The 109,629-nt window shown below is 33.9% G+C and overlaps 8 protein-coding genes and 1 long non-coding RNA gene across 10 annotated transcripts; 5 read left to right on the top strand and 4 right to left on the bottom strand.

Moving 5' to 3' along the window:
- Nucleotides 1–4,233: 4,233 nt before the first annotated feature.
- On the top strand, nt 4,234–7,370 carry LOC140059003 (arylsulfatase A-like). The gene is made up of 4 exons (XM_072104811.1): nt 4,234–4,488; nt 4,608–5,252; nt 5,607–5,859; nt 6,379–7,370. Exons 1-4 carry the CDS (start codon nt 4,241–4,243, stop codon nt 6,964–6,966), a joined length of 1,734 nt encoding a protein of 577 aa, XP_071960912.1. The 5' UTR covers nt 4,234–4,240; the 3' UTR covers nt 6,967–7,370.
- Nucleotides 7,371–12,078: 4,708 nt separating this feature from the next.
- On the bottom strand, nt 12,079–13,212 carry LOC140058245 (uncharacterized). Its single transcript, XM_072103809.1, has one exon. The coding sequence runs from the start codon at nt 13,210–13,212 to the stop codon at nt 12,079–12,081; it is 1,134 nt and encodes a 377-aa protein (XP_071959910.1).
- A 695-nt stretch (nt 13,213–13,907) lies between these two features.
- Nucleotides 13,908–16,051, top strand: LOC140058244 (arylsulfatase A-like). The gene is made up of 4 exons (XM_072103808.1): nt 13,908–13,987; nt 14,317–14,688; nt 14,889–15,536; nt 15,742–16,051. The coding sequence occupies exons 1-4, from the start codon at nt 13,908–13,910 to the stop codon at nt 16,049–16,051; spliced, it is 1,410 nt and encodes a 469-aa protein (XP_071959909.1).
- Nucleotides 16,052–22,738: 6,687 nt separating this feature from the next.
- LOC140059032 (3-oxoacyl-[acyl-carrier-protein] reductase FabG-like) lies at nt 22,739–31,752 on the top strand. The gene is made up of 9 exons (XM_072104847.1): nt 22,739–22,902; nt 24,283–24,422; nt 24,690–24,782; nt 25,733–25,871; nt 26,416–26,456; nt 26,819–26,888; nt 27,855–27,891; nt 28,492–28,555; nt 30,866–31,752. The coding sequence occupies exons 1-9, from the start codon at nt 22,860–22,862 to the stop codon at nt 31,013–31,015; spliced, it is 777 nt and encodes a 258-aa protein (XP_071960948.1). The 5' UTR covers nt 22,739–22,859; the 3' UTR covers nt 31,016–31,752.
- Nucleotides 31,753–33,372: 1,620 nt separating this feature from the next.
- Nucleotides 33,373–40,782, bottom strand: LOC140058935 (uncharacterized). Its single transcript, XR_011847078.1, has 4 exons — nt 40,712–40,782; nt 35,489–35,544; nt 33,788–33,875; nt 33,373–33,578 (listed from the first exon to the last, which is right to left on the bottom strand). It is a non-coding gene; the product is annotated as an uncharacterized lncRNA (long non-coding RNA).
- Nucleotides 40,783–41,276: 494 nt separating this feature from the next.
- On the bottom strand, nt 41,277–46,484 carry LOC140059246 (uncharacterized). The gene is made up of 4 exons (XM_072105111.1): nt 46,340–46,484; nt 43,525–43,613; nt 42,199–42,336; nt 41,277–41,905 (listed from the first exon to the last, which is right to left on the bottom strand). Exons 1-4 carry the CDS (start codon nt 46,368–46,370, stop codon nt 41,720–41,722), a joined length of 444 nt encoding a protein of 147 aa, XP_071961212.1. The 5' UTR covers nt 46,371–46,484; the 3' UTR covers nt 41,277–41,719.
- Nucleotides 46,485–47,433: 949 nt separating this feature from the next.
- On the top strand, nt 47,434–50,866 carry LOC140059469 (uncharacterized). 2 transcript variants are annotated; one of them, XM_072105397.1, is made up of 4 exons: nt 47,434–47,735; nt 47,930–48,020; nt 48,460–48,594; nt 50,506–50,866. In XM_072105397.1, the coding sequence occupies exons 2-4, from the start codon at nt 47,942–47,944 to the stop codon at nt 50,640–50,642; spliced, it is 351 nt and encodes a 116-aa protein (XP_071961498.1). In that variant the 5' UTR covers nt 47,434–47,735; nt 47,930–47,941; the 3' UTR covers nt 50,643–50,866. The 2 variants fall into 2 exon arrangements, with proteins under 2 accessions (XP_071961498.1, XP_071961499.1); XM_072105398.1 differs by having other exon boundaries at nt 47,435–47,730.
- Nucleotides 50,867–52,230: 1,364 nt separating this feature from the next.
- LOC140058707 (protein DD3-3-like) lies at nt 52,231–72,063 on the bottom strand. The gene is made up of 13 exons (XM_072104423.1): nt 71,960–72,063; nt 70,324–70,501; nt 69,142–69,219; nt 63,256–63,448; nt 59,693–59,872; nt 58,900–59,092; nt 57,891–58,060; nt 57,314–57,563; nt 56,641–56,703; nt 56,163–56,320; nt 55,576–55,719; nt 55,030–55,101; nt 52,231–54,652 (listed from the first exon to the last, which is right to left on the bottom strand). Exons 2-13 carry the CDS (start codon nt 70,462–70,464, stop codon nt 54,246–54,248), a joined length of 2,049 nt encoding a protein of 682 aa, XP_071960524.1. The 5' UTR covers nt 70,465–70,501; nt 71,960–72,063; the 3' UTR covers nt 52,231–54,245.
- Nucleotides 72,064–73,443: 1,380 nt separating this feature from the next.
- On the top strand, nt 73,444–102,444 carry LOC140058728 (protein DD3-3-like). The gene is made up of 14 exons (XM_072104451.1): nt 73,444–73,582; nt 76,018–76,071; nt 78,738–78,824; nt 79,336–79,431; nt 80,200–80,338; nt 81,108–81,224; nt 81,776–81,943; nt 82,518–82,720; nt 82,925–83,026; nt 83,881–84,033; nt 93,151–93,321; nt 93,937–94,172; nt 98,614–98,830; nt 99,763–102,444. Exons 1-14 carry the CDS (start codon nt 73,506–73,508, stop codon nt 100,265–100,267), a joined length of 2,325 nt encoding a protein of 774 aa, XP_071960552.1. The 5' UTR covers nt 73,444–73,505; the 3' UTR covers nt 100,268–102,444.
- Nucleotides 102,445–109,629: the final 7,185 nt, after the last annotated feature.

Here is a 109,629-nt window from a genome sequence, read left to right as displayed (position 1 = left end):
TGACCCACATTCGTCCAATCAAATGACAGGAATTTATTTAAGTGTTATAATATAATAAAGTATCTTCTATGTCTATGTTGTAAAAATAAGGTCCATTTACACATGGATGATAACGATCGACGATACATATATAAATAACAATGGAGTTAGACAGGGTGGGGTTATGTCTCCTCTACTGTACAACATATATATTAGTACTCTTAATTCTAGACTAAATGGTTTGAATTGGGGTTGCCACTGTAGTAACATTATTTTGAATCATCTTAGTTATGCGGATAATCTTGTTTTACTGGTACGCACTGTGTGTGAAGTGTTTACTCAAGAGAATGATATTATATTTAATGATAAATAACTTGTTGATGTTGAGAAAGGTCATATTATTTTGTGTGATTGCAGTGATGAGACTGACATTAAAGGTCAGTACAGGTCTTTGTGTATTATAAGAAACTCACTTTATGGAAAATTTATGAAATGCTCTACTAATGTTAAATTGTGCCTCTTTAGATCTTATATTAATTAACATTGTGCTGCTCTTTGGTGTGATATCCTAAGAAGACAATTAGATCTCTTAATGACACAATAATGCTCTGGACCGTATACTGAATGTCTCTAGAAGCAGTAGTGCCGGTATGATGTTTATTGAAAATGGTCTCCCTTCCTTTAATGAGTATTATGCGAAAATCTATCTATGGTTTTATTCTTGTTGCTTGTGTTTGCAAACATATGCTCCATAACTCAAAACTGTATTGTAGATGGAGAAGTATCTTATATATTTAAGCTTAGAGTTTGCGAATTTTCTTTTTGTCTTTTTCTGTTTGTACGTTTGTTGATATGGATGATCTTTTACGAAATAAAGAAATTGAACTAAATAATATGCATTTTTCCCATATAAAACAAAAGCAATCTAAAAAGCGTTTTATCATAGAACGATAGAATATAGTAAACATTTATGCTGCCTTAAAATTACGTCATTATTTGATTGTATCGTCGTTATAAAAATATGTTATTGTTTTTATTGAATATTTTCATCTGGTTCCAAATAATATTTTATTTTGTGGATTTTACTTTTGTGTTGAAACAAAGAAACGATAAGGAAAGATTACTTCGTGACGTTTTGTTGACAATCTGTCAACTGCTTCAGACTATAAAGCCTGGGTTGGAATGGTCTGGTTTTGTGTAAGTGACACTGAACAGCGCCACCATGTGGGAGGTCATACGCACCAATGTCTCTCTTGATGTTATGTAGTTTTTTTCTTATGCAGATAGATTCTTTATCTTTATCTATGTGCTTCCTTTTCTATAACTCTCGCATTCCAATTTGTTGAAAAGGAAGCAAAGACAGACAAAAGAAAGATAAAAGAACCTGTCTTGACAGATTGTCAACGAAACGTCACGAACGTAATCCTTCCTTATCATTTCTTTGGTTCAATAAAAAGTAAAATCTACAAAATATGTTCCTATTGAGCATTATGTCATTTGATTTTTAAAAATACTTTTTTTTTTATCAAGGACAGAATTTTGCTTATTATATAGTTTTAGAATGACAGCTTTTCGAATTTGTTTTGTTTAATAAGAGGTAAGGTCATATACATGGCTGCAGTCACGTGCGAACATTTGAGTTAGTGTTTACCAACCAACCGACCGACATAGTGAGCTAGCTGTACAGTCGCGTATGCACGCGATTAAAATTATCTTTTTTCAAACATATTAGAAAAGATGTTTAACAATATATTAATGACATTTATAAACAAACACAATTTATTATTATTGGACAATTTGGTTTTCGCCCAAATTATTCTACATCCCATGCCTTATTTAAACTTTAAACTAAACGAACACATTACATCTGCAATAGACAAGTCTAATTACTCGGTTGGCGTCTTTATAGACCTAAAGAAAGCTTTTGACACCATTGGCCATGACAAGTGGTTTGAGTAGTCAGTAATGAGTTAAATAAACTTCAAATATGGTTTACAGTGAATAAACTTTCGTTAAACGTTAAAAAAACAAATTATATAATCTTCCATTCCACCAAAAACGTAACATGTGAAACCAAAATAACAATAGACGATGACTGGGTTTATTTCTTGGAATAGAAATTGTTTGTAAGGTTAATTGGAAAAAAACATGTTAAACGCATATAAAACAAAAATTGCTAAAAACATCAGTATAATTTATAGATTAAGAAAACTACTTGAAAGTAGTGTATTATTTATTCTGTATAATTCATTAGTATTACCATACATTAATTATTGTTGTGAAATATGGGGTAACACTTATAAAATTAAATAATAATAAAAACATTTTTTGTTACACAAAAGGGTAATTAGAATTGTCTATAAAGCTGACTATTTAGCTTACACTAAACCAATTTTGTATACATTTAAAACATTAAATATATTTGATAAAATTGAATTAAATACTGCTATAATAATGTACAAAGCCTATAGACAACAACTTCCTCCTATAATCCAACGGTATTTTAAACAAAATAAAGATATCCATAACTATAATACCAGACAGCATGAACATTTTAATACCTACTACGTTAAAACATTAATGTGTTTATCAAATAAAATAATTTTAATATGGAATAAACTTAAAAACTCCACAAATATTCATGTATTTATGAAATTGTATAAAAAACATCTATTAGAAAATTATATATTATGATAAAGTAATTAGTAATCCCATTCTTATGTATTTGATTTCAGAAAGTAATTCGTAAACCCATTCTTCTTTTATAAATCAAAATAAAAATGAAATTGTTTGCTTAGTTTAAATGTAGTATTTTATTCCAAAACTTCTATAAAATTTTAATTTTGAGCTGCTTTACATTTATTAATGAATTTGATATTGAAATGGGTTTTTTGTCTTTTAGAAGCATCTGCTTTAAGAATTTTCCCCTTTTCTTTGTTTAAATAAATGTTGTAATTATAAATGTTAATTTTGTCGTTTGTTTATCTACTTTATTTACAAAGAAACTAAATGAAGTTGTCTTTGTCATTGTCATTGTCAAAATGATCGACATTATGATTTAAAAAAGTACCGTGAAACAAGTTTAACGATAGTGGTGCAATTACGACACATATATATTTATAGGTGCTGGTTGTTGCTGGCGTCGGTGAACAAAGTAAGAAAAGGCGGATGTAAGAATTATTATGAGAATACTGTATAGATTGGTTAAAATTTCAAACTTATGAGTTTGTTGTTTATGTGGTTCACAGGCCTAGTTAGTTGCTTATTTTTAATGGCACTGATTAAAAATTGACGTTGTCTGTTTCTATTGAGAAAAAGAGTAAGGGGTTTGAAACATGTTTTTAGGGTAAGCAAAGAAAATAGCTTATTTTAATCCGTTTTTCCCATCTAGATACCGTACTTTATATAATCTAAGAAGTTAGAAGAGAGAGACTAACTTAAGCAGCTATATATATATATATATATATATATATATATATATATATATATATATATATAAATCAATGATGTTGCGTAGCACTGTGTAAATTATATATAAATCATACTGTAAATTATAGAAACAGTGCTCATATTCGGAACATGATCTCATAATCGCGTCTAGTGGTATGATACTCGCCCTGTAAGCGAGAGGTTGCAGGTTCGAATCCCGCCAGAGACATTTTTTCATACAACTAAAAAAATACGGAACTTTCGCCAATGAGCTATGCTCGACGCGATTATGAGATCATGTTCCGAATATGAGCACTGTTTCTATAATTTACAGTATGATTTATATATATATATATATATATATATATATATATATAGCCTCGATCATTCTATTTTTACCAAAAAAAATAATAAAAATATAATAAAAAACTACTATAAAAAGAAAAAAATGTTGTATTCTGTCTCTAGTGAGAAATGATTAATTTGTAAAAGAGGTTTTTTTTAAGGTAACTGCAAAGAAATAATATCATTGTTGTTTCAGTTATACGTAATATGGCTATAGCCTACACGGCGGTGCAATAAAAGAGGTTTTAGGGTTTTTTTTTTTAAATTAAATTGTTTACGACTTTCAACTAGGTCTACTTTTCACAAGTATTTAATATATGTACTGGTAGACTTAACCATTTTCAAGTTATATCATGAAAGATTACGATTTAAGAAAATGTTCATCGAGTGACGTGCGGGTTGTAATTGACAGGATATTCACATGGTATAAAACAAACATAAGCCTATCGGTGGTCTGCTTCAGTCATTAGGTGAGTTGATAAAAACAATGAAAGCTGCGATGACTTACATGATATTTCGCATATCATGTTTGTTACTAGTTTTGTTGGAATGTTCAGTTTGCCGGCCTCAGAACAAACCGAATATTGTAATATTTCTTGCTGATGATTTAGGCTACGGTGATCTACAGGCGACAGGAAACCCGATCTCGGACACTCCAAATATTGATATACTCTATCGAGATGGCCTGAAGCTTACACAATTTTACAGTTCGGCTTCAATCTGTAGTCCATCAAGGTATGTGGAATCCATCCATGTTGTTGTGATCTGTCCATTCCAAAGCTTACACTTTACAAAAACTGGTTAGTAATAATGTCTTTATTATAGAATACTTCTCTTTAAAAATGTATCTTTAGAGCTGGTTTGCTGACTGGTAGATATCCAGTACGGAGTGGTTTCTGGATCAATGAGTTCAAGCCATCACTGAGGCTAAACAGTCCACTGGGACTTCCATTAAACGAGACGACCATCGCCGAGCTCGTCGCCGACCAGGGTTACAAGTCTGCTCTTATTGGCAAGTGGCATCTTGGAGTTGGTCGCAACAGAGAGTTCCTACCAAAGCATCAAGGATTCAATCACTTTTTTGGCATTCCTGTCTCAGTTTTCACTAGCGGGTGTCCGCCCCAGATATGTTTTCCTCCAGATGTTCCTTGTGTAACAACAGTTTGTACAAGTACGGAACCTCCTCTTCCACTATTTTTAGAAGATGAGATTATTGAGCAACCAGTGAATCTGTTAACACTGATTGAAAGACAAACCATAGCCGCTAGAAGCTGGGTTACAGAGTTTAGTGAAAGTGATAATCCATTTCTCCTGATGTACTGGTTTGTGCAACCTCATGTTCCACATTTTGCCAGTTCACGGTTTCATAATTCTACCCTAGGTGGAGATTATACAGATTCCTTGGCTGAGATGGATTGGCAAATTGGAGATATCATCACTAAATTAAAAGAAATCGGAGAGTTTGACAACACTTTATTTTTATTTACGTCAGACAATGGGTAAGTATAATAAAACAAATCTGTAAGTACTTTTACTTAGAGTAGTAGGCTTATTCAATGTCCAGATTCTAACATAAATTAAAAAACAACCACATTTGAGATAATAAATTTATTTACAAACCTCAAAAACTTTGTAATCTACACCTAAGATTAAAAAGATTAAGAAGAAAAAAAAAAGAAAAATTTAAGAATTAATTTAATTATTAAATTCTTTAAAAAAATAGATAATATCTCAGGACTTTGACATGTGTTTCAATTATTTCTGATTTGGTTTAACCCCATTTAACAATTAAAAAAAATGATGACAAACAAGGAAAGAAACATAGCCAAATATAATCACAAATTATTTTTCAGTCCAGACAAATCTTCTGGTTTTCAAGGTGGTTCATCCGGACCATTTCGATGTGGAAAATCGTCTGCGTTTGAAGGCGGTACAAGAGTACCCGGTGTGGTTTATTGGCCAAGTCGAATTGCTCCTGGAATATCTAGGGAATTGATCAGTCATCTTGATATATTTCCAACGATTGCAAGTTTAATTGGGTCATCAGTTGACAATATACAGCTTGATGGTTATGACATAAGTGATGTGCTCTTTAATATGGGAAAGGTTTGTATTGATTATTGTCTCTGATGACAAAATTGATATTGGTTTTTATATTGATGATGATAATGATGATGATGATGATGATGATGATGATGAAGAAGAAAACAACAACTGAGATGAGGATAAACAAATAAAGGAGGGATATTATGAAGATGGTTGATGAAAGGAATGATCGTAAAGCGATCAATCACAGGCCCATCGATCGGCAGTGACGGTGTAGGCCTATATAGATAAATAGATAAAGTTAGGAGTGGGTTGGGTCCTTAATTCTTTGGGATAAAGAAACCAAACCGTAGGACTTATATACTTCCAGATCAGACTTAAAGCGTTCTTTGTATTTATTCTTGTTATCTTAGCCATTAATTGCTGTCTTGCCATATGAAAAGTCTTTGCTTCTTTGTAATTTGTTTGTTCATGCTTATATTTCATGATATTTATATCACGCCATTTTCACAAAAATATAATTTATTTGTGTTTAGAATGAAATTAAATAGCAAGTGAATGATTTCCATTTTTCCACAGAGCCCTAGATCAAGTTTGATGTTTTTCAATAATACATGGAAAAGCCCATTTGCCTACCGTTACAACCAGTACAAAGCGCATTCCGTATTACTGGAATCTTTTTCGACGATCTCTGAAGATTTAGATAACTATAATGCTAGGTGTTGTAACGCTATGCCACTTAGTCAACAAGATCCCTCGTTACTTTACAATCTCCACCTAGACCCAGAAGAACGGGTAAATATTGGTGAAAATAAAGAGATGCAGTCGGTACTGAATCAGTTACACACTGCTAGATTATTAGAAGAGAGTGGCCTAACTTACGGTGAGAGTATACTACATCGATCTGCTGCTGGTCGTTTTCAAGCTTGCTGCAACGAGGGATGCGAACCGTTTCCACTATGTTGTCAATGCGTTTCAAACTATACAATCGAACTCTTTTCCAATTCTCAACGCGTCACATCCGTTTCCTTTGGTAGCTCCCAGTTTACTTGGCTGGTTGCATTTTTGATAATATTTGTAACTGCACTTTTAAGTGCAATAATACTATTATTAATACCACGTTTAAGAAATAAACAGAATAAACAAAATTATATAAAGCTAACTTAAGCTATAAATTATATTAAGCTTATTATATCTTTATCTTTGTTTTATTTTTATTTATGTTTTAAATAACTAATCCGAACATCTTTACAACGATTTAAACTTTCCGATGGAGATCCTAACTATAACTGGTTAAATAGTACAGTGTCTATGTTGTAAAGCTTAGTTATAATTCTGGATGAAGGTCCATTTACACCAGAACGATAACGATCGACGATAAATATATAAATAACAATGGAGTTAGACAGGGTGGGGTTATGTCTCCTCTCCTGTACAACATATATATATATTAGTAGTCTTAATTCTAGACTAAATGGTTTTGAATCAGGGTTGACAATGTAGTAACATTGTTTTGAATCATCTTAGTTATGCGGATGATGTTTGTTGAACATGGTGTTCCTTCATTTAATGAGTACCGGTATATGCGAAAATCTATGGTTTCATGCAATGTATGTTGAATAGTTGTAATATTCTTGTTGCTTGTGTTTGCAAAAATATGCTCCATAACTCCAAAATGTATTGTAGATGGAGAAATATCCTATATATTTAAGATTAGAGTTTGCGAATTTTCTTTTTTTCTAAAATTGAAATAAATATGCATTTTCTCATATAAAACAAAAGCAATCTAAACAGTTTTTTATCATAGAACGATAGAATATAGTAACCATTTTTTTTTGTCTTTTGTGAGATTCACTCACTTATATTTCATTCTTTACAATTGTTACAATAATCTATATCAATTTTGTTTCAGTAGAAAACTATCTCTTCAGCTTAAAGTTTTTTTTGTAACCATTTATTCTGCCTTCAAATGACGTCATTATTTGATTGTATCGTCGTGATACAAAGATGTTATTGTTCTTATTAAGCATTATGTCATTTGATTTGATTTTTAAAAATACTTTTTTTTTTATCAAGGACAGAATTTGGTTATTCTATAGTTTTAGAATAACATCTTTTCGAATTTTTCTAAGAAACAAGGCCATATACATGACTGCAGTCGCGTGTCCAAATTTAACAGTACATTTAACAAAGATTTACTGTAGTTTTTTTTTTCTTTTTTGTTTATTTTATTTCAACACATGCAAAATACAACATTTATATATAAAGGCAACGTAACTATTAAAACGATATAATACTCTCTCAAAAATAAGAGAGTAATGAAATTAAAGAAAAAAAAATGTATCGCAAAAATAAACTTTATAATAATCATTTTGTTAATAATATGGTTGCCTTGTATTTTTGGTAAATGTGAAATAAATGATTATAATTAAGTAATTTTTTTTTTATTTTGCAACTAAATATGTACCACTTTGTAATTAAAATTAAAATGTTTGCATCACTGTGTGTTTTTCCAAAACCAAAACATATACTTTCTTTGGTGATAATTAAGTTATTGTTGATATTTCGATACATATTGTTTTACATTTTCCCAAATTTTCTTTACCAGATCACATTCAAAGAACATATGTAGCAGTGCTTCCTGCTTTTCCTTGCAAAAACTACACATTGGTGAATCGACCTTTGACACATCTTAAGATTTACTGTAGTTAAATGTACTTCTTTTATCTGCCATTACTGTACTTTCATACTATCCTTTTCGTTATACTTTGTTGTCACTTTGTATTTACTTCACAACCCACTTTATTTTTTCTGTTGTTATCTGTATTCGATTTTGGAATTAAATTACTATTGAATTACTATAGCGTTTCAAAAGATATTAGAACACAGAGAGACTTACGAAGAATGCATATTGCATAATGTCTATCTATTTTTAGTCGCGTGCAACGCGACTCTACAGCTCACTATGTCGGTCGGTCGGTCGGTAACACTAACTTGTATATGGCCTTATCTTAATATCAGTTTCATCTAGCTAAGTACATTTTTCACAGTATATTCCTTATGGCCAGGAATCGATGTGGTTATGTTTTCACGGTGCGCAATCAAAAAATACGTGGTCTACGCACGATTTAACAAACAAACATATAATTAAAAATCACAAATAAAATTTGGTACTCATAAATTTCAGGGCATAAATCATCATATGGCAAAACATTTATGGGCGGAGCGCACGTAACTCATTCGTACGCGCACTTGTAATCATATCTTCACAAGCATGAATCACAATTAAATAAAATTTGGTACTCATAAATTTCAGGGCATAAATCATCACATGGTAATACAATTTCGTGCGTAACGCATGTAGCACATGCGCACGCGCGCTTAAATTTTCAAAATTGTCAAAATTTATTTTCGATGAAATAGGAGTACGTTTCGGTCAATTTTAAGAATATTAAAAATTGCCATAAGTGAGCAGATTTTCGCACGCGCACTGCGCGTTAAATATTAATATGGCCCCTTTTTGCCCGATTTCTGTTTTTACAACCTTTCTTTAATAATATCACATTTGATTCACTTTTCAACTCAAAATTACGTTATACGAGCACGTAAAATATGGCAGGCTACGCACGTGTAAATTAAAAAAAAATATAAATGTTTTTAAACATTTTCAACAATTTTAAACATGTTCAGCAAATTCGATCGGTTGGTCGGTCGGTCAGTAAACGCTAACTTGAGCACGTGACTGCAGTCATCTATATGACCTTGTTACAAAAGAAAAAACAATTGTACTATAAAGAAACACGGTATTGATTGAAAAAGAGGAAATCTATAAAGGTTACATTTTTTTTTACAATGTTTATATGTATTCGATTTTGGAATTAAACTACTATTGGTACTAAAACCTATTAGAAGATAAGTGAGAACTTATTATTTTGTAAAATAGGTTTCTTTAGAGTAACTGCAAAAAAAGGGTATCACACTCTTTAAAAAAAATTATTATTTAGAAACGTGTAAATAGCCTATCACGATGCATAAAAAAGGTTTATGTGTGTTTTTTTTTATGTTTACGACTTGCAATTAGGCTTATCTTGGACAGCATCAATATATTTACTGGTAGACTTTAACCATTATCAAAATATATCAGGAAAGTATACGATATAAGAAAATGTAGAAGTAGGCGAATGTGCCACTTAGAGATCTTAAATGCGCATGCGAGTCTGAAATTAGTAAATGAACATCATTATAGAAAGGTTTTATCACGTGGTTGAGATACAATACCACATGACATAAGTAACATTATGTTTCCAGGTAACGATTGTAATAACAATGTTCAAACAATTATTTCAATTCAAAACCAATTTTCAAGTTAACTACACATTCTTTATTATGTCGATATAAACGAATAAATTAAATTAAATCTCCTAGATTAAACTGGAAAAATGTTTTTTTTTTAAATCAAAACTTTGAATGGGAAGGCATTTGTCAAAGAATACCCGAATGCACAAAATGATTACATTGACGTGACTTGAGGCTAAATAAGGTATTTTAATAAGTTTATGAAAAATGCAAAATACATTGTTATGAGTTAGGGTGACTATAACGAGGCATTTAATAAAAAGGCAAATTGCCTTAAAATGTAAATGTGACATGTTTCGAGAAACTATTCTCATCGTCAGAACAGTAAACAACGCCTAGAGTGCTTATATACCAATAGGACATATTTTATGTAAATAAGTAAGTAATTAGCATAATTAAACAAGGAATGTAAGCAACAACCAATCATATGGCAAGTGTGACGCCTAAGTTATAGATTTGTTTGTTCAAGGAAGGTTTACTCCACGAGATGTGGAGGGCTTCCTTGACCTTAAGTTTTAAAGCGGAATCTGCAGAATCCAGAACGGTGAAGCAACCCGCATTAGCGAGGGCCTTACACCGTTCTGAATCCTGCAGATGTTGAAAAATGTGAGAAGCCTTGTCCCTCAAATGTTCACGTACCCGCATTGATAACCGTCTATTGGTTTCACCAATATACATGGAATTACATCCCATACATTTAAATTTATATACAATACGAGAGCGGAACACATCATGGACAGGGTCCTTAAGACTAAACAAGTTTGAAATTTTGAATGATTTGAAAGCTAATTTAATATTAATACCTTTCCAATATTTACATGTAATTTTGTCGATTCTTTGTTGTGCGCATTTGGCAAACTGTAAGTAAGGTAATTTAAAATAAAGAACCTTGTTTTGTTCAATAATCGACTCAACTGACGCAACATTGCAAGGAGAAACATTATTACTAAGATATCTGTAAATATTGTCATTAATTATACTGAGTTTGTAAACGCTGTCAATCAAAGTACGAACAAGCCCAATTTTGTAAGAAAAGGAAGTGAAACTGTTAAAATTAGTGAGGAGACCCGTGAAAGTAGGCTTTCTGAAGACCGAAGTTACGACAGAAGAACCATTATTGTTTAACATTATATCTAACAAGGCCATATAGATGGCTGCAGTCGCGTGCTTAGTGTTTACCGACCGACCGACCAACCTACCAACTGACCGAAATTACTGAACATGTTTAAAAATGTTGAAATCTTTAAAAACAGTTATATTTTCTTAATTTACACGTGCGTAGCCTGTCACTTTTGACGTGCTCGTATAACGTAATTTCGAGTTGAAAAGTAAGTCAAGAAAACAGAAATCGGGCAAAAAGAGTGCGCAATAACATTTAACGTGCAGTGCGCGTGCGCGCAAAAATATGCGCACTCATGGCAATTTTGTAAACGCTTAAAATTGCCTGAAACGTACTAGTACTAGCGCTAGCACGTAATTGTATTGCCATATGATGATTTATGCCCTGAAATTTATGAGTACCAAATTTTATTTAATTGTGATTCATGGTTGTGAAGATATGATTACAAACGTGATTTCGTTAAATCGTGCGTAGACCGCGTAGTTTTTTATTGCGCACCGTGAAAACATAACCACATTGATTCCTGGCCATAAGGAATATACTGTGAAAAATTGACTTAGCTAGATTAAACTGATATCAAGATAAGGTCAGAAAGCGATAAAACGCATAGTGATACCGGACCGACAGACAGACCGACAGACGGACAGACCGACAGACCGACAGACCGACCGACCGACCGACATAGTGAACTATAGAGTCGCTTCCACGTGACTAAAAATGGAAGACAATGGTCAATCTCATATTCAATTGTGAACTTTATGTTGGGGTGCTGATCGTTAATATAGTCAAAGAAAGTATTTGCATCATCTTTTGTATTGAATAAACAAAAAATTGTCATCAACATAACGAAGGTAAAACATGACCGAAGCTTGTGAGAAGTTCTTTAACCATGTTTGTTCATGATGACCCATAAATAAATTGGCTAAAACAGGTGCAAGTGGGGATCCCATTGACACACCGTCTATTTGATCATAAATGTCACCATTGAATATGAAATTGGTTTTTTCCGTAGCAAGTAAAAACAATTTGCGTAAATCGCTTCTGTTTAAGCTCATATTATAATTGACATCATTAGTGATATAGTCAACAGCAATATCAATGCATTCAAACTGGGGGATGTTCGTAAACAAACTAACAACATCAAATGACACCATACATGTGTGCGAAGTGTCAACATGTTGGATTTCCTTCACAAATGTGAATGAATTAGTCTCCACATATTGATTAGGTAATACCGGATTAAGTAATTCGCATAAAAATTTCGCCATATTATAATTGACAGCGCCAATAGAAGAAACTATTGGTCGAAATTTAGGTGTGGAATTGGGAGGACGGGTTTTGTGCATCTTAGGCAAGCCATACATCCTAGCGGGTTGTGAACCATTGGGATACATTTTCTTATAAATTACTTGATCAATTTTCCCATTACTTTTTAATTGTCTCAAGAATCTTTGTAAATGTCCTTCTCTGGTGATCGTGGGATCATTGTGAATTAAACGAAATTTAGTCGAGTCCTTTAGAATTTCCAACATACCATTGACGTAATCAACACGATTTAGAATAACAACCCCATTTCCTTTGTCAGGTTTTATGATGATGATGTCTTTGTTCTTGCGAAGGTCTTGCAATACTTTACACCTCTTTAGATCCGTACGTGTTGGACGAAACGATGAGACGTATTGGTGCGCTAGGTGTGAGATGTCCGATTTCAACCTGCCCAAAAAGATCGGGTCAGTTATATGATTGAGCATATTACGATGTATCATTTCAAAGCATGTGTAAATATCAGATTTGCAAATTTTAGGTGGTACAATGGAATGTGTGAGACCAAATTTTAAAACGTCCTCCTGCTCTTCGTTGAGATGAAAAGACGACAGATTAATTAAAACATATTTGATGGAAAAAGGAATTACCTTATTTCTAGTGAGATTACACATCTTCTTTGAGTGCGTCGACACTGCCTTATCTTCCTCTCGGTTTACATTGCGTTGTACAGCCTTAGTGAGAAATTAAAAGTCCAGCGAATTTAAAATGGACTTGACATCAGCAAGTTTCTTATCACGTTCGTTGTTTAGCTTACGCAATTCCTTAGATCGTTTGTGAATGGCCGTTCGTAATAACCGTTTTCTAATTGCACCAACATAGTGATGGCTGACTCCGGGTAGATCAAAGCAAATGATTTTCGGGAACACGTTGAACACTGAACAATTGTTATGACTTTCTGCAATTGTTGGTTTTATTGTTATGTGAAATTGTGGCCTTCCAAAAAATTGCATTTTTTAAACTTGATTGCTTGTACAAAATTGGTTTAAATGACGACAATTGTTGTAAAATATCCAAAGTAACTGATGGTATTATACACTTTATTCCATTGCAAACAATACGTGAAATATGAAACAATGCTGCAGATATATACTGTATATATAATGACTAATCATATAATTACAATCTCTATTTATAACTGTAGGCCGATATTTGGTGTTACGAGGAAGGTATCTACATAACATAACATAATAGGCTGCAAGTTTATATATCGCAAACATCCTAATCTCATTAGGTTATTTTAATCACGAATTGAAATGAGGAGATCCGGAGACATGTAACATCCGAAATAAAATTGAATCTGGAAAGAATGAATGATAAGAAAATAGTTGAGAGATGTTGGATTTGGGATCCATGTGGTAAGAGACCTAAAGGAAGACCAAGAAAAAGGTAGATGCAATAAAAGATATCTTAAATAGAAATAACATGATGCCCACAGTACAAGAACTGAGAAAGAGCGGAGAGATGCTGGATAGACAAAGGTGGAGAAAGAAGCTAGCACCACTGACATGCGAAAGCCTAATTGGAACCTGGAGTAAGTAGTAAGTAATAATATAGCCTATCACGATTCATAACAAACATGTCATTTTTTATGCCTAACCAGGTTTTATGTTTTACAATTATATTTTATGTACTTGCAATTAGGCTTACGTTTGAATTACAAACTTACAGGAGTAAGAATGGTACTGGTAGAGTTAACCCTTATAAAATTATATCAGGAAAGTATACGACCTAAAAAAAGTTCGGGTGTGCGTGTCAGGATATTCACATAACGATACACATGGTGCAAACAACCATAAGCCTATTGGTGGTCTGATTCAGTCATTAGTTGAGTTGATAAAAACAATGAAAGCTGCATTTACTTACATGGTGTTTCATATATCATTTTTTTTAGTTTTGTTGAAATGTTCAGTTTGTCGGCTTCAGAACAAACCGAATATTGTAATATTTCTTGCTGATGATTTAGGCTACGGTGATCTACAGGCGACAGGAAACCCGATCTCGGACACTCCAAATATTGATATACTCTATCGAGACGGCCTGAAGCTTACACAGTTTTACAGTTCGGCTTCCATATGTAGTCCATCAAGGTTTGATGAATTTCTTTTTTATTGAATCTGAATGGGATTAAGTCCATTCATTTTGTGATTTGCATATTCCAGCTTAAGCTCTATTCAAACAAGTTAGTACGGCAATTAAAAGCAGAAAGATGATTGCAAAAAAAGAGCAAATGTGTCATTATCTTCATTATGAATTAGGCCTACTTTCCTTTAAAAACTTATTTTTTTAGAGCTGGTTTACTGACTGGTAGATATCCAGTACGAAGTGGTTTCTGGATCACTGATGAGTACCTGCCATTGCTAACGTTAAGCAGTCCTCTTGGACTTCCACTAAATGAGACGACCATCGCAGAGCTCGTCGCCGACCAGGGTTACAAATCTGCTCTTATTGGCAAGTGGCATCTTGGAGTTGGTCGCAACAGAGAGTTCCTACCAAAGCATCATGGATTCGATCACTTCTTTGGCCTTCCTGTATCAGTTTACCATAGCGGGTGTCCTCCTCATATATGTTTTCCTCCAGATGTACCTTGTGTAACAACAGATTGTACAAGTACGGAACCTCCTCTTCCACTATTTCTAGAAGATGAGATTATTGAGCAACCAGTGAATCTGTTAACACTGATTGAAAGGCAAACCATAGCCGCAAGAAGTTGGGTTACAGAGTTTAGTGAAAGTAGTAATCCATTTCTCCTGATGTACTGGTTTCTGCAACCTCATGTTCCACATTTTGCCAGTTCACGGTTTCATAATTCTACCCTAGGTGGAGATTATACAGATTCCTTGGCTGAGATGGATTGGCAAATTGGAGATATCATCACTAAATTAAAAGAAATCGGACAGTTTGACAACACTTTATTCTTATTTACATCAGACAATGGGTAAGTTTAATCAAAACGATTTTACACAGATTCACAAAAGTAAAAAAAAAACCATTATGTGTAGAAAATCTTTCATATTTGAAAATCAAAATATATTTAAAACAAATTTGACATAGAGTTTTATATATTACTATACACTAAAAGAATCATAGCCAAATTTAAGATACCAAGAAGGTTTCACAATTGATATAATTTTGTTTTCCAGTCCCGACAAATCGTCTGGTTTTCAAGGTGGTTCATCTGGACCATTTCGATGTGGAAAATTTTCTGAATTTGAAGGTGGTACACGAGTACCCGGTGTGGTGTATTGGCCAAGTCGAATTGCTCCTGGAATATCTAAGGAATTGATCAGTCATCTTGATATATTCCCAACGATCGCAAGTTTAATTGGGTCATCAGTTGACAATATACAGCTTGATGGTTACGACATAAGTGATGTGCTTTTTAATATGGGACAGGTTTGTGTATTATTGATTCTTTCTGGGTTTCGATGGATGAATGATTATTATAATTGATAACGACGATGAAAACATTGATATTTGATTTTATATTGATAATAATGAAGAAAACAACAACTAAGATTAATATGAAAAAAAATAGATTAATGATTTTAGGGTGATTATGAAGATGGTTGATGAATGAATGATCGAAAAGCGATGAATCGGTAGGCCTATTACATCGATCTGCAGTGGCAGTGTAGGCCTCAGACGACACAGGAATGGGTTACATAATTCGGTATCTATTCAATTCAAAGCTTACCTTTCCAAAAGAAACCAAACCGTAGGACATACTTAACCAGATCAAACTTAAAGCGCATGGTGTTAATGGTTCTCTTGGTCGTTAGTTGCTTTCTTACCATCTGTTAACACAAATTGGCTTGTTTGTATTATTTTTTTCATGCTTATATTTTGTATCTCACTCTTTAGTTTGTTGTCGTGTCATACACAAGTTAATTATATATGTTGTAAAGCAAGCAGATTGCTTGGTTTCATTTTAAAATGTAGTAAAAATATGTCTTGGTTAGCTATGTTGAACTTATACAAAGCTCTATTACTTCCAGTGGTTACCTACTGTTGTTCAATGTGGGCACTATTTGAGAAATCACATATTAATAGAATAGAAAGTATACAAAAGAAAGCAACAAGGATAATAATGTTTAGAAAGGAAGGTTCCTGGGACACATCTTATTTTCATAGTTTGAAAGTGCTTGAATTATTATCTACTGATGACTTGCTTAAATTACATAGACTTTCATTAGGATTTAAGGTGTTGAAAGGTTACTGCCCCCATTCTTTCAATGAGTATAAAATCTAGTGATAGATATCCGGGTAGGCTTTTACGTTGGAATTCGAAAGGCAATACTTGTTATAATTCTGTATTTGTTTCCTTTCCTAGACTATGGGAGCAAATACCAAATGACATAAAAGATTCACAAACAATTTCAATATTTAAGGCTGCTTTAACAAAACACTATATTTCATGTTATGTATAGTTTATTTGTATTTTTCTTGTATAGGTCCTATGGTTTTATCTTAACTGTTTGTATTGTATGGAGTGACAGAATCTGTTTGGGCTTTAGCCTATTCTCATTCCTGGTTATTTTTTACATTGATGACCGAATAAATATTATTATTATTATTATTATTATTATTATTATTATTAAATAATTTATTCGTTTTGAAATTAAATTAAATTTCCAGTGAATTATTTCTATTTTTTCCACAGAGCCCTAGGTCAAGTTTGATGTTTTTCAATAATACATGGAAAAGCCCTTTTGCCTACCGTTACAACCAGTACAAGGCGCATGCCGTAATGATAGAATCTTTTGAAGATTTAGAGTATAATGCCAGGTGTCGTAACGCTATTCCTCTTAGTCAAGACGATCCCTCGTTACTTTACAATCTCCACCTAGACCCAGAAGAACGGGTAAACATTGGTGAAGATAAAGAGATGCAGTCGGTACTGAATGAGTTACACACTGCTAGATTATTAGAAGAGAGTGGCCTAACTTACGGTGAGAGTATACTACATCAATCTGCTGCTGGTCGTTTTCAAGCTTGCTGCATAACCGTTTCCACTATGTTGTCAATGCGTTTCAAACTATACAATCGAACTGTTTTCCAATTCTCAACGCGTCACAACCGTTTCCTTTCGTAGATCCCAGTTTGCCTGGCTGGTTGCATTTGTGATAATATTTGTAACTGTTTTTTTAAGTGCAATTATCATTATATTTATACCACGTTTAAGACAAAAACAAAATGAAGAAAATTATATAAAGCTATCTTAAGCTAATCTTCAAATAAATAAAATAATGGTTAAAAAACACTTTTTTGATTTCTTCAAAACAATTAGTATGTTTGTAGAAATATAATACTTACATAGTAATTAAAATTGTACTGAAGAAATACATTCACCAGTCTACTCTTTACATATACATATACATATTATAACCTGCATGCATACATACACGCTATACAATATAAAATAATCCTTAATGCATGACAATATTATATACATACAATTATTATATTTTAACTATACAAAAAATATTACTATTCATGTCAAGTACATGGGCCGCCGTTGGCCCTACAAAACATAATTGACTATAACTTACGATATCACCATGATTTATTATTTCTTTGGTGAGATGGTTGTCCTACTGTGACGTAATGATGTACTTTGAGAAAAAAAAAAAAGAATCTTGGTGGTCTAGAGTACAAACGACTGGAGGTCATGCGGCAAGTCCCACCCAAATGACGTCTAGTCATGTTCTCAATAATATACTTAGAATAGGCCTAAAGTAGAACATTACTTCATATTAGGGCAAACTTTCGACCAATTACTCCTTGAGACAAAATCACTCCACACAGTACCGTAGGGCCTAGCTTCAAAATGCAAAGTGGTTTCCTAATTATATGCAAAGTTTGTGTTAGAAATTAACAACAATATGGTAGGTCTGGCGGTGGCCAAATTTTATAAGTTGCTGTATGAATACATTTGTGTCTTTTCCATTATAAAATGTACAATCAACATTAAATTAAATTCGTCTTTCACCCTGTTCTGTTTACAAATTTTACAAATTCTTTCTAGGTGTTCTCGTGCCTTTCAATGTCAAGCTCCAATATCCGTATTAAACGTAACTAATACTCAATGATCTTTTTTTGTAATAAATGACATTGCTCAAATTTTAAAAACATATCTCTTTTTTTCTAAATAGAGAAGAACTAATTAACTTGAGAATAAACTAAAATTTGAAGAGTATAGGGAGGTTTCGCAACCTTAAAAATACGATAACGAAAACGGATACGTCACACATTAAATTTTGTGAAATTTTTGAGCTGATTCCTATTTCATATTCGTAAAGCGTATTCGTGTTGGCGAATATCACCAGTCATATTCGTAACTACAAAACGAGTATAGTTTTTGAGCTATTTTGCACATTTTGCATTTCAATCAGGAATGATTCATGATTATAAAATAATTACACTTTTATTGAAAGTAATTTACTAAAGTAATTTACTAAAATGTCAGGTCAATTTTGATAAATAGCAGTTTTTAAAGTCCTCACTCGCTTTGATGTTAAGCTAGGCCTAGGCAGCCAAGCACCAAGCAACACGTACCCGCGCTTCGCTCAAATTTACCGCAGTCATATTTTGGACGGGCCTTCAATATTTCGTTGCCATGCGAAACAGATTTTTATTTTTTCCAATACGTAATGATATTATTATTATTAAAACTCATTAAAATTAAGTAAAAAGAAGCAACATTTGGCCATGGTTAACAATACCAAATTCGTTCTGTTATGTATAATTCACATCCAATGAATGAAGTATTAACTGGGAGAAAAGATTTATTTTTTTTGGAGACAAGTCTACTGGAGAGCGTAGCGTTTGGATATAGCCCTATCAATGTTGTAAGCGCCGTCTGTAAAACTGTTCTAGTAGAGGCCTAGACGCGTCTAAGATTGGAGCAATGCATTATTAAATGCCCAGCCCAGCGCATTCGCCAATGATTTACCATGGATAAACATTGAATATAAAACAGTAGGGCCTAGGTGAGATGTCTTGTATTCGTTGAATTAAGTAGTCGTTAAAAATAGAGAAGTACATTTTTCAACGAAATATTCACACCGTCCATTCTGAGTCAGAGCAAAATGCTCCTTGATAATAAATATATATTTGAATCTACATTTCCTACCCGCAGAACACTTCTTAATGCGATTTTATTATTTTATATATTGACATTATTGCCATAATTACCATAGCAATTATTGCCTTTAACACCATATAATATTTATAGGTGCTGATTAACTTGGGTGAATATACTATGAAGGGGCTGATAAATAAAAGAAGGATGATTTTGTTTAAGGTGAATATGTGTAGTCCTACTAGATTTTTGGCTAAAATAGATGAAGTACTTTAACTCATTATCTACTTGTTCAGGTAGGTATATACGAAGACGAGACCAATGCTACTGTTAGTACCCCATTAAGGTGAATCCTTCAGGACCCAACACATTTTACATAAAAGTTTTACCTGAATGAGGAGTTAGTTGTTAAACTATTTCCCCTCGGTTGTTCAAAAGAAAGTGTCCCCTGAATACTGGAGACGCTAACCAAAAGTTGAAAAGAAAACCGAAATTGGCTTTAGGGGTTTCACAGGACAGAACATATGACACACTCTTGAGAATTGAAAGAATTGGAAATTTAGTTAGGCAACGTTTCACCATGAAACCTGTCAAGCCAGGGAAAAAGTAGGCCTATCATGTTTATGGCAAGATTATCATAACAGTGGTTACGGTAATTGTGCTGGCAATAAATATCGTTAAAATAGAAAGAAAAAATTGCATATAAGTGATTTTGTGGAATGTTAAAGTCAACTTCCAATAATCCCATGGAAGATAGAGCATTTTGTGCGCTGTCGTCCCAGGATTGTTTTAACTGTTATATTATCTTTTATAAAAGAAAATTTTAGGCAAGACACTGATTGGAAATAAAAATATGGAATTGAAATTACACATTTGTATTGTTTTTCTTTTATAGACGACATCCTGCTTTTGTGCCTCTTTTTAGGGTCAGAGCCAAACAATGTCACGGCTCTGTATATAGCTAGGGTTACAAGGGGATCCAGTCATGTCGCCCCATCGCAAAGTCGCCCCATACAAAGTCGCCCAATACAAAGTCGCCCCATCGCAAAGTCGCCCCAAAACAAAGTCGCCCGGGCACAGTCGCCCCATCGCAAAGTCGCCCAATTACAAAGTCGCCCCAGCGCAAAGTCGCCCCAACGCCAAGTCGCCCCATCGGAAAGTCGCCCCATCGCAAAGTCGCCCACGGTTTTATTTCGGTATGATTATGAAGCGCCGCCTTAGTAGTACGCTGTTTCATATCGGTTGCGTTTGATATCGATTGCGTTTGTTACTTTGGTCGCGCTAAATGTCGTATAGGCCTACATTACAATGTTTATCCTATTATATACATACAATTTTTATTTTACAGGTTTTAATGGAGTGATGTGCTTTTTAAAAATCATTAAAAAAATAGTCCCTTGTTTGAAAGTTCTAAAAAGATTATCCCTGATTTATAGTTTCGAAAATGTTAAATTAGTTACCAGAGCCACAATTACGAATCTTTCTTCAACCTACGCCTGGATACCAGCTCATTTTTTAGGATAATATAATAAATGTATAAATGTGTAGGCCTTCGTATAGATTTGTAAGACAATGAGTTGTAAAACAGTGTTGTAAGACAATGAGTGTTATAGGCTACTTATTGATCATTTTGCATTTATTGACAAGTTATGTGTCTTACTTTTATAATGACTTTTCAAAATGAAGGGAAAAAAAAGGATTTCATCGCCGATATGATTGTTTTACATGCAGGTATTTTAGTAAAATTTAAAACGCTACATTTTGACCATGGAAAAACCATCGTACAGTATCGTGTGCGTGTTTTTTTAAAAAGGGGAATCTCCGACGGTCAGCAGAAAGACGTAGCAGCTGTGAGGAAACAGATACCAGAAGGCGCAGCTCCGATTGGTTTCAGAGAATGTTTCAGATAGCGAGTCGCCTTTTATTCAACAGTACAATGATCATTTTACTGAGAAATTCTTTTCAACCCTTTTGGTTTTAGAACATTCTAATTAACATGCCTAATAAATATCCTCAAATCGGGTGTATATTTAATTTTAAATTAAACAAGACAGTGAAGAGGCATGGAATAATACGTACGACGAATACACACACGCACGTCATTTACGACATATAGTGGTGATATGATGCAATTTTATAATTGATATAATGATGGGATATTCCAGGCTTACAATCAATGTCCATTGTAATACTATGTATAATAATAGTAAACTGAATGTTTATAAATAAATTGTTTTACGTAATTTGTTGCATATAAAATAAAAGACACAGACGCAGTCTACGTTTCCTATAAAATATTTCACATTTAAATAATTATGTACTGTCAAATGACATTATGCTGGATAATACTATAATCTTAAACTATGTTTACAAATTGTCATTTTTTTAAGGCACACATCTTTCCCATCATATACTGACCTGTAAAATAAAAACAAAAATCAATTATTAATATAGGCCTAATAATAACAATAAATATTCATCGACCAAAGTAAAAATAATCTAGATCGTATAACATCATTTTATCGCGACCAAAATTAAACGCGACCGATTTCGAACGCGACTGATATCATCGTAAAACTCCGGCGGGGTTTCCCCATCTTCAGAATGTGGTGCGTTGTAGTGCGACAACGGCGGAGTAATTACGGGGTTTCCCTCTGCTGGTAAGCTATAGCACGTTAGTGCGACCGCTGAGTGATTAGTCGGGGTTTCCACTCTGATGATGGGGGTGCGTGCCGATCGTGTGACCTGAGACTACATGGCGGGGCTTCCCCTTTTATGCCTACACGTTCCGTGTTATTTTGTGTATCATTGCGACATTTTACGCACTTGTAAACTATTTTTTAACGTTTTGGGCGACTTTGCGAAAGGGCGACTTTGTGATGGGGCGACTTTGCGATGGGGCGACTTTGCGTTGGGGCGACTTTGTTTTGGGGCGACTTTGCGATGGGGCGACTGTGTAAGGGGCGACTTTGTATGGGGCGACTTTGCGATGGGGCGGCTTGACTAGCATCCGGTTACAAGTACTGGCGCCCTCTTTTTTTAAATTTTAGACGTACCACCTGGAATCCATACTACTATACTACAATGTGTGCATGATATCAAAGATAGTCTTTTTTGATGATGCACAGCAGCTGATGTTGCTCATCTAGTCTGACCTAGCTAGGCCTAGCTCTCTACATGAAAATGCGCTCGTTTTCTGGTAAAGCTGCACTTATTACAGGTTAGTAACATTAAAATCCATTCCAATATTGGCGCTAATGCAGTTTCGTACCCACCCCTTAACCCAACATTAAAACTGGGAGTTACTGTAGGGTATGAATCTAGCCTAGGCTAGGCTAGGCCTACCTAGCCTAGCTAGGCCTAGCCTATATCTATCTAGGCTAGCCCTATTTAGCTTATATTAGCTGCCTACTAGCTAGCTAGCCTCTATCTAGGCCTAGCCTAACTAGGCCTTTTTTTATTTAGCTAGTAGGCTAGCCTAGCTAGGCCTTTTAGTTAGGCCTAGTAGGCCTATATGCTAGCTAGGCTTAGCCTAGGCCTAGTAGTAGTATGCCTAGTGGGACTTCGCCCATATTAATCTAGGCCTAGCCTAGCTAGGCCTACTAGGCCTAGGCCTAGTAACACTAGGCTAGGGCCAGGCCTAGCTTTTTTGTTAGGTTAGTAGTAAACGGCCCTCCACTCCAGCTAACTAGACTAGAGTACTAGGCTAGCCTGGCCCTAGGCCAGGCCTATTGTACTGTGCCGTGGCCACCAGCAGGTCTCTCTAAACTCACTAGCTACTAGCTAGTAGTAGAGGCTGAAGTTCTATTTGCCAGGCGGCCTAGATCTAGGCCTAGGTAGGCCTAAAAGCCCGTCTAGGTCTATGGGAGGCCTAGTTCTAGACTAGGCCTAGGCTAGCTAGGTAGTACTACTGATTCAGGGACGATTCGGCCCTGCTGAGACGACTCGGCCTGGGACTATTCGGCCCACTTTTGGTGGGCCGAAACGTCTCACTTTAGACCAAATTCATATTCATTTTCGTTGGTATTTATCAAGTTTTTAAAGGTGTTTAACAATCCTTATTTTATTGATATTGACAAAATCAATATAATTATAATAAATTACTAAAAAAACGTAATTTTATATTCAATTTATTACGTCAAAAACCTTGTTTATTTCGTGCTTACGCCAAGCGGCCAACAGAGGGTGTAACTTGTTTTCATCGTTCGCGTGACTAAAAAATGATCATTTTCGACAATGTTTTCAAAATGTTTGCTTTATTGCGTCTTTATCCCTAGTAGTACTACCCCATATAGTCTCTCTGAAAATAAAGTTTGGGGAAAAAAGTTTATTTATGCTTATAAATTCATATCAAAGCCGATAAATGTAAGTGTGCCGAATCGTCTCGGGGCCGAATCGTCCCGGCCCGAATCGTCTCGGGGCCGAATCGTCCCGCTACCGTACTACTATCTAGGCCTAGAGGCTAGTAGTAAGCAGGGTATAGTACTAGTAGTTTCAAACTCCCACCTTGTATATATTTTGACTAACTTGATCGTGGATAGCACTTGGAGAGCTATAAATGTTACCTCTATGGATAGCACACAATTTTGTCATATTTTAGGTGCAAGTTCTGGTATTGGAGCAGCAACGGCAAAGGAATTTGCATTAAGAGGATGTTCCGTGTCTTTGATTGGTCGGAACCAGTCAAACTTGGAGGCAACAGCAAGAGTATGTCAAGAAGCTGGACTTTCTCCAGATCAGGTGAGATTGCTAACTAAGGTTTTAGGCCTACTAAACCAAAATACACAACTTATTTGACTTACACTTTACAGAGAGCTATTATTGGTAACATAGGTACTTGAAAGAAAAGAGAATAAATAAAGAGTAGAGTAGGCCTATGGGATTGAAACAAGACAATGGGCAACCTTTAAGAAGATGAGTTCTTGGCATCAAATCCATTTATGTAAATGTATTTTAGAAAGGTTAAAAAAGTTATTTAAACTGTTTAATTATCCATATGTTTTTCAGGTTTTAATTCTGCAAGGAGACATGTGTAAAGAAGATGATGTAGAACGTTTTGTTAAGTCAACTTTGGATCACTTTGGACGACTTGATATATTGGTAGGATATCGTACAATCAGATGGTGTAGTAGTCCATGGGATGGTGTAGTAGTCCATAGGATTGTGTAGTAGTCCATGGGATTGTGTAGTAGTCCATGGGATTGTGTAGTAGTCCATGGGATTATTTAGTAGTCCATGATATGGTGTAGTAGTTCATGGGATGGTGTAGTAGTCCATGATATGGTGTAATAGTCCATTTGGTGTAGTAGTCCAGGATGGTGTAGTAGTCCATGAGATTGTGTAGTAGTCCATGGGATGGTGTAGTAGTCCTTGGGATTGTGTAGTAGTCCATGGGATGGTGTAGTAGTCCATGGGATGGTGTAGTAGTCCATGGGATTATGTAGTAGTCCATGGGATTATGTAGTAGTCCATGATATGGTGTAGTAGTCCATTATATGGTGTAGTAGTCCATGGGATGGTGTAGTAGTCCATGGAATGGTGTGTAGTACATGAGATGATGTAGTAGTCCATGGGATGGTGTTGTAATCCATGAGATGGTGTAGTAGTCCATGGGATGGTGTAGTTGTCCATGAGATGGTGCAGTAGTCCATGGGATGGTGTAGTAGTCTATGGGATGGTGTTGCAGTCCATGGGATTGTGTGTGGTAGTCTGTGATATGGTGTGTAGTTAATCTGTGAGGTGGGGTGTAGTAGTCTGTGAGATGGTGTGTAGTAGTCCATGGGATGGTGTTGCAGTCCATGGGATGGTGTTGCAGTCCATGGGATTGTGTGTGGTAGTCTGTGATATGGTGTGTAGTTAATCTGTGAGGTGGGGTGTAGTAGTCTGTGAGATGGTGTGTAGTAGTCCAGAGGATGGTGTAGACTAGTAGTTCAGTGGATGGTGTAGTATTAGTACAAGTTCAGATTGTTTTTTATAGATTCATTACACTATTAATTATGCAAATTAATTACAAGGAAACCTTACAAAATGGTGTATTTTTGTAATTTCAGGTTAACAATGCTGGAATAGCAGCCAAAAATACACTTGAAACGTCAACAATGGAAACTTTTGATCAAGTCTTTAATCTCAATGTTAGATCTGTTGTGCAAATTACCAATCTTCTTGTGCCTTCATTAATCAAATCTAAAGGTTAGTGTCCATAAATGTAATTGATTATCAGCAGGTTTTAAAAAATATTCTTTAACTTAAACAGATAACAGATAGATTTAATGGTACAGTTAAACACCTGGGTCTACTGTTCACGGATGAAGATCATCTGGGAATATCGCGTCAGATGCTGTATAGATTTATTGGTACAGTCAAATCCTCCCCTGGAACTACTGTTCTTGGATGAAGATTATCTGGGAATATCGTGTCAGGTGTTGTATAGATTGTGAGCCTGTAACGCAGTGTGTTGGAAGTTGGATTTCTTGCAAGATCGGGAGTTTGAGTTTAATGCTCATGGCATTGCTTATATCCTTCGGCAATACTATGGAAGTATGTTTCCAAATGTTTGGGTAACCAGGGTTATTTAAAAGCATCATTTGAACATTATGTATGGAATTTGTGCTACATAAATGAATACACTATTATTTATCATTACAATTGCCACACTGTCAATGTCCATCTGTTATCAGATAATCTGTACAGCAGATAATAATTTATTCAGTAGTAAAATTTTATTCTGTTTTAGGTTCAATTATAAATGTTTCCAGTGTTTGTGGAACAAGAGCTGTAAGTATTATTTTCAAATGATGTCATAATTGTAATGAAGAAAAAAAAAATTGCTAAGCCTTTACATTCCCGTTAAAACTGTAGGAAGGTACAGTAACCTACATAGTGGCTGTTCCAGGTTTTTATCTCTGCTAAACAGTGTACAAATTCTTCATTATGCATATTATGTGTACAGTTTTTATGTACTGTACACATACATATGATTTATCATCCTATATGAAAGACTATAAACATATTCTGCCTAAGGGCATAAACAAGGTGATACAGGCAGTTCCTGAACCCATGCCTCCTCATATACAGTGTGGTTTACTGCCATTGCACCATATTATTCTCTTACATTGAATTACTATGTTTACATGCAGGTTCCTAATATGATAGTTTACAACATGTCAAAGAGCGCCCTAGATCAGTTCACACGAGTTACAGCACTTGGTACGTATAAATGATTTGATGATGATTTTTATATTGCGCACATACTGTACAGTACCACTGACAGTGCTCAATGTGCTTATATTGTCCTTGTGCACTGTATAACAGATGGTGCTCAATGTGCTTATATTGTCCTTGTGCACTGTATAACAGATGGTGCTCAATGTGCTTATATTGTCCTTGTGCACTGTATAACAGATGGTGCTCAATGTGCTTATATTGTCCTTGTGCACTGTATAACAGATGGTGCTCAATGTGCTTATATTGCCTTGTGCACTGTATAACAGATGGTGCTCAATGTGCTTATATTGACCCTGTAGAGGTTCAGTATTTTATGGGTACTCACTTTCGAATCAGTGACACACACCTTTCGGTTGTGGAGAGTAGGCCTACAATTTGTAATTATTTGTATGTACTTTGAGGTCCAAACCTAAAAAATTGATTTACTAAATCTTGGTTCCCACTAGTGGTTCCCACTAGATATGGAAGGCAAGGACGTAGGCGAAACGCAAGTTCCTACAAACCTAGCATGTACAGCACTGCACTTAAGTGTTATCAGATTCGATTTATTAAGTCATTCTTACATATAGTACAGTGATTATTGTTTTCTTGGCAGAAAAACACAAACAAAACAATACACACATAATATTTACATTCATGATCAACATGGAACTTAACAACTGATCAAGCAATATAAAATACAAAAGACCTAATGACTTATCCTTGGAACTCATTGTTGTGTAGTCTAATAGCGCTAGGTAAAAATGAAAATGTAAGTCAGTTTTTAACTGGAATTGTTTGTTAATCTTCCAGATCTGGTAACTATTATTGAGAATATGAGATTCATCAACTAAAATACTATTTAGTTTAGATATCATTTCATCATTACACATTTGTGTGATATCTTTAATCTCGACACCAAGTATCAAGTGTTATCTTTAAGTTTCTTTATTCATATTATAATTTCAGAATTGGCGCCAAAAGGAGTGAGGGTTAATTCTGTCAAGTAAGTTCTATTTCCTCCAAAGTTAAAAACACTTGCAATTGTTGACATTTTGCAAAAATTAGGCATAATAATTACTGTAAAAACATTAAACCTGGACATTTGTTTTCTCTTCATGATGATCGAAAGTGGGTGCATAGAAGTAAAACAAAAATATCAATCTGTGTGCGATGCATGCTGGTAGTTATAGCAGGCTGCTAAAATTATAAGAATTAACTGATTTTGTTAAAGGTGAAAACAATTATTGCAATAAGCCCATATAGCATTTTTTTATATAATTAGATCGCAATCAAGGGAAAGTATATTATTATTAATAAATAAAGTAAATATTAATATTTAAAAAATAAATGTTAACTTTTTTTTTTAACCAGTTGTCAAGTACTTACTTGCTACGTAAATATTAATAAGTACTTAAATTTGCCTAGTGTAAACCTCCGCGATGGAAGGGGAATCCTGTTCCTGTAACTATATCCACACACAGCAGTCCGCTAAAAAAGCTTGAAAATGGAAGGTCAGCAACAAATCGGACTTACTCTCCTCGTCCCCACATATGCACCTGATAAATATGAAAGTTACTTTTGAATACAATGTATTTCATTGCAGTCCTGGATCTATTGACACCCCACTCCATGAAAAGATTGGTAAGGATATAACCAAAGTTAGAGAGGTATGTTTTAAACACATAGGCTGAATCAACTTTTAATTTATATATAGTAGTAGTATTAATAGAAGTAGTAGTAGTATTTGTAATTAGCACACTAGGAACAATGTTTTAATTGTCAACTGAAATCATTCTAAAAGCCATTTTCTCACATAACCTCTCACACAAGTTCTGATTATGGTTTCCTATCTGAAAGGGTTATGCAGCAACATGACCTGTGACATGATCAATTATGCTTCCCAGTTTTGCTGTGTGCGAGTGTGAAGTTTGATGCTGTGCGGTCAAGCGTGATGTTCAGTGTTACGACCACTTTTGGCCTAGGCCGAAATACCTAAAAACAACAAGGTTTGGAACAATAGCCAACACTCAGAGTTCCATTTAATTTCCTTTCAGGATGCATAAATACATAACAACACAACTATAGAGTTACAACAATACGTATGATACCGAGTGGTTGGTTTGCCTAGCCATCCGTACATTCAATCACAACTTTTCCATTCTTATCGTCCTGCCTCGCTTCCAGTCTCGGACACAGTTCACTGCAAGCGTCTCCGACAACCGGCGACTTGATTCATTTGCATGCGACACCTGACTCTCGTCACACGTAACACTCTCCCTCTTGAAGTTAGTTTTTCGACAGGAACCACTGGTATTTACAAAAACATCTCTAATTTATTACACAATTTCAATTTCACATTACATCATATATTTTCATTTTATTTATTTATTTATTTTTTCAACATTTGAATTTTTATTGCATTTACTACTTTTCTTTTCGTTACATATCACTTTTATTATTATTTACTATTTCTTTTTTTTTTCCACAAGTATATACATTTTTTTTCCGGTTTTAAATTTTATAATTCTTAGTTTTACACATCTATATTCATTTGCATTACATCTATAGTGTTCACACCCCACGAGACAGAGCGTCGGCAATCACATTTTCCTTTCCTTTAACATGCCTAATCTCAACATTGTATTAACATTGTATTGTAAAGTTAGTCTCCACCTCAGCAACCGCTGATTTTTATTTCGCATTTTATAAATAAAGGCAAGTATTGGGTCTACGGTAGTGCTTAGATATACATCAAAGTGCGTTAACGACTCCAATAGTGCAAGACATTCTTTCTCAATAGTCGAATAATTCATTTGATGTTTGCTTAATTTTCTAGAAAAATAACATACGGGACATTCTATCCCATCAACGTTCTTCTGCATGAGAACGCTACCAATCCCCACATCACAGGTGTCTACATACAAACGGAATTGTTTCTTAAAATCCGGGGCTATAAGGATTGGTTCACACATTAGCATAGACTTATTTTTTCTAAAGGTACTTTCACATATATCCGACCACTTAAATTTTACATTCTTCTTAAGCAATTCTGTAAGAGGACCTGCTACGTTAGAAAAATTGGGACAAAACTTCCGATAATACCCCACCATCCCTAAAAACCTCATCAACGATTTTTGTTTGTGGGTGCTGGGTACCGATAAATACTCCCAACCTTAGCCCTGATGTGTCTAACCGGCCCTGCCCCACAACATGTCCGAGATAAGTAACCGTAGCGTGACAGAATTCACTCTTAATCACTCTTTACAGTTAGGTTTGCTTGTGACAAGGCTTTAAACATTTTACTGAGCTGTTGCATGTGTTGCTTCCAAGTTTGACTGTATACTATCATGTCATCAACATACGCCTCGCAGCCTTCTACGTTAGCTACAAGTCGATTTACCATTCGCTTGAATGTCACGGGCGCATTTTAAAGGCCAAACGGCATCACCCTGTATTGATAAAGCCCGAACGGGGTACAGAACGCAGACATTTCCTGGGCGCGTGCTGTTAGTGTCACTTGCCAGTAGCCTTTTAAAAGTTCAAATTTACTAACAAATTTTGCGTTCCCCACCTTATCTATTAAATCAAGTGTGATGTTGTGCAGTATGACTGTCATATATGCTGTCATAATATGACTTTGTAAAATCAAGTGTATCAACACAAAGTTATGTATTTTTTGTCAGAACCGTTCATACTGAGTGTAAAGTCGTTTAAAACTGGTTGTGTTTGGCGGTGTTATGTGAATGCAATTATGTGAAACTATTTTATATAGCATCAGCTCATTGTCAGTACATAAGTAAAAAAAAGGGCTTTAGTTACAAATTTCTACTACTATAAGATCTAGAAAAGTGATTTTTCCACTATACTCTAGTTCTGCTTCTTCATTTTTTGGTAGGAGTGGGATTTTAAGGTGGTTGATTTTATAATGAAAAATAGAAATTAGCATTCTAGAGTTACTTTTTAAATTCTGTTTTTAGTTGGCCACCAAGATCCACCCGCTTGGACGAATTGGTGAAAGCGATGATGTTGCAAAATCCATTGTGTTCTTAGCGTCGGATGATGCATCGTTTGTAACAGGAAGCTTTATGCCTATAGATGGTGGAAGATATCTGATGTGTCCTCGTTGATCGTAGATACCCGACACGCATCCTTGTTTAAAGCAGATGTGATTGTGCCCTTGTGTCTGTCAACTTTGAAACTAATATAGTAATTGGAAGCTTTTGATTTGCAACGTTCAACGACATAGAAACATGCTAGTTAGGTCAGTTGGTGTGTTGTTGATTGTCACCTGACAACCTATGTGAGGAGTGGGGAAGTATGTCCCAACTTCCCTGCATGTGATCAATATATTGACATGACCTAGTTAGGTCGTAGGTCATCGTAAATCAAAAGCTTCCGATTGAACAATGCTGCAAATTATTTAGTACTGTATTAACAAATCACAATAAAGCGTGGTTCCCACTAGCGACGCAACACAAGGACGTAACGCAATGCAAGTGAATTGACCAATCACAAGCGATGGCTTATTCGCTTGTGATTGCCAAGCGATGGCTTATTCGCTTGTGATTGCTAACTGTCTATAACTTCGCTTGTCATTGGTTAAAACGCTTGCGTTGCGTTTACGTCCTTGCGTTACATTCTAGTGGGAACCAAGCTTTAGACAGTGGAAATTTGATCAAGAAAACGTGGCAGACATTTAAATTATGTTTAAAGACCAATTTTATTAAATAAACTAAATTTCAAGATCAACCTAATGTGCTAAATTTTAGGAGTCAAGACAAGTATGTTCAGTTATACAGTAGTTGTATATTTTAAACTATTTAAGTACAGTACTAATGGTAATAAATAAAGTATATATAGTTTGATCAAAGTGATCTGTTGAATTTCAGTACAGTAGTTGTTTTTTATTCTTTCGCAAATACCGTAAATCTTCTAATTGAAACCCGGGGTTAATATTCTTTGATTGTTTTTTAGGGTGGGTTACGATTAGAGTAGTGGGTTACTATTACTAATCTTAAATTAGGCACAGGAAAATAGTAACCCACCCCCAACTTTTCCGGTCAGCAACTCATAGCAAAATAATAAAACAGTACGAATAAACAAATTTGGTTGAACTCCATAAACTAAAAAACATTCAATCCTCCCTCACACACCCGAGATCAACATGCATCACCTTATTTTAAAAATACGGCTGCATCATAAGTTTTTGTGACTCATGGGTTACTATTAGAGTGTGGGTTACTATTAGAAGGTGGGTTACTATTAGAGTGTGGGTTACTATTAGAAGATTTACGGTACACATACCATTCCTTTGTGCATTATTATGCTGTCTCCAATTCTGTATAAAGGTCAATTTACAAGTCTGTTAATCCATCAGTCAATGTTTCGTTTCAAGCTCAAGTAGTATACGTATGAAACGCCACATGTGCCAAAATATATATCTTTTTAACTAATATTAAGCCAAAACTATGTCTAGAACCCAGACTAAGACGAGGGGTAATGGCAATAAATATATTAGAATGTTATTCCTATGGCCATTTACAGAAAGTGGGGAGAGGACGAGCAGTTTCCGCTCAGGATAGATACAGATTCTACAAAAAGGGACAAGCTACGCGGTTTTCCACTTACCGTTGCCACTCGTCTGTGTAAATTGGCCTCGAATGTTATCTGTACTCATGAGGATTCTCACTTTTTGTATTGTATGGTTCCGTTCCTTGTATGATAGGGCCTTGGCTGGTGGTCTATCAATTTACAGTTGATTGTTTCAGAAAAGCAGAAAAAAGGCTAATTGATTAGGACTTGTAAGGGGCCCTCCAACATAGGGTAGTTGCATTGGGCTGCTTATGCTATGGGGTTTAGCTGTTGCGCGCATCAATGTTACCCAATGATTTGTATAGCCAAAGGCTGGATGTCAAACAACGTTATCGCAGTTCAAAAAGTAATTCTCCATGGAGAGGGCCAACCAACAAGATGACAGCTGCAATCGGACAATCAGAATCAGATATACTCTACGATACACAACGCAACGTGTTAAGCGTATTAAACATAAACGCATTCTTTACTGTGCTTCGACAAGAATATGTGTTGTAATTGATGTGGTCTTAATTTATTATATTAGATTATTTTTTATATTAAATAATGTTTTTGAACACATTTACGGCCGCCATCTTGTTGGTTCCGCCTCCTGTTGGAATCACTTTTCAGTCTGGAGTACGCCTTCGGCTTATTAAATCTTGCTGATGTTACCTAATAATGTCTCTTTTTTTATAACAATCCCAAAATGTCATACTCTCACAGAGAAATATAACCGATCATTCACACAAATGCTGGTATTTGGTTGCCGCAAATATTATGTTGTAATATTACTAGGCTGCCAAGTATGCCGTTACTATAACCATAAAAAAGATTTTTGTTTGAAGATGCAGTACACAGGTATACAACAAAACAAAAGAGACAAATTAAACTTAAATATTTAAAGTATTTATTGTAAAATACCATTGATTTTTGACATCATTTTCTATGTAGAAACAGGGAAGATTTTGAGTTCAGAAGACTTTTGTGGAACGTTTATTAATACCAAAATTGCTTTGGTTAACCCATATTACACACCAGAATGGTTACCATATTGTGTTGTTAGAAGCAAGCAAGTTAATTTTCATTTTTTCCCAGATTTCTTCATTCCAGTTCCTCCTAAAAATAAAAATGTAAAATGACTGTAAATTTAACTTGAAGTTATGGTGAAGCCTGATAAAATAGTAATTTTCTATAAAATAATTCCTATTGTGTTTCAGTGGCCTCACATCTCACAGAAAAGTTTAATTCATTGTATTGAAATTTTAAAAAACTCCTACTTTTTTGGGCCATTTTTGTTTTTAAATCTTACAGTATCACATACATACCCATTGGTCCCTTTTTACTAGCTTTTGCCTTTGCTTCTGCAAGAGCTCTCTTCTCTTCCTTTAACTTATTTTTATGTGCGATATCATCCTGTAAACAAAAAATATATTGAATGCAAATTTGTGCATATTGTAAAATGAAATCTTGTTAGAGAGGAGTGGCGCTGCGTGGTTGCTAGCCAACCAAAAATGCATTCAATCTGCCTGAGTAACTCCAAGGTCACTAATGGTTTGGAATAGGTTTATTAAAGTAGTCATTTTAAAACTGAATAATTTTCAATAAAAACAAACTAAAATTTTAAAAGATCGCTAAATACTTGTTTTTAATAAATCTATGTATTTCAGATCTATACAGTTTATCAACATAGGAGCGTTGAACGCATTTTTTGGTTGGCTAGCAACAATGCAGCGCTATCTATCGTTGTGACGTCACACCGCAGAACTCTATATATAATATCATTAGGTTGTATTGGTGCTGTGAACAGGATATTGTAATAAGCAGGAGTTCAAATACAGTAAAATGGTTATTTGAATTTATCTTGATATAACTCTTATCTCTAACAGCTTTCCAGTATCTTGTACTCTTTGGTAGTGTTACAAGAGGAGCATATTACAATTGTACAAAAAAAAATTCTCCTTTCCCCAAACAAGGCATTTTTTTAAAAAACCAAGCCATTTGGTCAAACAAAAATCAGGCAAGCATGCAGAAAGTGGGGCAACCAATTACAAAAACTTGTGAAGGAAAGCGCCTTGGTGTTGATTACATTAATTGAATCAGTTGTTGTTGTTAGTTCCAAGTTGATCACGAATGTAAATATTATGTGTGTATTGTTTTGCTTGTGTTTTTCTGCCAAGAAAACAATTATCATTATACTAGGTATGAATGACTTAATAAATCTAATCTGAATCGAACCTCCCAACTTGAAAAAAAAAGATTTCAGGGAGGTTTTATGAAACTGTAGAGGGTGCTAAAATAATTCATCAAACCATATGAAACCCTAAAAGATATTGGCATCTATAATTGTAAACATGGGTATGTATGTCAGGAGTGCCAACTCATATCACTGAGTTATAACACATGAATATAAACATCTTACGGACTAATTAGTATGTTTTTATTCTCTTATCAATATCTAGATTAGTAGAAATTATAAATTTACATATTGGGAAACTTTTTGGTTTATCCAAAATATTGGGGGAGAAATTGCATTTTTATCAGGAGACTAGAAGATGACTGGAAATATCGGGAGACTCTCGTCATTATCAGGAGAGTTGAGAGGTATGATTGAATTAAGTGAAATAATTAGTAGTTAAAGATGTATTGTCCCCCAAAAACATGAAAAATTAAGATTACAGTAATTAAATCACACTTTGATTAGGTTATTTTCTAGTTTTAATAAGGTTAATCACTTCCATAGAAAAAAAACCCCAAAACACTTATAAAATAACATAATAAATAGTTAAATTCGACCAAAAATTCATTGGCTGGCAGTCAATTGACCATTTTTTGCTTTAAATTACAGTTTTTTCAGGTAAATAAATGTTGTTTACGTACAATTTTTGGTCAAATTGGATAACTATTATGTAACATTAAAATGGCATATTCAACAAACAAAATTTGAAAAATTATTTTTCAGGGGGACAATACATATATTCTTTAAAATCTCCTTTCAGTGTGATTTAGTGAATAAAATTGTTACATACGTCATCTAATTGCAGTTGCTGTTTTTTTGGTGCCTTTAATGGCTTTTTCTTGCCTCCTGTAAAACAAATAACAAATATATTTACAATTTAAAAAGAACATTTCTACAGTTTGTTTTAGGACAGTTGAAATGTTGACTACTGACGTCACGATGGTAGGTGGCGCTGCATGGTTGCTAGCCAACCAAAACATGCATTCAACGCTACTATGTTGATAAACTGTATAGATCTGTATTTCTATCAAATTATGTATCTTAGCTTGATTTTTTTAAACTTAAACTGTAGTTGAAGAATAAATAGATCATTAAAAAAATACTGTATTTAGTAATCTTTTGAAAATTTAGTTTGTTTTTATTAAAAATTATTACGTTTTAAAATGACTACTTCCATAAGCCTATTCCAAACCATTGGTGACCTGATGAGTCATTCAGGCAGATTGAACGCATTTTTTGATTGGCTAGCAACCACGCAGCACCACCTACCGTCGTGATGTCAGCACCGCAGAAACTCAATAAGTAAGATTAGATAGTAAAGAAGATCGTTGTTCCTGTCGTTTTTTCAACATAATGCAAAAGGTGGAGTGGAAGGACGTTAAAAATATCGTGTATTCTCTTCACATGATTATATTGTGCTCATTTTAACAATCAGTGGTGTTTACTGTCAGGTCCAAAATTTCAAGTGAAGTATATCTAACATAACAATCATTTTACTAAAATCATGGAACTAAACATATGAAATTGTAAAAATCTAAACTTTTTGGAGCTTAATTTCTTTAGTAATTAGTATTTGTGTATTTAATCATGTCATATCCACGGTAAATACTAAAACATGATGCAAAAGGTGGAAGAAAGGATATTAAAAATATCGTGTATTCTTTTCACATGATTAATAATGTATAAAGACAGGCATATTGGAAAAAGTGATTGTTGGGAAAAGTGATTGTTGGAGAAAATGATTGTTGGAGAAAATGATTGTTGGAGAAAGTGATTGTTGGAGAAAGTGATTGTTGGAGAAAGTGATTGTTGGAGAAAGTGATTGTTGGAAAAAGTGATTGTTGGGAAAAGTGATTGTTGGGAAAAGTGATTGTTGGAGAAAGTGATTGTTGGAGAAAGTGATTGTTGGAGAAAGTGATTGTTGGAGAAAGTGATTGTTGTAGAAAGTGATTGTTGGAGAAAGTGATTGTTGGAGAAAGTGATTGTTGGAAAAAGTGATTGTTGGAAAAAGTTATTGTTGGAGAAAGAACAAAATAATAAATTTCCATGGAATGTTTCAATTAACCACATCAGACAGGAGACTATTCCACTAGTGACTAGAGAGAGTACTGTAGTTACAAAGCCCCCTTTATTTATTGCATCACTTAACTATAAACTGTGGTTGACAAATTGATGAATATATTTATTTAGTGGAAAAATGATCACAAATTATGGATAGAAAGAAGAATAATAATGGGTTGTTGATGATTTATGCACAAAAAAATTGTTTAAATTAGGCATAGAAAAGGACTAGGCCTATAATAGGCTACTATAAATGGTTTACGATGAAATCGGTCGCGTCTGAAATCGGTCGCGTTTGAAATCGGTCGCGATAAAATCAACTTCCGGTATTTGGTATGGCGCGCCGCTAGAGCTATACTTTTGATTATATCGGTCACGTTTGAAATCGGTCGCGTTTGAAATCGGTCGCGCTATTTTGTATGGATCGAGCGGGATGCATGCTAGAGCGGGATATACATTTTTCGTTTATGTAGATTTAATTGATATTTTGTAGTAACTAGATTATTTATGTGGATATTTTTTACTTGGTTAATAAATATTTATTATCAATCATTAAATTAATTTATTTTTTTTTGTATTTCACAGGTCTCGGAGAAGGACTGTGTCTTTTCAAAATGGCCATTTCTAAACACGTTTAAATATTATATTAGGCATAATGTTATATTAGATATCATAATTTACCTCTATTTATATGTACTGTAATTAATATATTATGTAGAGAATATACGTCTGTCGTGTCTTTTATTATGCAAACAATTACGTAAGAGAACAATTTATTTAAAAACAATAATTTTTACAATATAGCCCATAAGGCCAGCGTATCCATTTTACTTATGCATACTGTGGCAGATTATATCATATCCATGTCGTTAACAACATACAATTCGATCACCTTATTTTTATTTCTATTTTATTTCTATCCGTTATGTTGGATAATATTAAGTGTATAATGATTATTGTTGAGGCAAATCACGTGTATACTTTTATCTCTAATGTTTAAAATAGTTTTTAGTAAAATGATCATTATATGCGGATGGTTAAAAGACGAGTTACTGAAATAAACCCCCGAATAAGCCATATTGGAGATGCGCCTTCTATGATCGTGCAGCTGTTTCCTCTAACAATACGTTATTTTGCTGACGGGATTTCCCCTTTTTAAAAAACACGCACTTGTTTAGTGTGTCAAATCATGGACAAAACACGTACGATCGTTGTCCATGGCGAAGTAAAGATGACGTCTATTACTAATAACCATGTTTGAAACGTCTATAGGCCTCCTGCACGTGTTTTTGTGAAACGATCCAATGAGCTATAGATGCTCGACGCGATTATGAGATCATGTTCATTCATTCATTCTGTATTTAGCCTTTAAAATCGAAATACATTTAAAACATAGGTAACCAAATCAAGACACGTGGAAATATAAGGAGGCAAGGAAAACAAAAGCAATTAAATCGCTGTAGCTCACAGGCTTGCTTATCCATAATAATTCCGAATAAAGCACTTTTTCTATAATTTGACAGTATGAAAAATACGAATTTACGTATATATCGTCGGCGATACTATAGATTTTAATTTGAATATCTTTTATTTCTTCATTTATAATAATCATTTAATGTAAATAATTAAGTAAGTGCAACTCAGTGTCTCGCATTCATACGTCGTTCGTAAATCTAAATGTTAAATATGAGTGCAGATTACCTCTTTGCGGCCACTCACTCACATAATAATGTATGGATAATGTGGACACGATTCTCAATTGAGAATCGTGTCCACATAATATCCATACATTATTATGTGAGTGAGTGGCCGAGCGGTTAAGAAGACAGTGGAACCGTAATTACGTAGCCATAATATCGGCAGGGGTTCGAGGCTCACTCACTCCATGGTTCTGCTGGTGGTAGAACGAGTCTTCTCGGATAAGGACTATAAACCGTAGGTCCAGTGTACACATCTAGCTCGTGTGCACTTTAAAGAACCTAGTACATCTTTCGAGACGAGTAGGGGGTTACCCCGGTGTATTAGTAGGCCTACATCACAGCCACTGATCACCAACTGGGCCTTCTGGGAGACCAGTTTTTGACTGAAGAGGTTACCCAGTATAAATATAAATTTCAATCAATCAATTATTCGCACATCTATCATTGTACATTATAGTCCTCTGTAGGCCGGTAGATTGATTTATAACGGCATACCGTATATTTCGGTGTATAAGTCGCACCTGTGTATAAGACGCACCCCTAACTGAGAGTAAAATATCGGTATTTTTTATATCGTCGATGTATAAGACGCACCTTATATTTCATCAAAACAATGTTTTTTTTAAATTGTAATCAATATTATTGTAATAATATATTTTGTTATATCTACAATGGCGTCCTTTAAATAGGTTTTTTCTTACCTAGCTAGGCTCGGCCGTGCCCAGCCTCAACAAGTTCTTTCTAACTTGTTGTTCATTAGTTTGCACCTGCAACAACATCGAGTGCATGACCGTGTGTGTAACACGATGTACGTGTGTAGGCTAGCCTCGCTCGATCATTTCGAGAGGGCGCACGTTTTCACGGACAATCGTATTCTATGTATCCGAGAAGTGTGTACGCTAGGTCCATCCTATAATCACCTGGAGAATATACTAGTCGAATACTGTTCACCATGTGGCCGCCCACAAGAAGGGCTTGCGCTAGGGGTACGGCGGTCGGCGATCGTGCGTATAACTATAAATAAATACTATTCCAATCGATCGTACGTAAACGTTTACAAATGAAATTTATCGGAGTGCCTAAAACCGCTCCATAATGAACAAATCTTTTCATCATATTTAGTATAATATTAACATCATGCTAAAATGCCTTGAAAACTAGGCAGAAGCAGGTTGCCGTTACGTTAGTATACTGTAGCTAGGCCTAGCCTACTCAGGCCTAGCAAACGAGGTGACGATAGGCCAATATGTACAATCTGTGTGGTGAGGCATTTATGTTCGGTGTATAAGACGCACCCTTAATTTAGAGGTCAAATTTGCGTGTCAAAAGTGCGACTTATACACCGAAATATACGGTAGGCCTATTATCTATATACTGTATTTCATTAATATCCTAAAACCATACGTAGGCCTAATTGTTTGCATAATAAAAGACACGACAGACGTATATTCTCTATATAATATATTAATTACAGTACATATAAATAGAGGTAAATTATTATATGCCTAATATAATATTTAAACGTGTTTAGAAATGGCCATTTTGAAAAGAAAGTCCTTCTCCGAGACCTGTGAAATACAAAAAAAAAAAATTAATTTAGGCCTAATGATTGATAATAAATATTTATTAACCAAGTAAAAAATATCCACATAAATAATCTAGTTCCTAAAAAATATCAATTAAATCTATATAAACGAAAAATGCATCGCATCCAGCCCGATCCATACAAAATAGCGCGACCGATTTCAAACGCGACCGATATAATCAAAAGTATAGCTCTAGCGGCGCGCCATACAAAATACCGGAAGTTGATTTTATCGCGACCGATTTCATCTGACACCCTATAAATAAGGCCTAGGCTAGGCCTAATAAAAAATAAAATGATTGAGTAATATATTGGAACAATTATCGGATCACAATTTTTAATATTCTATAATTAAGTTTAGTTACTTAGACTAAACTGAATAATACTAATGTAGTCGACCAAGACTTCTCTATTACTACTGTAATCTACTAGGCTAGGCCTAGCCTATCCTACATGGCCGGATTCGCCACAGGTTCGCGGGGGCCGATGCCTCTACTGCATGTATAGAGTACTACTAGCCTAGCCTAGTTACTAGTAAATATGCCTAGCTAGGCCTATAGGCTAGGTCTAGTCGATAATAAATAAACCGTACACTTGAATTCATTACATTAATTTTCATAATAAAGAGAATTTAATAACAACTAACACTAATTTATGTGTGTTTTACCTTCTCTTGATGACATGATGTGTACTCGGCGATCGTAAAAAAACGAAAAGAACTAAAAAATCTCGAGCGTGTAAACGTGCTGAAAACAAAAAACATCGCCCTCTATCTTATTCTGTATATTTCATCTTGATTTCCAATTCATAGATAAAAAAAGTAAATTTAACTAAACAAGTCATTTTAGTTATTTTTACAGTTCGGTGCTGATAGAAAATAGCTTTTGGCATGTCAAATGTAAGAATAGCTACTATTGAATGTATTTGTCAGAAAGTTTTAGTTGGTCTTCAATTTCTTTTCGTGATCTAATAAATAAACACAAAGACGTGTTATAAAATCACCTTTCTGTCGTTCAAAGAGTCAACAATAACACAATAACACAATATAACTATATCAATCAAGATCTATGCAACTTATTAGAAAATTCATTGTGTAATTCCAAACATTTAAGAAACATTCTTTAATTAAAGTTGAGGATGGTTTATGTCGTCAGTTTCGAGCTATACAATAAAAATAACCTTTAAAGACCTTAACATTAAAAATTAAAGACAATTTGTTTAGGAACACAAGAACGTAACTTAAATTTGAGGAAAATTGTTTGGCACTATGATGAGAATAGTTTAAGTTTTCCAAATTAATTTTTAGAAACATGCCACACTCGCAGGTTGCTAGGTTTGCATACTGAAGTTTGAGTGTATGTTGGGAATGCTTTTTTTTATATAATTTAAAATCAAATCCACGATATTTATTTTGAATAACTGTTTGCGAAGTAGATTGTGTGTGAGAAAGTTTGGTCAAATGTATATTCCATACATGCGCCGTGGTGTACTAAATACTTATTAGGCCATCAGACTTTTCATTTTGTTGGTTCGAGTCCTACGGGAGAGAATTACTTTTTATGTGTGTGTGCGGCCTAGTTATAGTATTACGAGACATCTAACCAATTACTGACAACTGACAACAAAGCCTATACATTAGACACATGCATGCAGATCTAATTTTAATCACAAAAATTTAGGTATTGTGAAGTTCAACAATGGTGGTGTTGTCTTCATAAAAACGGCAATCTATTAAGAGTAAACTAGCGATGATTGTTGCGACTAACAGACCGATGACAGTCGACAACACAGAGTACACCTTGGCTCTACGAGATGCAGCAGACGACAGCTGGTACTTGCCTTCCTGGAATAATGGACGAACCTATGTGAAGGAAAAGAAGTGACACAGTTGAGACAAAAAACAGATTCCATCATGTAATTTAACTCTTCCCTGATTCCATCAACTAGAGAGTGAGGGATTCGAGCAAATCCACGCGCAGTATACTCGCTGGTGCAACTTTGCATAGGCCTATAACTAGTTGTTTAGACTTCCATAATTTAAAACAAAACAAGTCATACTTTGATGAAAACAAACTAGTAGTTAATGATATGAATCAATAATATAGCTAGCGTTTTTATGTATGTTTGGAATGTTATGATTCTCTAATACGTTACCTTTCTTGAGTTAATAACGGCGGCTACTCCGAATGGTAGAAAACAGAATAGACTCGCCAAGGCCCAAGCAAAATGCTGTCTTGGCATTTCTTTCATCTTTGTGTGGTCGCTGACAGACGGAATAGAACTATTTGTGACCTGATGATGAAAACGTAAACACATAACTTGACATCAATTATTAATTGCCTTAGAAAATTAATTATTATACAGTACAGGTTGTTATGAAAAAGAGGTAGATAGATAGCGTGATCTGGAAAAGGCCGTTAGTCTAAAATGGGATAAAAATCAACTGAATCAAATTTTTCTCTCAAACTCAAACGATTTTTCTACTTTTATTTGATGAGATCAAAGGAGGAAAATATAGCTTATATAAATTATTTTATCTCTCTGGTGTAAAAGAGACACTCTGGAATAGCCAGTTAGAAAAGAACTAGGCCTAGCAATATACACCTCATCTCTTGAACAATTCCGGTCTCAAAAAGATACAAAATAAATAAGACTGTTTGTGGGAAGCAATAACTCGACGCACACAGAGTCGGAGAATAATCTGTCTCCAAACAACTCGTCTATTTCATACAGTAGTAAGGATTCGAATTGTGGTATATTTCAGTTATATGGTAACTGCATGCATGCTATCTGTATGTTTGGGGTTATTAATGACAGGATCGATTAAAGATGTATTGTCCCCTAAAAACATAAAAAATTAAGATAAAATCTGACTTTAAATAGGTCATTTTGTAGTTTTAACAAAGTTAATCACTTCCATAGAAAAAAAACCCCGAAAAATAATGTTTTCACTTATAAAATGAAAAAAAAATGACTGGCAGCCAATTTGATTATTTTTTGCTTTAAATTACAGTTTTTTCAGGTAAATACATTTTTTTTTGGGGCCGAATTTTCGGTCAAAGTGAATAACTATTAGGCCTATGTGACATTAAAATGGCTTATTCAACAACAATCAATTTTTTCAGGGAACAATACATCTTTAAGGCAACCGTTTGATCTTGGATAATAACGTCGTGAGTGAGTGGCCGAGCGGTTTAGACAGTGGAACCGTAATTACGTAACCATAACATCGGCAGGGGTTCTGGTGGTAGAACGAGTCTTCTTGGATAGGGACTATAAACCGTAGGTCCAGTGTACACATCTAGCTCGTGTGCACTTTAAAGAACCTAGTACATCTTTCGAGATGAGTAGGGGCCCGAGTAGGGGTTACCCCGGTTTATTAGTACATCACAGCCAGTGATCATAACTTGGCACTCTGGGAGACCAGTCTTTGACTGAAGAGGTTGCCCAGTATAAATATATATTTCAAAAGTCTCTTACTACAAGAATGGATGTGTTCACCGTATGATCAATTGAAACTGGAACCTTTAAACATCTATACTCGGGTACAATATTGTCATGTCCTTTATCTAAAAAAAAGTACAGTTATAATAAAATAATTAATTTCTGTTTTATCATATTTTACTTGATTCGTTATAAATAAAAGTGCATTTACATATTATCAATCAAATTCAATTCACAATATTAAAATATCAAATATTGTTTTTAAATTTGATATTTTAAATATTTAAAAATATTTAAAAATAAATGAAGTAAAACAGCTGATGGTCTGTAGATCTAAGCAAGATCTAATAACGTGGCCTATTTTGTTTAAAGATCTCGTTTGGAGTTCGACATGAAGATTATTCTAAGCTTTTTGCCAGCAAGTATTTTGAATTAGCGTTCTATTTAAGTTTATCATAACTATAGTTCCTAGGTATTTGTGTTCAGATACCCTTTCAACAATTAAATCATTAATAGATTTGGAGAACAATACGACTGCTTTGAATATGTACTAAATAAAACATTATTTATAATGAGGATAGTATTTAGATAATCAGTAATAATATCACTCTATAAAAACTCAGTGTCGTTTACTAAATCCTAAATCACTCAACCGATGCGGTACACTTGTATTATCTTTTCAAAAATATTATGTTCATTTTGCGAAAAAAAAATGTTTTTTAGGCACGTTCCATTTTAACGACCGGTTGATGGATGGGAAAATGAGTAGTAGGCCTATATGATAACACTTTTTAAGTACGAAATTGAAATTTCCAATCTTTCAATTAATAAATAATACATTTATATTATTTCCAATTATTTAGTATATTAACGTAACTTTTTGCTCATGTTATACCATAAAACCTTGGACTTTTTTTTCGAGTTTTTAAGGTATAATTTCATTCTGTTCCACTCCGCGCCATTCAAACTTCAACATTGATTAATGCCAATAAAGTGAAGACATATAGGATATCTGTTAGGCCCTAAAATATGGTTTGCACAACTTTGTGTATATCAATTGTACAATCGGCGATTAGTAGCCGCACTGTTCTTTAAGATTTCTATTGACTACATATAAGCCTTAAAATATTATTAGTAACGGTCGTCTCAGCGCATACTTGAAGCTACGCTAAATAACCATATCAACGGCTTATTAGGTATTTCTATAACAATGCGATGTGTGTAATGTGTGGTTTGTGAAATCCTGGATTAATATCTCCTAAACAAAGAGTAATGGCGTTTAGAAAATATTTAAATGCAATTTAATTGTATATCAATATTAAATAATTGAATAACAAATTACAAATACAGTACAAATACTGTATTAGTTGCAGTCTATGGGGCAAGTATATAATTTAATAATAATAATAGGCCTATTGTTTGCATAGTTGAAAACTACATTTTTAAAATAATTTTATTTTAAAAACGAAACTATTAAAACATATGCAATGTTTATATTTAATGTTTGGTTTTGGAATGATAATTGAATTTTCACTTATTTACGGAATATCTTGATAATATAATAAAACACATACTGACAGGTAGTTTAATTGTCAAGGAGTGTTTACCGCGATGAAAGTTGTTTTCATGACGAACATTTAATATGATTTATTTCAATATCATACAAATAGAAAACAGACACTGAAGAACAAATAAAGAAAGACGCAATCCTTGGCATGAACCCTCTAAATCTCCACAGTGGATTTACGCCCTGATATCCAATATAATGATATCTTATCGCGCAAAATACCACGTATGTAGGCCTACTTTTGAAAACAACTGGGGTAAGCTGCTAGCTCCCGACGTTTCGATTAAGCTAAACAATCATTAAAGCTTGGTTCCCACTAGAACGTAACGCAAGGACGTAAACGCAACGCAAGCGTTTTAACCAATGACAAGCGAAGTTATAGACAGATAGCAATCACAAGCGAATAAGCCATCGCTTGTGATTGGTCAATTCACTTGCGTTGCGTTACGTCCTTGCGTTGCGTCGCTAGTGGGAACCACGCTTTACGTAACTACATGTTGGCTATGTGACCGCCGTACCTCAGACTTTAAGCTTGGTGCCCACTAGAACGTAACGCAAGGACGTAAACGCAACGCAAGCGTTTTAACCAATGACAAGCGAAGTTATAGACAGTTAGCAATCACAAGCGAGTAAGCCATCGCTTGTGATTGGTCAATTCACTTGCATTGCATTACGTCCTTGCGTTGCGTCGCTAGTGGGAACCACGCTTTATATCTGGTAACACATGTTTTTGTTTTCAAATCCTATCATGAAAGTTCTTATTGGCCAAAAATATTCCGTACGAATTATTATAGTAAAGTGTACAGAGTCATGTGGTTTGTATAGTGTTCTGTTAAATACAGTCATTGCGTATTGAATCATTTAGTTATTGTGCACTATAACGTTGGCTTTCATTAGTTCATGAAATGTGTAGAGGATTTAATTTAATATGTACAATGTATTAATAATAATAAACAGCAGTACAGTAGCCCTAATGGTTATCAAGACTTAAAATAGTAGGCCTATGTAAACGACAAAATCTTGTTACATGTTTCTCCCTGACGTTAACAACATTCTTGCTATTTGTCAATCTTCTGTTGTCTAAACCTAACCTTGTAACTTCACCCAATCGTAGGATATAAAAGGGTAATGTACAAATATAGTATGACAGATGTTTGTCGCAAACGACAATGTCAAATATGTTTATAAAATGTATATAGTTTAAAACTTTGTGCCAATAACATAGAAATGAATAAATACTTAGAATAGAAAGAGATAATTTTTTCACAATGATACATAACTTACCCCTTTTAGGCAATTTGCCTTTTGGAAGCATGATGTTAGCTCGCCGTGTTCGAGTTTGAATAAACAATAACTTAAAATTATGTCTTTGTACAATAAAATTTCTGCAATATCCCACGAAGAAAAACACTTAACATGTCGAGTGTCATCGCAATAATTTGAAACTAAATCGCATTGTTTATGGTATTAAAATCCGTATATGTTCACGGTACACTGATTAACGTGGCGCTATTTAAGGAGTGAATATTGGGAATTTATATAAATTATCAACCAATCAAATATCTTCTCTTGACTGAAGTTAAGTTAAACAAGGAACAAATTGGTCTCAATTGTATTACTTATGTAGGCCTAGCTGAGGTAATATCCTTTCCCCAAAGGACCTTTACACTATTATTATGAATGCTCTTAAATAGCTTCAATCTCAACATTTAATTGACGATTCATTGTCTTTTGATTTGAATATAATATTATTAAATGCTTTTGTCTGCAACCATTTTGAAGGCCTTGTTGAGATAACATCTTAAGTTACCGGTACCATTATACTGCCCGTATAAACCAGAGATAAGAAGGCTAAATCGAAATCATGGGGGGCAAAGCAGGGACACTATTTTTAAGGTCAATTGGTCAAATGTCGAACATAATCCCCCCTAATGAACTCTATGTTTTGGTTGTTGAAATGTAATTTCTCCTAATTTGTAATTAGTTGACTTTCAATAGTCAGTTATGATCTATCTAACGACAGCCGAAGAATCAGGTACCTTTGAGCAAAACCAAAATTCAGACAACGAATACAGAAAATAGGAAAATGCAGTCAGATTGTGCATTTTATGCCGAAATTTGTTTTTATTCATGACCAAGGAACTTTTCCATGATGGCTTTCTACCTGACATGTGATTTTTATGTTGTACAGTAGTTGACTCTCTTCTTTAATACTTCTATGGGTACAAACAAAACCTGTTGATTCCAATATTATGAAAAGTCAGACAAAAATAAATCCATTATGATTACTGGGTCAACATACAGTGGGCGTTATTTGATCAGAAAACACTAAAATGCACTCATACCACTCATATTGGCCCACCACTGTTGATCAAGTTTTAAGTGTAAAATGGTAGGAGAAGAATAGACAGAATAGGAGGCTATTGTATGTTTGATTTTCTGGTTTGCACATAGGCGACTGTATGTTTACCGAACTAGTGTTCAACATTTACATAATTGAATTATTTTTTATATGGGAACAAACTGCAGCAACAACTTAGAGGTTCTGTAAATAGATATGAGATGTCTGTTGGTTCATCAAAGTTAAATATCGGTGAAGAAGTAGACAGAACAGTTAGTTGGTCCTGTGGAAGCAATATATAGCGTTCATAACAATTTGAGGATTAGTTGTTCAGGTGAAGTTAGTAATTTAGTCTTACTTTTTTTTTTATATTAATTGAATCAATTAATTTTGTTTCCCACGATGTGTAGACCAAATTCTGTCTTTTAAAAACAGATTCCAATTGACGTGATTTGTAGACCAGCTAGTTCTGTCTTTAAAAAAACAGAAATTCTAATTTCGAGAGTTTTAATAATAACTTCATTTTCTTGTAGCAAAAAGCAAAAATGAAAATCACGCTGTGTTTGGTTTTGGTTCTTGTGACGATTTCTTATAGTTACGTGATTAAATCAAGCAGGAATTCAGGTAAATAGCCAACTATTTTTCTACCGAGTTAGTATTAAACTGTTTTCTAAAAATGAGGTATTTTCTTATACATTTTGTTTACACGTTTTATACATTCTCTCCTTTTTACATAACAATCCAAAAATTGAAGATTTTAATTTAAAAAAAAAGTAAACAATCAGAGTAGGGTAATTTAGAAATGTCAAGACGAAATAGGCCTACATTAAGCCCATGGTTCTATGATCGGGACAGACTCTTGCTCTATATTATTGTTTTAGTAATATTATTTAGTTCATCAGAGAGAAGGATTGATGGTGACGTTGGACGTTTGATGTTGATCAACCTTCATCCCATCTTTTTCGAAATACAATTTCAATCCAAAATAGGATTAGCAATTTCGGCCTACATATCTGGCGATGTTAAATTATCTATTTCTAATTTTGTTTTTATTATGGTACAGATCAGTGCGGTGGTTGCATCAACGGAGATTGTGTATCAGTAGAGACTGAAAGTGGAGAAACAGAATACGCGTGTGAATGCACACCAAACGCACGGGGCGAAATCAAATGGACAGGCACATATTGCAACAAACTAAGTAGGCCATGATCATTATTATTACCACCAACATAAGTAGGCCATGCTCATCATTATTATTACTACCAAACTAAGTAGGCCTATGATCGTTATTACCACCAAACTAAAGTAGGACATGATTGCCAGCAAACTAAGTAGGCCATAATCATTATTATTACCACCAAACTAAGTAGGTCTTTGATCATTATTATTACCACCAAGCTAAGTAGGCCATGATAATTATTATTACCACCAAACTAAGTAGGCCTATGATTATTAGTATCACCACCAGACTTAGTAGACCATGACCATTATTATTACCACCAAGCTAAGTAGGGTGTCACGAAACCTAAGACCACGAAAGCTAAGACCCCCTAAGACCTAAGATCACGAAAGCTAAGACCCAACACCTAAGATTACAAATACTAAGATATACTACAGCTTAAAAACAATACTTGTTTATACATACATAATTTTAAACACAGTAGGTTTAATTTATTACCATAAATATAATTTAATACTACCGCAAAACATAGATAAACTCACATTATTTTCGCCCGTTGAGTAAATGTATATTTTTTCTTTACAACAAACAAACTTGACGGGTTGTTTGTTGGTATATATTTACTCCATTGTGTTGGTTCAGAGGATGTTTTTCTTACGCACCTGCCTTTCTTGTATTTTGACTCCAAATTTGTTGACTAACTTTATCCTGAACACCACACTTTAAAATTAGGACTTATAATTGTACTTTCAGAAGGAGAAACACATAATAACAAATAAATAAATCCTTTAAATTGATGATTTTACAGATGTGTTTCTTTGTATACTGTAATGTTAACTTCTCGAGCTCCCCATGCTCAATGTTTTTGTTTCTATAGAGCGCCAAAAGAGCAACAATAATAGTACAAGTATAAAAACAGAAAGAAAACGAAACAAAAAAACTTATCATGATTTTTAAATTAAAATTTATTTGCCAGTATTTATTTCTTCGTACTTGCATGATTATACTATTATCATTACAATTTTAATTTTACATTGTTCCATCCACACTGTAGATGGACTCCACAGAGTTTTCAGCCCTCTATATAATGTTTGCTCTTTTGACGTTCCATAGAAACAAAAACATTGAACATGGGGTAGGCCTACTGTACTGTAGGCTAGTCATTTTGTGTGCGAGAAAAACGTCTGTAAAATCATCAATTTAAAAATGTATTTGTTACTTTTTATGTGATTCTTTTTCATGAAAGTGCCAATTCTAAGGTGTGGTATTCAGAATAAATGTTTGGAGTTAAAATACAAGGCAGGTGCGAAAGATAAATATTTGTAATCTTAGGTCTTGGGTCTTAGCTTTCGTGATCTTAGGTCTTTGGGGGTCTTAGCTTTCGTGGTCTTAGGTTTCGTGACACCCAAGCTAAGTAAGCCATGTTCATTATTACCACCAAACTAATTAGGCCTACGATCATTGTTATTACATTGAACATTGTTAATATTCAAATACAATCCTAATACTGAATTAACTCAACGATCGGCGTTTTTTCAGTATACGTTCGTCCACTCTTCATTGACACCACATCAAGCCCAACCCCAAAGGAAACTTTGATAATTTTCAATTCAATTCAATTCAATCTTTTATTTCTGAATCTCTGGTCCTTAGCAACTAAAATTACGTAGGCCTATAAAAAAAACTGTATTGACTAATAACAACCCAAAGACGATGCACTCTCATCTCAGTTTGGCATCTTTAATTCATATAATAAAATTATTGATAATAAATGTATTGATAATAATTAATAAAGAAGATTATTAGGCCTACTGTAAAATAGTTTTGTGTACCATGAATTAAAGATGATAATTATCATACTAAATACTGTTTATATCATGATACCAACATTTCTTTTCATATAACAAATTATTTTCCTGTTTTTTCAAGTTATGTTTCAAGACCTAAACTACTTTAACCCATTTAACAAGAGGCTTTTGGACCTTCTACTCGATGTAGCGGAGGAACGTGAAACAAAGAAGGACTATGATGAGCGAAATTACAATGACTACTACCAGTTCGATTAGTCGTAATTCCAGACGTTTATTCCAGACGTTTGTAGTATAATAATGTTACTTGTTGAATGTTAATAGTTAGAACATATACTTACGTGTGTTTAGAAAAACGCAAACAAACACGTCACTCTAGATTTGATGACGTAATGTTTGAATGTAGTAGCGAATGTAGGCCTAACAGCGAATGATTGTGATCCAAATCCTCCAATCAAATGACAAAAATCTATCCATATAGGCTATAAACAATGTTTGGATAAGTTTGTTAATTTTTGCTGTGAAATTAAAAAATAAATAAATAAACTGTTTTCTTGAGGTAGGCCTATTTGTATTTGGTTGGGAGCCGCAGGTGAATTGACCAATCACAAGCAATAGTTTGGATAATCAATCGCGCGCGTTTGAAACAATTTTGCAGAATCCCCAGATGTTTCTGATAATAGACTTATTTCGAGCATCCTACATCAGCTCAGTATTAGTTCTTGAATTTGTATTTCATTCATTCATTCATTCATTTATTTGATCAAAATCACATAAAAACAAGTAAAAAAGGTTCATGAATAAAACAGTATAAAAACAACATATAAAACAATGATAAAACTATTTTAAAACATCTAAAACCGTATAAAAAACAAAGTTTAAAATATTTGTAAAATATTTAAAAACCATTAAAAAATCTTACAAAAGAGATAAAAAGGGGGAGAAAAGGTGATTTCGATCAGGATCTTCCAAGAAAACTAATAACTCAGGTTTATTTCCATTGGATTCCTTGAGGTAAAAAAAACTTAAACAAGTTAAAAAAAAGTTAAAAAAACTGATGTATGCACATGCGTGATTCCGGTTCTGGATTTGATCGTTGATTGTGTCAAAGTTCATCAACATTTCTTTCAAAGTTATTAAAGACGCTTGTCTTTTCTGCTGTATATTGTCATTGCTCTTGTCAAGTTAAAGATTGTTATATAAAGTGGCGATATAATTTGGTATGAGGTCCGATCCATAATTCTGCACAGAAACCATGTTGTTTATTCCTTCCACTTTATGGAAAAACGAAAATAAAAGAGGGAATCTCTCAGTGAATATGTCTTTCATGAATGACAATATCATGAGTCGCAATGAAGGATCCAGTTCAAGCTTGGTTCCCACTAGGGCGCAACGTAAAGCTTGGTTCCCACTAGAACGTAACGCAAGGACGTAAACGCAACGCAAGCGTTTTAACCAATGACAAGCGAAGTTATAGACAGTTCAAACACAAACGAATAAGTCATCGCTTGTGATTGGTCAATTCACTTGCGTTGCGTTACGTCCTTGTGTTGCGTCGCTAGTGGGAACCACGCTTTAAGGACGAAGAGGCAACGCAAGCGAGTTGACCAAGGAGAAGCGACAGTTCGACTAAAACCCATCGCTTGTGATTGGACGTTGCGTTACGTCCTTGCGTTGCGTCGCTAGTGGGAACCAAGCTTTAGGTAAAAACGGGAAAATTAATTGCTGAAAGAACTTTGCCTACTATCTTTTATATTGGATCTGCCGCCTATATTATGGGTGTAATACTAATAGAAAGTTATTTAAGTCAAACAAACAAAATAATCACAACAAATCAAACAAGAAGTTAGTATAGAAAATTGTATTTAAAAAGACTTCCGACCGTCTGAACCGGCAGAGCGGAATTTTGCAATTTAAAATACACTCTTTGTAAATAGGTTTACTGCATGACGTAGTATACAATATATATTCAAGAATACGCCACTTGACATAAGCTGCACAACTATAAGATAAGTACTGACGTGCGAAAGTTTAAAATATAAAAGTGGAATGTTAGTTTTAACTGATATTTAAAAAAAACCCATTAAATTTCCCCTAAAACTACAAGTGGATGCAATTTCCGCCTACTAGTTTTTTTGTTGTATAATTTTGACACCGTCTTTGAGCAGACAAATTTCTGATACATCGACCATTGGAACTACTTATTTCATTGTAAATTTTTAAACATCCCTATTAGAAGAGTAATAGGCCTACGTATAAATATATTATGTCTAAAATATACAGCTTGTCCAAACAAAGGGTCTCGACACTACGCTGCTGATACTATACTACATCATAGTAGGCCTACAGTAATGGAAACATATTTATGATGAAAATATTCGAAATTTTCACTGAACAAATTTAAATAAGAAAGTGTATCTACTTTAGTCAATAAAATACACACATGTTCAATGGCATGTTTTCAACATGGAGTACTGTATGTTTTGATATTTTTGTCTGAAATTCAACTCAAGTGTACGTATGGCACGCCATATGTGCCAAGATGAAAAGCGTCTTCTAAAACCTAAACTAGTATATACCTTTGTGTTTTCTTATTAAATTCTGGAAATAGTGTAAACCAATAATTGCTGCTACATCTAATATTACTGTTTATAACATTCATTTAGAAAAATAATATTTATATAATTAAAATTATGAAAAAACATTAATTGGTTAGATTCCTTAAGCCCAGCTGTCTACACAATCAAACTTTATGTGACAAAAAAATGTGATGTGCCTATACATGGACATGATGATGTCATATTACTACCATATTTAAGCATATCGCTACCATATTATTTTGAGAACGACACACTTTTTTTTACACCAGCAGCCAATAATACATTAAATTGCATACACTTTTCTAAATAAAAAAAAATACAATAAAAAATATATACCACAAATACCTAAAAAAACATTTGTTTAAAAATACTGTATATATAAACATAATTAAAAATAAAATAATAATAATAATATTGCTCCTACTAGGCCTACAATTTGTTACCAATTTTATAAAAATAATTTCCCATATTTACATATTATTAATCTTACAACTAACTAACGCCATATAAAACATTTTGTAAACAAATTATTTGGTATATAAAATGAAGTCAATTCTCCAGATTCGCTACTTATTATAAACAATCAACATAAGGCACTTCTTTTCAATGTTCAAATTTCAATCAAAATCAAGTTTTCCATGATAGACTTTTACGGTCAAAAATTAAGTGACTAATCTCAACTAGCAGTGATGATATAGCTCATGACATTTTTTTCCTTAGTATAAACCTAGGCTTCAAAAATAAAATTGTCAAGGTTTTCCAGAAAAATTTCCCAGGACAATTACCAACCTCGCTTTCCGAGGAATAAGTGTCCTAAGGTATACTTTTCTGGGTGGTGGTTGTTTGTAAAATTAACATCGAAGGGTAGTAAATTGTCATAAAAAAGTGTTCTATCTGGACATTTATCAAGACAGTATTCGACTTGCTATGGTACTAACATTAATTATGACTGATCCTCTTCTCTACCACAGAATTATTTAAGAAATAGGATTTTACAAAGGCAGAACGAATACAACACAAGGTCAACAAACAACGTTTACCTACCCAAGCCAAATACAGAATATAAAAAAAGAAGTTTAACATATCGTGACGCTCAACCGTGGAATTACCTAAACAATAATCTGAAAAATTCAAATACCCTTAAAATCTTTAAAGACTAACATTTTGATTTTTTTTTTAACCTTGATTTTAATTTTTATTACAATACTTTGCAAAAATAAAGATTTTATTATTATTATTATTATAATGATGAGTTAAATACTTATTTCTTTTTCGCATTATTTGTTTCTTTAACAACCAGCATTCCTTTCTGACTACGATTGGTAAAATTGTTATTTCTCGTACACATGTAATGATATTCACCAGCGCTAATTTGTAACAATGCTCCTTTGTACGAAGCAGGCGCATTGTCAAGCAGATTGTTAATCTTGTTTTTATTTTGGGCCGATTGACCTCCGCACGTTGCCGCTGACATACATTGGTAATATCCAGCAGAAGCCATACTGACGGCCAGATCAACGGCTGCTATATCAGGCAGTTGGGTTTCTGAGGAATCCTGTGTGTGCATCCAGATGACATTTGCGTTCTGCCACATGCTGGTCATGTCAAAGGGCAAAGGGTAATTATCAAGGGCATCTGCTATCTGCACAATGTTATTGCGGTCTGTACCTAAAATATGAAAAAGAATTACAAAGTTTATTTTATTTTTTTTTTTTTTTTTATTTATTCAATTTGGGATGGGATTTGGTTTTGTTTTGAAATGAGGGTAACAAAGAACAGCATTGTAAAACAATTATCAATCATGACAATTCAATACTAATTTATTTAATTATTAATTAAATTAATTATAATTAACTAATTCTATAGTTAGAATTTTGTGCTAAGCTTTTCAAAAAAATGTGGCTTTATGAGGGAATCCAGTAAAAAGTTTTCAATAAAAATTATTGTATATTGCATAAGATGGCCACAGGTAAACTTAGTGATAAGTCGAATGTTTGGCACAGGTATTTAACAGAATTTAAAGCTATTCAGTTTGTGAATCTTACCCCCTCTGCCTTCTCCTGCATCTCCAGCTTGCCCATCTCCAGCTGGGTTTCCATTGTTGTGTGTGTTGGAACCTAATTAAAACCAAAATATACAATCATATAGTTAACTTCGTCCTCTTATATAAATTGAATGCTAGAATAGGCACTACTGATGATGTACACGGAAGCATAGCAGTTATAGACAGTGACGGTGCACACTATAGGTTGGTATTTGAACGCCCATTACAAAATGTGTGTGAAATAGTACATTAAAATGGGAAAACATTATTTACGGCACATGATATTAACATTTTTGGTTTGACAGTGTTTTTGTGTTGTTTTAAAAAACACTTTTTTAGGACCCCAATGGAAACTAATTTTTTGTTTTAAGGATTATTGGGTCATTCAAAATCTATTGTGTTTACTGTATTGTACAGTATATGTTTTATAGATTTAAAATAAAAACGAACAATACCAAATCAACCAATCAGATGGCAAATATACTCTTAGGTGTCATAACGTGTGCTACCTATTATAATGATATTACAGAAGATTACAAAAACCTACCTGTCCATTGTATATGAATCATGTCTCCTTCATCGATCGTTAAACGTGTTGGTACAAAATCGTACTCAATTGCTGGATACACTTGCACGATGTTACCACGCTTTCCACGAACGTTCAAGTTCACAATCTTTGCTGATTCAATACCTATTAAGCAATAAAATGTATATTTTTTAGTAATTATGATAATTCCCTGAACACGATATCCAATTTTGGATGCAGAGTAGAACAGTTATAAATGTTACACACTACAGGTTGGTTTTTCAACACCTCAGTCAACAGCCCAAATTTTTGCACAAAATGTTTGCAAAAAGCTGAACGTGCAATAGTACGATTAAATAGTACCATTAAATATCCCCATTGAATATTATTTTCCATTTAGTATAACTAATGCCGAATTCCATGTGATACATGGGACCAAGCAAATGGTAAGAATACATTTAGATGTGCAATAGTACCATTAAATAGTACCATTCAATATCACTATTAAATATCACTTTTCCATTTAGTAGAACTATACTGAATGACATGCGATACATGATTAACCAATCAAACGGCCAGGATACATTTAAGTGTGTTATGAAACATACCTTCACGGTCTGGTCTGGGAGCAATCTTGAAAACATGTGACCTGTCTTGAAAGACTCGACCAAATTGTGCAGTATTTACAGCCAATCGAAGAGGAACACTGTCAGCTCCAACGTCTACGTTAGGGTTATTCTGGATTGGTGATACCCTTCCTGTTTGACTGTAATAAAAGGTTTAACAAATGAAAGAATTTAGTTGAATATACAAAAAACTTGCAATTACTACTTGAAGAAGCACAGGCATTTTACAGCAATGCTCTTTTAACTGCTGATATATACATCATACTTACACAGGAAAAACATCTCATCCGAAGGACAAGGTAATGAGAGTAAAGCATCTTGCCTAATGATGCAATCAGTGTGCTACTGCTGATTTCCAACAGGTAGATTGGTAGATATGCCATTTTTATACCTGATAACTTTTTTACAGGTATACCAATTTTATTAGGAAAGAAGAAAAAGCATTCAGTATTACACTTACTAGTTCTGGTTATGGCTAGCATCTGTATTGGCTGGGTCATAGTCATCTGTTGTGATGTTATATCTAAAAAAAATGGAAGAAATTGTCTATATAGGTAAAGTCTCGATGTTTTTCCTACTATTTATACCAGCTATGGATATTGTCCAGGTAGTATTAAGTTTTGAAAAACAAAATTAGTCAACTGGTTGACTAGATTTATTTTTCTAAACTTAAGATTTATACCATGATTAATCAATGCTTGCAGTATAATCTCACCCCTTAATGTAGGATAAATTTGGACATACGAGTTTGGTAAATTCCCCTGCTAATGCAATCCAATTATAAATCCCACTACATAATCTTCAAACCTAGGCCTTCTGCGGGTGGGGCATGCAGAAGAATCACCACTGATTTCAAAAGATAAATTCAATTATAATATGAAAATTAATTCTTTATGTTAATTGGTAAACTTATCGTTTGTTGTAATACAATATTGTTTATATGCATGTGGCAGAGAGTTTATTCGAGGAATAATTGCACGCCCCACGGCTTTTATTTGAGGATGAAGATTATTCCAAATGATTTTCTATGAGGGGTTTGTTTATTAAAGGGGTTTATTCAAAGCGGGCGTTTAATCGAATAAATACAGTAATTGAATTTGAAATAAAAAGAAATAATAAATTATTAGTCATACCGCATTCTGAAAGCGCATCTCTTAAAGTTTCCCGATGGGAAATACGGAAGTGTCATGGTGTACTGGGCATTCTCTCCGGTTCTAGTGTTTCCTAGATGATTATCCCTACTCCATGGGGCTTGTAAGCAGTCTGGAGCAGGTACGGCAACGAGGCATTGCAGATCTAAGCCTCCTTCGGGCCTGCCCCACACATACGTTGCGCCATCATTACGGTTATTGGCTGCATTGCATTGGGATTCTGTAGTGTAGGCTTAAGAGAGAAATAAAGAAACTATTATTTAATATCAATGTACAGCATATGATACGATATATTTGACTATATATATAATATAATGTAAATTGACTTTTAACTCTGCAAACTTTCTTCAAGAATACATATGATCAAAACCTAATTTTTCAGGTAAAATAATTAACCTATATTTCATTAATAAATTATTTAAGATCATCTGTTGATAATGTAATTTTCTATAGAAATATGAAATATGTTTTATCATACACAAAACACATGGCAATAAGGTAATATTTTCTTAAGTGAATTTGTTTCTAAATTGAAATTAAAACAAAAAAGCGCATTTACTTGGTGCTGTCTCCAAATAGGCCGTGAATGGTAGCCAATCACCGTCATTCGCCTCACAGTCAGCCTGGTTGTTGTATCGTGACCAGTGCTTACGCTGTGTTCTAGCATTGTTATAGAACTCCACGCATTCATAGTACGGTTGGACATTGTAACTTGCGCCTTGTAAAGTGCTGCAAATATTGAATGAACATTTTATAGGTGACTAGGGTAATAATATAATCTATAAACATATGCCTATGTATAAGATAATAAAACACAGTTCAACCTCACATAATACAGAGACTCTCCAGGGTGCATTATTTTTTTTCTTATCCAATTAAGCCAGAAATCATGACAAATTTATTAGAAAAATTTGACATAATATGGAATATTATAGAGGGCGTTATATAAGCATGCAGAGAGATTAAATAATTTGTGTAGACAGCGTTTGCGAACCAAAATGTTTGGTCTAGTGGTAAAGGCTTTAAGCTGTTACACTGGAGCCATCGGTTTCAGGTCTTTCAAGAACATTTTTTTAATAGTTGAGAGCTGAGATTATTTAGAGGGATAGATTCAGTATATTTAGGAAGATCAGCTATCCTGCAATTATTTATAATTATTCATGATTTCTGGCTTAATTGGATAGGAAAAAAATAATGCCTCCAGGGTGTCCAGCCAATAGAGGACCAAACTACAGTATGCCTCCTGATATTTTTAGCACATGGAGGGCTTCTCAATTTATAAAGTTTTGTCTACTACACTATCATTCAATCTAGTTTGACATGTCCATATTATGGGCACATCACATTTGTTTTGTCACATAAAGTTTGATGGTGTAGAAAAAGCTTAAAACTTCAAGACTTTTTGATTTATTTGAATTATTTGTACATATGGTCAAAGGTTTCTACACAATGTACAAGAGGTACTACACAATTTAGTGATTACATGCTTTAGTGTTTAGAATGCAAAGGTCAATAAATAAAACATGAAAAACAAAAGAAAATAACAGAAGGAAACTAAATCCACTAACCTGCATTCAGATACATTCTGTACAAGAACTGCAACATCTCTCCATGGGGTGGGATGCCAATAGGGATAATAGTCACGCTCTTCCGGGCACTCATACCCCCTCTGGGTTCCTTGAGGATTCTGTCGTGTGTAAATTGCAGAACTATATCCATTGCCGTTATCAGTTCTTAGGTTCTGATCGGCCGTAAATAGACCTTTTAAGAAGAGAATTGTATCATATACTTAAATTGTGTGGTGATGTGACTTATTCAATTGGAGTGCTTTATTCAATTGGATCCCTATTTAACTATTTTACTCATTTAATTGAGCACTTATTTGACTGTTTAATTATTATTCAATTATTCAACGACGTTATTAATATTCAACTTCTGCCCTTATTCAATCAGATTGCTTATTCAACTGCTTTACTCATTTAATTTGAGCACTTATTTAACTGTTAAATTATTCAGTTGTAGTGATTATTTTATCTTATCCATTTTCAGGTACAATTTTCTAATAACAAAATTATTCTTTTTCAAATGCTGTTCTTATTCAACTTCTGCAATCTTTCAATCGTAGTTTCCTTATTCAATCAGATTGCTTATTTAATTGGATCCCCTTTTCAACTTCTTTACTCATTCAATTTGACTGTTAAATTATTCAATTGTGCTTATTTTATCTTCTCCATTTTCAGGTAAAATTTTCAATCAACAACATCATTATTAGACAGCTATGTTCATTCAATTTGATCACTTATTCAAATACTTACTTACAACAAAGATAATCTACAAGTTGAAATAAAGTATGTCACTTACCCATATTTCTTTCTCTGTTGTAACATTTATCGTACCATTCCCAAGGCTCCTGTAAACCACGATTTGCTTGTACATCGTTGTTCCTACGATTATTGGCCTGGTTTTGATTTTCATTCAAGTTTTGTATTCGAGTGTGTTGCTGCGTATTTGTGTTCTGACCATTACGGATTTCAACATTTTCTAGTATGATTATGAGAAATCTTATTTTATAAGTGGAATCCCAATTGTAATCAAATACTGATGAATTAATAAAATGAATAATGCATAAGATACCTAAATGAATATGCATTAGATACCTAAATGAATATGCATTAGATACCTAAATGAATATGCATTAGATACCTAATAATTAATATGGATTAGATACCTAATAATAAAGCGAGTGAGTGGCCGAGCAGTTAAAGCAAGTGAGTGGCCGAGCAGTTAAAGCGAGTGAGTGGCCGAGCGATTAAGACAGTGGAACCGTAATTACGTAACCGTAATTACGTAGCCATAACATCGGCAAGGGTTCGAGGCTAACTCGCTCCATGGTAGGTGATAGAACGAGTCTTCTCGGAAAAGGACTATAAATCGTAGGTCCAGTGTACCCATCTAGCTTGTGTGCACTTTAAAGAACCTAGAACATCTTTCGAGACGAGTAGGGGGTTACCCCGGTGTACTAGTCCACACAAACACAGCCACTGTCACACACAGCCACTGTGCAAATGGATTAGATACCTAATAATGAATATGGATTAGATACCTAATAAAAATGCCTTTGATATCACTAAAAGTGAATCTGGTTTTTGACAGATTTTCATTTAGTTTTTCCAAGAGCGTAATAATCCCTAATAGGGATTAGTGTTAGTGTAAAAACATATATTGCTCCGTGTTCATTCACAGAAAAATGTCCATTCAATTGTTGTGTCCCTTGAATAAGTGTCACACAATAAGAGATGATTTTTAATACAGTAGAAACAATCCTCTTAGATACCTCTATTCAGGGGACATTCCTTATTGAGAGGACAACTTGTTGGGTCTTCTTAAAAAAGTACTCTTTTTGAAACAGGAAACATGTCATCAATGATCATGAAAGTAAAGCCATCCAATATTATATCAATAGGAAGGTTTCGCAACCTTACGAATACGATAATGTAAACGGATACGTCATACATTTGTGAAACTTTTGAGCTGACCCCCATTTCATATTCGTAAAGCATTATATTCGTGTTGACGAATATCACCAGCCATATTCGTAACTACAAAACGAGTATAGTTTTTGATCTATTTTGCACATTTTGCATTTGAATCAGGAATGAAAATATAATTATAGATTTATTGAAAGTAATTTACTAAAACTAGATGGTACGCTCGCTTCGCTCGCGTACCATCTAGGTCGTGCCCACAGATGGTTCTCGGATACATAATAATTTCAGCGTTAAAAAACTGGCGATTTCAAATGTACGTACCGCAGGACAATAATACATGTCGTTTACAGGAACGAATAAATAGACACTGTGATTTATGTACTCAACTAAAATTAGCACCCTGGGAATTACTTCCGAAAGAGAAACTTGTCACAAAATGAGACCAATTGTTTAAGTCAAATTTAAACAAACTTAATTTGTGTTTTGTATGTAACATTAGGGTTGAGGGATGGGGAAGAGGATGGGTGCAAAGAGGAACAATTTTTAATATTCTTTATCCATTTAGTAACGAAATATTAATTGTTTTCATGTTTTACAAATAATATACCACTACACACAGTAAAACATTGCGATTTAATACTTTGTTGAAACTATCACTGTCATAGTCGATTGAAATAGTACAGTACATGTAACGATACATCACTACGACGTGTTACATATGTTTATATAATATAAAACAATTTGTGAAAACCACCTCTATTCGGGGAAAATCATAAATTCGATTTAATCCTCAATAAATATTAAATTATCTAACTCAACCTAATTAGTAGGCCTAATGGTTTTCAATTGTTTCTTAGAGCCAATTCATACTTAAGTTGGTTCCTACCCTACCCACCAAAGTTGTTCTGCGTTTATGGCATGTGATGTACCGTAGGCCCATCCTCTACTGGTTTTACAACGCTACTCATGCCAGTGAGGGAAGGGTGGTGATGTTGGTGGTTTAACTGCAATAATAAAGATGTGTACATAATATACGGCGAGTGAAAACGCTAGCTCATTATCCGTTTAAAAAAAATTTATATCCAACCTCTGCAGCACAGATTGAAATGGTTGGGTTGGTTGGAAAAAAATGGATCGAATTTCTGTTATGAGTATACAGTACTTGCCTTTACGACGCCTGATGGAATAGACACTTGTGGAACAGAGATTGGATTGTTCCATTCATCGCAAATCAATACATTTGTATAAACGTATATTAAATCTATCAAAATAGTATTTTTTAAAGAAAATCGGCTTGTCTTCAACATTATGATGCTGTACTCGAGCTGTTCAACCGGTTTTCAGCCATTAAAAAAAATTATCGTAGGAGGAGATAGGAAAACGCGAAGCATCCTCGTATTATTGTCTGCGGGTATTTTTCAAGACGGACATCCATTAGACAGTGTATACCACGATCGAAAAACACCCCTATTTGGGGCAAATCGTTGAACCTAAATTCGTTTTAATCGTCAATAACTAATTATCGAACTCAATTTAATTAGTAAACAGGGTTACATCAGGTGGTTAAAATTAGTACCGAAAGTACGAACCAACTTTATATACCATCGAGTAAACATTCTAGAAATAACGCGCGATTTACCGAATTTTGCCCTTACGTAAATTTATATTATATTATATTATTATTATTATTTATATTATTTAATTAATATAAACTGTTTTAAGGATAGCCTTAAGAAATTTTTTAACAATCTGTTTTAATCTGAACATATGTATATTTTAAAGATATTTTCTTAATTCTATCTTTTTAAATTTACAATTTTTTATAAAAACACATTGCTGAATTTTATAGTTTTATCTAAATTTTAATAGAATCCATGTATTATTCATTTTATGTAAGTATTTCGATGTGGAGAGCCTCTCGACGGTTATTTTTATTTGTAACTTTTAGGTTATCCGGCCTCATTGACTTACTTTTGTATTGTTTTTTTGTACTGTTCTGTATATTGGCGAAATAAATGATATGATATGATATATGATATGATATATATAGATGCCAAGTCAATTTTGATAATTAGCAGTTTTTAAAGTCCTCACTTGCTTTAATGTTACGCTAGGCCTAGGCAGCCAAGCACCAAGCAACACGTACCTGCGCTTCGCTCAAATTTACCGCAGTCATATTTTGGACGCGCCTCAATATTTCGTTGCCATGCGAAACAGATTTTTTTTAGGGCTTACGAAAACGAATACGTGTGCGTGACGTATCCGTTTTCGTTATCGTATTCGTAAGATTGCGAAACCTCTCTATTATAGGTAGTGACTACATAGGGATAACATGTGAGTGTTTGTGGTAGAATGACAAATAAATATACGACTGTACTTATTGGAATAGAGTAAGGTACAGCAATATTGACATGAATAATTAGAACTCTACCGTACCTCCTGCTGCATCATCATCTTGACACATGTACTGCATGATCAACATACAATTGGTCTTGTGAGGGTCGCTGTCCTCATCTCCACCACATCCGTGCTGATTGGTCCATTCAATATTTAGTAACGACTGTCCCTCGCCGGTAGGTACGCCATCTTCGTCAACATACTTCATATATGGCCCACTCATGAAATACTCCTGAACAAAAACAAAAAAGGCATCTTAACAGAGAATGTTGTTGAACTATCAATTGCAGATTTTCTCACCTAGGCTAAATTAGTCTACTGCCACAATATTAATATTTGGAAGTTCATAGAATTTTGAACTCACATACAAAGATAAAATTGTACATATCATAAGAAAAAAATTCTTAATTTGTATAACTTTTCTGTGGTTTTTGTGTATTTATCTTTAAGTACTACCAACTACAGTACTATGGGCTGCATGTTTTAAATACATTTTATTGAGTATAAATTCAGATCTTTTTTAATTCAATTCAAATTTATCCACGGCAGGCCCAGATCAACACATGGTTGTTCTTCACAGGGGCTGGTCGCAAACAAAAAATTCTGTGCAATCATGGTAGGTATGTGTTTTACAAAACCAAAGTTTTTGAAAGTGGTTCCTTAAATTTTATTTCAGAAAAATATGAAAATAATCTTTTTCACAAATTGTAAAAGATGTCAGTTGTGATTATAATAAGGGTGCCAAATGCTTCTATCTATGACCTAACCAAGACCAGGCCGCTAATGGAAAATATTAGATCCCGTCAATTAAAGTTCCTGGGCCACGCGCTTCGAATGCCTGATGACGAACCATGCAAAGAGTACGCTCTGTATGTTCCTCAACATGGGAATTTAAGAAAACGAGAAAGGCAGAGAACCAACTTTCTGAGATACATCCAACAGCTTTTAGGGGATGAAGGAGGCATGATTACAACTGATAAGCTGTCAGAGTTAGCCAAGGACCGTTGTGGCTGGAGAAAGCTTGTAGTCGCCTACTCCACAGCCAACTGATGATGATGATGATTATAATAAACGTCAAATGCCATCACTCAAACAATGCCCAGATTATCTTGTTCTACAAAACAATAGCTATTCTGTAGTACTGTCAAAAAATAAATCTACACAGTTCTATTTTTAGCAAGTCACTAATACACTGCTTAGTGTATCAAACAGTAGGAATAATTTCCTCCGGATTCTAATCTATGGATTAAGTAGCAGAGCTGACGCCAACGATTCAGTATACACCTATGCTAAATCAAACGAGCCTAATAAAGCTTAGCTTTAAAATCAGCTAGGAAATAACCTGTAAAATCAGCTTCCCTTGTGTGTGAAATGTGCTGAATCAGGGCTCCTATTGTTTATGTAAGAATGAGGAAGTAGATAGTAATTTCCAATGATTTTCTTTTGTTTCACAGCACACAATTCAAAAAGTTAAAAGTCTACATGTTGAACCTTAGGGAACACCTATTGGGAGAAGTCAAACACCTTTCATAACTTATGGTATTGCTAAACCGTGCAAACCCCTGGAAACCTAAAAAAAAATATTGAAATTCAACCGAACCAACATTCAACCATGTAAAGTGTACAATTTACTTGGTGAAACCAATTAAAAAAAGTATACATTTTTGTTATTAACAACATATTTTCAAGGTAAAACATTATTTTTGGTTAAAAATAATGGTTAAAAACAATTGTTAAACCTTGAAAACACCCTACATGATTTAATAACTTTTATGTTGGTTTGATGGTGGGTTAAATTTGCTTTTCTTTTTTAAAGGTAAGTTGCAGGTTTAGCAAAACCATTGTTTTTCTCCTACTGTATCTAATAGGCTTATTTGATATTAGAAATTAGAGGTAACTAATACGTTCATGCTAAATGTCAAATTTCACTAATTTCTTTCTGAAAAAATGTTTACTATCAGTATCAGCGAACCTCAACAAACAACAGTTTAAATTGATGGTTGGTTGGATTGTTTAATGGTTGAGCTTTCACAAACTATGGTGGATTGAATGGGGGACAATTGATTGGGAAAATCGATCAACTGTTCATAATAATATACACATCTTATCAATATACAATGGTAATACACTTTTGGGCTGGCCAAATAGTCTGGTTTTCCAAAGTCTGGAATTCAGAATGTGTTTTTAATGGTAAAAATGATTGGGACCTTTTGGACTTCAAGAAAAATCTGGTTGTGGGAGAGTTTGGGGTTTGGAAAGTTGACTATATTCACATAAGGTACACTATGTTGGACAGAAATGCAAGTTTGGTAATTAGGCTGTTAATGCTAAGTGTGATCAGGGCTAAATATAAATACTTTTCATATCAGAGAGAGCAAATAAATTTACGACAATGACTTCAAACAATAATACGTTGTAATGACGTTGACATGACCTTAAAATATAAAATACTTTCCATATCATAAAGCAAATACATATCGCATGATAGGAACTGTATTCATTTCTTGTTTGTTTGCTAAAAGATGCTTACAATTTGTACACATACCCATCTGCGAGATTTGTATTATCTCGCAAATACCTGTACACCGTTTATACCATACTCTTCTAATCGAGTCATTTTGTAAGATAAATATCTATGATATAATACATTTAGCTTCAAGTTTTAGTACTCAATAAAGGGTTATCATATCAGGGGCAGATCAAGCGTTATTATAGATTAGAATAGATTATTTCATAAATGATAAAATGATCCGTCAGATTGCAGAAAAATAAAAATAGTCATATTTTATTGTAAAAAAATATATGGCTGTTAAATTTTAGGGGGGTGGGTGGGGGCTAAAGCCTGTTTAGCCCCCACCTATGGCTATGATTTACAGTACCCCTGTCTCAACCACTCGGCCAATCTGAAATATTTAACTATTTCTTATTAAATCCATACTGTAGAAAACAGTATCTTTGTCCAATTATTATTAATTATAAATAAATCTCACGCAATTATGAATTAGTAATTTGAATTCATGGACAAGATCAAGGCCATGTAGAGGAATTTCCTCAAAGGTTATTAAGTCAGCACAGGAAGTACATATCACGTTTGTTTTGTATTTCTGAGCTGCAAAACTTGAGATTTTCTTATAAAGTGCACCAGAATTAATATGCATGCATTTAATTTTTACATCAACCGTTTTGTTAATATAAATATATTTGATAATACAATACAATACACTTACTGTATTATTACAGTGTGTAGGCTACTGTAAGCAAGTTTTGTTCATTTCATACTATAGATCAAATGCACTAGAAATGTAATATAATATATACCATCGGGCATTCATTACAACTGCAACAATTTTGTTCAATTTGGTAAAGTAACTGTGTTTTCACCAACAGTTATTGCATTCAATTATGTTACCCAGTACATCATCCGGAAGAGTAGGGGTTACCCCGGTGTATTGATCCATTTAGCCTCTGTCATTGTGGACAGACGAACGGGCACGAAGGTCGACCCTTAAGGCCAATTTACACAGACGAGCGGTAACGGGAAAGTTGAGCGAAAAACGCAAAAATATAATCTATGTTATTTCTTATGACCATTTACACAGAACGCGGAGCGGAAGAGCGGTTGAGCGGAAATCCGCTCAGGATCGAAACAGATTCTATTTTGTGAAAATACCGCGCAGAAATTATGGATTCTGGCCATGATTGAAATGACGTCATCTATCAATAACTTTTTTTACGTCCGTCGAGTCAAAGACGACAATAAATACGAGTGCCGTAGTAGGCCTAGCCTAGTTTTGCAACTTCTTTTTATTGAGAAATACAAACGCCTATGACGTGACTAATTGTTCGTATAAGGATAGTGAAAAGAAAATATACATTTTAGTACGTTATTAGTCTCTCTAAAACTGTGTGTGCTAGGCCTACTAACCGTCAGTCACATCCAGGCCAGCAGTGACTGTAACATGCATTAGCCTCTAGGCCTACACGCACCTACTTTCCACCACTCCGTTTGCGAACTCTGCGCGCTGTGTAAATAGGAAAAGTCATGTAGTTTTTCGCTTACAAGTGCCGCTTACCGTTACCGCTCTGTGTCTGTGTAAATTGGCTTTTAGGGAAGAAGAAAGTTGTGGTATGTGTCGTCCACACCTGTGCGCAAGTCGCAGATTATTCCTCCATTTACATTTTATTTTCTGCTACAGTGGGCTTATGTAGGCTATTGTAACCAAGTTTTGCAAGTTTCAAACTTTAGATCAAATGCACTAGAAATTTGATACAATTTATATATACCATTTGGTAGTACAACTGCAACAATTTTTTTTTATATTAAGATTTTTGATAAATACTATGCTTTCACCAACAAATTGTATTCAATTAGTTCTGCTATGTAACTATGTTTTGTTCCATATCACTGTGTTTCTTTTGGAACGAACTTTAAAAATTTTCTGATCAACTGCACAAGGGTTATGACAGAAATGCTTTCTATTTTGACACTAAAATACCGCAACAAGTTTATTTATATAAAGATATTTGATAATACTGTGTTTACCATGGATTACTCCATGGTTTTCACAAACAGTTTAATGCACATTTAATTAGTTCTAGTATTGTAACTATAAGTTTTGTTCAGTCACTGTGTTTCTTTTCAATGCAAACTTCAAATTTCCTGGTCGACTGCACAAAAATGACAGAAATGCTTTCTGAATTGACACTAAAAGACTGCAACGAGCTTATTTATATAAAGATATTTGATAATAGGGCCTACTGTGTTTTCATCAACAGTTTAAAATATTGAATTAGTTCTGCTATGTAACTAAATATAGAAATTGTTCACTTTCATTGTTTTCTTAAACAATTAAAAGAAAATACAAAGTATTCATGACCTTTAAAGTGATTACCAATTGTATTATTATTTCTTTCCTTTTTCTGCCAATTGTTAAGGTCGAATTATTTCAAATATAACCTGTTATTTTTATCTGCTTGAGATTATATCTGACATTTAAGAATTTGGAAAATAAACATTATTGATTTGAAAAACCTTCAAATTGATTACTAAACAAAGTGCCTTTTTTCTGCTCCAGAACACCAAATAACCCTTGATATTGAAATTAAAAAACTTAAATATAATTTACAGGCATGAAATGTCTATCCTCTCAGTGGTTAAATAAAATTATTTATGAATGTTGAAATCTGTGAGAATGAGAAAAAGTATCCTCAACCGTGATTTGTACACAGAATCTTCTGTTTAATATGCAGACATCCTACTGTACCATTAGACCACTGGGGATTTCAAGGTTTGGTTCCCCTTCGTTACACCACTGAAACCTATTCATTTATTTGCCAATTGGTTGAAATTCCGAGTGCGTTCAAAGTAAGGTAGGTACATGTGCTTCCTCATATTCTTTCTTTTATTTAAACTTAATACATATAGCAATGGTCAGATGTTTTGCCCTACTCTGACATAAGTTTTACTTCATACTAAGTACATTTGAGGACACTTGAGAATTTTTTCGTCCTCAAATGTACTTAGTATGACGTATGAAGAACAAATTTGCAAGTAATTCTCCGGTGGGACTTGAACCCACAACCCCCAGATCACTAGCCTGCCGTTCATACCTCTAGACCACCGAGCTTGCGCTGATGGCTAGTGGTTAGATTCGAGCCTAAGTAAGTAGCGGGCACTGCACCAAAAGGGTTGTAATTGTATTAAACTACTGTGGAGTAGCTTTTGCATCAGGGAGTTGAGTAATTGGTCAGATGTTTTTTTTTTCGCAACTCCCTGATGCAAAAGGTACTCTACAGTAGCTTAATACAATATACCTATAGCATGCAGCGCGCATTGCCATTTCACCCTCACCAGGAAACACTCACATCATGACCTGTGACCCTGATACACAGGCTTTAAAATTAATATTGAACATTTAGCCTTACCATTCTATATTGTTGGTTTTCGTTGTTAGATGGATTATTTGATGAATCACCAAAGTTGTAACCTCCCCTATTGTTATTCTGTACATTTAAAAAAAAAAAAAATAATAAATTTCAGTAGAATCAGTAGAAACCATCCATCGGGAGACGCCAGCTACAATCTATTAAGGGGACACTTCCAATGAATTAGGAGAGATAGTCTTAAAACCTTTATTCTGAGGACACCTGCAGCATATTGTTCCGGTGTCCCATAAATAGAGGTTTTATATATGCATATAATTTTATACACTAAAGCTCTGTCTACACTATCAAACTTAATGTGACAAACAAATGTGTGCCCATATATGGACAATCATGATGATGTCATATCACTATATAGTCTACCAATACCATATTTGGGCACATCACATTTATTTTGTCAAACTAGATTGATAGTGTAGACAGAGCTTTAGTGTATAAAAGTATATGCATACAGTAGATATATTTGAATAACATTTCTAACAAGGTATTGGGTTAACTGAAATTGAAACGAATAAATAAAGAATTATGATTTTCAAAAAAACATTTCAAAGTCATTTTATAGAGTCATGCACATTACAGTATGTGTGTGAAATAAGTAAAAGAAAACATGTACAATACAATAACAATGTATAGATTTAAATAAATACATTATTATCATTTTATTATAAAAGCATCAGCTCCAAACAGCTGAACAAACAGTATACATTAAATTACTCTACTACTGTATATTATCATATCATATTTATTCATTTTTTACAATTGCAATCAATGTATTTTCAGAAATAAATGTATAATTTTCATTCATTTATGAAATTTTGTGGTAATTCAATTGTATACTGTAGGTACTCAAGGTCGTAGCTAGAGGTTAAAAACAGATGAGGCAAAGATGCTTTAAATATAATTATTAATATAAAATGTTGATCTGTGCTGGGGAATTGGGGTGGGTGGTGAAAATTGAAAATTTCAGACGAGTGCCTCGTCTGCCTCATGCTGGCCCTGGTACTTTACCGTTCAAATAAACCAATTTAAACAGACTCCTGAAACAAGGACGTGATCTCAATTTATCACCATGTCATTGTGCCAATCCTCCTCCCCACTATTTAGCCCCGCATGGCTATTGTGAACCCCCCCCCCCCACCTCCAACCTTCCTTCCACTTACTAACCTGCGAGTCAAACATTCTGTTTGCATTGTTCCTATTGGCTGACTGCTCATTAAGTCGATTGTTGGAACCTCTAGGATTATGCAGATACAGGTCGCCGTTGGTTACCGAAACACACACAAACAAACAAATTAGAAACTTCATCTTTCTATTAGTACGTGTCTGTCTTTCTAAATTATTTCTGAAATGAATAATGATACAAAACAATAAAATAAAAAAAAAGCAAATAACAATTTATCATAAATATGTCATTTTTTAGGCCGTGTATGCGCAGCCAAAAATAACCTGATAATTAAAATAAAAAATAAATAATCGCGTGATTAAGGATATCGACGAACGCGCTCGCCGTACAGTCATCGCAGTTAAGTGCTGTAATGAGTCCAGAAACAATAAAAAAAAATCAACATTTACATTTTCTTATGATTTATTTACAGTGTGTTTACTAGAAATGTTCGCGATTTGCCAGACTTTGCTAGAAAACTCATTACATAAATTTTGCGATGCACCAATTTACGACGATGGCTGTACGACGAGCATGTGCGGCGATATCCTTAATTTCGCGATGGTTCTGAAATCATATGTACATATTCCTTAATACGTTGTTAAAATGTGGTCCTCGGTCAAGTTGTCCTTTAATTTGTCATACTGTAGGGCTCTCACAATTTGTCAAGATCTGAAACTTGAGTATTGTATGAAATATATTGTATGAATTGAAAAATTTTGTTCAATCAAATGGATAGTTTGACTTTTAGTATCATTATTTACACAGTAGGTCGTGAACAACACACGCACACAGAAAAATAATAACATTTAAAAGTTTTTGTTTTATTCTGGTACAATTTCATCCCCCTTTTTTCCCTACTATGGAACTGAGTGGTGTGCAGTTATATGGATTTATTTAAAAAAAAAATGTTGTACCTTTAATTTTTAATTGCTTTAGTTATCAAATATTTCCGAAGTAGTCCATAGTTACCAACCGTCTCGCATCGTGAGGGACAGTCCCTCATTTCTAAGTGATTTTTAATGAAACATGTACTTTGAACAAACACGTGTGTCATCACGTTTGTCTTTAGCAGAAGTATATGCAAGATCATTTTTATCACAATTTGAGAGGAAAATGCATTCAAATTAATTAATTAAACCATTTATATATGCGAGTATTCATTTTCAAGTTAATAAACACCACCCATATCATGGAGTCTTTACTCCATGCCCATATCAACAAAAATGCGTAATATCATTGAAAAATTACAATTAATTTTGTAATTTTTCCGTTGGTAGCTCACCATGACAAATAGTGTTGTTCTTATGCCCTATAGCCAGTAGTTCCTAGTTAGTAAAAACTAAGTACAGATATCTATATTTAAAACTCAGATTGTCTCTTAAAAAAAGATATAACTATTTATTACCTGAATACATGACAGCTTGGCGCGCCAGTGAATATCGCGCTTGCCGTTCTATGTACAGTTACTAGGCCTAATTTACCTGTGCTGAGCACTTTCTGCCCAACGAAGAGGTTGATAGTTTGCGTGCATTAGAGTTAGCGGTGGCCTACGGTTAGCTGGCAAATATAGAACCGTGAGAGTTGCCTATATTATATCTAGCAATACAACAGTGGCGTACAACAGTAAACTCTTACCTTATTATTTTGATATCAAGTAGGCCCTACTGAACTAATAAGCCCGTCAAGCCCAAAAGCAATTACTGTTTGGGTAAATTTGAGATAAAAGCGTTCGCCGCAGTACGGTCTATTGACAATTGAGATTGAGTCATTCAATTCAACGTGGGTTTAGTCATTGGCCATGTTTCCATATTTGGGTATTATAATGACGTAATGGTTTACCTAATCAATACCTGTCAAGATTGTTGAACGAGATCCCTGAATTACTCACTTTTTCTGTGCTTGTCACAAGGCCAATGTTTTCATTGAACAATGTTCGTTAAATCGATAAAAAATAAATATTTTGATGTTTATTCTTTTTTACATATGAATATGGAATATTATTTCTTTTCTAACCTAAATAAAAATAAAGTGGTTAATTGAAGAGAAAAAAAAAAGAGTACAAATTATATTTCATTAAAAATGGTTTATTTTTAGTAATACAAAAATAGATCTTCATAATTAATATAATAATAAAATACTTGTATTGCAACTTTTGATTTTTTTTAATTATACAATAGGCCTATATTATTATAATTATATAAACACATCAAAATACGTCCAAAAAATCGACTCAAATACTGTAAAATTACATCAAAACAGAAGAAAAACTTAAGTCAGGGTAAAAAATGACAAGGATATAGGCCCTACTATGCTTACCACTTATGAAAAAGACAAACGTTTACAAGGAAGCTTTTTGATCGTTCCGATTTAGTTTTGACAGGCAAAATTATTTGGCTTGCCTTAAATGTTACCTAGATTTAGGCGCTTTTGGCCAAAGATGATGTAGTCTATATGGGAAAAGGGTTTTTTTAAGTTTCTGAAAGTATTTGCACAGTCTAATTAAGATGTTTATGAGTGCGTTGGTACAAATAATTTCATGTGGTGAAATGACATTCTTTTCTCGAATATAAAGACATTCATTATATTTTATGTAACATCTAATGAAATTCTTGCCCAATTGACATTGTTCTGATCTTGTGGAAGGATAGATCGCCTCATGCGTCGAGTTGCTTCTTCTATTCCATCATTTGTAGATTCCATGCAGATTTATTTGTAAACGAAATAATGAAAAAAATTATTACATGATCGTTAAATAGTACGTACTACACTGCACGCCATGTGTCCCAATCCAATCAAAGGACAAGAATTAATTTAAATGTTATTGGTGCCTATTTTAGTGACAGTCTTAGAATACAGTAATTGGAAAGTAATTGGGCAAGATGGTCCCTTAATAACTTTATGTATTATTACGCACAAAACAAACTCGATTTTATGTAATTATAATTTTAATTTTTACCTATTTAGAGCTAATGTCATATGGTTTAAATTCCTCTTTGTATGTTAACTCTGTTTAGAATACTGTAAATAGAGAATTAAGAAATATTTTATTCCAGAATAGGACTATTTTTTTTATCAGATAATATTAGTTATGGGGTTCAGAGCGGATGACATCAAAGTTGGAAAAGATCAATCGTTCGCTGGTATAAACAGGTAGCGGTGGTGTTAGAGCGACAGCGTCAATATGAAAGGCCTGGCAGTAATGATGTTAATTGCTGTTTTTAACAAAGCTAATGCAGATATGTACTTACAAAATCCAAGGTTAGTTTGTTATTTACGATTACATTACTTCTATTTGACAGATTTTCTCAACATTTATTGTGAGGCCTGCCAACAAGACCAATGTTATACCTTGCCACTGTAAAGTGTAACCGAGGAGGGCAAATCCCTTGTTAACATTGGTAGGCCTACACTACAACGATTGCTATGTGTTGTACGTAGGTCTATTACAAAATACAAACATGACGAATGTGTATAGATAGGCCAAATAATAATTATTTTCTATTTTAAAAACTTATTTCCTTAAAGTAGAAAACCAATAATATACTGTATGGTAAACAAATACATTGTATGGCTGGGGTAGCACTAACATTTCATTTTGTTTAGCCTAGCCATTTGGCGAAAGTCAAAATATTTTTTTTTAGTCAAATCAGTTTATCTATAGCCAAAATGGCTAAAGTCAAATTTGTTTATTTAGCCAAATGAATCTGTTTATAGCCAAAATTTAAAATTGTTGAAATATAGTGGTAAAAACATTTTAGTCAATTTATCTATGTCGACAGGTTTATACACTGTTCCCTGAACATTTTTGTAAGGCATTGAGATAAAGAACCATGCCTAAATCACTGTATGATTAAAACAAATATTTTTTTTGTATTTTTTTTACATGATCAAAACAATTGTTCAAATTGTTGTTAATCATACAATACAGCATTCATACAGTTATCAATTTAATAAGAAACATTTTACAGTTTTCTGAAATCCCCTGAACGCTATGTTACTTTTGTTTTTTTACGCTTGGCTGGTCATGTTTGCGTGTGACGGCTTCCATGGCGTACCAGGCGAAAATTGTGTCCTAGAATCACTCAGAATCACCGCCGCGCAGCGGGTTAATGTTTTTTAAATTGGGTATGCTCAAGAGGTGCTAAAGTGCAGAACCGCCGGCCTAGGCCTACAAAATTATGTACAACAACGCAACGGTATATCGTATGCTAAAAATATTGAGGAAAATTCCGAGGAAAATTCCTAGCAAACGAACACTCGTATCGTTGTTAAACGTAAGATAATATAGGCCAAAGCACAGAGTACACGTCTTTCCATCCCTCAAGGCTGCGCCGAAGCGTTTCTGTCGGGGCGAGAAATTGGGTAGCCGAGAAATTTATCCCGATTATTATTTATTTACACAACAACACAGAAGCCGGCGGCCGGCCCCGCTCAGATGCACGTGTGTGTTTAGCTAAATCCCCGTTAGACTCTACCATTTCCCGCATGTTGTTTTGTTTACACTGACGCACGAGGGAAGTTTATTAAGGGTAAAATATGAAACTACATTAAATTAGAAGACTCTAAATGCATAACGCATACATTTTTGATTTCGATAAGATTAAGACGTCATTCATCGAAGATACTATAATGTTTCTTTTTAATCTGAAAAGTACACCCCTATCGAAAAATAGACAATCCCGGTAATTAGCCGACCGTCGGCTACGTAGTCGATCGTTTGTGCAGCGCACAACATGTGATAGTTTGGGTAGACTTCATCATCCATGTGTCGTGTAACGTCTGTCTCTCTACAGTATGCAGTCTACCTCTGCTATCTGAATCTTTTTGAAATAACAAAGAGACGCCTGGTACAACGAAACAAGTTGATGAAAAATGGAGCTTGAAGTAATCACCTGTAATCACAAATAAATGCTTGGAGATCGACAAATGGACCTTTTAGTTGGACTTTATGCTTTCGCCAAAATGATTATTTAATTATCTATTTTATCATATGTCATCGCCAAAATGGCTAAAGTAGCCGTTTTATTTTTCGCCAGTCCAGAAATGTTTTCGCCCATGGCGACTTGGCGATCGGCCAGTGCAAGCCTAGTATGGCTTTAATTATTTGTATTTACTATTTGGCCTATTTAGTATTATTTATATTTAAAAATGTAATTTATTTTTAATACAATACAAAAACACAAAATACCCTAATTAATTAAACCAAGTGTTTACTACTGTAATATGTTTGATTATTATAATAATGAGAACAAATAAAGTTTGATATATTTTTTCACTTTTTAAATTACTTGTTGATACTACAATTAATTGATTAAGGTTTTTAAAACAAATTTATCAAGTTTGACGGATTTGAGTGATCTATTTCATACTGTATAACACAATGTATTAATAAGGATAAATACAGAGGAACTTTGTTTTTCTGGTAAACATGAACTAAATGGAATGTTTGGGTCAGTCTTATATAAAGTAATTGTTTTTCTTCTTAATTGAAAAATGTTATTGAAGTTTTAATTGTAGAACAACAATTTTTATTTATCATAATTATACTGTATTCTTAAGAATAGTTCAAAAGATTTACTTAAAATAATAGATTGGGACTTTTTAAAAATTTAAAAAAAGTTATTGTCATGGTTTTTCTATAATTTTATATACATTTTGTTTGTTTTAAAAGCGAATGAATACTTTTTTTGTAGGGGAAGCAATAACAGGTTGGATGAAGCAAAGCGAGAGAGAAATAACGGAAACCGGTAAGTAAAAATGAAAAAGATGAACTTCTCAGATCATTCGGATTCCTTGTCAATTTACAGGTTTCCAACTTTGATTTTTCTTCTTAAAAAAGGGTGAAAAGTATGTACAGTAAACAGTAAACATATGAACTTCTTAGATGTTTGATGAAGTAATGTAAACAAAACAAAAATTCAAGATTTTTTTTTATGTAAATAATGATCACACAGAAACTTTCATTCAGTCATTTCAAACATGTATTGTCCCTCAAAAACATAAAAAACTAAAAGCCACTACGAGAGTGCATACCTCCGCCTACTGTAAAATTCTCCTACATAAGATTTCTCCAGTAAAAAAAAAAATATATATATTATATATATTTGTGTGTGTCTTAATGCTGTTTGTGATTTAGGCTAATATCACTACAAGCATGTGTATGCGAGTTTGGTGTAATGGTTATGTAACAAGCCTTTCAATTAGCAATAGCTTCAGTTGACTGACATTGATAGAACAGCAACGCGAAAATCAAACGAGTGAATTTGAAAATAAATAGGTTTTTTAAACTACTCGCTTTAAAAAACGTGCACATTAAATCAAATTATGTTTCAAAATTACAAATCACAAATTATAACTCTTGCCTCTTGTACAAAAAAGAAGTTTTTTTGACTTAAATAGTTCTCGAGAAAATGCAATTTCAGTTTTATACTTGTTACTTTAAGACTTAAAAAGACTAAAAAATTCTGTCATATCTTTTAACACTACAGTAGCAGGTCTGAAAAGTATACTAAAAAGTGGTCCAGAATTGGGACAATGGTCCCAAAATTTAATGGAATGGTCCTTGACCACATATCTATCTGTATATTCATTTTGATAAAGATATTGTATTTACTTTTTGAGTAATCCTGCTAACAAACAAACAAACAAACATACTAGCCTTCGCGCATAGCGCGATACTTGGCAAAATCAAAATTGGCCTCCTGACATTGACCCAATTTTCACCAAAAGTGTGTGTCTTATGCTGTGTGATTTAGGCTAATTTCACTACAATCATGTGTATACGAGTTTGGTGTACAGGTTATGTAACCAGCCTTTCAACGAACAATAGCTTCAGTCGGCTAACAATAGAACAGCAACGCGAAAAACACACGGGTGAATTTGAAAAGAAATAGGTTTTGTAAACTACTCGCATCAAAAAACCGCTATATTAAATCTAATTCAGTTTTAAAATTACAAATCACAAATTATAACTCTTGCCTCTTGTACAAAAATGAAGTTTTTTGGACAAGTAGTTCCCGAGAAAATGCAATTTAAGTTTACTTGTTAATTTAAGACTGCTCACCGGCTCTTGATAATTCTGTCCTATCTTTTAACACTAGCAGGTCTGAAAATAATTTTTAAAAGTGGCCCAGAATTGGAACCGTGGTCCGGATTTTAACCAAAATTGGGCAGTGTCGTCCTTGCACCAGGTGACATGTATGGTAGTAATTTGGAGTCATTCGATTCAAAACTGTGAGCGCTAGAGTGATGACAAACAAACAAACAAACAAACAAACACGCACCAATCAACATACTTGGCCAATTTTCAATTTGGCCAAGTAACAAACACACACTACCGATTACATATACCTCCTTGGCGGAGGTAAATGAAGATAAATAAAATCAGACTTTTATTTTGTAGTTTTAATAAAGTTATTCACTTACAGTACAAAAAATACAATTGGCAGGCATGCCAATTTTTTGACCATTTTTTTGGTTTATATTATAAATATGTCTTTAAAGTTGTGTTGCAGTCCTTTAAAAATTCCATAAATTAGTAAACATCCATCATGTATACGTCGTGAGGTGGTTTCCCGAAAGATTGTAAAAATCAAAACGGTACTGGGTATCACCAACTAGCGTTTTTGTCACCAACTAGTCATCCATAAGTACTGATGTAGTAGCCTATCTGTACGGTGACCATAGAATGTGACCCGAGACATGACTAACTACGACTTTTAGTTGATAGAAGATTAAAACAATTTTGTTAAGAAGAGTTGTACTGTATGTGGATGTTAAATGAAATTGAAACACACTAGGCATATAAATAGTAATGTTTGTTAGTATTAATAATTTTGAGTTAATAAGAATAAGATAATAAGGAAGAAAAGCAAAGAGACTATGGAGCGGCTATTCCTGAATATACAATACGAAGTATCGTAGTTTTAAATTATAAATTTTAGGCGATCTTGTCAAAGATCAAGCGCCTATAGCCTGCCACGTTTCGATATTCAATATTGCATATTTTTAGAGAACCAAGCTGAAAACCTTGAATGTTGAACTTTCAGAATCTGAATTAAAAACTGGAAAATATCGGATGTGTAAATACTTTAATTTATCATAACATAAGATACACAATAAAACTTCATTAATAAATGTGACAAAAAAGACCAAAATAAATCGGCTTTTGCTACTCAAGTTTAGGCCTTCAAAGTAAAATACATTACTTATTAACATAATTGATTTTAAAGATATTAAAATGAAATAAGTTTGAATATAGTAAATCATGTTTTTCTAGTAGATAAAGTTTCAGTTTAAAATTAAAGAGTTTTTTTTTGAGGATATTTTTTCTGTAAAGTAAGTACCCCAGACCTCAATGCCATAAACTGTAATTGAGTATACAAATTTACCAATTACATTATTTTTCATTCAGGTTATTTGACTCCCAGAACAACAATAGAGGGGGTTACAATGTAGGCAGCTTATACTATTACTCAGGTTCTAATTTACAAATTGAATGGTAAGTTTTTTTTTGTAAAATGTTACTTTTAAATAATAGTAACATTATTATTAGATTTATAATTTATTTTTTAAATTGTTCTTTCTCTTTAGAGTAAAAAATGAGCTTAATATTAAAAACAATTTTGACCAAGATTTCCTGATAAGATTTAAATTAATTATTATCCAAATAAATAATGTTTTTATCTTAAAGCTCTGTCTACACTATCAAACTTTACAGTATGAGATACTTCCATATATGGACATGATGATGTCATACCACTACCATATTTGGCCATGTAACTACCATGTTTGGGTACATCACTCTTTTTTTGTCAAACTAGTTTGATAGTGGGCTATAATACAGTACGCCTAATGGTTTGATACAGTATAAACATACTGTAGTAAAAAGGTAGATTTGTATACAATCTCCTCAGCCCTACACTTACTGCAGTACTATGTTTTATAACTATTAATAAATTAAAAATAAAAGATCATTTTCTACACACCTCAATTTTAACTTTGTTTTTCAGGACTAACCAGCATTCATGTGGAGATCAGAATAATCACTGTGAAATCATATTGCAATATATGTGTGGAGACTGGATACGAGATGGAACCACAACAAGGTAACACACAATCAGAGATGTTGTGTGAACAATTGCTCAAGTTCAATTCCTATATTAAATTCACTGGCAAGTTTTTTATAAAGGAAGTAAAAATTTAAAATCTGTATCTCTAAGAAAAGGGTGCAGTCTTAATATTAACATAAATAAAAATATGTGAGATATAGTAATCAGCATATTTGAATAATAGCCACCCTATTCGTCTTCTTGCTTTGTTTTTTCTTATAAAATGATTATACAAATAATGAATGTTTATGGTAAAAATAATTTCATTCGTTCATTCAACATTTATAGGAACAGTTCAAGAAATAAAAGAAGCATACATTTACAATAAGTTAAATGGTAGCAATAAATAAGTAACTAAATAACTGTCTCAGGGATCGGTGAAAGATTCTTAAATTCTATTTCACGAGGCCAGGCCTGAGTTAAAATAGAATTTCAAATTCAATTATTTGTACCATCACACAAATATGAAAACATACATCTTGTCATAAATTCTTGCCATTGCCATTTTTCTGATCTTGTTGTTGTTGTGAAGGACAAATTGCGTGTGTGTGTTGCTTCTTCCGTTCGCAGAACAACAGACGATTCTGCTGATTTCAAACAGATTTTTATTTTTTTCGTACGCGACATTTTTTTTTTCGTATATGAAATAATAAAAAAAAACACACACAATCGTTAAACATTTCATACTATTGTACGCCATGTGACCCACAATCGTCAAATCATATAACAGTAATTAATTTAGGTATTTTATGTTTTATTCAATAGTACGATTCCTGACAACCCCGCCAACTGTAACAACTATGATTGTAACCGAGATACACGGTTTGGTATGCAAGAAAACTATGACTATTATATTGACTGTAAACTGAGGCAAAGAAATGAAGGCTTGTTCACAGCTGATCAGGTAAAACAATCATTAAAATAAACATTTGTAATTGTAAGTTTTAATTCCAAGATTATGGGAGCAATTTCCCATGAAAATTGCCAATGTTCTACTTTTAAAGCTAAGATCACCAAATACTACCAAACTAGTTTGACAATAAAAGTGTGACTAAATATGTAGTGATATGACATCATCATGTCCATATATGGGCACATCACATTTTTCATGTAAAATTTGATAGTGTAGACTGATCCCTATTTCATATTCGTAAAGCGTATTCGTGTTGACGAATATCACCAGTCATATTCGTAACTACAAAACGAGTATAGTTTTTGATCTATTTTGCACATTTTGCATTTGAATCAGGAATGATTCATGATTATAATATAATTATAGATTTATTGAAAGTAATTTACTAAAGTAATTGACTAAAATGCCAAGTAAATTTTGATAAATAGCAGTTTTTAAAGTCCTCACTCGCTTTAATGTTACGCTAGGCCTTGGCAGCCAAGCACCAAGCAACACGTACCTGCGCTTCGCTCAAATTTACCGCAGTCATATTTTGGACGCGCCTCAATATTTTGTTACCATGCGAAACAGATTTTTTTATGGCTTACGAAAACAAATACGTGTCCGTGACGTATCCGTTTTCGTTATCGTATTCGTAAGATTGCGAAACCTCTCTATTGCTTGTCCCCTATACTACTACTGATAAAGTACTACATGTGTTTCTCTTTCATTTTATTTGCTTACAATATACCCAAAAAATCATTTTTTTGTTGTTGTATAGAATTTAAAAGGTGACACTGCTAGATTCACCAGGCAGAATCCACAGGGAACAAGAAGAGGGTATGAATGCCCTGAGGAACGAGACTACTATCCGTACTGGCATCCCGATCCTTGGAAGGTAATTCACAGTCTATTTCGTGCCTAGCTTATGGATAAACCGACAATAGTCCTTTCTACTCAAAGAGTGAGATGTAAATCGAAAAGTAGAAATTTTCATTGAACAAGACTCGCCACAAGTGCTATAGTTCATGAACTATGCTAATTTTTTTTTCATTTATCAAACAATTAACCATGAATTGTGAATTTGTTTTCTTATATTATTACAAACTTGTATTTAGAGCAAAAAGCAGGGGCAAGCCGGTAGTTTTTATAGGAGTTATTTTTTCCACAAAGGGAGCATGAGCCTAGATGGATAAGCCTATTTACCATTACTTCCACTGTTGGTCTAGTTTTCTTGGTCAATTTACGTGTGTATAATATAAATTTATCACCATTTATTTATTTATTCTGTCTTTATACTGAATGATCTTTTAAGTGCTAAAGCATTGATTTCTAAAGTGGTTCATAAATTTTATGACGAAAAAAAAAAATATTTTGTGTGTATTTTTAACACTTTAAAAGTATTTTTTTCTTAATTTGTAATTAACCCATTTTTCTTTTTAACTGTAGGACATTGCTGTTTTGACCAATGACCCTTCACGCTGTGAGTACTACCAAAGCGAGAGTTTTAACGTGAAATCACGGTATGCATGTGTTGTTCCAAAGGCATTTATTCGTGCAAATCTAAATACCAGAAATAATGATGCTGCTATTCCAACAAACCAAGTCGACTGCGAAGTAAGTTTATCATATATATATATATATACATGACTGAGGAATGTTTTTCAAAGTACTGATTTTAACTATTGTATTATTAAAAGTATAATCCCTATAAGGGACCAAAAGTGTCCCCATAATGGGGGTATGCTCTGAATAGGGCTGGTCATGTAGTAAAACATATTTCCCCTTGTTTGTTTCACTGGAAAATATTCCTTTAATAGGTGTATCCCCCATATAAGTGTGGCCCCAATATACAGTAGGTGTGTTCCAAAAGAGTGGTTTTATTGTAAATGAATCAACTGCTTCCATTTTTACCCAATGTTAGAGGCTAGATGGAACGCGTCACTTCACAATACTTTTGGTACCATATTAAAATTATTCTTCTTCAGTAACTACCTTTTGTTTATCTTTAACCATTTTATGCAAGCAAATTTTTTGGGAGTTATTATTCACATTGTTTATAGTGCAGTGACTGATTCATAACCTTATATTGGAACAAACTAAAATCACATGTTTACTGCAGTAACATAATTTTGAGTGTTGCTGGCACTAATCTTTGAAGAAAGAATAACATTTGCTCTTTACTTGACAGAACATTGTGTATCCAGAGGATGATCCGGATGGTGAGCGTGGAGTATGGAAGAGGTTCCCTGCACACGGCATAGCGGCACCAATTTGTAGAGAAAACCACTGGAGTCGTGACAACCACTTAGGAAATGGAATCAACGGACAAACAAACACATTTAATTGGACAGTGCCTGAAATACAGCACGAAAGATGCGCAATGAGAATTAGGTAAGATGATTAATACGTTATGTTCACTCTAAGTCCTTTTTCGATGGTGTCCAAATCCACCATCAGAGGTGGATTTTCCCCACCCTCTTCCCCAACTTCATTTTTTTCAACACAAAGATGTAACTTTTGTAGATGGGCCAGCTGTGCTTCCAAAAGGCATTGTTTTTAGAGTTTCCTTGTTTATATTTTTTTTGTGTGTTCTAGGTACAACATTTCAACTGGTGAATATGAAGGCTGGAATGATACTGATGCAAGATACAATGCAGCAGGAAACAATCAAGCAAGCCAGCTTAATATTGGAGAAAGGTAAACATAATATTATTTCAAATAAAACCAATGAATCTAATTAATCAATGTGGATGGCCAGTCAAAAAGTGGTCAGGTTGAAACCTGACAAACCGTACTTATTGAAAGCTGACCAACCCTACCAGTTGAAACCTGACCAACCATACCGGTTGAAACATGACCAACCGTACCAGTTTAAACCTGACCAACTGTACCAGTTTAAACCTGACCAACCGTACTGATTGAAAGCTGATCAACCGTACCAGTTTAAACCTGACCAACCGTACCAGTTTAAACCTGACCAACCGTACTGATAGAAAGCTGATCAAACGTACCAGTTTAAACTTGACCAACCGTACCAGTTTAAACCTGACCAACCGTACCAGTTTAAACCTGACCAACCGTACCAGTTGAAACCCGACCAACTGTACCAGTTGAAACCTGACCAACCGTATCAGTTTAAACCCGACCAACTGTAAAGGTTGAAACTTGAACAACTGTATCGGTTTAAACACTTTTTGTGTAATGTATACACATGGTACTAATAGTTTTACATCCTAACTGAAAGAAAAAGCAATGAGAGTAATGTATCTTGCCTACGAATGCAAGTAAAATGACACAGACAGGTCTCGAACCCATGCCTCTCACATGCACATATTTAGAGCTGCAGACACTCTCTTTCTCTGAGCAATTGCTTGCCTAAATAACCAGAAAGCAAAATGTAAAGGATTTTGGCCATTTCTGACGAATACTTTATGACTGTCGGTAGATTTGATTAAATGAATAAGCCGATATTCCTTATCATTCACTTCCCATACTGCTCCCTTAATTGCCTAAATAATTTTTATCCAAATAATTTATTTCTGTGTCTGTAGATTTGGTTTAAATGAGCAACAAGCTGACGACCGTGGCTATGTGTTTGAAAACAATCCTGAAGTAGAAATCTTCAATGATGCTGGCGGCAACACAGACTTCCAATTAAGACTTGCTATCAATACAGCTCAGTACGGCAGAACATTCCAGGACAGGTAGGTCTCGTTTTGTGCACGTTTCAATAGTAAGATGCTTAGCTGCCAACCCCAGGTTTCTGGGTTCACATCCTGTCAGATGCAAGGGTTTCTTCTCATGACAAAATATATTTATAGTTAAATCTGTGTGAAAATATTTTTTTTTCTCAAAGTAGCTTTATTGTTTTTCAAAGTTTCGAAATTCATAAAATAGAAATTTCTCTTTTCTTTTTATTATTTATTTAATTATACATATAAAATACATTTATTTATTTTATTTATTCAATTTCTGCCAAATACAAAGAAAAAGACAAAACGAAATATAAAAGGCAAGAAAAGACCAAACAGGTGCTACTGTACTGTACACATGTTAATTCAACTTGAATTTAAGTCAACTCGGAACAGCCCTTTGCAAAAAAGTCGTATACGATCCGTATACGCTGAAAACGTATACGACGTATACGGATCGTATACGATTTCACTGTTTACATTATTTCCACTCTGTTGCTCCACAAAGAGTTGGCGTCGTATACGTTTAGCATACGTAACGTATACGTTGTTTATTCATGATAAGAATATTGTATACGGGACGTATACGAATCATATATGAACAAACTAGGCCATTTTATAAATTATAATAGCAGTAATGAGTAGAATAGAGCTAAATAAAACATTTAAATTGTCATTACAACAAATACGTATGTAGGCTCTGGCCTAGGGTTAGGCCTAGCTAGCACCAGCCATTAGATAGGCCTAGTCTAGTATTAATTATTAGTAAGTAGTACTAGTAGGAGGAGCTAGTACATAAGATCATATTTATTTCTATATTTATTAGATAGCCTAGGCTACCGATAAAATTCAAACAACGTTTTTCGCAAGTAAATAAAGTACGCTAAACAGGTATACTACTAGGTAGGCCTAGAAAAAACAAGTGGCCATTTTCACAAATCGACGATGTTGTTTGCAGTTTTCCTTTATAAAATTTGACAGAGGTCAGTAAGTGCAGCCGCCGACGACGACCGAGCGTCGCTCGGTTGCCTACAGTTCCAACTCGTGGTCGACTCGGCTCCCTGGTGGCCAATCATGCATATCATCATCGGGTGAATCATCGGGTTCGTCGTCATGCCACGTGCGAGCTTTGGGTGGTCAAATTACATCGTTATGTTAAGCGATATTATTCTGCGACGTGTGTTGTAGCAATGGAGATGGAGTAACAATAATTCGGAAAATAATGCCGAAGAGGAAAACCATGACCCAAAACAGAAGTGGGGTCATTGTATAATAATAATAATTATTATTTAACGATGAATACATTCGGATTTTGAATATGAAGTCGATCACTTCCGCCGAGAAAAAAAAAACACAATTAGTGGTGATAGTAAATACAATATATCGAATCTCAATTTATACCCGGTAGCGAACAGATTGAATTGCTTTCATTTATCTCAGTGGTATTTCTGCTTGGTGATTAAGAAATCATAAAACATATCTTTCTTTATTTTCATGGTATTCCAATATGTTTAAAAAATAACTACCCTCAACTTTAAATAACAAATTAAATAAGTCTACTAAACATTGTTGATTTCCCATGGACCCAACAATACCCCAACTATTTCATTAATAATTGTTTATTTGTAACAGTTTATTTGAAATCCTTGTCCTTTGTTAATTCAATTGTGTGACAATTAAATTAGATTGTACATGCTTATGCTGTATATTATGTAAAAAGATGATTCATGGTAATATCAGATTCTTAAAAAAGATCAACACTTTGAATTCTCAAAATGTGTTCTATATCTTTATTTGGAGTTAGACTCGTACTACATTCATTAAAATGATAAACAAATAGCCGGCAGGCGTGTGTACAGAGGGGGCACAAAAAAACTATTACCTACTAATATTGTACACAGTTTTATTACATCCTTTTTTAAAGTAACACAACAGTGCATATTCAATATTATAGTAAAACGTCAATACGTGGTTACGAGGCGGTATCAACTAGGCTCATAGTTGTTTACCACTCCACGCCAATGATATGAATAAAGCCTATCTTATTAAATAGTATCGCGCCCGCGCATATACAAAAAAAAGTTACAAAGGTTCACATAATTAACGATTTTTTTTTTTAATTTACGAATTAGATAATAAAAATAATTTAATACCGCTCGGCTTATCAATGATGGAGGCATAAAAATGAGGGCGTAGGGTACCATTTTACCAGGGAGATGTAAAATAATTATTTAACAAACATTTAACTGGTTGGGTTTTACTGCGTTCGCGTACAATTTATCATTTGGATTTTTTAAGTTATATGTAGGTTATGTTAAATTGTATTTATTAGTGACAACTCTAGGAAATTTACAGCAATTAGTTCTGTATGCCTAAAATAGTAAAATTCTCTAAATAAAAACGTCGGAGCTTCTTTTTTGTATTTCTGGCTGTTGAATGTTTTGTTGGCACCCCCTAACTCTGATGATATCCATAATGCATCGTATTTCTATTTCACCGTTGTTGATATACTACTGCTAGAGTAGGTTATTAAAATAATACAACATAACCAAATCTAATATATGGGGGAAAGCTAGCTAGCTTATTTTCACAATGAGTGTACCACAGACTCTTTTTCTTGGCGTATTTTCCCCAGGCCTATTTACTCTTAGTTTACTGAACTGCGAGAGCTGCTGCAGTAGCTATATACTGCATATTTGATATACAATTACAATATGCCTATAGCCTAGCTAGTTAGAAGTCATCGAATTTACTATCTACCTGGGCCTACTGTAACAGGCCTACATCCCAGTTTTTTTTTTATGGTGAGTTAAAACCCGTAGCCAAAAAATCAACAACGATTGAAATGAATGAAATCTGATCCATCCATGTGATGCATGCATGCAGCGCACATAACACAGGCACGTTTTGGGTGAATTTATTTGGATCATTCCATATATATAATAGGGAGCCACATGTATTCTACATTTTTATTAAATCGTAATTTATGGATTTTACTTACTCGTTTTAAATTTAATATACTGCGGGCCCAATTTAATATTTATTTATTTATTTCAAAGTACATTAATATTATTTAAAGCACTTTCAAATTAATAACAGCACATTTTGTATGATTCACTTATATGGAACATACAAAAGGTAAAGAAATAGCAGAGGGGATAAACAAGGCAGAAGGGTCATTCCATCTCAGATCACCCAATGAGTTAAACCCTACCTCTTCCAATTTTAATGAAATTTGGTATATGGGTGATTCATAGCAATTAAAGCCAAAATTTCAAATTTTAACTTTATCGGACCAACGGTTTTCAAGATATCGCAATTTCAATTTTCGGTTTTTACGCAAAAAAGGGCGCGTCCGCCACGTTTCAAAGAGCTGTATCTCGGGAACTATAGGTTCGATTTTAAAAGCAAAGGTATTTTTGTAAAGGGGAGACCATAAGGAATCTAAATATACTAATTGTGTGTGTTTTATGTTAATTTTAAGTTGAATAAAACTTTGACATATATTTTGACCTTGAAATTGACCCCGTGGAACACGCCCGTTTTGTTGGTGACTATCATGAAAAATGTAGCCCTACGTGTCAACTACAACATATAAAAAAATTGGAGGGGTTTTTTTCTTTGTTTCCATGAAATTACAATTTGAAGTTGACATACCTCTTCCTTTTAGTGTATTTTTGGTGTCTGTCCATGCATTACTTCAATGTCAATTTGATGTATTCCAAAATTAATTTTATTACAAACTAAATATTATTATAATGTTACAATTGTCTATGTCTGGCCTTTACTCATTTTGGGAAATACTGTAATTCCTAGTCGAAGAGGATTTTATAAACGGAGAGGCTATAATACAATGTACATTTGATTCAGGAATCCAACAACAGTCTTCTTTGGAGGGCCAATAAAAGGTTTTCGCTGACCCATGAGGATGCATAAATTTAATTTGAAAATCCCCAAACTCTTCTGAGAGTGAGACATCCACCACCAAACCAATCCATGGGACACCATCATAACTACAGCACACAAAATTCTGAAGTCTAATAATGGTGGGTTGTGTATCAGCAACAATTTCATTTTCATCACTGAAAGATTCTTGAATCACTACCACATCCGGAGGGTTTATCTGGGTACTAAGTTTGTAGACCTGCATCTGTGCCAGAGAAACGGGAACAAAGCGATGATATTGTAATGTACCCTTGATGGTCTGGGCGAGGTTGAATCTCAGCTTTATTTCTTTTTCCACAGTAGATACCTCATCTATTCCCTCATGAAAAAAGTTGATGCCTGGAATGTCCATATGAGCGAGTCATATGGCCGAGCGGTTAAGGCAGGGGCGCCGTTTACCGTACCTAAAAGAGCCAACAACAACATCGGCAAGGGTTCGAGGCCGACTCGCTCCTAGTTCTGGTGGTGGAACAAGTCTTCTCGGATAAGGACTATAAACCGTAGGTCCAGTGTACACAGTTATAACATGTGTGTACTTTAAAGAACCCAGTTCATTATTTGAAAAAGAGTAGGGGGTTACCCCGGTGAACTGGTTCACACAATAGCCCCTGTATCAGGGGGATTACCACCTATCTGATAGGACAGTGATTAATTCACTATTGGTAATCCTTGGCCACATTGCCTAAAGACATAAAATAAAAATAAAAAATTACACAGTAGTCGAACATACTGAGAGATGTGATAATATGACATTCAGTCAAACGCTGTAAGCTTCTCATAGTGACAAGCCTCTTAACGGTTCCACCTATGCCATCACACGCACTCTTGCCATGTGATGTAGCAAAAAAATTCCACTCGGCGTCTAAACCAAAATCTTCCTGGTGGTGGCAAAGGTTAATAAAGTTATATTTGTTTTTGTATTGGCCGCCACATCCATCTGTGAAATAATGAACTTTTTTCATGGTTGGTAGTTTTGTTTTTCTATAGGGGATGACAACCTTTAAAAAGGCATATACAGTAACTGTTGTATGTTCTCTGCAATCACTTATTATGCATATGTTAATGTGCATAATAACATAGTAAGGACACTAAACTATGTGTCAAAATTGATTTTAAAAGTATGTGAGTTACCCAGTATTTCTCATATCAAAATATATCTACTGTTTAAGTGGGCCTGATGAGAAAGCGTAACAATAAGACACCTTAACAGTTAGTGTTCACACTGTGTATAAGTATAACAACACCAAAAATACACTAAAAGGAAGAGGTATGTCAACTTCAAATTGTAATTTCATGGAAACAAAGAAAAAAACCCCTCCAATTTTTTTATATGTTGTAGTTGACACGTAGGGCTACATTTTTCGTGATAGTCACCAACAAATTGGGCGTGTTCCACGGGGTCAATTTCAAGGTCAAAATATATGTCAAAGTTTTATTCAACTTAAAATTAACATAAAACACACACAATTAGTATATTTAGGTTCCTTATGGTCTCCCCTTTACAAAAATACCTTTGTTTTTAAAATCGAACCTATAGTTCCCGAGATACAGCTCTTTGAAACGTGGCGGCCGCGCGCTTTTTTGCGTAAAAACCGAAAATTGAAATTGCGATATCTCGAAAACCGTTGGTCCGATAAGGTTAAAATTTGAAAATTTGGTTTTAATTGCTATGAATCACCCATATACCAAATTTCATCAAAATTGGAAGAGGTAGGGTTTAAAATTCCATTTTTTTTGGGTGAACTGAGATGGAATGACCCAGAACAGCCTTGGTGGGTTTTTATGCTTGCTAGAAAAACAACGTCTAGTAAAATACAGCACCAATTTTTTTCATTCGCGAAAACTATGAACTAAATCATCATAGGGAATTTAATGTACATATACCGACTGAAAAAAACCCAAATTGTACACTAATTATTGAAGTCAAGATGCTCCTGCCATCGTAAACGTATGCTATCGTCGTCTTGTAAAAAGAGGGACAGTCCCTTTTCGTTTGGTAATACGATGCAGTTTGTATACACGCGTCGTTGTATACGGATCATATACGGATCGTATACGGAGCGTATAATTAGGAAATTGTTTATAAATGATCGTATACGGTTCGTATATGTTTATTATGCGGGCAGGAACTTCCGAATTGACGTATACGTTTCGTATACGAAGTGGACTTCCTATACGAAACATATACGAAACGTATGTAAATCGTATACGTTCGTATACGGTTTTTTTGCAAAGGGAGTGCACAGAAATAAAACCAAAACTAGATTTGAACTCGTCACTTTGACGAGTTCGGGTTATCCGCGCATACGCAACATGCACGTACTTTAAACTATATGAACCTCGACAATTATTATGCCATCCTTTGACATGAAATAAAAATGTTTACAGTGCTGAATTGTACCTATTATGTAGTATACACCATATTACAGTATTTTACAGAATAAACTGTGTATATGTTATATACAGTGTAGCATAGACGGAATTACGAGACCCATCTTTTAAATCCAATTATTAACACGATGACATCATCAAATTGACATATAAAGATAACCACTTTAGAAGATAATTATCTAAATAATTACATTAAAACAAATTTGAAGAATTTTGGGAACGTAAAAGTGAGATGCGCTCTCGTTTAAACGCAATGAACTTTGACGCAAGAGATGAAAATATGACTTTTTTAATTCAACTGGCCATATGATGACGTCACAACATCTGATTGGCAAAATATTCACATCAATTCATATCTACAATCCAATAGCTTCCAGAAAACGTTTTAATCATGATTATCACTTTTTAATCTGACGAGCTATAACAGATTGATATTTACTGTAAAGATGAAAATAAGTGACCCAAGTTATTTACGTTTTTAGACATGATGACGTCATAAAAATTAAAATATTTTTAATTCATGCGAAAGATAGTTGATTGACGTAGACAATATTACAATTTCGGGGGAAATGGAATACGTATAAGCGAGATGCGGTTTGTTGAATGTGATGAGCAATAACGAAAGAGTAAAAAATCCTATATTTTACATTCGTGTGGCCATACGATGACGTCATAACATTCGAGTGGTAAAGGTTTGGCATGAATTCATATCTACAACATATCTGCTTACATATTAAATTAAAAAAATTGGGGGTCGTGGATGATCCTGAGGAGCTATAATAGATTAAAAATAGGCTTAATTTTGACAATATGTTGTCACTTTTGCAACTAAAACGCACGCAAATGGTGTAAATCAACGTGTTCGTATGACGTCATTTTAATTTGAAATGATGTCAATCTTTTTTAAAATAACTAGGAAAGACCGTAAAATTATAATTCAAGAGAAAAACACATGATTTTTTTCGCGCGCGGGGGAATTTTTGACATGCTCAAAATGTCATGATCAGCGTAGAAAGTTGATTAGAAATTAATTTTGCGCATTTTTAATTTTTAAATGCGCGTGCGCGCGTAACTTCTTGTGAAACATGTCATTTTTAATCCATAGAAAGTTTGCCCTTAATTTAACTTAAATTTTCACCAAGTGTCAATATAAAATTACTTTTGGTTTATAATCTATGACCAATCATTGAAATTCATAAAATCGCACGTAACTTACGCTGCGCGACTCTAAAGTCATATAACGAAGTTTCTTGCACATCTACAGCTACAGGCCAATCTTATGACAAAGTTATACAATCTTATGTTGACAAGGATGAGAGATATGCGACGCACAAAAATCCGGGAAAGAAAGAAGAATAAAGATAAAGAAAAAAGATATTTACAATAACAAGGGTTATCCGCAACTTACTAGTTGCGGATAACCAATAACTACATTGTACAATTAAAGCATCTACAAGAAAGCGACCAACTACAAACATTTTCAGCATCAAAAGACCAAAAAATGAAGTGAAAATTAGATAAAAAGTATAATTAAAGACATGAGCTGAAACAGACCTTAACATTAAATACCTAACAAATATAGCACAAGCTATTGTTTTAATCATCTACTCTTGATTATAACATTATTATTCATTTATTTACACCATGTAAAATTCAAAATATGTTAACAAATTATAAATCAAATTAATAGTTAATGCCTCGTGTCAATAGAAACTCAAATAAGCTCTGAGATCTTTAAGACAGGTTCCACCAGGAAAAAAAGTTTTTATGAAAAAAAAATTCTGATCAATGTTCATAGACAGAGACAAACAGGGGTTACAGACGCATACACTACGCAAGAGACCAAGTATGGTTGAAGACAAGACAAACAAATAAACTAGCCTTCGCTAAAAATTGGCCTTAATGAACTTGACCCGATTTTCACCAAAAGTGTGTGTCTTATGCTGTGTGGTTTAGGCTAAATCCACTACAAACATGTGTATACGAGTTTGGTGTAAAGGTTATGTAACAAGCCTTTCAATTTTAACAATAGCTTCAGTCAACTAACAATAGAACAGCAACGCGAAAAAACACACGGGTGAATTTGAAAAGAAATAGGTTTTTTAAACTATTCGCATAAAAAAACCTGTATATTAAATCAAATTATGTTTTAAAATTACAAATCACAAATTATAACTCTTGCCTCTTGTACAAAAATGAAGTTTTTTGAACAAGTAGTTCTCGAGAAAATGCAATTTTAGTTTACTTGTTAATTTAAGACTGCTCACCAGCTTTTGAAAATTCTGTCCTATCTTTTAACACTAGCAGGTCTGAAAAAAATTTTAAAAAGTGGTCCAGAATTAGGACCGTGGTCCAGATTTTCACCAAAAATGGGCAGTATTGTCCTTGCAACAGGCGACATGTATGGTAGTAAATTGGAGTCATTCGAATAAAAATTGTGAGCGCTAGAGTGATGACAAACATACAAACACACAAACCGAACAGATCAGCATACTTGGCCAATTTTCAATTTGGCCAAGTAATAAGGGTAAAAGAAGTGTTTGAAATAGGTCAAATTTTGCAGTATAGAATACCCCTAATCTTAAATTTGTACAATTGTCACATGATCTAATCACTCACTTTGTTGTTTACTGTAGTGTAACACAAGTTAATTACCAGGATGGGAAACAAATCCATGCTTTTTCCAAAAGTCTCAAGACTTAGACAGGCCCTTTGTTGGTTCCTGAGTAAGAATTCATAAATCAAGTGAAGATTCTGGTTCTTCTAGTTAAGCTTTGAATATTCTTTTTTCAGATCCCATACCTTTGCCATCCGTCAACCTCCGGAAGACTTGGAGGGTGTTGAGATTCACAACGTAAACGTGCGAGGAAAGCGTGGCAACATCGTTCAAGTGTACCCAGCTACCGAGTACGATTTCACACCAAATAACCTGCAGGTTGAACCGGGCGCATATGTACATTTCCAGTAAGTTGTCAAAATAGTTACTATATCCTCTGGTATAATCCCATAAATTGGGACTACTTTAGGGGGATAGGATATTCTACACTTTAAGCTTGGTTCTAAGAACGTAAGCACAACGCAAGTTATTTGACCAATCACAAATGATGGTTATTCGAAACTGTTGCTTGCCATGGCAACTCGCTTGCAATGTGTTATGCCACTGCGTCTGTCTACATCAATCCATTGCATTGCGTCTAGTGGGAACTGAGCTTAATAGTATTTTAGTATAGTTCTAATCTAGTACACTTTTACAATGTTAGCAAAAATTTGGATTTGATCTGGAAGAAAGCGTGATATTTTTTTCTTCATGTGCAAGTTATTTTTGTCATCATAGTATAAATATATGCAACCAGCATTATTTCCAAGTTACTGAAACATGTGTAAAAAAGTACAACTATCCGACACGACACAGATTTATTTTTGCTTGGCAGTGTAAAAGGAGTATTGGAATTATGTTCACCCACCCTTTTGGTTCACACATGATTTTCAGCTTTCATTTTCCATTATCTGATGTGAACCATGTGTTGTACAGTGTCTGTAAATCTATGAATATTTTTAACACTTGATTTGTTTTTTCAGGTGGACCGGGTCTAACACCAACCCAACTAACAATGATGGACAAGGTTTACAGGGAACGGATCGTTCCAACGTGGTTCCCTTGACCGAGCAAGTTTATCCAGAGGGAAGTGACTTGTACTATCAGCCCTACTCCAAATTTGGTCATTTTGGGAACAACATTCCCATGCATCTTGACAATGCATCGTTCCTTGGTTTCAGCAGAACAGATTTGGAAAATCTAGCAGTCCTTGGAAACCGTAAGTATCTACAACTTGCTTTAAAGCTCATGGAAACATGAATTTTAAATATAATATCTGGTATTGTACATAAATCAAATATTTGTAATAGAAATCAAGACGAAAAAACATGAATTTCCCATAAATTGGTCAAATACAAAATTTGGCAAAATTCTGCTATAAAAACCAGGAAGACTTTTTTTCAGTTAGGTAGTTTAACCTAGTAATAACATGTCTGGTGACTCCCTTGAAGGTGAAAAAGATGGTGGCTATACGGTGGCACACCGTTTATTTTTCATAGTTTTTTAAAATGCCTCTATTTACAACATTTGTGTACAAAAGAATATTTACTGTGTAAAAAACTATCCCTCCACTGATAAGCTTATTGTCAACAAGCTTGTGTAACACAAATAAAATCCCAAAAATTATGAAACATAGAGGAAACTGTAGATCGGATAATCGTTGGAATGTATGATCAATAGAAATGTTTTACCCGCACCTGGCCTTGATCGCACTAGACTTGATTTAGTCAAATTAACAGAGTCATCGTCTCATTTTCTTATATAGTGCCCTCTATGTTGTATTGTCTACAGCAATTTCTTTTTTTTTTACAAAATTGGAATGTTTGATTATTTTAAACTGAAACATATAATTATTATTATTGATAAAATAACAAAAAAACCTTGTTTTAAAGAATCCCTAACTATTATTGCAAAAACACTGCTTTTCAACCAAAACTCATTAAAAAATATTATAACATTTTATCAACAAATCAGATTTCAAACATTTAATTTAGAAAACGCCTTTTTGTACTGTGTAAACTGAAAGAAAGAGTAAAATATGTTGTTCTATTTGAAAACCATACATTAAAGATATTATTATTAATTATTAATTTATTATCATAAATTTTTTTTCGTTTTATTTTCTATAGAGTGAATAATTTAATTAAAACTGCACAATGGGATATTTAAAGCTTTAGATTTTTCAACAATTTATTGTTCATGATTTTGGTGGACAGAAAATAAATAATCTTTATAAGGAAAACAAAAAATGAATTCTTCTATGTAAAGTTTTCTAAAATAACGTTCGTTTTTTCTAAAATGTTCTGCCTAACCACAACAGGAAAAAAAATCAACTCTGCATATTTTTGTTTTCCTTTACATTTTTTGTTAAAATTTATGTTTAAAATATCAGCATTAATTCTTGTCAGATTTTTCATTGTTAGTAATACACATTTTTCAAGGACATTAGCCTGGCGTACATACTGTACAGTTGTAAATGTATGTAAATGTATACTGTTAGAAAATCCTTGAATTTCAAATGAGATGGATTTGAACATTAATAGATGAGGTTATTGTATAAATGTTTAGATTTATCTTAGTCCTATGAGAATTAAAAGCATTTTGTAGACTTCAAGCGTATTAATATAAACACATCAGGCTTGATATAATAGCATATCCTGGTGTAACATATGCATACTGAATATCTGTGTGCAAAATATTATGTAAAAAGATTTTAATATCATTTCATACTATGGAATTTTGTTATTCTGAAAAAAATCAATAAGTATACAAAATGGAGCACTTAGCAATTAGTAACAAAAAGATGCTGTATTTGTTCTCAATTGAGTACTGTAGTTAAATTTGCACCAGTGGCATGTCCACCTCTTATAATAATAATAATGACGTACTTAATTTTATGAACGAATAATATTGTATTTTGTGTTTTATAATATATTTTTTTTTCTATACTGTTTATAATTGTGCCTCTTTTACTTTTTATTATATATATATATTGATTGTAAACAAACGTTATCAGCCAATGTCTGCTGTTTTGTATGTGTTTTTAAACCTAAATAAAATAAATAAATAAATTTAGCATTCACACATTTAATTTAAAGACGAGCAGTCATGGCAATCGGTAAACCATGTACTGTAGCTTGTCCCCATAGAATCTGTATCTATCCTCCGCGTTATTCATTCAATGGTAATAAGAACATAGATTCTATATTTTTATTTATTGATTTATTTTTTTTTAACCATATTTAATGAGGGTGATTGCTGATCATTAGGGACCCTCAGAGGTTCACAAGACAAACATTATACACAAGAGGCTCTGGGAAGTCTTTGGGAGTGGAGTAATTTGGTCCTTAGAAAATATCCTGACATGTGACGGAACTTAAACCCAGGACCCTTGGAGTGGTAGCCAAGCATCATAACCACCAAGCCACAACTCCACTCCTATTACCGTTACTGCTAGTAATTTGGCCTTAACAATTTTTCTACCTGATGCAACACGCACAATACAGTACAATATTTATACGGTAGGCCCCTTGCGGTTTGTGAAGATCCTGGACCAACGTCATGTTTTTGTTTTTTTTAACCATATTTAATGAGGGTGATCCATCCAGCAATTGCTGATCATTAGGGACCCTCAGAGAGAAGTTCACAAGACCAACATACACAAGATGGTCTACATAAACAAAGTATTATTACACTTATTGTTTATTCTTATCAATTCGTCTGACCCAAGTCCATTTATGATTGGATTCTGTTATCACAGACATACGCATTTGAACCTATACAATCAAAAAATAGAATAAAAATTGATGACAGATTTGGACAAATGATAGTATGCTTAATTTGTATAGGTCCTTGCAAAATAATCTAGCGTCATAATAATGATGAGATACATGCTCTATTATTAATTTAATCATTAGATTATTAACATGATAATTAGATTATTCACATGATTTATTGTTAAAATTATTAATAATAATTCTATCATCTATTAATAATAGATGACATATCACATCTATAATTCACCTATTACAGTTAAAGTGTGATATTTCCCTTATCTCTTATACAGTATTAATCTTCCTAATAAATTATGTAATGCAGTATATTATTGATATGATATAATTTGATTATTATTAATAATAGATAATATGTTGAATAATGATGTTGAATATTAATAATAAACATGTATCTGAATTGATTTGAATTTATTCGGTTAGCATTTTATTTTGTATTTAAAAAATACAAAACCATAACATATTACTAAACTACAGAAATTTCATTAAAAAAAAATACAATATAGACGTTGTTTCAGGCCAATATATAATTGGATTATGTTTATTATAATTATATAATTATATTTGTAAAAAATAATATAATGATTTCTTTGAAATAAACCAAGCCTTATTTGATATTCTGCTGAGCAACAGCAAAACGTCAAGTCAAATAATAAGGTATTTATTTGACATTTTTGTTTATTTCAAAAAAATTATTATCTATACATGCTATATGCCTTGATAAAAAAATAGTGTTATCTAAAAGCTTAGTAATCTCTTTCTGGCTGTTTAATTTACTTGATCATTTTGATTAAAAAGCTTACTGTATTTTATGTGTACTCCATTGTGAGCCTGCCACTGATAAACACACATCATTGCCAATTTTTTAATAATTTGCCATTGTGGATGTACCCTATGGAATTAAACATTTATAGTTATGCCAAAATTACATTCATTTATATAATTAATAATTAAAAATGGAGAATATTATATTTAAATTCTAAAAATAATCATGTTTGAAATGTGTGGCTCTCATTCATACCACCAGCCTTGGGCGAAGTTGCTGTCGCAGGTGTTTCATTCAGTGAATGACGACTAAAATGTAGCTAGCAAATTTACACATAATTAAGGGTCAATAGCTTCTAACAAATAATTATAAATAATATAGAGTTTTGAATGTTGTTGATTGTTGGTATCTGTAGGCTATCTGAACTTGTCCAATATCATAGAAAAATACCATGATACAGCATCACATGTGTCACAAAGCAGTGGAACCTAATCCTTAACCTAACCTTAATGCTTACAGCTATCACATGTGATGCTGTATTGCTTAATAGTCCTACGATACTGTACAAACATGTCATATGTGGAGATGCAGCACTGACAATCGGATGATTCTTAATAACAATTAATAAATATTTTGCAGAATTTTTATAGATAGTAAATTAAAAAATACTTTGGAGAGAAACAGAATATTATGTACACACTATAAGAGGCCAGAATGTTAAATATGTTAAAAAGTCTACAAACTGTCTAAATCGTTAAAAATAATAAAGATCTACAACTGTCACAAATTCCATGTTCAAAATTATTCTTGAAATATGACTTGACACGCAAACGGTACTTTATATCAAAAATGAATTTGATGAAATATTTTTAAAATTAGTCAGATATAAAACACTGGACACAAGAGTACCCTTAATGTAAAACATATTGAAAATAAAAATTTACATAGTGTAAATTATACAAACGAGAGGCAGAGTTACTACTTAAGGTCTAATTGTAAACCTTTAATTTGACAGTCTGGTAACATTTTTTTATGTAATAATTTTTTCAAGATCAATATTCATTTTTTCATTTAGTTAACCTATAAGATATTTTAAATTTCAGGTCAGTTCAGAGGTGAAATGTCAGAACTTGACGATGCTGGAACATACTTCGACCTTGGTCCACGAAAGGTAACAAGCACAGGACACTATCAGTATATGTGTACTCGAAACAATAACTTCTCAAACCGCAGTCAGAAGGGTCGTATCATATCCAGGGATGAGGCGATCATTTACAAGTCAATTGGTACAACTGGCGGAAGTGTGGCGACAACTCACAGGTAACTAAATGTAGTATGGTGTTCGCTAACTATTGGTAATGTTTAGCAGTAATTTACTAGGTGTAAAGAACCATATGTCGTGGTAGTCAGTTAACTAGCTGTACCATAGGTAATGGTGTTCACTAACTGTACCATTAAAGAAAGGTAATATGATTGAAGAAGGCATGATCAAAAAAGCAAAAAGCTTGTGACAGACATGCCTAAACAAAGATTAGATAAAAACAACACGAAAAAAGAAAATAAATAAATAAATTGGTAATGTTTAGCAGTAATTGACTAGCTGTAAAGTACCATAGGTCATGGTAGTCAGTTAACTAGCTGTACCATAGGTAATGGTGTTCACTAACTGTACCATTGGTAAATGTTTAACAGTAATTCACTAGCTGTAAACTACCATTTATGTCATGGTAGTCAGTTAACTAGGTGTACCATAGGTATTGATAGACAGTTGTTTATCCTGTACCATAGAAAGTGGTAGTCGATGGTTAAATAAGGTGTACCATGGGTTCAGTAAGTCAACTCGGTGTACTTTGGGTAATGGTAGTCAGTAGTTAACTAAGTATACCATGGGTATGTTAGGTGGTAGTTAGCTGTACCATGGATATGGTAGTTGGTTATTAACTATGTGTTACATTGGCTTGGTTGTCTGTGATAAATATTGATGTTCCATACTTGGTAGTTTTAAAATAGATGGACCTTGGTTATGGTAGTCAGTAGTCAATGTAGTCAACTAGGTGTACCTTTGGTATGGTAGTCAGCAGTTAACAAAATGTACCACTGGTAGTTGGTAGTTAACTATGTGTAACATTGGCGTGGTATTCGTTAGTAAAACATGGGCATGGTAGTCGATAACTAACTATCATTTGAAAAATTTACAATACCTGAAATATCCGTCCTTTTTAATGTTTTATTCTACTGCCAATTTCTTTTAGCTCAATTAGATTTGATGCTGGTGACTTGAATCAATTGTACGATATTAGACTTGAAGAATGGACACCAGAGGTTGGAGAAAAGATTGTTCAGTCTTATGGCCGTGAAGTAAACGTTGGCAAACATTACGAAAGCAATTTCATAAACTTAGGACCTGTAGGGAATTTAACTAAAAACGGAAGAACGTTCAGTATGCAGATTAACCTCAACGACGATTCGTACGACGTTCTGTCGGTCTACTACTCCGACGACGACTTCAGAACGTGGAATGAAGTTGACGCGGAGCTACAAAATGATAAAGTGACGTTTGAAGCACAGAAGGGCGGTGTGTACATAGTACGCGGTAATCCGAATATTGGATTGATTGTTGGTTGCGTCATCGCTGCGTTAGTATTCGTCCTGTTAATTGTTGGTAGCGTTATGTATTTCCGCAAAAACCCTGACAAGTGGGCTGGTATTCGTGCGTCCTGTTCAGCGTCAGCAAAGTCAGTTGACGGAAGGGTTTGATTGAAATCTTTTAAACTACTTATTTTAATTTTATTATACTTGATCACTGGTTTTACCTTATCCAATCACACTTTGGTTAACAATTCTAGTAATTTGTTACTCCAGCCTGGAACCGCACACTCATAATTATGATTACTTATGATTTAAAAGAAAACAAAACAGGAAAAAATATAAATGTTTGTAAGTTTTTAAAGTTTTTTAAATTAACAAAGAGTTTGGGAAAATTTCGTTATGAATGCACTTAGTGAAAAACATTTTTTTATCAAACATTCCAGCAAAATGTAATCTGTTTAAAATCATTTTATACTGATCATAATTTTATTGTAGGTAAGCTAACTCTAAAGTTCAGTTTTAGAATCTTAATGTAAAAACAAATTGCCTTGCATGGATGATGCATTGTAGTTTGGAAGATACTGAATGCAATGTATTTATAGTCTTTCAAACCATGTATAATTTTAGACAAATTTAGTATATACTTAAAATGCAATCAACTTTCCCATAAATTGAAGATTCTGTGGGCTAGCACAAACGTTTTATTCACCAAAAACTGGTATTTTTTTATTTAGAAAAGAGATTATTAAGTCTTCAGTGAGAGTTGGCAGTTGTACTATTTTAAACACCAATATGCCTAACAGTTTGTAGAGATGTATATTTTTGATTTACACTTTCAATATAAATTATAAAAGAAAGTATTTTTTTAATAAATTAAATATTTTGATATTATAAGATTAATTCTTGATAGAAGAGGTGGAAGGATATTTATATATGAGAGATAGATGTATATTAATTTGATTTAGATAATGTGATTGTATATGAATATTAATGACATAATCACCGGAGAGCAATACGTGTTAAAGTGGTTACTATGCAATAATTAATTCACAGTAAGCTGAGTAGGTCATTAATTAATTCACAGTAAGATGAGTAGGTCATTAATTACATATCATAATGCACAAGTCGATATCTAGTACCAAGCTACTGTATATTTTAAGCAATTGGTAAGCTTTTTTCCCAACTAGACGCAACGAAACGGAATATGTTAGGAAGCAACTGTTGCTTGTCATTAATCAACTCGCTTGCGTTGCGTCTACGGCCTTGCGTTACGTTTACGGCCTTGCGTTACGCTTACGGCCTTGCGTTACGCTTACGGCCTTGCGTTACGTTTACGTCCTTGCGTTACATCTCTACTAGTGGTAACCAAGCTCAAAGCTTGGTTCCCACTAGCGCAAGCGTTTTAACCAATGACAAGCGAAGTTATAGACAGTTAGCAATCACAGCTATCGCTTGTGATTGGTCAATTCACTTGCGTTGCGTTACGTCCTTGTGTTGCGTCGCTAGTGGGAACCAAGCTTTATTATCATGTATATGTTTAGAAATGTTACTATTATTTTATTTTTGTTAACAGAAAAGTATGTAATTTAGGATCACTCACTGTAGAAAAACAAAATCTTTACACATATTTGCAACAAACGTGATCTGACATAATTCTTGATTATTAATAGTACTGTTCTTTTTTTATACAATACAGTATTTAATTATACATAATTAGTTTCCACCCAGGTGTATAAATGGGTACCCGGTTAGATCAAGACACAACTTTGCGCTGATTACTAGCTGCATTATGGGAGTATGTTTCAATACGTGTTTGATCCAAAAATGACTGGGGTAATAATGTTCAGCGCTTAATCGTGGTTCCCACTAGCGACCCAACACAAGGACGTAACGCAACGCAAGTGAATTGATCAATCACAAGCGAGGGCTTATTCGCTTGTGATTGCTAACTGTCTATAACTTCGCTTGTCTTTGGTTAAAACGCTTGCGTTGCGTTTAAGTCCTTGCGTTACGTTCTAGTGGGAACCAAGCTTTAGAGAAGCTTGCTTGTTGAGCGCTGCCGCTATATAAGAATGAACTATTATTATTATTATTATTATTTCTTAAGATCCATATTTTTAATAAGTTTTCTTTTCTATTGAAGATTTTTTATCCGCTGGACGGAACATTAAGCATCTTTCAAAATTATAAATAATTGCAATTTTTATATTGTTTTTCTTTTAGAAAAAGGTTCATATGTAATTGTTAACCAATCTGCAGACGGTACTGTTTCGATCTTATTAGATCTCGTCAGTGCAGCTCAGGTTTCTTTTTAGCACCAAATAAAGTTATACTGTTTGTACACATTTGGTTCTAACGATTTTGTGTAATTCAAAGATGATTTAATTAATTATTATCGAAATTAAAATAAGGGCATATTATGTTAATTCTTCTTGAAAATTCTCAATTCCATCATTTTAAATTTATAGTTTTATAAAAAATGTTTCGATTTCTATTCTCTGCACCCTTCGTATCTAATAGGTATTTTTCCTACGTTATCAATACATTCAATGGTAGCATAGCTTATCCGAAAGCAAATACAGCGTTGTACATTCTCTCATAATTGCCGACTAAATCTTATGTTTTGAAACTAAACAAGAACGAATAAAACAGAAGTACATATGTTATTATCGAACTGTAAGACAACACCACGCGCGCTTCTCTGTTTTAATTGGCTTCCAAATCATGTAAAACGAGCTGAGAATTGCAATTAACTGAAGGTTGTCCGGTCAGTACTTCCATCGCCGTCCTATAAAATGGATAACAGCTTCTATTATAATAATAATGTTACGACATGCTGACAAGTCCGGTTCTGATGAGTATGACTGAGTTTATCAGATCGATGATCAGATAGGCCTAGCAATGTATACCGAGTTTGCTTAAAGCTTGGTTCCCACTAGGACGCAACGCAAGAGCGTAAGCGCAACGTACGTAACTTGGCCAATTACAAGTGATGGATTATCCAAACTGTTGCTTGTCATTGGTCGGATTCGGTTGCGTTGCGTCCTAGTGGGAACCAAGCTTAAGCTACTACATGCAAGTGTATGACCGGCCAAATATGACACAATCAAACCAAATAGTTTCACTTTACATAAACGCCCAAGATACGACTGTAATTCAACCATCGTCCTTCATCTTCGTCTTTTCTGAAAAACGATTAGAAGCCTATTTTTTGTTTTTATCTTTCAAATGGTGCAGGCTCCTCGGGCAGAGTCACCTGTATTTGCCTCCGAGTTGTTTCCATGCATATGCCTACTTCTTGCTAAGCGTCAACAATGAATACATTTCAGTGGAGGGAGGACGTGCTTTTTATTATTTAATTATTAATTATTTATTAATTATTATTTTATGTTTTATTGTAATATGTCATCAACATGATATGATGTATGCTACCATTTTGAAATAAACTGCAGAAACTCTTTAAAACATTAACAAATGAATCACTACCTTAGACATTTTCTACTTCAAGAAAACGCTTTTATCGGATTGTATTGTTTTTGTCTTTAAAACTAAATTTCGACTCGAAAATCTGGAGAAATTCACGTACAGTACATATATATTGTTTTTGCCTAACTGGTAATAATGCGCAACATGATATTACGACATCATGATGATGTACATTTTCACTTCTTGTCGTTTTTGTATCTGGGACATTTTGCAAATTCATCCCCAGAGAAATTAGCATTATGCATGCATTGAACATTAATGGTGTCATTTCAATGCATCTGTTATCTGTTTTGATCCACTCAAATCCATCACTTCAAATTTAATGTATAATAATGTTAAGGAAGCATTCGTAAGTGTAGTGCATATTACTTCACGGCCATTAAAACATATCATTCGTAAGTGCATTGTGACGTGATGTTTAAACATAGGCCATGCCTACACCTACACAGAGTTTTATACACATGGTTGTAATCAGTTGTGTACTAATTTTGTAGTAATTTGTTTTTGGTTCAATCACGTGATTCATATCCGCCTTTATCCTTAAAGCAAAGAAGCATGTTTACATGTCTATTTAAACTGTTCATCATAAATATCCTAAAACGTCTTGTGATTGGTTGCAATGCGCGTAGAAACTTAATTTACATAGCGCGTAACTAATTTGCATCAGAGTTTTCATTATTCAATTCGCTTTAAAAGATGATTCGTTGCTGCTTTCATTTATCCACCGTACCTTTAAGTATGATATATTGCATTATTGCATTATTTCGTCGGTAAGGTAAAATAATGAAAATTATCCGACAATCATAGTCAATTTCTAATGGATATTCTTCTCATATATTATTCGTAAAGTGGAAACGCTTTTACTTACCATTATGTATGGCAAGGAATTCTATACATGTGATGAGTTAATATCGTCAAGTGTTAATAGAACGTCTAACTTGATTTCTTCACAAAATAGCCTATATATGCATAGTTTACGTTTTAAGAGATGTGGTTTCTTTTCCAAATTATGATCTCTAAGGAAAGGACCGGACTCCATTAATCGACTGAGGGTTGGATAGATAAATAATAATAATAATAATAGTTCATTCTTATATAGCGCATATAAGCAAGCTCTCAATGCGCTGAACATTATTACCTATTGAAACATACTCCCATATATGCAGATAGTAATCAGCGCAAAGTTGTGTCTTGATCTAACCTAATTATATACACCTGGGTGGAGAGAGGCAAACGTAAGTAAAGTATCTTTCCTAAGGATACAAGCAATGCGGCGAGAGTTGGATTCGAACCTCGGTCTAACGATCAGTAGTCGAACGTCCAGCACACAGCGCCACACGCCCACAATAAAAGTTAAAGTTAAATTACAATCATAATTTTAATTTAACTCTTACCTGGTTTTATCCATGGCTAGAGGAAGTGTTGTGTGCTGGTTCAGGCTGGCGGGGATAAAAGGGACGAATCCCCTGTGCTTCCATATGAACAATTTTAAAGCTCTGTTTACACTATCAAGCTAGTTTGACAAAGAAGTGTGCCCAAATATGGTTGTGATTTGTCAGAATATGATATGACATCATCATGTCCTTAAAATTATGGGCACATCACATCTTTTTTCACATACAGTTTGATAGTGTAGACAGAGCCTAAGGTAGTGTTTATTGCCCGGGTTGTGGACGAAAACCAGTAAAAGACTGCGTCACCTTAATGATAACTCTTGTGATTTTCATTTTTTTTAAATCACGTTGTAGAGACGGTAGGCCATGCCGTAGCACACAGTACCTTATTCGTGATAGAAACGTACATCAGACCTTTCCCTATATATACGTATATGTTCATAATTTTCTTGACTTTACAGGCCTATATTGTGTAATATCAGACGGTCGATATAGTTGTACACAGTGCCACGAAGCTTTCTAGTGAGTTTTCCTTCGTTTTGTTTAGCGGATGCCATTCATTCGTTCGTCCATTCATCGGTCCGGTAATTTTTTCATTTATTTCATTTGTGTCATTATTTGTTTCATTGGTGTCTTTCATTTTTTTTTCTTCATTCTTTCAGTCATTTATTCATTCAGTTATTTATTTATTCATTCGTTCGTTCGTTCGTTCGTTCGTTCGTTCGTTCATTTGTTCGTCTGTTCGTTCGTTTGTTCATTCTATTCCATACTATTCAATTTTAATTTCATAAGATACATCATTATGTAATAATCATGTGCCCTGTAATATAATAAACAATGTTATAATGTTATCCATACTGTTTTGACGGTAGTGGTGGAACCAGAATTAAGCAGGAACCCGGACCGCAACCCAGGCCCGTTTGTCTATATCTCTCATATCTGTATAGGCATATCTACGTCCTCTCACAGGTCGTCCGATTGCAACAACAATGTTTTTATCTTCTTGCCTTGCATTATATCTTACAAATATTCCTCATGAGAATCATGAACTGAATAAGTTAGAAGTTAAGCGTTTTATAATCCATCGATACTTTGCAGTAGGCGTATAAATACCATTTATCTTCCGTTGAAACGTTTCAAATGTATTAAAATATTACCTTTTGACACTGAGAAACCGTTACAAAGCCTATTACGATAATGCTAACTGATACGGCAAAACGCGTTACGTTAAAGAAGGCAATAACAGGAAACAGAGCTCGCCTTGCAAACATAAGAACTCGTAATAGTCCTTTGATCTTATGTCTGGCTGCGACAAATACCATCAGTAGGCCTACTGTAATATGTATACATAATCTCTGCGGCATAGGAGGCCGGCCGGCCGGCCTACAAAGCTTTATATTTATTTTAACTTAACACCTCTATCGATGTGAGTTCCTAAAAGAAATGAAAATAAAGGGAATAAAAAAACAAATTCTCGGATTACACTAGCAATTTCAAAGTAAGATTACGAGTCTTTTAGCTTTGACCGTTATAGCTAAATTTGTATGTCTTTTAAATCTCTCATTTATTATTTAGTAACTTACAAAATAGTTTGTCATTTATTATTTATTGAATTATGAATATTTACTGCGTATGTAAGTTCACAATAATTTCAGCAATCAATAATCGATACAGTATAACTAGTTTTACAAAAAAAGTGTGATATGACCAAATATGGTAGTGATATGCCCAAATATGGTAGTGATATGACCAAATATGGTAGTGATATGCCAAAATATGGTAGTGATACGACATCATCGTGTCCATGGGCACATCACATTTTTTTGTCAAACTAGTGTAGACAGAGTTTTACGGTAACAAGGCCATACACATGGCTGCAGTCGGGTGTTCAGATTTGAGTTAGCTGACCGACCAACCTACCGACCGACCAACCAACCGACAGACATAGTGAGCTGTAGACACACGATCACATAATATTTGCGTTTGTTTTTTGAGTGTCGATTTGAGGGTTACACCTAAAGCTTGCACTAAATCTGTACGCCTATTAAGATCAGCTGCTGGTAGGTAGAGGCTGCATCAGCCGACTTTTGCGGTAGGCCTATCACGTCTCGCAACAAGAAACCATGGTGCTGTTTTATGAATCATGCCAACAACAGTCACGTCCTTCCATATCATACACTCTTTACATCTGTTCTATCATCTAAATACGATAATATGCGAATATCATTACACGCGTGTTACACGCGAGGCGGTGGTAACTGTTTTTTAGAACTGCATATCGTACTCAATATCTATCTCATATATAGTATAGTTACTTTTTACTGAATAACCAGGGCAGGGGCAGGTAAAGGCCCTTAAAGCTGTCATGCACAATAAGCGCTATATACTAGTTGAGTATTAATATAATTACACGCGTGTTACACGCGAGGCAATGGTACCGTTTTTAAAACTGAATATCGTCCTCAATAATTATCATAGTATAGTTACTTTTTACTGAATAAATGTATAACCAGGGCAGGTAAAGGCCCTTATGGCTGTCATGCACAATAAGCGCTATATACTGGTTGATTATTATATATATCAGCCATCAAATTCCTGTCAGGATTCTGTTTTGCTGAAAGCGTATAACTAGACTAAACGATGTACATTAGGACGTCAGAAACAAATTTTAAACGCATGGTAGGCAGTATGTCTCGTGCGTGCCGTTTGATTTTATGCTGACTTTGATGGCTACAGACCGCTTTATCATCCTGAAATACACTGTCTCTTTTCCAACATAATATTATTGCATCATTTTAAGTATAGCCTACTTACACGAAATCCATCACCATTCTCCCGCGTGTCACCACGCGCGTGACGCGCCCGTAAACTGTGAAGAAGAATTTGTGTGAAAAAAGACCGGAAATTACACGCGTACTAAATGTGTATGTCGGTCTTACTTCTTCGCGTTTGGATTGAATGTTTGGATTGAATGTTTGGATTGAATGTTTGGATTGAATGTTTGGATTGAATGTATGGATTGAATGTATGGATTGAATTTGTGAAAAAATCGTTCGATAAACAATATATTTAAATAACATCCATAAAAATAATCAAATACTTTTCTTAAAATCAACAATTTAAGCTTACTACTGTGGTACATTTAAAAGGGAACAGTTGTATTAATTATTGTTTTCATATTGTGAATGTAATAGGAAAAAATACAATAAACACAATACGAATAGTTTTAATTAACACAAAATATACAAAAGGAGCAGCTATTAGTAAAACTAGACGGTAGGGGAATGTGCTGTAACCAATAGAAACTTTTATTTGAAAAGTTTAATTACTGTTGTGAAAATTGGTCTTTCGCACTGTCGCACGAGAGGCCAGTCGAATACAAAATTTAAATTGCTTTCAAATGCACGTATTTACTTTCATTAGGGCTATTAACTACTTCATTAGGACTAAAGCTTGGTTCCCACTAGCGACGCAACGTAACGCAATCTATGCAACGTAAGCTATTGCCCTTCTAATAATTGTGTTTGCCCCATCTGTTGTGAAATCAATTGCGTCGTCGGTTCGCACTAATTGTGATTACGCAATACAACACTTTGCGTCGATACGTACGTCGCTGCGTTGCGTTCTAGTTGGAACCAAGCTTTAGAGATGTTGTACGTCCATTCATTTCTACATCTTTATTTATGATATTCAGTAATAATAATTATGTTTAATACCATGGAAACAGAAAGATTGTTTTAGTGTATTTAATACATTTTATGAATCTAATTAGATCTATTTTGTCGATGCAATTATAACCGATACAATTCCATACATCACGTATACAATTGAATTCTGTCAAACATTACGTAAACGGCATTCCATTAAAATAGGGCCTTGATCACTTTGAGGCCTACGTTTTGGGGCCTCCATTTTATTTTAGGAGGTCTACATTTCGAGGCCCTACATTTTGGGGACTATTTGGGGCCTATATTTTGAGGCCTACATTTTGGGCCATACATTTTGGGGCCTCCATTTTTGGACCTATATTTTGGGACCTACATCCTCAATTTTGGGCCATACATTTTGGGGCCTCCATTTTTGGACCTATATTTTGGGACCTACATCCTCAATTTTGGGCCATACATTTTGGGGCCTCCATTTTTGGACCTATATTTTGGGACCTACATCCTCAATTTTGGGCCATACATTTTGGGGCCTCCATTTTTGGACCTATATTTTGGGACCTACATCCTCAATTTTGGGCCATACATTTTGGGGCCTCCATTTTTGGACCTATATTTTGGGACCTACATCCTCAATTTTGGGGCCTACATTTTGGGGCCTCCATTTTTGGACCTATATTTTGGGACCTACATCCTCAATTTTGGGGCCTACATTTTGGGGCCTCCATTTTTGGACCTATATTTTGGGACCTACATCCTCAATTTTGGGGCCTACATTTTGGGGCCTCCATTTTTGGACCTATATTTTGGGACCTACATCCTCAATTTTGGGGCCTACATTTTGGGGCCTCCATTTTTGGACCTATATTTTGGGACCTACATCCTCAATTTTGGGGCCTACATTTTGGGGCCTCCATTTTTGGACCTATATTTTGGGACCTACATCCTCAATTTTGGGGCCTACATTTTGGGGCCTCCATTTTTG

This window comes from Antedon mediterranea, chromosome 9, assembly GCF_964355755.1.
Source record: "Antedon mediterranea chromosome 9, ecAntMedi1.1, whole genome shotgun sequence".
Taxonomy (NCBI): domain Eukaryota; kingdom Metazoa; phylum Echinodermata; class Crinoidea; order Comatulida; family Antedonidae; genus Antedon; species Antedon mediterranea.
Note: the sequence above shows the minus strand (reverse complement) of the source record. Positions and strands in the feature narration are given on the sequence as shown.

Coding starts and splice junctions, on each gene's coding strand:
- LOC140059246 (XM_072105111.1), bottom strand. CDS start 46,370: ATGCTTCCAAAAGGCAAATTGCCTAAAAGGG. Junction 42,337..43,524: donor TGAACACATCCATTCTTGTA/GTAAGAGACTTT, acceptor TTTCATCATCAG/GTCACAAATAGTTCTATTCC. Junction 41,906..42,198: donor CCGTTATTAACTCAAGAAAG/GTAACGTATTAG, acceptor TCCTTCACATAG/GTTCGTCCATTATTCCAGGA.
- LOC140059003 (XM_072104811.1), top strand. CDS start 4,241: ATGAAAGCTGCGATGACTTACATGATATTTCGCATATCATGTTTGTTA. Junction 4,489..4,607: donor TCAATCTGTAGTCCATCAAG/GTATGTGGAATC, acceptor ATGTATCTTTAG/AGCTGGTTTGCTGACTGGTA. Junction 5,860..6,378: donor TGCTCTTTAATATGGGAAAG/GTTTGTATTGAT, acceptor ATTTTTCCACAG/AGCCCTAGATCAAGTTTGAT.
- LOC140059469 (XM_072105397.1), top strand. CDS start 47,942: ATGAAAATCACGCTGTGTTTGGTTTTGGTTCTTGTGACGATTTCTTAT. Junction 48,021..48,459: donor TAAATCAAGCAGGAATTCAG/GTAAATAGCCAA, acceptor ATTATGGTACAG/ATCAGTGCGGTGGTTGCATC. Junction 48,595..50,505: donor CACATATTGCAACAAACTAA/GTAGGCCATGAT, acceptor TGTTTTTTCAAG/TTATGTTTCAAGACCTAAAC.
- LOC140058244 (XM_072103808.1), top strand. CDS start 13,908: ATGAATGATAAGAAAATAGTTGAGAGATGTTGGATTTGGGATCCATGT. Junction 14,689..14,888: donor TCCATATGTAGTCCATCAAG/GTTTGATGAATT, acceptor TTATTTTTTTAG/AGCTGGTTTACTGACTGGTA. Junction 15,537..15,741: donor TTATTTACATCAGACAATGG/GTAAGTTTAATC, acceptor TTTGTTTTCCAG/TCCCGACAAATCGTCTGGTT.
- LOC140059032 (XM_072104847.1), top strand. CDS start 22,860: ATGAAAATGCGCTCGTTTTCTGGTAAAGCTGCACTTATTACAG. Junction 24,783..25,732: donor TTGGACGACTTGATATATTG/GTAGGATATCGT, acceptor TTGTAATTTCAG/GTTAACAATGCTGGAATAGC. Junction 28,556..30,865: donor ATATAACCAAAGTTAGAGAG/GTATGTTTTAAA, acceptor TTCTGTTTTTAG/TTGGCCACCAAGATCCACCC.
- LOC140058728 (XM_072104451.1), top strand. CDS start 73,506: ATGAAAGGCCTGGCAGTAATGATGTTAATTGCTGTTTTTAACAAAGCT. Junction 81,225..81,775: donor GGCATCCCGATCCTTGGAAG/GTAATTCACAGT, acceptor TTTTAACTGTAG/GACATTGCTGTTTTGACCAA. Junction 81,944..82,517: donor CAAACCAAGTCGACTGCGAA/GTAAGTTTATCA, acceptor TTTACTTGACAG/AACATTGTGTATCCAGAGGA.
- LOC140058707 (XM_072104423.1), bottom strand. CDS start 70,464: ATGAAGTTTCTAATTTGTTTGTTTGTGTGTGTTTCGGTAACCAACGGC. Junction 69,220..70,323: donor ACAGAATGTTTGACTCGCAG/GTTAGTAAGTGG, acceptor TTAAATGTACAG/AATAACAATAGGGGAGGTTA. Junction 54,653..55,029: donor TGCAGGAGAAGGCAGAGGGG/GTAAGATTCACA, acceptor TTCATATTTTAG/GTACAGACCGCAATAACATT.
- LOC140058245 (XM_072103809.1), bottom strand. CDS start 13,212: ATGTGTAATCTCACTAGAAATAAGGTAATTCCTTTTTCCATCAAATAT.